The sequence below is a fragment of the Filicampus tigris genome, chromosome 21, assembly GCF_054856515.1.
Source record: "Filicampus tigris isolate MCC_2025a chromosome 21, RoL_Ftig_1.0, whole genome shotgun sequence".
NCBI classification, from domain to species: Eukaryota; Metazoa; Chordata; class Actinopteri; order Syngnathiformes; family Syngnathidae; genus Filicampus; species Filicampus tigris.
In genome coordinates, this window is record NC_141237.1 from 1,138,988 (window position 1) to 1,256,363 (window position 117,376).

A 117,376-nucleotide genomic window follows, 5' to 3' on the forward strand; every position below is an offset into this window, starting at 1 on the left:
AGTGGACAAAAAAAAAATTATATATATATATAAAAAATAAAATAACGTAGCCCCGCGGAGGGCGCGGGCGGACCGGATCAGCTGAATCGAGCACTTAGCGCACAAAAGGGCCAGCAAGGGAAAAAGATCGACATCTTTCTCGGCACTTCACTTCGCCGGGCACAATTCGCCGCCGTCTGACCTTCAGCCCAATTAGTGAGCCCAAAGGGGGCGGGGACGCTATCACCGTGCAATTAGCCCGCGAGGTGACACCCACGCTACTAACGCTCATCATTATGCACTCCGCTTTTTTTTTTTTTAGGTCTTTATACATTTCAAATGAGGAACTTTTGCTCCTGTAAAATGTGCTGCCGATTGGCTGGAGCTGACTCACTGGCAGGCTTGCTATAATGCCGCCCGATGTATATTTATGACGTGAAAGCCATTCAGGAAATATGATCTTTATTTAGAAAAATACATTGCCGCACACGCGCTCGCACTCGCTCATGTGTGAATTATGACGAGTGTTCGCACCCGCCGCATGTAATATTCCCTTGTAAATTGCATCTTGTATCTAATGAAAATTTACAGGTCAGTAATATTGCATGTAGGTCTTTTACGCGGGGAGAATAACACAGTAGCGAGAAAAATATTAACAGGCAAATTATTAAAGCATAAAGCGACTGGAACAATAATATGTGAAAAATGTGCTTCGGGTTAAATTTCTACATAAATGAATTAAAAGACTACTTTGGTAAAACTAACTGTGAGAGTCGAGATGGAGTAACCCGACTGATTTGGAATGCTAGCTAATAATCCAAGATGCGTGGGGCAGATCCCTCTTTGTGTTTCTTTTGCAGGTTTTTGTTTAGCACACAAGAGGTTAGGGTTAAGCCTGCCTGTGCGCCTGAAAAAGAAGCTCAGCATGACCATGGCAGTACGAAGCCTGACAGCGGCATGCTAAACAAAAGCCAGGGAAAAAGATCAATGAGGCACGGAGTGGGAGCTCGAGAGCGGTGTTCTACAAAAATAAGTCTGAAAAAGAAGCAAGGGCAAGAGCGCGACGGGCCACAAAATCCTGAAAAAGAAGCAGAGAAAAGGAACGATGAATGCAAAGGTGAGGAACTCAGCGGAGGAAGACCCAACACAAAAGCTAGAAAATGAAGCACAGAGTGAAGTGTGGAACGCGTGAGAGCGGAGCGCACACGCGTCTGAAAAAGAGGCGCAAGGCATGGATGTGATACGCACAAAAGCCTGAAAAAGAAACAGAGCAAGAATAAAACCTTGACCAAGCGCGAGCAGCGGTGAGCCCGATCAAGAAGCACAGCGTGGTAGAAGTGAAGCATCTTGGAGCAGAATAGCGCCGCAAATGGGCAGCGAGTGAGCGCGACCGCCTCGGTCCGGTCGGCGTCTTGCCACACTTGGTCCGGGGCTTGGTCAGAAGACGCTGTCGTCCTCCCCTGCGCCATACCACGGCGACAGTCTGGCCCAGGGCGAGCCGGGAGCCGAGGCCGGCCTCCCCGAAGCGCACGACTCCAGCGAGCTGAGCGAGCCGGCCGAGGATCCCGAGCCCTCGTAGGCGTACGCCGTCAGACAGTCAAAGGGCGGCGCGCGCGGGGTCCGCGTCCGCCTCGTCCAGCCGCTCCAGGATGAATTGCCTGAAGACGTGGTCCTCGGGCCCAACCGGGTGAGACTCTCGCAGGGACATGCGGACGCTGGCCCGCACTTGGTCCCGCGCCGGCCTCCTCTCGCGTCTCCCGGGGTGCGGGCGCAGCGGGACCACCGGCAGGCCCTGGACCTGGGCGGGGTACGACAGCTCCCGCGACGCGGCGTCGGGCAGCTCCGGCTCGCCGGCCTCCTTGCGCTTGCGCCGTCCGTGCCGCCACAGCAACAGCGCCGGGACGGAGGACGCTGCACACACAACGTGGCGCCGTTACATCTTGACTTGGCAAGGAAAAAGGCAAACATCGGCAGGAGCTTGTCAGGTCTGTAAATATTGTGACAATTCTCATCTTTTTGGCTGGAAATGTCAACACGAGGGATGTTAAAGGTCACGGACAAGGTTTGCTTTGACTGCACTTGTGAAGGGACCAAAAGTTATGGAACGAATCAAATCTCTGCCTTCAAAAAGGCTTTGGTCGCTTTCACTGTCTGCTTCGGGTCATTGTCCATCTGCACTGTGAAGAGTTCAAAACGGCAGAATAAGAGCAGACCAGCAGACTGCCCAAAACACTTGCCAATACACCTCGCTGCTTTTGTCAGCGGTCCAGAAAGACAAATTGGCCGCCCTACTTGGCCACGGAACAGCCGACTGTTCCTCAACTTTTGGTGGCTCCAAAAGTGAGAAGCATACTTACCAACTGCCGTCGTTCTCACACCATGTACCCGACGCGGATGTAAAAGTCTAAAAAGCCGTGCGGGCGTGCGGGTATTTGGCGCCAAAAAGATGACAATCGTGTTCCTCTGCCCGACTGCGGGCTTTTTAGTTTGTTACGAAGAGGAACGCGCATTCAAGTCAGGACTCCACGTGACATTTTCATTTCCCCGCGCATCGTAAGAAATAGGGGTACACTAGTAGGACTGCAATATGGAAAGACATTTGAGTATCTGTTGGATATCGACCGCTTATCAGACACTTTTCTGCAAGTATGCAATGCCACCTCGCCGAGAAACCCGCCTTGGCCCGTTGGCCTCCTTAGCGAGGACATTGAACGGATGTTCAAAGGACCTTCTGGAAAAGCGCAAAGAGCATTTCTCGGGCCGTTCTTCCACAGCAAACTCATCCAGCAGCTTGCTTTGTGCGCTCGGAACGTGAGGGAACCTCCCTCGCGCTTTTCCCTTCAAAACCGGAAGCATACTAGATGCCAAGACGAAGAATTATCAAGGCTTTGTCCGACGGCTAAAGCTGTTATAAAAGCGCTATGTCAATAAAGATGTATTGTATTGTATAACCCCTGATTGAAGAATTATTGAATTCAAGAGGTGTGTCCCAATACTTTTGCCAGATAGCGTATGCTGCCAAGCAAGGGTAAGAAAAAAGAAAAAAAAAAAAAAGAGCACCTTAGAGGGAGATGCGCCATTGTAGTTCAAGCGTGTTGCACTGACGGGCTGCAGCAGCATTTGTTTTTCTCTTTTTTTTTTTTTTTTTTTCTGCAGCCATCCTCTCATCCGTCAGGGGTGTTAGCATAGCGGGCATCGCCATTAATCTTTCATAGCGTGGGCGCGGGGACCACACCGAGCAGCAGAGGTCATAATGAAGCTCTTCACTATGCCGGAGACGTCAGCCTGCGTCCGCAATGCATCTCGCCACCGTCGGCTTTGGGCATTGTGAGAGCGCGCTCGCATTGGAGCTGGCAAACGAAAGGCCGTCACTCCCGCTGTTAGGAGACGTTTGTGCGTACTTGCCATGGCGGCGGCGGCGGCGGCGGCGGCGGGCTGGGACGCTCTACTTCAGCGGATCTGCTGATAAAGCAAACCAACAAATCCACACTTTTTTTTTTTTTTTTCTTCTTTTCTTAAACGGGGCGGGTGCAGGGAAAAATGCTTTTAATTGTGGCCTCAAAACGCAGTGGTACTTTGAACTTGCGACCAAGCTCATGAACTTCATTTACACTTAGGCTGGACCCCCACTATTCACGGGGTAGTGGGCCAACTGCGAATAGTGACATGCTGCAACTAATTGATGAGAAAAAGAGGGGGATTGGGAGAAAAAAAAAGAAAAAAAAAGTGACTCATCTTGGGATCGGGCAAAATATGAAATGTGACTAAGCATGGGGCCGCTCGTGAATGTTTTTCTCCCTTCGGTCACGTTTGACACTTTCACTGCGCTTCTTTTACTGCCGATCTCATATCGTGCTTCTTTTTCAAGCTATTCTGGAACACAGTTAAGAGTCATGCTTCTTCACGCTCCGGCCATCCCGAGTTGTCGCGGGCTCACCTGCGGCCAAGAGCAGGCACGCGAGAAGCGCGACGAAGGTCGGCAAGCTGACCCCCATGGACAGGGCCAGGGCCTCCACCCCCCCGGAGGGGCAGTGGCCGGCGGGCTGGCAGCTGCACACGCTGACGGTCAGCGTGGCGGTAGTGGACAAGGCGGGCGAGCCGCTGTCCGTCACCACCACGGGCAGGAGGTAGCGGCTGCGGTCCCTGCGCGTGAAAGTGCTCCTGCGTGCCACGATGCCCGCCGTGTTGTCTGCAGGCGACGGGGAGGGGAAGGGGGAGACGCTTTTCAGTCAACGCGCTTGAAAAAAACATGTGAGTGCTGATATTTTTAGGGGGGGGGGGGGGGGGGGGGGGAATAAGCTGCTCGGGTGAATATGGAACACATTTCAAAGCTGAGAGAGAAAATCAAATATTCAGCATGTGTAAAAGCACATTTGGAATATCTGTTCCAATACTTGCTGGAGCTTTAAGAATGGAACATGGCACCAAGCGGACGGGAGATTGAGCGGCGGCCGCTCATTTCATGCGCAGCTCAAGCTCCTTCCTTTTCACAAACAACAAAATTCACTTTTGTGCTGCATTTTCCTTTTTCAACGCGCGGTGGATTGAGCAGCGGGTTTCCCGCTACCACGCCGCAATTCCAACTCGCATTTAAGAAACAACAACATTGTTTAGCATTTCAAAGTCAGGGTGAAGACGTTGCGGCATAACATTTTCATAGCACGCATCCAAAAATATTTTCCGACTCATTATAGCAAATGCTACATTTTTCCTTCCATTGAACTTGATTCTCAAATTTCCAAGCAGGAAAACTGCGATCGTGTCCTGCCCTCAACCTTGTCCAGATCCACTGACGCATTTCGCCTGCGTCGTTGTGATTGGTGACCAGCGATAAAAAAGCCACGCAATCCATGCGAGGGGGTTAAGGCGACAGGACCTTGGTTATCCCGAATGGTGAAGTTGGGATTGATGTGCTTGTCGGGGACCGCGGAGAAGTAGAAGTGGTGACCCTCAGAAGGCTGGTCGGCGTCGGTGGCGCTGAGCAGCTGAATGAGCTGAGACACAAAAAGACACGCGAGGCCTGAGAGGCCGGCACGCAAGCGGCAGGTCCGCCAGCAATGGCGTGGACGCGCGCAGCGACGCCGTGCGGGTTGCCAATGCCTGCGGCAAGTCAAACAACACAAGGCAGGACGCGTTGCTGCTCACGACCAACGCTACTGACGAGGCCAATATGAGGGAAAACCAGCGCAGGAAATCATCATCTCAAGACACGTTAGTACTGACGACTAACTTGACTGACTGACATAAACGCATCGGAAATGAGATCACTCAGTCAACGATCGTCACGGGGATGCTTGGAGTTGAACCGTACGAGTCATCAAGGTGAACCTTTTTTGGCGTAAGATTAAAACACCCCTGCATCATACATTTCTGGGGGTAAATGGATGCATTTCATGCACAGGATCTTGTGGGAATCCCATTTTGGAAATCAGCGTCGAAAATAAGCTCCGGGACTAATAAGGCGATTTATGATTTGTTGACCAGTGTAATTGGATCCAATTTTATTTTGCCTTTAAGTGCATTGCAAAAACATTTCTTTCCAGATTACGGTTTATTAACCAATTATTGTTGTTTATTTGGTATTGTTTAGAGATTTAAAGAAAAAAAGCAACTATTAAGCAATAACACACGAGAGGGATCAATGTTGTCCTCACCAACCTTTTTGACACCGATTGACTTACTAGCTCCGTCATTGTTTTCCAAAGTCAAAGCAGATGTTGGCAAATGTCATATTTTTATCCACCAAAAAAGATAACTAGTCTGCTTTCATGAACGACTACAGAAGTGGGAGGGTAATTACTAATCCTGAAATCAGAGGAATTGTCAATTTTCATGCTAATGGCTCTTGATATCGATTAGTTGTCGATGAATTTTGACACCTCTATTAAGCAGTGCGCATGCCCCATTGTTAGTGACTAACTCGATCGTCTCAGACGATGGCTCTCTCCATGCTTCCTCCCGGGTCGACGCGAGTCAGCGAAATCCAGATAGACAGTACAGCCAGTTGTTAATCGCGAGCATATCAGCGCTCGATCACGTCCGTACCTCTCCGGCCTGCGTCCCCTCGCAGATATACGGCTGGTAGTGGCCGGCCAGCTGCGGCGCGTTGTCGTTTATGTCCAGCACCTTGATGGACGCCATGACCGAGGAGGAAGAACGCTTGTGCGCTGAGAAAGGAAGAGCGGCGAGACGTTACCACTAAGACTGGACCTGCCGCATCGCACTGGAGACCGATGAATGTTTTTGGTGGCGCGCCGGCACAAAGACTTACTGGCTTCCTTGGCGACGACCGTCAGGTTGTGCCAGGCGGACGTCTCTCGGTCCAGAGGCCCGGCGATGGTGATGGTTCCATTGAGGGGGTCGATCCTGAAAGCCTTTGCCGCGTCGCCGTGTTTATCAAAGTAATATCTGGTGGAGGAATCGCAGGCAGGCGTCGACATTTTTTTTTCCCCCCGCATTGCTGTAGGATTATTTTGTTGATACTTCACCCACCCCATAATCATGAGGGTAAGATCTACTGTCTATGCACACACGTACAAACATACAGTACACGTATGCACAGTGGCCCAATACTTTTGGCAATATACCGCAAGAGTGAAGACGCCACGCTGAAACGTGCCTTTGTGTGCCTAACAAATGGAGCCATAAAAACGTCCCCGTACAAGACAATGGAGGCATCCGTATCCGTCCAAACAAGCAGCACGTTGACATCACAGTACAGTAGCGGTGCAATCATCTATTATGTGTTATGGAACGGAATTAACCCAACGAACGCCCTACAATGAATCACATCGGGCCGGCCAATATTGCCGCTAACAACGCGGAAAACAAGAGCAAACTTCATCATTTTTAGTGGAACTCTGCAAAGCCCTAAAATGTCAGCCAGGATGTATTCATCACGGTGACAGCGTCACCAAAGGGACACTAATGGACGGCGGGCGGCGGATGATGTGCGGCACCTGCCACTGGCGTGCTTGCCGCCGACGGACTCCAGGCAGGAAAACGTGCCTCACTTGCAAATGACAGCAAATCTCAATTCGCTACGCAGCCTCGCAGGGCGCTTTATTACATTCCCGCGTCCTGGCTAACGTCGCTTTGTGATAATACCGTAAAAAAGATAGGAAAAGCCTGTGAGGTATGAAGAAAAGAAAGCACGATGATTTATTCAGCGGGGCTCATTTCCAACTAAACTAATATGTGATAAATATGATGCGGATGCAGAGATCAAGGGTAAAAACCGATGCACCCAGGAAGTAACACCATTTGAAATTGAATCATTTTTCATTGCGCGGAGGGAAATAATCCATGTATCATTTGTTCTTTCCATTTTCAAACCGCAATCCAATTCAAAAATGCCAAACAAACCACGTATTTTTCACAATTGCATTTTACGCTCAGATCAAAAGTATGAAAAATGGGACACAAGACCGAGCTTGATTTTCAGTCTTGATTTCTTCCGTTTACATGAAAACGCCCCAACGTCTGCTTACAAAAGATAGTAACGATACGTACGCTTGGTGGCCACCACAATCAGACGACTGAGATGTTGTTGAAGGAACAACACCAAGACCAATACACAATGAGAATACACTTTAACATTTTTAAAAATTAAACCACTGTGACATGGATCTCCATTTGAACATTTCATTGAATTATTTTGCCTACCACTAAAGGGAGCCAGCCCTTTAGTGCACGGTACTTAAAGAATCCCTGCTCTAAAGAATACATCATTGTCTGTCCATTGGATTTTTGCTACACAGATTGAGAGACTACGCCGCCATCGTTTAAAAGTTACCTGACGGCGTCGTTGGCGGCGTCGGCATCCCGGGCGCTGACCACGCCGATGGCAATCCCTGCCGCCACGTTCTCCGCCACCTTCCACTCGTAGAGTGCCGAAAGGAAGACGGGCGGCTCGTCCACGTCACCCACCATGATCTTCAGCGTGGTCCGGTCCGAGAACTCGTCCGGGGACAGGAAGCGGGGGTCCACTTCCTCGTTAATGGCCTCCGCCACCATCACGTAGCGGCGCTTGGTCTCGTAGTCCAACGGCTGCAGTGGGACATAGGCTTGTCATTTAGTCACCCACAAGAAGATCTAAGTATATTTTCAAACATTTACATTTCATGACAAAGATTTGGAATTACAAAGTGACGTGATCACCGAGGGGTGGTGCCCAAGCACCCTCTGTGATTCTGATCATGACTGTAAAAACCATTTCCGATTGTCCCCAAATATGAAGAGACTTTTATTGGAGTGGGACTGAATCACCTTGGCCAGCAGAATTACTCCCTCTTGTGTCAGCAGGTCGGTGTGTATGGTGAATGCGGCATTCTCTTCCAGGTCCAACTGCAGGCTGTAGTTCATCTTGGCGTTGATGCCAACGTCGGCGTCGTCCGCCTTTACCCTGCCCACGGTGGTCCCCACCGCAGCGTCTTCGGGTATGGCGAAGGTGTATAGATCTGAAATGAGAATGATGGATATGTGTCAACGGAACATCCAGGAAAGGGCCTCCATATGTAATGTTTACAATTTTCGTGGTTAGGATTTTATTATTGATTGCATCCGTGTTGTCATGTCATGTGACAAAACAGAGGTCACCGTTCAGACACAAGTGCAGCAATACAACATTTATAAGCGTCCGCGAACGCGGACGTGACGACGACGGGTCCTCGTCTCACTCCTGCAGAATTGATTTTTTTCCCGGAGCATCCCATCGGCGAGCTTTATCACCGGGAAGGTTTGTTTCCAAAGGTCATAAAACGACGTGTGAAGGATTGGAGCCGTCCACGGGGCGACATGCAGATGAGCCGGACGAGGACGCCCACTACCCCCGCCCCCTCCCGTCTTATTGCTTTTCATTCCAAAGTCGGAAGTCGATGGATTGATAGATTGCCCCCATTTCTGAAAAAACAATGAGGCAACAGACAGACAGGCAGATAGCCAGATACATTGATAGTTGGATAAAAGTCTGGTCGTAGGCAATAATCGTCAACATGTCCCGCACTTGTTGTCAGAGACTACATAACGGTTGACTTCAGTCAGACTAGGCTCGCCTCGCTTGCGGTGGCCGTTCATGGATTTGTTTTTCCCGGTTTTCCACGGAAGTGGGACTCACGGTGCTGGAAGATGGGCCCGTTATCGTTGATGTCGCTCAGGCTGACGCTGACGGTGGCGGAGGCCGAGTGGCCGCCGCTCAGGCCCAGCATGTCCTTCACCTGGACCACCACCAGGTACTGCTCCTTGGCCTCGCGGTCCATGTCGGGCCAGGAAGTTACGATTATCCCTGCGGGAGCAGGAAGTTAGGAGAGGAATGATGACCCTACCGATCTCAACAAGAACAACCGTACGTGAATGAGCCAATTCTTGGTTAATTAGTTGTTATAAAATGCATCGGAAGAATTGTAAGGTTGACTGCGTAGGTTAAACTATGCTTTAGGCCAAACGGCCACCTAAAGCCGCCCGGGTTCAGGCACTGCATTGCATTTAAACACGTGGCGGCTCATTAAAGGTCAACGGCGTGTGTGGGAAGCGCTGCGAGGCATAACAATGATCTGGCCATGGTGGGGAGAGCAACCGTTTTGGAAAAGTAGCATGATAACATCAATAAATGAGAGCTACATTTAGAAAGTGATTTGAATGAAGAGGAAGGGAGTAACAACTTCTCTCCCGTCTTTGGAATCATCCATCCATTCTTTTTTTTTTTTTTTTTACCACTTCTGCTGGTCAGGGTTGTGGGCAGGGAAGTTGGTTCATCCCTGTTAAATGGTGGCAAAGGAATGCTACACCGTGGCTAGGTTGCCAATCAATCACAAATTTCGATGGACACACCTCACAGTCACTTAGTGGGACCTGAACCACCACATGAATAATGTCCTTCTACTATTTTTCCTGCTCATGGTCTCAGGGAAGTTGGTCATTCCCAGTTAACTGTGGAGGAAAGGCAGACTACACCCTGGATTGGTCACCAAATCAATCACAGTAGTGCATTTGTACAAGAGCCAGCCAAGCGTACGGCTACACTATCCGTCACTATCACCTTCATCCATCTAGTTTTTAGCGCTTAATCTGGGATCGGTCAGTCACCTCAGAATGGAATTCACATCCTCAAGTCATCTGCATGTAGCGCGACATGATCAGTTTGACCTGACATTCAGTGTCGCACCTGTCTTTGGCTCCACAGAGAAGTAGGGCTCCCCCTGCAGGATGGAGTAGATGAGCTTGGCGTTGTTGCCAAACATGGGATCGTCAGCATCTGTGGCCGTCACCTGGACCACGGTGGTGCCTGTCGGGGGACATGGGGGGGTGCAGTCAGATAGCTGGGGGCAGCAGTTCAACTCAACAAGGGAATAAAGGGATTATGACAGGCTTTTTCCTGCATGTAAAACTTGTAAAGCCGCCACCGCAGCCTAATTTTGGGCCAAAGCCGGCTTGAAAAGCTCATGAAAACGGTTATTGTACGTACTGTATTGGATGTTACTTTTAAATGAAACAGCCATACGTCATTCCTACAACCGCCGATGAAGTCGATAAGAACCACCAACGACAGATTTTCTTTACGACAGCAAATGTGCCAGACGAATTATGGATGATCAAACAAGTATGACTACAGGGAATCCTCGTTTTACGAACGAGTTCCGTTCCTTCACTGGCCATGTAACACGAATTTCCGCGTAAGTCGGATTTGAAGTCGAAATTTACGTCAAAATACTTTGTATAAAAAAACGAAAATACATTCAAATAAAATAATAAGATGCTGTACTTAGCATTACTGTGTCGCCGTACACCAGGAGTCTTCAATCCTGTTCCTCGAGGGCCGGTGTCCTGCCTGTTTTCCATCTCTCCCTGCTACAGATATCCACCAAAGGTCTGCAGAAGCTGGATACCGATCCCGATCATTTGAATCAGGTGTGTGTTGCAGCAGGGACAGATGGAAAACAGGTAGGACACCGGCCCTCGGGGAACAGGATAGAAGACCCGTGCCGTACACAGTGGGTTATTCAAATGCCGGAGCAACTCTGTCCGCTCAATCATGTAAACGGGATATTCAGAATGTTTCACAAATCGGAATTTTGACTTTAACCCGAATATTGACTGCGTAGGAAGAGGCACGGGCATCGTGGAAACGTCGTAGGTCACGTACGTCGTAATTCAAAGCGTGCCTGTACCTTCTTTTGCAACCAAGCACACTTTTCAGAGATGTCTTATAAAATACTTAAGTACTTTTCAAGGTGAGGATGGGATTATTGCTTTAAGAAAAAAAAAGTGCCGTCATTTTACTTTTTTTTTCAGCGTTATGTGCCAGTGCAGCTGGGCCGGAATGGCCCGTTGACAAAACGTCCGTGATGGGTTGCCTTGTAAGGCTTGGCCTCTGCAGCCAACCTCGTGTTTTTAAAATCACCTCCTGAGCCTCTTTCCGCATGTTTCGTATTCGAAAGTCGTCTGCGTTCAAGCGTCGCCCCGCTCCCTCATTCCGAGCCAAATACATTATGATTTATTAGGAGGGAGATATTATACTGCAAAAGGCAGATTACACATAAATTGAAATGCTAATGTTTGCGCTATGAAAGGGCAGCGGCTGTAATAACATTACTTAAGAAGAAAAAGGCATCCGAGCCATGATAGAGAAAGCAATACATTTAACTTCCTGCATGTGGACAGATGACAGACATTCATATAACCTTCTACTTTTAATCTGCAGCCAGGATATAAATTTGCCTTGAAAAGCGCATCTGCGGAAATAATAATAAAGAATTTATTTACGATGACTGTGGTGAGGCTGGGATGCCGGGCGGTAGCGCAACGCTGTTGCTTTGCTAACACAATGCAGCGCAAAGTAAATGTTATGCTAACGTACTTATGGAAGTGTGAAACTAATGTCACAGTGCTAACAAATTTACGGTTTTAAAAAGCTAACGTTGCAATGAACACATTTCATATGATGATGATAGCCTAACTTGTAGTCAAGTAAAGCTAAGGTTGCTATGCCAACATATATTCGCTCTAACAAAGCTAATGTTGCTATGCTAATATACTTATGATAGAGCAATGTTAACATTATGCTACCTGACTCGTGCAAAGCTAGCATTGCTAGGCTAGCATTCATACGGTAGTGCAAAGCAAACATTGCTATACTAACATACTTGGGGTATTTATAGCTAAGCTAATGTTGCTATGCTAACATACATCACACTGAGTTGTAGTTGCAGCCCGAGTGTAAAGTGAATGTTGCTATGTTGTGTAAAGTGAATGTGACTATTATTTTTGGAAAATCTAATACCACTATGCAAAGCTAATGTGGCTAATGGACAAACAAAACTATAGCCTAGTATTGCAAACATAATGTTGCTATGCTAACATCACATTGAGTCAGTGTGCCAAACGTACCAGTCGGGCACATCTCGGGCACGCTGGCCACGTACGGCTGGTTGTAGAACTGCGGCGCGTTGTCGTTGATGTCCTGCACCTTGATGATGAACTCCGACTGGGGTTCCTCCGGCTCCCGGGAGAGCCTGTTGATGGCTTGCGCTTGGAGCACGTAGAAGGCCTTCTCCTCGCGGTCCAGCTTCTTCAGCGTCCGGATCTCGCCCGAATACTCGTCGATCTCAAACATGTCGCCGGCGCCTTCCCCTGACAGGATGTATTGGATGCCAAACTCCCCGCGGTCAGAATCCGATTTCAGCTGCGTGACGAAAGCCTCAATGAGTTTTGAGCGTGAAGGACGTGGCGGGGGTTCAGTACCTGGCCGATGACGCGAGGCGTGGGGTCTTCCTCCGGGACAAACAGCTGCTTCCAGATCCAGCCTCTCTTGTGGCGATGGTGCTGCCCGGTGGACTTTGGGCCCGTGGACAGGGCCGAGCGGTGGGCCTCCGGGCCCTCGGCGATGCCGTTGGCGTGGCTCAGCAGGGACAGCAGCGTCAGGGCTGCCAACACGCTCCTCACTTGAGTGTCCTCTGCAGCTCCCATGCTTGCTTTAAACCATCCTGTCATGTTGCGGGTCAAATTGAGCCATTTTAAAGTGCTGAATAAAATAGAAACATAGAAATAAGAATTCCTATTCCACTTTAGTATGTTTGAATTGAATCATTTACACACACACACACACACACACACACAAATCTAACATGCATCTTTTATGCGTGATACATTTTATTGAATCATTACCATTTAGATTTAAATGTTCCTTTATTTATGCGCAGTTTCAATGTTCAAACTGTGCATGATGCTAAAATTGGCTCACAAACATCTCATTTTGGACAGATGAGCTAGGTCAATGAGGTAATAAATAAATACAAATTGTGGACAAATTAAGCCAGATGTTTCCATCATATTTTTCGGCCCTAAATTCAATCCCAGCGCATCTCAAATTTGAAAGGTTATTTCTTTTCATTTCAACAAGCGAGAGAAGAGTCTTACCATACAGTACTTGGATGAAACTTTTTTTTCTTCTTAAACAACAACAACAATACAGCACCCCCTTTGGCTCAATAATGATTTGTTGCACTTAATCCCTCCCACCGCTCCCCGACTGGCAACCTGCACAGGGCAACGCGCTGCCTTCCAGCGATACACTGTACAGCCGTCATGTAAGCACCGTACCTGGCTTCAACCAGGACACGTGGAACTTTTCTTAACTTCTGCCACTCACCCCCAACATAATATGACTAATCCCAATCATCATTTTTGCCGCCTTCACTGGTAACCCACTGTTTATGTTGGCAAGAGTTATCCGACTAGCTTTTTTTCCCCCCAGGTGGTCAGAGACAGCCCCACTGTCCTCTGTTTGAAATCGGACAAGAGGAGAAAACTGCTTTGCCATGTGCGTCTCTGCATTCACGTTCTGGGCCTACCAAAGAAACACACAAGAGGAGGTTGTAAGCGTCGAATCCCTCATGCCAGCGGCCCAATCTGTCGGCGTCCAGGCAGCAGCGTTTCCCATCTTGTGTGCGTAGTCATGGCCCTGCAAATTGTGTGAGTGACACAGAGAGGAAAAGAGAATGTTCTGTACAGTTCGCAGAGATTGCAGAATGAGCATATTAAAGATGCAACGGTCTCAAAAGCAAAACATTAATTATGCCAACTACATTAGCAAGCTCTCTGCACTTTGTTGTACAAATGTGCGTTAAAGACGTCGGGGGGGCGGGGGGGATGGGGAAAGTCTGTTGTGGCGAAATTGGCTCAGTTTCATTAAACGCTGCGTGGAAATTAAGCGCACATGATAAATGGTTAGCAAACAAGCATAGCAATAACAAAATATGAATATATAGAGTTGATTAAACAGTGATGGATGATTGCAGGGTATAAAAAACAAGATGCACACTTTGTAACAATTAAATTGAATAGAATGAATACTTTCAGGAACAGGATGTTTTTAAATTTGCTTATTTAGTCACTAACATTTTGACAAAGGCGCTGAGTGATGGCGTAACATAAGTTCGGATTGAAAAGTGCACTTTTAAAAAGAAATAACATATTTGTGCTGCGATGTCAGAGCGGTCAGCTCATGTTATTGAAGTAAAATGTCACTATGCTAGCATACAGTACTTTGGCTTGGAGTGTAAAGCTAGCATCACAATGCTACCAAAAGTATTGCAATTTTAATGTTGTAACTAAACACACCTATGGTTGTGAAATGCTAATATTGCTATGCTAACACACATATGGTATTGCAAAGCCAACACTGCTATGCTAACGTGTGTACAGTCAAGTCAGTCGGTCTCATTCACTAATAAGTGCGTAGAAATGTTTCAGTGTAAGCTGCCGCTCAATTGAACAACGGGCGAGTAAACAACAACAAACGACATTGTTCATCCAGAGTTTGAGCCCGGTGGCTCCAAACGGTGCGACTTTGGCTCCCCTCGCACTCTTGACCTGGTTGTAATCACAGCATCGACGCACGTCTGGCCGGGGAGGCATTGATCTCATTACGAGTCTTCATTAGTCAGCTGCGGGCTCGCATGCAGTGGCACACCAGACGCCCACCCCCCAAAAAGAGCACGGACAATAGCAGACCTTGTCTCCTCTCCACTCCAAAGTGGACAAAAGGACCGTTTTCAGCAAGTCTCATTCGAAAAGACAAAAAAAAAAAAAGCAGCAAGACAAAAAGGCTTTTTGTTTCTACATGTCGCAGTTTCCGTCGGGCGACATCTTGACAGAGTTTCAGATGCACCAAAACTGCGGTTTGACATGTTTTGAGATCAGATCGACTGGAAACTGCAATACTTGTTGACACCCTAACGTTGCGGTTGGGGACTGTGCTGATTTCGACTGTGCAAGGAGGTCGCTATCGTGACTAAATAGTCGATGACACACATATGACGTGACGTTCACAATGCGAGCCCGAGGGCACCTTGACTTCAATTTCAGTCAACAGCAGGCAGCGGTAGGGGATCAGAATGGCTGGGCGGATGGATTAATATGCTTCATTCTTATGTCACAAATGCAATATCATTCTGAAAACCATGTTTGGAATAGTGGGGACGGATGGAACATATCAAGGCAACTGAATTTTTTTTTTGCCTTGAGTTCCTCTTTAAGTGCACAGGTGTAAATAAATGATCATTTTGCCAACAAAAGCCTTTTCTCAGTCTTGTTTTTGTTGTTTTATAGTTTGAGGCATCACACCAGCTTCAAAGTCACTGTTCCGCTTGTTTCTTTTTGCCAAAAGCTCATTTTCTCTGCTTTTTGTTCAGAAAAAAAACCCAAGTTCTACTGCTGATTAGTGAAGAACAGAAAAAGTCACAGAATCTTTGATCTTTGTTTTGTTAGATTTGGTGCTTACATTATCACAGACGGCAACATTCTCTAGGTCAATGAAAATGCTCTAAAACAGCTGGCAACCCCGTTCGAGGATCTGCAGACGTTCTGGGGAGTTGTGGTACTTAAGACAACACTTGTAAAAACGCAAAAAACTTTCCCACTTAACCCACGCAAGCTGAACCCACTCGTGACGTCTGGTGTCACGTGGAGAACAGTAGCACACGCTGTGATTGATTTACTATAGGAACCTTTACTTTTACATCCATCAATTACACACGGATAGCGACGCGCCCCTGTGCCCAACGGTCAATTTTCTCCTGTCAGACGAGACACCGACATGGCATCCGCCGGGCGAGGCGCTCGCCCCTCACTTGGCAGCCATTCATTACGGCTAATAGGCCCTCCAACCCTCCAACCCGTCCTCGCCGGCTGCTATTTGCGGCGGCGTACGTACGTGAGCGGCTGCCACATGACAGCGTGACAACGAGCGGCGGTCGCACAACGTTAAGCGCCGCACGCACCGAGACCGTCACATTACGCTCACGCCCGCGTTGCCGCATCCTCGGGAAATGCCGTTCCGCCACCCGAGTCGGGACATTACAGTGCTCGGGTACAAGCAGCCCTGACAATGGGGAGGGGCGGAGGGCTGGCGGGGGGGGGGGGGGCGAATGTGTCGCCGCATTGCACAATGTCAAAGCTGATATGTGCACCACTTTGTGCACAGATTTCACCAAGGAAATGATCAGATTAACCTTGTTGCAACCTGTACTTCCTGGCCATGAAACAGGAAAAGCCCTTGTTAAAAGAAGACAAATTATGCAAAAGGCACTTTTTAAGTCTGGCCATTTTGTTGATTTCTATTGTGCAAGGTTGCAGTTTGTCATCAAAGACAGGAACGAGGAACACCAATGCCAAAAATGAGCCCTGAAGGCGGGACAAGTTCTTTAACGGGGACACATATGGAAAATGAACTTTTCTAAGTTGAGTAGTTCATCTCTGTTGTGCTAGCTGGCTTTTATACTTTGAAGAAAACACTGATGCGCTTTAGTAGTGACATATTTTAGAAAGTGGACTTTTTCAGGCTAGTTGTTTTTATTTCTATTAAGCAAGGTTGGGGTCAAGAGAACAATGCGGCAATACCAAATAAGCCCTGGCAACAGGAAAAGCCCTTTTTAAAAGGGGAACGGTCAGGGAAAAGTGACTTTCTAAATCTAGTCATTTTAATTATTTCTATTATGAAAAGCTAACATGACCTCCAAAAAAAAAAAAAAAAAAAAACAGGCAAAAACAAGCCCAGAGAACAGGAAAAAGCCCTTGAACATATTACAGAAAAGCGATGTTTTAAATAAATGTATCTGTTTATTTCTATTGTTCAAGCTGGCGATTTCTGTTAAAGATAGGAAACGGGTCATTATAACAAAACACCAAAGCAAACAGAAAAGGGGCCTGGAATCAGAAAAAAAAACCTTTTTAATGGAAAATATTATGGAAAAGTAACTTAAAGTCTACTTTCTCTGCCTATTTCTATTGTGTGTTGATTTTCATACAAAAACTTTTGTCTTTTTACACATTTGGAGAAACTCGCTTTTTGTTGGACAATGTTAGTAAGTCATCTGATAAAAGGTGCAAAAAAAAAAAAATTATCTGTTCAGCCTGACTTCTTTTGGATCTACCCTCCAAGACAAAATGTCTAATTGGTCATTTGGGACGCATTGTTTTTTTTCGTTGCACATTGTAAAAACAATCAGCGCTGCCACGCCGCTTGTTGTCTTACAAGCAGGACCCAAATGAGCAAAAACAACAGGGAAATGTCAAAGCATCATGTACTTGTTAGTAAGCAATTTGCCGCTATTTATTTACGCGCGCACGGAGCGGAAACAGTTGGCAGCGAGAATTCCCACTGACGTTAATCAGGCGCCGTGAAACCACATCAACGCTGTTTTTTTTTCCCGCTGTTTATTTGCTTTTGAGGGAAAAAAATAAATCCGCAGACCCCACTAAAGTTAACTTTATGGAAATGTACATGGTAATAACCTGATTATGTAGTAATGAAAGATTTCCAAAACAATCTGTCGGTATGACTTTGCAGACAGCGTCAATAAAACAAGTAGACTTCCATTTTGTTTGCGCACAAAGCACAACTTGCAACAGCAATTGAGCCGGCACTAGCATGCTAACTCATTTTCTGTCCCGGGAAAAAAGATTCTCTCCAAATGGTGTTTTATGATCTAAAACATCAAAGCCATTTTCATAGTAAACTTGTATTGCATTAGGTTATTTATGAATGGAGTTTTCCTATTTTAAATTTCGTTTACAGTGCTTTAGTATGGCACTGTTGTGAAGGTGCAAAATTGAATCTATATGAGCACCAAACAACGTCAAAAATTAGCATTAGCACATTGTAATTTTTGTTTTCAGCATGTGCAAAACACACAGTATTTGCCATCTGACAACGCTGTTTGGATCTCACAAGCACCAAACAAAACAGTAACACAGTAACAGTAACACTAGCGCTGATGCTAGCATTCACGCTATCACATGTTGGCTACTTGTAGATTAGTTTAATATTTTTATCTGAAGAATCAAACCAATTTTTGGTTGCTTTTCAATCACTGTTTGCCAGCAAGTCAATGAGTTCAAGTGATTCTGAAGTGAAACGATACCTAGTCACAAACAACAACAAGCCTTTATGGAAAACGCGAGTTGTTTACGCTCAAGAAATAGATTGTGCCGCAAACAAAAGAGGCGCCTGACTCCTTCCAAATTGTGCTCAGCTATGATGACTTTTCCATCTTTGTGGCGAGGTCCTCTATTGCCCCGTCACATTTTTTTCTCTGCAAGCCATTAGCTCTCACTGCGCGTTTGGAGATCGTATCTAATTATCTCCCAACAAAAGATCAGCAAAAGTAACCACACGCCACACCCACCTGTTTGTTTGCGCCGCTCCGGAGAGCACCGGGGGGACACCGGGCCACGCAATTTGCTTCGAGTGATTGAATCGCCACAATGGTCATCAAGACGGGAACCGACCAACCAACCCCTCCTCGTCCTCCCCGCCGTAACACGTCTTCTCGGCCCGCTTTTGTGTCAAAGAACAAACACTGGCGCTATTGTGCTGGACACTTGTGGCCTTCATGCAAATAGTAGGCCCTCCAACATCCCCGCGCTCCCCCTACGCTTCAAGCCGGACGTACCACTGGATTTCTATTTCTCTCGCTGTCATTTTGCGGAACAATTGAGCGCTTTATTGGAATGGGGATGGATGATAATTCCCTCACTGTGAGGCAAATGCTTGCGCAAGTGATAAGAGAAGGGGAGCAACTGGCGGGGGGGGGGGCGCTTTGTAATGCATACCTCCTCTTGATAAAACTGACCAAAGAAATACATTTTGGGACATTTTCTTTTAGGAAATTTGGGTCAGCCGTTAGAAAACGACAGTAGCTTTACTTTCAAAGTCAAATGGTCATATTTAGTGCTACTGTCAGTTCATAATGACAATTTTAACAATTATGACAAAAAGTCTTTTGTTTATTTAACCCTCCCAATTTGGCACACGGTGTTGTACTTTGACATAAATCGATGAAGACTGTACTTTATCCGGGATATTATGTCGGGTTAAATCTACCCGACATTAGCAATGGACTTACTCATTTTAAGGTTAGTGTTCTAGCGTTAAATTATCCTTCACCTCCCAACTCCTTCTTTAAGTGATGTCAAGTTTATTCTGTTAACGGGTGCCCAATGGAAGTACGGTGGATGCAAAACAAATCGCAGCAAGCAACAGCGTTAATATTGGCATTGAGCATTCTACTACAAGCAAGGCTCGTTTCCCTAACGGCGAAAACTCATTAAATTCATGAATGGACGATTGATGACTCATTTTCACAATCATCCCCCCTGAATGCCCATCACACTAAGGAAAACGCTGCCTCTTGGCCCCGCTGATTATAGTCACCGTGGCGGAGGTAAAAGTCGAGTGTATTCATTTCAACGGGGCTAATTACATGCCTACATGTAATGGATGCCATCATTATAGCTTTTAAAAAACAGGGCGGAAGTAAATGTCGCCCTGGGTGCCAGCGAGCCGCCAGAGTTTGTCGTTGGGCTTCGCCTTGGATTCTGAAGGCGAATCAGAGGAAGAAATGTCAGGACCCGCTAGGTGACATTTAAACCCGGCCCGCGCGTAAGCCTTGTCTAATTGAGCCTCCTCTCATTAGAATGACGCCAGATAAAAGCTTTGGTTTGGAATTTATTTACATTCAGTGAACGTGGCCACTGCAGGTTGACATTTGAGGGCTGCACACATAATGAACGCGCAGGAAGGCTCAGCATATTCGCCGCCAGACAAAAGGTGAGGCGGTCAAATTGCCATGATTGTGTTGTAGAAGCTATCATGTGGACTGCAACTGTGATCCAAGTGTCATGATATAGGACGTATTCCGCAGCATGCCGGACACGTGCTTAGGGACTAAGAAAGAAGCTAACGTTTAGCCTATGCAAACACTAAGTACTAGAGGTGCAACCATTAATTGACAACTGATTGATCATTAAATTATCTAATCGTTGAGAGACCTTGTTAAGGAATTGTCCAAATTCTTAAAATGTCAGCATCGTAACAGTAAATATTCTCCTTTTTCTGTAGTGTTTCCATGAACCCATTAAGGCCTAAAGCGCCTGGCTCAACATCTCCCCAAAACTTAAGGGCGACTATAGATTTTTAATTCTTAGAAAAAAAAATCGAGTGGTGATTACCATCCTCGATTCTGTTACAAAGACGCTATCGTCATTGTCTACAAACATATAGCTTAACCATAGATCACGTTCGACTAGTCCCACTGGTTCAAAGTCCACAAACGCGTCGTCTATTTCACTGCCGTCACTTATTTCAGAGCTCCCGCGATTGTCTGCGTCACCATTAGTGCCCGAAAAAATTTCGGGACATCCTCTGCGGTCTCACGACACTGTCACGTGTATATTCTGATGCATTTAAAAAAAGAAAATGACATATCTGCTCTCCCGGCTTTTAATGGTAGAAAGACGCAACAGCGCACCCGGCTCTAGTGGTAGAAACGTGGTTATGCGCTCCCGGCCTTAATGGGTTAAAGCAGACTGCTTTTGTTTGTTTTTTTTCCAAAATAAGGCACTTGCAACATCTTTTACAAACAATCAACATCTTTGCCGATTTTCTGACAGATGTTATGGACCAAAGACGTAACTGAATGATCATTATTTCACATTTCACAATTTGAAAACCCAGTTTGATAATAAACGGATGTAAAATCAAAGATGTTCTTAATCCGATTCATCGATTAAGCAACAACAACAACAAAAAAATCAACAGATGAATTGTGGGCGACGTCTTAGCATGCTTAGACTATTTTTAACTGAAACAGGGAAGTCATTTTAGTTGTTTGCCATCTAAATTTGTAAACAGGAGGTGTGACAGATGGCCTCCATATTGCGTCCCCGACATGTTTTATTGAGGTGATTATTGCCTAGCTTTGCCTAGCCCAAACCTTGCCGACTCATTTCCTCATTAAGCGCGGAGACAAAGTTCACCGGCGAACGTGTCGCAGTCATTGCAGCGGCCGGATGTGCCCTTCAAAGCTCGCATCGGCATGTGCGCAGTGTCGTCCCCGTCGCCACGACTGCAAGGCGGGATAAAACGTCGTTGGCATTCCGCTCAGCCGGCCGAGGCGGATTTGATGAGGATGTCACATTAAAAATGCATGCGCCTCATATGTTCTTTGGCCTTTGTCTCTCCAGCCGTGGGAAACAGGCGGACATCGGTGACAAATAAGGACACCGCCGACGCCGCCCTCGTTTGTCAAGTGCGCCCCCGCGCACCGCTGACGGAGTGGGTGAGATACTGCCTCACAAAGCAGGAAAATGGAGACAGTCCTGATTATTTCTATTTTGTAAGGTGGAGGTTATCATGGAGAAATGGCAAGAGGAGCCTTAGATACATGAGGTGCGCCGACACATTCAAGTCGCCAGCTGTTATCACCATTGCGCATTCTGTTTTTAATGAGAGTGCTCACTTAGGTTGTCTGTTGCCCCACCGCAACATCGGGGACATTGCTGCGGTCACGCACCGAGTTCTGCCTTCTTTTCTGCACAGAGACGTCTCCATGCGAGATGTGAGCGCACCGCATTTAAAGGCAGCCGCTTTGTCCACGCCCACAACGGTGCATACATATTTTGAAAAAAATATGGCCGCTGGAAATGGATGTGTAAAATTACCAACACCCAGTCTAACACGTCTGACTTGAAAACCGAGCGCTACGTGTGAAGTGGGTTCAAGCACAGTTCAAATGTGCTCGTGCCAGCCCGCCTTCAGAACATAAGTCAAGTTTCGTGTTCGGGAAGTGGGAAGTGAAAGGCTGTTCCAAAAGGAAGCAGCAGACCCCACACCCACATCTCACCTCTCAGGGGAAATATAGTTTGGAGTTTGATCGCGCGGAATCCATCACGTTGATGATGACTGCATAATTAATTCCCATCATTCCTGTAATCCCCACCTTCAGATCCCAGCCTGAGAGAATTGCATGTTGGGGACACTGAAGTAGCAGGCCGCCATCCCACCATCTCACCGTATGTCCATCCGACCGGCCTGCCATCCAAGCAATCCTGCCGTGGCCCATCCCATTCGTGCATCCATCCAATTTCCTGCCCCATCCCATCATCCCCCACCCCCCCGCCGGCCCCCCGTCTCTGGTCGCCGGGATGCAAAACGGGCAAGGTTACAAAGTATTTACACAAATAAGTTTCACGCGATCGATGAGACGTGCCACAGCGCCGTAGCCTCTGGGACGAGGCCTCGCCAGAAGAATACACAAAGCCGCCGGCCCACCCTCATTGGAGACGCAGATTGTGTCGGACTGATCAATGAGAAGCGCCGCCGAGCCATCAATCTCACCGAACAGGAAAGCGGCGGCATTAGCATGTATTAGCCGCCACGTCCCAACAACGTCCTCTAAATTGGCAGAAAGCGAGCCGTCCGCGGGACACCGACAAGCGCACCTGCGCGAACGAGGATGAGAGGCGCCGTTCAAAGACAGCAGCCATCTAACTGTGATCGCGTGGCTTGTCACCGCATAAAGGCTCTTTTGGGGGGGGGGGGGGGAGTTATTTTGTTCACAATAAGAAGTGGGCGAGTTGTACGTTGATGCATTTTCATTGATGGCATTGTGGATTTTGAGGTAATTTCCACATTTCTGACTTTTTACGAGTCTTCATGGTGTGGTCTGCTTCTCGGGCGTTTGCCGCTTTAGGGAGGACGGTGGATGAGTAGGATGAAGACTCTGAAGGAAAAGGTAGCCTATCTTCAAAGTAGACATCAAAAGAAGCATTTGATCGTCAGACTCATGGTGAGAACATCTCGTCTCGTCTAGGTTTTGCCACTTGACAAATTCTGGCAAGACGGGAACATCCGGGCCGCCTTCTCGCATCACCGCTTGGCCAAACGTCCAAAATATAAAAGCCAAGACGGGCTGATAAATAATGCAGCCGTTTACAAACCACTCCATCCTCTGATGTTATTTGTAAGCTACGAACTAGCCCAAGGCTGAGTGAAATGTCAGTTTAAGGGTTGAATATTAACAGCGGCGCCGGTAACGGTTGTTCTTTGCTCCCGGGGGAGCCTCGGCTGCCGCGCACCTACAGAAAAGAAAAACAAGAATCCATACCGGCATCAGGGCGAGGTTGTAAAAGCATCGGTTCAATATTTCATTTGGGCAATGTATGGCTTCGCTGTCCAAGCTATTCCTCATGATTCAATCCAGGAAAATAGTCCAAAAATCCCTCATATGACATTTTTGGGTTGTTATGTGGGCTTTTCATTTGACCCAACGTTTTGGGTTAACACAAAACGAATTTGGGTTATAACTAACTGTTTTTAGAGTACTGTATTTTCCGGACAATAGGCGGCTACTTTTTTTCTAGGTTTTGAACCATGCGGTTTATAGACCAGTGCGGCTATTCTGTGGATTTTTCTTCCACCGCTAGGGGGCGCTCTAATCGGAATTACAATACAATAGCCATAAACACGTTGCGATTGCAGGTGGAGGAGTTCAATAGGCGAGGGCGCTATGCACTAGGGGGTCTACGGAAGTTAAGTGACAAAGTGGCAGCGGGCAGTGAAATGAAGATAAGTGCTTGATTTTCTCTTGGTTCTGTTCCATTTAAATCAGCAAAGTTGTTGCCGCGTTAAATGGCACTGTTAGGAAAGAATATGTTCAGGGACGTGTACATTTACAGTTCAAAATTGATCTGTGAATGCAGTAAATATCACATAGGTGCGCCTTATACAACGGTGCAGCTTATAGTCCGGAAAATACGGTACGTATTGTTGCTTGTCACATCTACATAGCATTGTTGTGCATCTCTCCAATCAAAAACGAGCTACGATTCGAGGACGTTTTATTTTAAAGTAGAACGATTCGATTCGCTGGATTATGATTCAGTTCGATAGGACTCAGTTTGAGAGGCTACGAAGCAAGGACTTTGTCATTTTTCAATATGAATGAATTTGTCCGTAGGCTACATTAAATGCGTCATTTCCTTCAACGATGCATCCCTGCAATAAAAGACGATTTGATACGTATTTTCAAAGTGCAACAATTCGATTCACAAGTCTTATCGATGAAAAACAATTTACTGAATCATCGTTTAGTTTTGAATCATCATTTAGTTCCGGCCCTGCGCTAAAGTATTTTTGACTCATGTACAGTTGGCAAATGTTGCTGACTAGTGTTGCTGCCCGTCTCCCACATGCATTAACATTCGCGTTTATAAATACAGCATTTAGTCGTAAAATGTAGCACATTTGTTTGTTCATGTGTGCCTGGGTCGCATTTGTGTTTCGTGGGACCTTTAATGGTGCGGCCACACGCAAGGCACGTTTCACGGCCTCCGTGATGGCTTTAATGGCAAGTTGAGATTTAAAAGCAGAAAATACAAATACTAATCCCAACGTTTTGTGTTTTCACACCACCGAGGCGGCAGACTTAACGTCAACAGCAACTTTTCGCAATTATCAGGCAGAAGTAATCGATTCCCATCAACGGCGCTCCTGCTGGCATTTACGTTTTGAGGTGGCGAGGATTTGAGGAACGAGAATCGATGGGAGGCCTTCAGGAGACATGTGTGATTTGCCGCTTTGAAACAAAACCTAAAAAGAAAATACTTCAAAGAGCATCTTATTGGAGCAATGTGGCTGGTTTATTTGGAGTCGTCGATGTCTTTGTGTTGCCTTCGCATGCGTCAGGCCAATCAGCTCCTCATCTGCCCTCGCGCCCCCCGTTGGGTGATTTGCTGTATTTATTCCATCTGGATCGTAGTTTGTCTCCTGTGACTAATTTGTTGTTGCTTTTTCTTCCCTGCCAACTTGAGTGTTTTGTTTTTTTCTTAGTCCTTCTTTGCAGGCTACAAGTTGTACCACCAGTTTTTAATAAAAGCTTGCTTTTCTTGTACATTGTGGAGGTGAAAATGTGCTCTAGTCGTCACGATTAACTCGACATCTTATTCCTTTAGGTGGCAATTACGCCGCGTTTCTATGAAATGTTTCTTTATATCTGAAAAAAAATCCCCACAGCTGCTTTGTTTTGGACAGAACGAGCCATGAAAATCCAAGCGATAACTCCACACGGAGCCCAGACACAATTTGAATGGCGATATTATTTTTCGAAGTCGTGTTTTTTTTTTTCTTGAAGGTCAAACGCGTAGCCTGGCAATAATTTGCCAGAAGTACAGCGCTGGCTTCCAACTTTCCTATTAAGAGCAGGCAGGCCCTTTGTGTTTCTTTTTAACCTCGACAAGGCGACGTGAACGGGAAGCTCGCAAAAGCTATTACAACCTCCGCGGGCTCCACGCGGACGGAGCCGCAGGCTTGTGGGGACACCTTGACATTAGCCCGCCAATTAGAAGACAACAAAAAAGGTGTGTGTGTGTGCGTGTGTGCGCGCACGTGCGCAGGTGTGTCGGTCAGGTCGGCTTTTAATTGAATTTCCACGATGGGAGCTGTTCCAAGCTGTATGCATGAAGTCTTGAGGTACTCGTTTGCATTTTTTCAAAGCCATTCCATTACTGATTGTTGAACTAATGGCACGTAAAATAGGGCAGGGGGTTTACTATATTTACACTTTTTCAAATACCGCCATCTAGCAGTTGGCCTTGTCTCTTTTTCATGTTTTTAAACATGCACTGGCATCGTTAATGAAAATAAAAGCTTCATTGACACAAATATCGCAACGGGACACTTAGGTATTTGGAAACTCCACATTCCGAGCCGGCCGACTGTCCGACGTCTATTTAGCATCCTGCCCGGCGAATGCTCGCGCCCCCCCCCCCCCCCGTCCAAAATGTTTTTCGGGACGTCCCCATATGACGGAAGCGGCGGACGAGCTCACCACGGCGGCGGCGGCGGCGCGTTGCTGGATGGCGCCAATGCTTATCGGCCGTGCTGCGCTACACGCGCCTAATTGCAATTGATCCTCTTTTGCTGCAACAACCCTGTCGTCGCCTCCCACGCGCACCGGCGCCATTTTAAAAAAAGTAAATTCATAAAGAATGATATCATTACATTGCCAGATGTTTAAGATAAACTCACTAAACTCGTTAAGACTGCGTAAATCTCATCAGCCAACAGAGATTACATTTGCAATCTCCCCATTTGCTCGACTTTATCGGCTTCATTTTAGCGGCGCCGCTAATCAATACTGGCTAATACGGTGCGCTGGGAGTTCAAATCAGGGTTTCAAACCAGGGTTATAATGTTTATGTTTGCAAGATTATAAAGATGGGTTGAGGGGTTCAAATGAGGGTGTCAAGCCTGAATTCAAGTGTAAAAAAAAAAAAAAAAAAGTAGGTTTCAAACCAGCATTCTGTTTCACATTAAGAGAGAACATTTGGGTTTCAAGCCAGGTTGAGTGCTTGAAATAAGGGTTTCAAGCCTAAATTGGGGTGTCAAAATGAGTTATGGTTAAACATTAAGGTTTCCAGCCAGGGTTAGGCTCTCAAGCTTGGAGCTTCAAATACGGGTTTCAAGACTGAATTTAGGTGTATATAAAAAAAAGCCAAGGTCAATGTTTCAAACACAGGTTAGGGCTTCAAATTACAGTTAGGGTTTCAAGCAAGGGTTCGTCATTATGCAGCACTTCAAAAAATGGAAACCGAGGCGCGTAGGCATCATCTCCAACTGGCCACGTTAAAATAAAGGCTTTGTAATCCAAAATACTTTTGAGTGCCTCGAGTCCTGCATTGATCCCTCGACCGAAGAGTACCAAAGAGAGCGTTTAGAGAAAACTCAAAACATCCGAGAAGCACTCCTATATGCATTGATTGCTTGAACATTATGCAGCACTTTGTCAGGCGCGGGTGCACAAAGCGCTTTCTAAACACCCTCCCCGCAAGAAAAACGCCGGCCCGCCCTCTGCCGTAATTATGACGGCAGCAAGCGACACCGCGGCCACAAACGGCGACAACGCTCGCCCACGGGGGACAAAGTCGGCGGGAGGCCTTGAGAGAGGCCGTGTGCTAAATAAACGAGAGCTGAGGTAAACCCACCAGGGAGCCCTTCGACTTGCAGCCAAACGCCGCAAATGTGCACGGAGGCATCGGCCCGAATTCATACTCCTCATAAGTCCTTTATAAAGGTAAATAATGCGCAAAAAAAAGATTTTCAAGTTAAACAGAAAACTTCACGAATCATTTATTGGTTCCAAGGAATTTGTCGTCAAATATTTGCAAAATGGGTTATCGGTTAGAAGATCATCATTTGCAAAAGAACACATTACAGCAAACACAATCTCGTTCACTCCAGGGATGTTCTTTGTGCTTCATTGTTAATAATCCACGTTTTCTCAACATATACAGTCAGACCTTCTTAATTTTTTTTTTGTAATGTTTCAAAATAATGTTACTACCTTTCTTCGGGTATTGAATGGTTAGCAGCGTTTTTGGTAGGGATGTTCCGATCAGGTTTTATGACACCGATGCCGATCATGCATGACTGAGATCGGACGATCACATGGAATACCTGTATATTTTGCCATTTATTTATGGTGACTGCTATTATGCAATATATGGGGGAAAAAAACAGCCATAATATTGCCATAATTTGGACAAAAATCTATATATATATTTTGAAAAGCATGAAGAAATACAAAATCGTTGCTGGCACAATACAACAATTCCTCAGTCACAAAGATCATTGAAAAAACAGCTTTTAGTAAACACTGTTTTTAACAGATCAAAAGAATCAGCAGTCTCAAAATACTTAACTATGCAAAAAGACAAATAAATAACATGCCTCCTAAACATTGCATGGTTCAGAATATAATCAAAGTAGAAAAAAATTGTCACACGCAGGCTTCACTCGAATAAACTATTCAATGAGTTCCTAAATTGAAACGACTCAGGAACTTGCTTCTTGTCTTATATATATATATAATATATTTTTAAACTATTATTCTGTTTTTGAACACTACAGGAGTGCCAAGAAACCTCCCGTAAAATACAAAGGATGCATTTTAAAAAGGAATGTTAAAAAGTGTCACGACTTTTAAGTCATATCAAAACTGTCAATTCAAAAAAACAAAAGAAAATCAGTATTTTTTTTTAGGGTGCCAGTACACCGGGGTGACAGCCAGACTTACTGGCGTAAGTAATATATGCATACTGTATATGTTTTTTTAAATTCCATTTCTGGCTCTTTGTGAAGTTGTAAAGTTTGTAAATGAAACTCGTCAAAGCGGATTCCTACCCGACAGAACAGTTGCAATGGTAAACAATTGGGTGTAGAACGGGAAAATCTCAAATATTTGGTCCCAAATTTCTCTTGGACCGCCATAAAAATACAGCTTTCAACATCATGAATAGACATTCACTTTTAAGCGCTTTTTAACGGCCGTCTTCACATCTTTACGACTCCTTCTAATTGGACATTTTGAACCTGCTATTAAAAGAGGAGAAGTGACTACATCATGTCACACGTACGCACTGCTCGTTGTTTTGTATACTTACAGGCCACAATATTAGGTACTACCCCACCGCTTACTTTCAAACTTGGACAAGAGTTTTATCATCTAGAAATGATGCCTTAATAAAGATATGTTTGTATTGTATTGTGTGTCATCGCACTGTGCAGCGGCATTGAATGTTATGACCAGAACATGCACTCCAGGGGACAAACTTTGTTCATTTATCTGCTCCGACTTTCACACGGCTAACAAGATTACTTGAGCTCAGCTTTGCGCCTCCGAGAAATGTTTAGTGCGGCTACAAAAAAAAACAAAAAAAAAAACAATTAAGCTAAATGCAAATAAAATACAAGCCATTGCCTCCATCGGTCTTTGTCCCCGCTCGCCGGCTAACTCGATGTCTTGCTTCCCCCGCTGCACTCGAGTAAACCTTAAATAGAAGCAAACAACAAGGAGGCTTTCAAATGTTTATGGAGGAGACATACAGAGGGAAGTGTTAAATATAATGAGCTCTGTGCTTAAAAGCCATTGATGGTAATAGTTTGTGTTTGCTGCTGCTCTCGCTGCTGCTAATGTGCAAATAAACCGCGACAGTCAGCGGAGGAATCCTTTTTGGCAATTACACTGAAGCACTCATAACCTAGTTACTAAAACCAAAAGAGCGTTTTGAGAAGGGCAGACAATTGGAACTTTTTGGCCACTTGCAGACACGTTCATTAGGCCTAAACAGAGGCTTCGAGGAAATCATTCTCAAAATAATCATCAAACTACTGGTACATTCCGTAACACACAAACAAAAACAGCACGAGAGCGAAACTGTTCTACCTTGTGGTGTGATACAACTTTTCACAAAACATGTCATAAATTCATTCAAATCAAAGATAGAGATAATGATCACAAAAACGGATTACTCGCAGCTCGTACTTTGCAGCCTGCAGCCAAATGTCCTTAAGACTGCACGTTACAGATCGAACCAGTAACTGAATCATATTTGTGCATTATCTGTGTCCTTATAATAAAGGTATGGACATTTGGATAGAATTTTTTTTTTTTTTATCTGATCAATCATTTAAAAAAAAAACAATTGACAGATTAATTGATTATTACACTAACCATGAGCGAGCAGCTCTAAAATTGAAAAATGTGCAGTTAATCCATGCGATGGGAATGGGTCGATCTCACTTACGGAGGCCGGGTATCGGAATTGCCGGCATAAATCCCGAATCGGAACACGCCTCTTTGTCATCGGCTCAGCATGTGAACGTCACATGGGCAAACCCAGAAAACAGTTGAGTTGCGACGGTCGTTACTGAGCCCTGAGCCACTGTGATCAAGTGGCAAAATGGCCGCCCGCTGAGATCTATACAAACGGGTGGCTTTTGTTTGCTGCTTAAATGATATTTCACAAACGCAATATGCAAGAGATGGCAAGGCAAGTTTATTTGTGTAGCACATTTCATGCGCAAGACAATTCAAAGTGCTTTACATAAAACATCAAAAGCATTACCGAAAGAGAAACAAAACATTAAGAGTTACAAAAATCACAAAGAATGATTACATTCAAATGATTAAAATCAAGATAAATAAAAAAAAAAATACCGCGCAGATTTCATGCATAGGCGCACAGAAATGTTTTTCAACCGGATGTTTTTTTAAGTGGTAAAACGCTGATTTGGTGACAGCTTTGATGTGGCTGTTTTAAAGTCAGATCACCCCAAGGCTACGGACTTGGTCGGTGGTTTCAAGAGCCTGAGTCTCAAGATGTTTACTAATACTGAACCTCTTCTCTTTACTGCCAAACAGAATCATTTCAGTTTTATCTTCATTTAATTGTGGAAAATTCTCTCTCATCCAGGTGTTTATTCGCTCGGGCTACAGTCGCCTGGTGGGGTCCCATAGAACACATTATTGTCAAGACATTTTTAGGCTTGACTTCCCCTTTAAGCTTGGCTGGACTTGTCAGTAAAATAAACGTCGACGGTGGCGACGATCTCATCGGTCTCCCGTCACATTACCTCCGCTGCGTTTATTATTGATTAAAGGGTGTTTTCAGGCTCTCTTGATTGTAAATTTCCCCGCGGTGAATTCGTTTCTGTGATCACCTCGCAGGGACGCCGAGGTGACAGGGTCCAGTCGATTGCCCCCCCCTCCCCCCAGACGCACACTCGACGACGGCCGCTCGCTCGACTGGAGAGCAGACACAGGCTCTGAGGTTCTTTGCAACCAAGCGAGGATTCCAACAAAGGCGTCCTCCTGGCCTCTGCCTTTTAATTACATCCGCTAATAATAATCCATATCCCCCTAAGTCTTTGGGCTTTCTTCTCAGGCTGGCTATCATTTTGGCGTGAGCCTGAATGCTCGCAATTATACAGAATGTTCCTCCGGGCGCTGGCGTAGTCCGCTTTTCGATGTCTTTTATCCAAAATATGTTGAAGCCAATCAGATGGGACGTGGCGCTACATCACCCAACGGAGGCATGGGAGGGTCATGGCGCCGGCTTGATTTATGCGCCGCGAGCGCCGGTCCTAATGGTAATATAGCGCAGGTAATTGAAAAGAAAATTGAATTAGGTCAACACGAGCGGTGACGGCCGTCGGGTGTCACAGCAAGTCTTTTACGAGCGCATCGCTCGGCCGACGCGGGCGCACATTAAGCCATCCCGCTGTCAAGTCGAATATCAAGCCATTCTCCTAATTGTTGCCATTTTTCATTTGGACACAAAGTTGCACGTCGCACTAAGCTGACACATGTGGCTTTGGACTGATGAGCTGCTCCCGACTCCCGCCGCCGCACGAGTAGTCTGACTAATAAACAATGCACGAGCAGTGGGACGCTAGCCCCCCCCCAAAAAAAATAAGTCATACTACGGATTTAATGAATGGGAACTAAACTCAAATTTGTTTTTGTAAGACTATGTTTTACGTGCTAGCAATCGGCAAAACATTCTTATTCAGTTCCTGGAATAAGAATTCAACAGAATACAGTGGAACCTCTCTTCATCGACTCTTTTTTTTTTTCCAAGTCAACTTAAATTTATTTATATAGTTCTGTACATAGAGTAAAAATGTGACATACAAAAACAAAGACAGTTAACCCATTGGGGCCGGCCGGGGGCGCAAAACCACGCTTCTACCACCAGTTGCGTCTTTCTACTCTTAAAGCCGGGAGAGTGTATACGGCATTTTTCTTTTTTTTTTTTCAAATCAAATTCTCGGTCTCTTAACTAATCTCTTTACATATCGTGTGAACCGCCCTACAGAGAAGCACAACTGATTGTCAGAGTTTTCAAAATGAAACAATTAACTTTTGTCCAGAATGCGACTAATTTCCTGTGAGAACAGGTTCAGTCGCAGCCTCTACCGCAGCGTTTGAGCAGCCCGCACTGTGGTTTGATGAGATGTATAGAATAAATAATCAACTGTAAGAGTGTAAGCGCGCTAGCGGGCAGATCCAGGAAGGAGCAATTACTCATTTGGAGCGTTTACTCATTTGGAGCGCCGCTAATGACACGTATGCAATTAACAGATAGCAAAATTAATTAACTGGGATTTGCCGTGACACCACGGCGGCTCCTCGACTTTAACTCTGACTTTTGCAACAAGTCCAGAATGGTTTCCACTTTGTGTTGACATTCAATTAGGCTCTTGTCGCTATTCATCCTCAAGCGTTTTGATGAGCAAACTGCGCATTTATCGCGGCTTGGTGTTTATGTGCTTGTGCTATATACGTAAAAAAAAAAAGTCTGGGAGATTCAGGTGAAATTTCAGAATGACCCTAAAGGCCCTGATACACCTTTGCTGCCTTAATATTCTTACAACGACAGGTCGAAGGTTAACAATATAACTATTTGACGATACCGCGTCAGGAACGTGAGGGTTTACTTGGCGTGGGAGTTCATCGTGAGCGAAGCATATAGCTGAATGCATTGTTTACGTTTTTAGAATCCGCCCCTTTCAAAACTTTCAATTCAAGGTTTCAGTATTTTCTACATAACTTGCTGTTTCTCTAACTAACAAGGGACTGAATTTGACAATTTACCGAAGGTCAAATCAAGTCCACCTGTAAAGTTTAAAGTGCAGTTTGGGTTCATCCTGAAATGTCACCTCCGAGCAGGACATCCCTAAGGTTTTTGTGAGTAGCGTATTTGGGTTTCCAAACGTGCTTCCTTGCGAGATAAAAGTGCTAGCAGTTAGGCGACTTTGGAACGCGTGGCATTCAAAACGCTTTTTCTGCTATTTGAGATCCAAGTAAAATGCATTTTTATTGCCTTGTATTGCACACCTGCTGCTCGCTCTGGCAACAAGTGGGGGAATATTGACGGAGCGGGAAAGCCAGATGAGATCCGGGAAGTTTACGCGGTGGCAACGTTGGATATTATTAGCGCGCCGCGCAGCTGTCAGAGGGCAAAAGGAAGGCAAATGAAAGTCTAATGATACGGCCGACATGCTAAACATGATAAGTTCTCCCGGCAGTTGGGTTGCAGTCATTGTTGCCACTCCATTGGTTGCCTTCATGTTAATGGCTGAAGCTAATAACAATACAGGAATCCTCCACGCGCATTTGTGGTTCATTATTAACAAATCCATTGACAGTATTTGTGTATTTTTTTTCCCCACTGAATCTATTCCCCAGCTGTACAAGTGTTGTTGGTGCTCTTTCTGAACACCAAATGATGGCGTCCAAGCCCTCCCTAGTAGGAAAGTAGTACATTGCAAGCATTGTATCGGAAGCATGTTGAAGTGATACAAGCTTTGCATATCAATGAGAAGTTACAAGAACGTCTTGTTTTACTCTGCTGTCTTCAACCGAGTCGGCATTGCAAATGAGAAGCCGTTCTAATAATTTCCTAATCTGGATAAATAAAGGTTCAATAGAATACATTTAAAAAGACACGATTATGAAAAGGTCTCTATCTTGGTTGGAAGCAGCCACTTTGGATGAATTTCATGAACTCCTAACTAGGGAATTCACCCCAATGAACTTCAATTGGAAGAAGATATCTTAGACGGATAGACTAGGCTAAATTATGAAAGATTTCAGGACTGCGTCAAAACTTGGTCATTTCTCACAATTGCAGTCCATCGCTCATTCATGTACAATGGACCTTGAGACTCACGAAAATATCGATATCCCAGTGTCAGTATTTCACTCTTCCTTATATCCTCATGATTAAGCATTGGGTCTTATTGGCGTGGACACTTTAAGCCTTGAGGGGACACAAGAAAAGAAAAAAGGGGGCAGATAAATGAATCTGCTTTATCTACCTGAGGGCGAAATGTATTCCGAAGCCTCCTCTGCGCTTTCGTCACGCTAAGACTTTTGGGCGGGAAAGTTCCCCCTGCGGAAGTTCAACCCGCAACGCTGTCGAACGCGTCGCCTCGGCCGCATCCCCTCGACGGGTATGCAAGTGAGGATGTGATGTATGCGTGGAAAAGGAAAGAGATGCTGCCTCATCGGAGCAGAAAGCAAAAGTTAGCGATCAATTCAATTCCAGCTCCCACAGCCCTTTTCCCAGACATGACTAACAGGTCTGTGATCATCGCTGCCCGCCTGGGCCAGCCAGGCAAGGGTGTGTGTCAAGAACATTTCATGACTTTAACATCAAAAAGACACCTGGGAAGAAGAAAAATCCAGGTTGGGGTTCCTCTGCACGAGGCCGATGCTAATCAAGCGCAGCATTCGGAGTGTGCTCGCACCCGGTGGAAAAGCCTTCAAACTGAGAGAATAATTGCCGATGTCATTATGAAGGGGCGGTTTTTGTGGGCTAAAAAAAAAAAAAAAGCGGATGCGAGCTTGGTGGCACAAGCAAACAAGGATGCACAGGACAGTAATCTTCAGAATTGATCGTCTTTTGTAGCTATCATGGGACGGGAAAAAAAAAATGTACTTAATCAATGATACGCATTGATATTCGAATTATTTCATATGCACATGACACTAACAGTCATGTATTTCGCGGTATTTTGTACCTAAATAAGGAAAGTATAAGACACAAAGCAAAGTTACCGACAGCACTCCCTGAGCCCGTTTTGCGGACGCGACTAATGGGCCTCTGATCATATTGCCTATGACTGCCTAGACGGGCAGCGGTCCAAGTAGTGTAGAGAAAGTCTTTTAATTGAGGTTGCACACTTGGAGTAGAAAGCAAACTCCACCCTCTGAACTTGTTTTCCAGACATGACTAATGGATCTCTGATTATAGAGCCCATCACTGCCTAAACGGGCAGTGGGCCAGTTTGGAGTGTGAGTGATTGGATCATTCTTTTACCTTAAACACATTCACATACACAACACACACACTCAGAGTAGAGGGAAATCTCCAGTCGCTGATCACATTGCCTTAGATGTACATAATCCCAGTTTGGTTTTTTTTAACCAGATTTCCCTCCCACTTATTCATGTTTTGTTACATCACCCCTGATTGGTCACATTTATTTCCAGAAAACAGAGAAAAACAACAACAAAAAAAGGCCCGCAAAAATTGTTTCTCTCAAGGTATTTATAATGACCGTCAATTATTTGATGATTGGATTTTTGGTCAGGTCTGGTCCCAATATGACTTTTACAGGGGAGAGAAATAATACGATTTTTGTTATTTGTCTGAGATGCGCTAAGCGGGACTGCCTCGCTTTGCTTATATTTTCTGGATAAGTCACGCGCGCAAGTGAATGCGGAACAAGCCAGCCTCGAGGTCTAACACGTTAGCAAATTAGCACTGGGCGCGCGCGCGCGCTTCACCGCACACAACACGGCCCGTCACCCCGAAAACTCCATGCTTGTATTTGACTCGAGCGCCATCTTGGCCGTGTTGCGATTTATCAAAGATGACAGCTACACATGTCGGATAAAGCGACGCATCGGCGTGATGTATCTGGCTTGCATTATTTATGGCGACCGACCGGCCTGCGCAAGAGAGGGGGCGGGGGGGGCCCTGAGGTGCAACGTCTCCCGATACATCATCGAGCACCTCACCGGGGCCAAGACGCTGCCACTGTTAGCTCTTTGGTAGCATTTATGTTTCTTTTGTTTGCCCCCAAAATAGCTTCAGTTGTCTTTCATATCGCGTTGTTTATTCAGTCCTTCCTCAAACCTCCTGCACTAAATACCACTATCATGACCAATATGAAAATGTGGCAGCGTAGTAGGTCATGTGTGTTTGTTGAAAACATGGCAATTTACTGTTACTGTGCTATGCACAGTTAAACCTCAACACTGTGCACGAATAATGGAAAATTGTACGAAAAAGTGAGACACGACTGATCTATAGTTGCGTCGTAGTTGTTGAAAGTCTAATCATAGTATGGAATGTCGTATATGTGCCTTTGAGGGGATGACTACACAAAGAAACGATATATACACACTATATTTTTACACACCAAGCTGTGTGCAAGAGCATATAGAAATGTGGATGTGGGAGTATGAATTGCGAGGAACATGAATGAGGGCTACATTTCTTGGTGATGAAATTGCCCTTTAGGAAGGACAACATGATTGGCCTTTAAGACAAGTGATTAGCAGTCATGCACTCCAGCAGCTACTATAGCGCTCTAATTAATCACATGGTGAAGGTGGGTTTTTTTTTTTTCCCTTTTGTTACACTTTTATATGCAAAAATAACATTGTGGAAATTGTTCATAACGCGCCAGCGGCGGCGACACCGAGTGCAATTATTGCGCGCAACTTTCACGGCATGCCGATCGCATCTTTGTGTTTGCCATTGAAAGCTGTGCTATCATCAACACTTTATAACAGTATGGAACATTACTCAATTAAATGCTATGCCTTGCCAACAGTTGCATTTTGCTTGCCAAACATAACGTGTCACAATGTGATACAATCTAAAAATGTTTTGTGTTTTGATGAAGAAAATACAATCGCGTGGAAGCCGGCAACATTAAATTATTCAGATAAACGATATCATAAAGTAACGTGTTAGCTATAGTAACGATTCATGAAAAATACAGCATGTATTTGCCACTAATATGTTAAGCGGTAGAGATAATAGACGGATGGATGTTGTTTACCGGCCGGCACGGCACGGCGGTCGACTGGTTAGCACGTCCGCCTCACAGTTCAGAGGTCGTCGGTTCGATCCCGGCCCCGGCCTTCCTGGCATGCTCTGCCCGCGCCTGCCTGCGTGGGTTTTCTCCGGGTACTCCGGTTTCCTCCCACATTCCAAAAACATGCATGCTAGGTTGATTGGTCACTCTAAATTGCTCCTAGGTGTGATTGTGAGTGCGGATGTTTGTCCTGCGATTGGCTGGCAACCAATTCGGGGCGTCCCCCACCCACTGCCCGATGAAAGCTGGGATAGGCTCCAGCGCGCCCGCGACCCTCGTGAGGAGAAGCGCTACAGATAATGGATGGATGGATGTTGTTCGCTTATGTGTACAAATTCATACAAAATATTTGCCAGTACTACATTTGTATCTAATATATACACAAACAGGCAGTATACTTTGTGTTGCAATTATAATGGACATCAATTTTGGACGTCCATTTTCAGGAGCTGAGCCGGTCCCTCTCCCCTGTACTGAAATCCGGTGGTATGTGTCCATTTATATTGACCAGTAATTTTGACAGGCGACTTTTGCTTTAAGACTTGAAAAACATGAAAGCGATCTTGTCAAAGTGTTCCAACATGAAATCCTGCACTAAACCCACAGATTGCATCTTTCCGAGAGGAGAGGTCAAGCCCGAGTAGCAAATCTGGTGTAACGGCGGTTCGATTGCGATAACCCAGGTGTATTTTTGCTGTCGTCTCCTGTGAGAATGGTAACTAAATGCGGCACGCGGCACCTGTTCCTCAATCCGGCGCCAATGACGATGATAGCTCTCTTTGAAAAGGACCATTAGGATGTTTGTTTGTTGATTGATTTCCCTGGTGACAGGCGATTGCGGAAGGTGAGAACAATGCGAGCCTTTCCCGCGCGGTGAGCGCGTGGCGGCGCGCCGTCGGCTCCCGTCGCTTCTTGTTTTTGCGTTACCTTTGTCACACGTGTTTGTGCTGTTGGCCCGTCTTGCTTTCATGTCCGATAAAACGCCGGAGAAGCAGCATGGACGCTCGTTAGCCGGGAATCACACTGATTCACGGGTGCTGCTTAAGTCATGTAAAAAAGGGCTCGTTTTAAATCGAATGCTGAAAATGTATTTACTCGTTTGTTTGATATTAAAAAAATTGTTGGATTTTGTACAAAAAGTGCAGATGGTGAACTAAAACTTGCCAATCTTGATGCCATTGGCATAGATGGCATTTTTGTGGCAGATGAACATGTTTTCAGTTCAGCAAGTTTGTGGATGGGATTGCAAATGGTCCCAAAGTCAGCCATTTTGGGGGAACAAGTCACACTGCAGTGAGGTGCTTTTGTTCCAAAACGTGCTCTGATTGTGAACAAATGACTGGGTTCAATCCGCCAGTCACGTCTTCCGTCATTTCTCCATCACTCCGCGGCTCTGCCATCAGCGCCCGGGACACGTTGTTCCCTCCATTTTGAGGAGCGGGTCTTTATCAAGTGCTGGACTTTCCCGCCCGCGTCGCATCCGTGTGGCAAATCGAATACGCTATCTGAGACTCATTTTACTTTATTAAATCCCTCCTTGCAATCCCCGGCGGATGGCGCATTCCTGTTTAGCCAACAGCTGCCGCCTTATTGTCCCGACACTTCCGGGGGAATTGCTTATTATTCCGACATGTTGATTTAGACTTATTGTGTGAGCAGGCGTTATTAAAAATCCGTCCGGGTGAGGACGTCAAAGTCAGCGAGGTGGAATCGTCCATATGTGCAACTCACGTGTAAACGGTGACGTCGATGAGAAAACTTCCCAAAAGACTTTCCATCGTCTAGTTGAATCTATGAAAGGAGGCCAAGTGAGCAAGTGAGACATAGGTCAGGGCTGAGATCTGACAAATGGGGACTTTCGCTCCAACAATGGGACTGGCGCAGCTGGGCAAAATTGAGCTTCCGTTATTCATCATCCGTCTGCAGCGTGGGTACCGTTCCATCGTCCGTCATTTGCCTTATTTTGCGGCAGCACCCACCTATAGGCCGGTCCACCTCTAATTTTAAACGGCCGTCCGTCGGTGAGTCCCACTAAACTTTCGCTAACCCCCCAACCCTCCCGGACAATGTTTGTAACAGGAATAGTGCCTCTATGTGCTTTGGAAGCCCCTTCACAGCCTGGTCCCTCACTCAAATCTGTCCCCTAAGCAACAACAACTCACCATTTTCCTCCCCGCGCTCGCCGCAGCCATCGAAGCCTCGCTGCGAAAAATAAATTAATGACGGACTGCGGACGAATGGCGGGCTGAACAAAGGAGTTTCCATCTATGCTTAATCAGTCTATTGTAATTCCTTTCCCGTCATTCGTTAACCGGCAGCAAAACGGGCGTCCGTCAGTGGCGGATAGACGGACAGGTCTGTCATGCCCAGCTCTGGGGACTGGTATAAGTTTCAAGGTTGCGGAGATTACGAGATGTGGGCGATCGCCGTGTTATTCGTTGGCTTGCTCATTGCCTGCAGCTGAAAAGGGCATGCCGGTGGGGATGTACACGACACTAGCACAACTAGATAATTGCTGCAGTACGGAGGGGCTGAAGCGGATTGCAGGGGAGTCTCGGGAGGTTGCGGCCCTGCTGATTGAGGAAACGAGCGAGGCCACACTTCCCGAGATAAGGAAGTGGCCGGAAAAACACGAGTAAGCGAGCGGAAAAATGTGGCCTTTAACAAGCCGAACGGGCGTGGCAAGGCTCCCTTCGTCCGCCTCGCCATCGACTCGGCCGCAATGTAATGACGGCGAGGCCACAGCGGCGTGTCGTTATAATGAACTTCCCGCTACGGACGCCATCTCCACGCTCGCTCTCACTCTGTGGCTGGCACCGTTTCCACCTTTAGGCAGAGTATAATTAGTCTGAGTTCAACGCATTTGTTTTTTTATTTCATTTCTGTGGCGGAAAGTGGTCATTGCTATCCCGGCGCTCTTTTCTCCACAACGAGAAGCTCAACAACTACAGTGAGGTCCCGAGGCCAAGAAGACAAACCTCTTCAGCAATGAGAGGTTCAACGAGGCCACTTGCAATCTTAATTGGTCGTCTCGGCAACATGTTTGGCATAATCGTATCAGACCGTTTCACATACTGGAATTTGATTAATAAATGTCCAGCCACTCGTATTAAAAAAAAACAACAACATTTTTTTCAAATGTAACATTTTTTTTTTTGCAATGATATCATACTCAGCAGAGAGGCAGAGTATTTAATGAATTCACGTGTGCAGATCGTGACACAAAAAGGTTTTTCTCCGACCAACCAATCGAAGGCCGTAATAATGTTGGCATCATCGAGGGAAGGCACCGATTGGTTAACATAGCGGTCCAAATTGAAGTTACATGGGACAGCGTCACTGACTGCCCAGGCTCTGGGCAGATTAGATTGACAAGGCAACACATTGAGGCTGAAATCTGACTGGACAAAAAAAATGTCCACAAGTATTGGAATACAAAATCAAGAAAAACGAAATCTTTCATATCCATGTTCTGTGGCTTCGGAATGACCATATGTCCCAATTCTTTTGTCATTTTAGCCTCTTGGTGTCACGCGACCATGACCTATGCTTCACAATGTCATTCTGAAACGTCCCGAACTGCCAAAGGATCAAGGAAAATCCTGAAGACCCATTGAAGTGGTGATCTTCAGGGCTCCTGATCAAGGCCTCTTTTGTTCCCCCCCTCGGTGGTGAGCTCTTTTCATGTGTCCACCCGGATACAAGATGAAATTCATCCCTTAAATGCATCTCTAGTCACAGATTGCGACAACTGTGCACATGTCAGCATGGCTGCGATGCCAACCTTGTTTCCCCCCCCCCCCCTTTTTCTTTATGGAGACAACAAACTGTAGCCCTCGCAGCTACCCGGGCACAGACAAAGCACGAGCTCTGTCATGCCGGCCGTGCCGATGCCCCGGCAGGGGACTCCTAATGACGGCAATAAAAAACAAATGCAAATGATCACCTTGGGGTTGCCTCTCGCGCCGAATCTGTCGCTCAGCCTTCGGCTCGTCGGGATGGATCGCCGCCATCGTCTCGCCGACACGTGTTGGGAAAATAAACAGCGAGCGGCAGCATGCTCATATTATTATCTGTGTGCTGAGGCCAGCTTGGTGCACTTGGAACGGGGAGTAATGGATCACAGCTCAGCGGAAACCGAACAGAGGCGGATCAAAATACAAATATTGCTTTGCTTTATCTTACAGTAACATGCCAAGCACCAAAAATCCATTGGAGTACAAGTGCTATTTGATTTTATTTAATGTTGCCGCTTTCCAAGGAAAACCACTAAATCTAGGCATGGGTGGCAGTCCATTCCAATACTTCTGTCTACTTAGTATCCCCAGTGGTTGCTCACCTATTCGATACTTGCCATACTCAGATTTTTTACAAAAAAAAATTAAAATAAAATTCATGCTCTATGATAGGGCTAGAGCCCTGTCTAATAGTAAAGCAATTTGGTGCCAAGGAATTATGTCAGAGTGAGGGCAGGAGCTTCTTTTAGACAGGCCAAAGCCATGTTTAATATAAAAGTAGTACTTAGGCACCATCTTGTAACATCTATAGGAAATCATAAACCTTTTTTTATCATTTTAACGTTTATTTTGTTTTTTTCTTTGCTATTTGTAGCAGGGCTGTAGTTTAGGACAATTTTTGCATATTGCTGTTTTCAATGAGAAACATGGCACTCCAAATTTGGGGTTGAGTGCCCCAATTTATTTTGGTCACTTAGCATCATACTTAGCACGTGTCCCAATTCTTTTGTCCATTTAGTGGCCAGGGAGTCCATTGAGGGTTTATTCAAAAAATGTGTTTAGCTTGCGTATTCATGCTGTCACTTGTTGCTAGGCAGAGTTCAAGGGGCTACATCATAACTGCCCCATAATTGACTAAAAGAAAAAGTGAAAGAAAAATTGGCATTGACCAGGCTGTTTGGGCAAGAGAAAATCTGTGATTGATGAGGAAAAATATGTTTAGCTTGATAGCCAGGCACAGAAAAATTCTAACTGGGCAGAGTTCATGGGTGGCCATCCTAACTGCACAACAATAAACCAAAAGAAAAAAATGGAATTGACGTAGCTATGTGGACAAGAAAAAAAAGCTGTGTGAAACATTTAGCTAGCCAGGCACAGTAAAATTCAAACTGTCACTTGTTGCCAGGCAGAGTTCATCTGGTGCATCATAACTGCCCGAAAACGGTCAAAAGGGTTACGAAAATACAATTAGCTCATGTTTGAAAGGCAACACAGAAAGGATAATTAGATGTCATTCGTTTCGCAATTGATCCCAGCTCTGTATTGAATCAAAAATCCATGAATTTACTTTTTGTACCCAGCTAATGCATGCAGAAGGCTTCATTTGGCTGGGGAGAAAATGAATGAATTGAAGCTGTCTAAAGTCAAATTTTGAGGATGGCTGAAAGCGACATCATTTCATCCACTTTAAGTGTTACATGTAGGAGGTAGGGAGTGAAAACGACACGACAAGTGCTTTGCGCTTCAATTTAAAAAATGTTTTGGCAAGGTTCTCATAAAAAAAAAAAAAATAACGGGGCGGGCGGCGGTGTGAGTTATGAATTATTTCTATAAACGTGTCAGCTCTCTGGATTTAGTGGACAAGAGAGGTCAAACTAAACAAGAACACTGATGCACACTATTGCACCGCATGTACTGTATATATGTAATAAAAAAAAAAAAGGAAGAAAGGAAGCGATGGCGGCTGAAATTGGACCTCAGGGCAGGTGAAATCTCCTTGCTTGCTCCTTGCTGAACAGGAATGAGATTTTTTTTTTCTTTTTTTATAATAAAAACCTCGCCAGCCGCACATCAACAGGTGAATTTAGTGCTTACAGCCACATTAGATAAGGCCAGAGAAGGTCAGGGATGACTTTTCTCGCATTGTCTCTGGCATAAGATGGACTTAATCCTCCAGGCGGCCTTTGCGTTTGTCTCCAAATCAGAGATTTTTGTTCATATAGTTGTTGCCGGGCAAAGATCCGCCTGCAAGTGGAGATAACTTGAGCGAGGAATTGATTCAAGGTCAATGCGAGTGCCCGGCTCATTTTAGAACAAACCTAGACAATATGAAATGACAGGTTTGTTATTAAAAACAAATCTCTGATTCATTATGATTTTCTTTTTTTTTTTACGAGCTACAGCATATTCTCACTTGACAGCTAGACAGAGTTCATGGGGCTCAACTAGAACTTTTCCATAAGAGATCAATAAAATACATGGTTTCACTGCTATTTATGAAATACAAAACATATTGATCCAACAGCATTATCTTTAAATTGCATATGGAACAAAAACTTTGTCTCATTCTAAAAAACATTTTTTAACAGCCCATTTGTCACTTGTTGCTAGGCAGAGTTCACAGAGCTCAATCATAACTGCCCCAAAATAGGATGGGAAACGCAAACTTATAAAACATCAAATTGTATGATTACAAGCTTAATATACTTTGATGCTGGTGTAGCAAAAACATTTCTACTTTTTTTAAGTCTTGTGAGAGTGTAAGTCTGCGTGTGTGTTATGAGCTTGTTTGGCCGGAGGCACTGAAGGTGGCTATCGGTCCAAAGCAATTTTCTGATTGATTTGTCATGCACTTATACGGGAGGATGATATCGAGAGCAGCGGGAAGACTTGGAAAAATGTGACATTGAGGATGATGAGCTATTTATTACAGAAGGGCAGAAACAAAAACAGTTTAGCTTGCGTGCTCGCAGTTTTCACTTCAGAGTTTTAGTGCTCGCTTCAGTGTTTAGAACAGGGGTGGACAATTTCCGCCTGGCTTAAAACAATATCCTTATAACGTTCACAGTTACTAGCTAGAGTTTTAAACTCGGGTTAGCGTTTCAAAGTAGGGTTTCAAACTGGGGTTGTGGTTTCCAAGTAGGGTTTCAAAGGATGGTTTGGCTTTCCAAGTAGGGTCACAATTTTTAACAGTGCTTACAAATGGACATAAATCAGTCAGGTGTCAGAATCTGTGACCTCAGATTTTACAGTACCGTATTTTCCCCACTATAAGTCGTTTTTGTTTTTTTTCATAGTTTGGCCAGGGGGCGACTTATACTCTGGAGCGACTTATGTGTGTGTGAAATGAACACATTATATCGTATCCCTTTCCCTTTCAAGGTCAGTAAACAATACACCGAAGAACCACAGGAGGGCGTTCTAAGGCTGCCAACTTCATGTTCCAACAATGTTCGCATTACGGGCTTTTCTTTTTCTCATTTCACACATTCAGTTTTCCCTCAATTCCACATTTTTCGCCAAAAAATTCCCCATTCATTTCCAAGGTTACGAGTTAGCGCTCGAATCGTTCCCATACAAAAATCAATTTGCCTTGCCGTTCAATCTGATTTCACCATGCAAAAACTTGCCACATTCCACAGAATTAGACATTTTCACCCCCCCAAAAAATATCACTCAGTCATTTGCAATGACACATTCAACAATTTGTGACCATTCTACATTCAAAATGTTCAGCTCATTCACGTCACTTTGGGAATGGCTTTCAACATTCCCACAACTCCCACATCCCAAAAATTCCACATTTTGCACATTTTTCCACCAATATCATTTCACCTAATCCCATATAATTAAACATCATTCCACATCATTCAATGGCTTTCAATATCATTGCCCATTTTTTGTCAACATATTGCACAATTTCAATACTACCATTCATGATCATTGAGTACCATTCCACATGATTTCATATCTTGATTCCAACTTTATATTTTTTCATTCGGAATTTCAGTATTTACATACAGTACAATTTCTCAGGAAATGGCTTCAGCTAATAATTATTTAGTGTCAGTGATTAAAACAATTTAAATGTAAATCACAATCATAACAGTAATGATGTGCAATGGGCTAAATTGTGTTATTTATATTCTCAATGAAACCTTTGTATGAGTGTAGTGAGTGGTAGTATTTGCAGTAGTATTCAGTATTCTATTTCGGAATAATTAATTGTGCTAGGAAAAGCACTGTTGCAATTTCATTTCACTTTTTCTACACACACACACACACAAATACAAATGGATTAATGTGCAGCTCTAGTGTTAGAGAGACACCTAGTGGACTCGTATCCTGATGCTCTGTGTTTGCTTGTGATTTGCCATTTGGATAACTTTTTTTTTTTTTGACTTGTTTTCGCCCCCCTCTCACTCTCTACTTTGCAAACAAAAGGTGGAAGACGCACGTGTCGGCGGGGATTTAAGATTGTGATTTAATTAGCTGTGACTCTGGGGGCAGCCAGCAAGCGAGTGGCTCTCACAGGCTGCAAAACTCATTATGGATGAATTAATGAAGTGGGACGTGCACTTGGCATAACGCATGCAGTGATGCATTATGTATTATTTTTATGATTTTTTTTTTTTCTTTGAAGGGGACGACTAAAGGCATTTTGATTGAAAAAGTAAAAAAAGAATAATTCAGAATTAGTGTTCATCCCGTCACATTTCACCCTCATTTTGGCATTCATTTGCATACTTACAGCTTCCCAAATCGGTGTTCATAATTCCAAACATGGTTGTGGATATGAAACGAGTCACCAGGAAAGATGATGAAGAACTGCGCCGCTTTCCCTTCAGCTTTTTTTTTCTGTAATATTTTAAACAAAACGACACAGGAACCAATTAACCGCATCTGCTTCCTGTCCAGATCAAACTGCTAAGGAAGTTAGCGATTAGACACCAGAATGACAAATACATTACCAAAGGGAATATAAGTATTGTCAGCAATGTTCAACCTATAGCTAGTATTACAGTTTCAAACAAAAAATAATAAAATAACTACTGTATATTTGGGCGTATTTTTGTCCACACACAATATTTTTGGTCATGGAAAAGTGATGTACAAGATGATGTACATTAATTAGCAGGTACCATGAGTCACCTTTTCCTGACAAATCACTTGTGTTGCTAATGCAGATTTTCCAAAATGACAATGACAGTCCGAAAAAAGCCATTTTACATACATGACGGATTTGGAAAAGGTATTTTTTGGAGATGACTTGACTCGTTTCAAACGTGACCATGACAACGCCGTGAGTGAGCATGCGGCGTCGTAATAAACCTCCGACTGGCACCGCTCTATTATAATCCGGCCTCGTAAATATCCCCCGCTTGTTTATTGCATGTGAGGTCGCGTCATTAACTCGCCAACCTTTCTCTTGATGCTCGTGAAAGGAGAGTCTCTAGCCACGCGTTTCTTCTCCTGCCACTTTTTTCCGTCGAAAAGCCGGAAGCGAGCTCATCCTTCACCCTGGACACAAATCACCGACGATTCAAGGGTGCCTTGGAGGGCTTGACGGACAGGCCATCCACCCCTTCCTCTGCTAAAGGTGTTCATAAACACTTGCTTATATATGGCAGCCCTTCATATGGCTTTGACCTTGACTAGTCCCTCCCGCCGTACACCTTGGACGACTTAATTGCACCCACCTGTTTAAAAGTGAGGGAGAACAAACATGCATGCAAGTTTACTTCCTTGAAGGGAAATAGAAAGATGCTTCATTGTCAGGCTCGACCTTCACCACAAACGGCAGATAAATGCATTGTAAGGATCTTGGGGGGTTGCCAGGATTGATCAATCACGCGCATTAGCATGTACAGTAGCCCCCGCATATTCGTGCTTTAAGAATTCGAAAATAGTTGAAAAAAAAAAAAAACAACTTTTGAACTTTTTCCTCAAATTACCCTTGTTATCGGGCCTTTTCCATCAATGACTTTCTTCATGATTCTATCCAGTTAAAACATTACAGGGCGACATTGTAGCGCCACCTGTTGCTCTGCTGTCCCCTGCTAATATGTGAGCAGGAAGTTGTACGCTGACTTACGACACTTGGCCACCTCTCGCTGGCATCGGCGAATGATGTCGAATGGCGCACCTGATGACAAAGTTGCACGGCATGTTGTTATGGGGCTTTTTATAGACTATTGACCTTTCTCCAAGATGGATTCTCTCTTCCGCTGTTGAGGGACTCCATGTGAGCTCTTTTTTTTTTTTTTTTTTCAAAAGTGCACAGCACAGACAAATCTAAAAAGTGTGCCTGAGATATACATTTGCTGTCCAAAATATTAGCTACACATGCAATAATGTAGCTGTACGTTTATTATTATTGTGGTGGACATGCACTGGATCACAATAAAAGATGTCTCTTATTTTGACACTTATGTAATAATTGTATATAATTGTATTTTATTGTTGATAGTGTTGCTCGAAACTAAGCATTGAGGGCTATTTCTCCTTAAATTGCCTTTTCACTGTTTTGTGACAATACGCATATATGTATACATATACACATATACATACATACGCATACATATATATAAATATGTATACTGTACACAGAGAGGGAGAGTTTTTACTTTTTTTTTTTTATAATTGACAGTGACCCACAAAACTAAGGATGACATGGATTCATTCATGAATGAAATAATTTGCTTTCATTTCTGAATTCAAATGCTTATAATATTCATTGATTTTGAAAAAGGATTATAACGGGAAATTGGCATTACATACTTGGAGGGTATGATGCACAACTATTCTATTTGCATCTATGTGTGAGCAGCACCATCTATTGGATATGTAGTCCTAGTACAGCCACAACATTCAAATTAAATATTTTTTTAAGTCAGGTGCCGTGCATATAAAATTTGTAGATTTATTATAACTATTATTATCATTATCATTATTATTATTATAATTCAAGAGAAAGTATGGGAAGACGTGCCAAATCAGTTGAAATCCATGGAAGTGGTTTGTTTGATGGCTTTTGTGGCCACCAGGTGTTGCTAATTCTCTTGTAGAATGCAAAACATTTCATTGACTCGAAAATATTCTCAGTTTAAAAATCCATTAATGAATCAAATCTCTGGCACGTGTATTTATATGATATTCCATAATTATTATGGATCTTGTTTGCTGCTGTTTTATGCTTTGATTGCATAAATGATACACAGATTTCTCCTATAGACTATTTAACATCAAGTGTGTTCTAATGGCTTTATTCTTTCAACTAGTCACATATGACAATGTAATGCTAGATTTTTGTATCATTTAAAATAGATGAGACTGACTCAGGGCGAGATGAATCACATCCAAGCTTTGCATGATAATCAAACTCTGCAAGTAGAACTAATTATGCATGACATTTAAACCAAAAAGCATTCTGCAAATGGTTTCGCTAAGTGCCTCGGGCGCCACAAAGCCATGTTGCCAATCAGCGCCAACATGAACGAGAAGCCCGTGAAAAAACTTTCTAGGCTCACCAGGTGTATTTTTTTTATTAATATTTTTTTCTTCTGCTGTGCTTAAAATCATCAGGAATTAATTTTATTCCATTAAGGGATTTGTGTGCCACCTATGCTAGCTTGACAAGACTCAAACAAAAAAAAGCAGCTAGCTGCTAGCGAGCCTAGCAGTTCTTAGCTCTCTCATGTTTTATCAGCGTCTTTTAAAGGCTAAGTGATTACGTTACGCAATACATAATACTGCGTATTGAAATACAAACAAATCCAAATGGTAACCCCACCTATCTTAGACTACTGACTTGAGTTCCCTTTTTCCCAACAAAACGTCTTAGCCTAACATAATCTATCACAGTTGTCTAAATGGGTCACATTCTGCGAACATAAAGAACGACAAAAAGATCGCTGCTAGCTAGCCTCAGCTAGCCTAGCACAGTGTGTATGGGACCTTAATAGTCACAGTCAAGTGTATACAACAGGACAGTCCGACTTGATGAATATTCAAAGGCTGCTTTAATGAACACGTCACTTTGATTAAGTCTCAGCTAATGGGCTGTATCATTGTGTGGTGTAATTAAATTACAGTGACTTAGGTGCAATGGAAATGAAGACGCAGCGGCGGCGTTAACGGCATGGGTGACGCTGATGAAGATGGATGGATTTCCCGAACCAGCAGCTGGGTACTTTGCACACGAGTTAACATTTGCAATGCATTCTTTTGAAAACCACACACAAGAACTGGCCAGTAGCTGAATAGGTGCCTTAATTAAAGTGTCTGTAATCAAGCAGAGTGCCTACAGAATTGATTCCTTCACCTTTTCAATGCTTCAATAGAGGTTTAGAAAATGTCCCAAAAAGAAAAAAAAAATATATATATATATATACATATATAAATGCTTAAGCAGCCCCTGCAACATTCTCAACAGAGATGTTGAGAGGTTGAAATCCTCTTCTCTTCTTTTACAATTAAGTAATCCGCAGTAGAACATGGGTTGGTTTCACCAAAAACACTGATTTCTGAACAAAAAGCTGAGAAAACGAGCTTTTTGTGAACAGAAACATGTCAAACAGAGAAATGGCGCGATCAAACAAACTCAAGAAAACGAGAAGTTAGCTTTCCTCTTAAGGACTTTTGGAGTCAACAGCCCTATCAACGTTCGAACAGACGTGCTGTGTTGAGGGCGATGAATGGGAAAAGAGTCGGCGCTTGTTTTGAATGATCAATTGGCCTCTCGATTCGACTCACCGCCGATTGGTGCGCAGCCCGCCCTACTTATTTGCTATTTTGTTTTGAACGCAGATGAACACAGATGGAAAAACCGTTTGACAATCATGCACTAATTAATGAGATGATTGAAGTTCCCGCAGCAAAGCGTAAACCTCACGAGCCTGATGATTCACTCAAATTTCCCCCCAAACCCACCCCTCTTTCTTTACCTTTGTGTTACATCAATGCTGGGCACATTTTAATTGAATATGATTAGCTAGAGCAAGAGGACAGGAATAAAAGCAATTTTTGCGGGCTTTCAGATGAAAGGCTGCGATTGCCGGGCTGACACGCCTATGCGGCTGCCAAGCGCACTTCCGCCGGTGCGCCTGAATGCTGCACGCCATAGAGTTCTCATTTTCATTCCGGCTCAAATGCCAGCATGTGCTGCCATGTTGGTGGAAGCACTGAAAAACATGATCATTTCATGACACATATATACATATATACATACATCTATACATATACACGTTTTCAGTTACTCCCGAACGAGGACATAATGAGCCAAATGCTGCCTAACCAAAGATAACAGACTGATCTCTCAGCACATTCAAATTGACATCACCAACCGGTGGCCTGACATACATATAACATTTTCGAAGGAAACTGCGTTGACTCCATGGTTATTAGATAAACCGTGGTTTCTGTATTTTTCCCCCCATTCTACAAAAGTTACAATTGTAGTCACATTTTCAAAAAGTGACTACAGTCGGCTTTTGCGAGGTGGAGCACATCTGATCCTCTCATCTCATTAAATGCCAACACTTGTCAAATTTGTGCAACACTAAAGCGAGCTTCTCCAAAACAGACATGTGTAATTTAAGAAGCGAAAGCTTTCCGAGGCGACGTCTGAGACAAGAAGTGACGGGCCTGGCACCAGCCGAGAGAGAATATTGAATAATATGTGAGGCCCGGAAAAAAACGGACTAATTCAAACACAGGAGCTGTCAAAGCCGGCGGAGAGAAGCATCATTTTGTTTAATTGGGACAACTCGAGGCGGACATGTTTGCAGAGTGATGCAGACGGATGATCAGATTCCATCTGGCCTACATTAATAACTCTATGCCTCGTGTGACATCCTCAAATTGGCTTCCACAAAACAAAACTCGGAGATAATTGATCCTCCTTTTTGATGTGACTCCATCCCGGCATGCAGCACTACTGAAGGGAAACGGCGCTGGGATATTTAACCGCGTCTGTCACAGATTTCTGCTCGCCACGCTGAAGTGGAAGTCGACACGAGGAGCTGCCAAACGTGAGCGTCACAAGCAAAGCCGACGTTTCTCGAGGGCCCGATTAGACAGTGGGGGCCCGAAGTTGTTTTTTTTTCCTGGCACGTCCACGACATACACAACCACACATGCGACATCTGTAGCAACAATAACGGTCTTCTTTTTAAGGGAAACTATAACATTTTGGCGTGCGTTATGCTAAAAAAAAAAAAAAAAAAAAAAATGATAAGACATTTATTATTTTCCTGGCCCCGTCAGAACGGCTCAGGAGAAGTTGTTGGAAGTTATTACTGCATTTGCACTAATAAGACGTATGGATAATGCCTCTTCAAATAATAACAGACTAACAATAAGACTTAATACGTGCAAGACTTGGACTTCCTGTCCACTCACCTATATGTTCCGTGTGGGAATTTGTTGCACCGCTGAATGCATGTACCGTTCCACCACTTGAGCGGCAGTTCCTCCAACTATCCAGCAGATGTCAGCTATTAAGCCATTTTCAAACGCCGTTACATTCATCGTTTACTTGCTGCAGGCTTTGCGACTATAATCTTAAGCCCCCTTTTGCTCCTGTTAAGTAGATAATCAATACCACCATTTAGTACCACGATGCACCGGTCCACCGTGGCTTGTTTGCCGAGGAGAATCCAATCAAGCGTTATGGAGTGGCTACGATGATAGTGCACCATGCGGAAAGGTTATTAAGGTGTCCCAAGGCCGCTGCTCATTCATCAAAACCGGCAGCGGCCCGTATAGAAGGGACAAAAAGCACATATGACAAATGGATCGGGAAAACAACACCAGCTCCTGGGCCACATCCCATTGGGGGAAGCGTGGCTCATCAACATAGAGGTCAGCGGCGGGGAGGCTGGCGGTGGCGACGGCCGTGAGTCACCCCCATCCTCCGCCACCATGTGCGGTTGGTGAGCAACTTCCTATTGAGAAAGCGGAACAAGCCGGGTGATTCATGCGCCCTCCGACAGACGAGCCAAACATGCGGCAAGTAAATTGTTTGCGAAATCAAAGCAGGAGTACACGGAAAGTTTTACAAGTTCCACAAATCAAGTCAGCACGTGCGGCAGCCATGCGGCAGCCATGCGCGTCGGGCATCCATTAGCGGGCAGATGCGCTTTTTGTCAAGCTTTTTTCAAAGTAATTTTTGGTAAGGATGAATTGGGAAAATGGTCCTCTTAGCAGTTCAGTCAAATGAGTTCTGAAGGATTTGGAAATTAGAGGCCTTTTCGGATAACCCGACGTGGGCTTCTGCATGCTATCGATCCAATCTGAGGATGTGGTTTGGCATTCGGGGCCAAAACCTCCCAAGAGGAAGTTCTCTGTTACGTCTCTGAGGTCAGCTCCGATTCTGTGAAACTCAACCCAAAAGCCACACTTGATTCAAACTCAAATTTTCCCAGGAGAGTAGTTTTACTCAAAAATGTTTTTCATTTTTGAAGCAAATACTAGTTATGGGATATTCAGAATGACATGACCTAAACTGATCTACCCAACTGTGTCCAACACACCAGAGCTGGCCCGCTACCAAAGTGTTCTACCCAGCTGCGTCAAACAGTCATGCCCGAGCCTGCTCACTTGTCCTTCCTACATAGTGTCAGATAATTATCTTTGATCCTGTCCTAGTACTGTATCCGAAGCAATGCTGGTGGTCAAACATATCCTAACCTGCCCTGGTGTCCTACCCAATAGTGTGTATTAAATACTTGAATTGTCAACCCTCGCTCTTAACATGCGTTAGCGCCCGCCAGACTCTTCCTGGCGGGTTTACGACGCTACGACAGTGGTCACTACACTAATCAGACGCCACGACGCTTCGCGACCACCGACATCGGATTGGCGTATCTAGGCCTTTCGTGTCAACAAATAGTCGAAAAGACTACCTTGGTTACTTATTTACCCATGTCAACCATTTATCTCCTAGCCTGTTCACCAGGTGTTCCACCCACTTGTGTCAATCAATCGTCTCCTATCCTACCCTTGTTTTGTAGCCACCGGAGGCTAACCGACTTGCTCATCGTCTGTCCTGGTGTCCAACCCGGCCATTTCAAACCATCATCCCCGATTGTGACCTCATGCCTTACCTACCTGTGCCGACCAACGATTTTGTAGCTTAACCTGGTGCGCTACTCTAACCAACTGGCTCCTTGTCTGCACTGGACTCATTTAGTTCTCCACTCCCAGTTCAGTGACACTGTCACAAGCCACAGCTCGGCTTTGACAACCGCCAAAACTATGCGAGACAAAAAGCAACTGCAAAAATAAATACATATTTAAGCAGCTTGAAAGCACAAAAAAAGGATGAGTATATATTCCTTATCATGATTTCCTGATCTTATCATATTTTCTTCATAGGGTCAGATTTTCATTTCAGTAATCCCATTGTTTTGTTGCGCGGGGAGAAAGTCATTTACATTTTAAATGAGAAATGTGCCAATCCGGGCATGTGTGCATGTGACTGGTGCTTAATTCCTGCTCCATTTTTTTTTTAATTACAACTCAAGCGGTTCAATATCGCATCCTGATTAAAAACTTCAGGGGAGCCACCTCCATCGGCTGGCCGGCAGAGTAAATTATTCTATTTGTACAAATCACATCTGCAAAGTATGTCACAACGAAGGATTTAACAGCACCGTCGGCTCAGGCGGGGCCCTTCAATGGCTGGTTTGAAAGAGTCCTCCCGGACATTTTATTGACTTGGAGTGAACGCGTGGCAAATGCCGCCTGCACTGGTTGAATAAGAAATAGAGCGCACGTCGAAGAAAGCGGCAATACAACGATAACTTAGCCTACGGCCTTTGGCTTCAATCTTTCGTCTTAAAAGCTACATGCAATCTTGAAGATGGAGAAGTATTTCACTTCACGAGAGAGCACATTTTGAACTGCCATATTTCCTACAGAATTTCGTAGGAAAACCTACAAGAGGTTTTAGTTTGTATTCGATGGAGGAAGAATACGTCCATTATCTACTTTCCATTTTCACGTCAGTTGTAAAACGAACAATTATTTGTGATTCCATAATGGTGAAAACTGGAAGGACTTCCAGCCTTCACATCTTTCCCATCCAAAACAAGCAATTATATCCTCGTCTTCTACTGAATCTGACCAATTATTTCCACTTTTTAAAATGATCACATGACATCTTTGCCTCCCCTGGTGTTTTACCCAACTATGTAAACCAATCATCTGCTAGCCTGCTCCAGTGCCCTACCAACTTGAGTGTTAACGTCATGCTTACCTTGGTGTCCTTCCCACTGGTGTCCATCAATCATCTCCTAACCCGTCCTAGGGTCTTCAAATCAATCGGCTCCTTGCCCACCCGAGTATTCTGCCCAATTGTGTCCACCAATCATCTCCTAACTTGCCTGGGTGTCATTCCTATCCAAGGCTAACGTACTACCTACTTGCCTGCCCTGATGCGCAACTCGTCCGATTCCACCGATTGTCTCCGAGGCTACCTTGGCATCCTACCCACTTGAGTCCAAGTAACTGGATGATCACCTGCCCTGGTGCTCCTTGACTAGCCTGGCGTTCTACCTACCTGCGTCTACATATCATTTCCTAACCTGCCTTGGCGTCCTTCTCACTTGAGTCGAACAAACTTCCTCTATTGATTGCAGCCTTTTCCTCTTAATAGTGAGCCATATAAACGCTGTAAGCCGCATTTTCTTACGTTTGGAGTGGGCCTGCCATTTTCTCAGAGTGCTCTGAGCCGTGAGCGTTACTAGCCTCGCTGGCGCAATTTCTTTTCCCGCTATGCATGTGACCTGTCAAAGAGTGTATTCATTTGGTGAACTTGGAGGAAATGACTCCCAAAAAAGACGAGTCAAATAAAGTTATTTTGTGCGTTAGAGACAAAAGGAAAAAAAAAAACAGTGGCCTGGTGTGTCATCCAGCCTGTCTGTGGCCCCGCTGACGAGTTTACAGGGAAATGCTGGCGACAACGCGAAGCCCCCCAAAATAGCTCCTATTGATTGCTCGTCAGCCATCAGGGAGGCAATTTGAGAGAAAGATGACAAAATGATTTTAGAGGACGTATGCGCTACCGCTCATTTGCACAACAGCATCCACTTGCAGGAAAGTCGTGTTGACATAAGCAGCTCGGAGCTCGCATTTACGGAGGCTGCGTTAACACGTTTCTTTTTTTAGACTTGTAGGTGTTAGATATGGGTTCATAAACCCTTAATCCGTTATGATAATGGAATGATAATGTCATTTATTTCAATCCAGCATTTTCTAGAATGAACTCATTCAGGATTCATAAATATTTTATTCATTTAAACGTGAATGTACAATTTTTATTTTTGATCCTACTAAAAACTGTATGACGAATTTGTATTTTTAACCCTGTAACATTATGTATTTTACCTACATTAGCAATGCATATTTAAACATCTTTAATCAACACGTTTTACTTTTAATCCTTCTATATTTCCTTCAATTAAGGATAAGTAATAGATGTTGGCTTTAGAGGTTTCGGTTGATGAATATCCCAAAGTCCGACTATAGCATGCGATGTAAGGGCGAACGCACTGGTGCTGTATTTTATTTGCGATCATTATATAATGTGCTATTTGGGTGATTTAAGTGCATTTTTTCCAGTTAAAAATCATTCACTTGCTCATTAGTTTGCATGCGTGGCTGAAAATGTCCATTTGTGAAATACTGTATTCCTTTCAGACGTCATTAATTAGTAAAACTAGGGTCTGCAAAGCACAAATGACAGGCTGATTGATTATTTAACAGGTGCCCTGTCAATCACTTGGAAAAATATTGGCTCCCGTTAAATGAGAACGTCTTTATACTCGCTTCCCTCCCTCCTTCCCTTCCTCCCGCCTTCCCCCCGCTAAATATTAGCGTGGCGTCATTGCCAATAACCCCAACGAGCGTCTACGCTAAATTGGCACAGCCAGCAGAGAAAACATTGCTAACTGGGCTGATATTGATGTTACGTCTGCCAAGCGCCGGCGCTGCCATCAGGCTTCAAAAAACATCAAAGATGACATGAAATCAAGAAATTTAATTATCAGACCTTGGAACAAATTAGCACAAGACCAGCGAGGGGAGAGGAGAAAAAAGAACTATTCAAATATAAGTGACAAAAATAAAGCAGCTTTGATTTAAATTATTCCAATTCATCACAGTGTTTTATTTATTTCCAGTGTCTTGGACCTTATTTGAAGCGATTTCCATCAGGCGAGCTGGGAATGTTTTTTTTCTTTTCTTTTTTAAATTTCTATTTATTTTTCTCCCTCCCTTTATCGCACGAGCTCGTTCGTCCTTGAGGAGAAAATAGACGAAATGTCAAGAAAAGACGTTAGGTGGGCGCAGCCTTTATCGAGCTAGCGGACGGCTCAAAGAGTTGGTAAATTAAATTATGCAAAGTTTCCAGTTGAAGGGCAAACAGCATCGCAGCGAGCAAACAATCTCCAAAGGCGGCCGGCTGCGGCGGCCTCGTAAAAAAATACAATTGATGAGCGAAGGTGGGCTCGGGACAAAGGACTTGCTCTTTAAGGCAAATAAAATCCAGTGTAGTTAATTCGGGGCATTTAAGAATCGCTAATTGCTTGTCTCCGGGGCTCGAGGCTAAGGAGCTAAGTGTACATTACAACAATAGCCTTGTCAAAAATGGACTGTTACTTCATATTGCAGAATTTATTTCAATGTATTATGCATGCCAGGCCTGTAGGGGGCAATATCACATTGCGAAGAAAGCTCTCAGGTCTTATATAACTATGCATTAGTTGGGATAAATAGTGCAAATAGGTTGAAAATTTGAGGTATTTAAGTAATGACATGAAGAGCATTAACATTTTGCTCGAGAAGAGTCAAACACAAATGAAATTGTGGGGTCCTCGCAACGTTGAGCTCATGCCCAACTCTCCAAATGATCTACTTTAGGATGCCATTCTGTAGATGGCAAAGGTCAAAAAACATTGGCGGTTTAGCCCCTTCCCATCTTTTTTTGTATACTTGCTTCCAAAGGGGGCTGCCAATTCCCTGCTCTGAATTTGTCAAACCACAAACCCTCAAATTTGCGCAAAATGGCTGCTTTCAACCAAAATGGGTGACTTAATGTTCAATTTTGTACATGGGTTTGAGACTTTTTCCTGAGTCCGGTCCAATACGATGCATGTTAACATGCATACGCAACACTTTTATGTACTTCTCAATTTGTACTCAAGTGGAACTATAGAAAAAAAAAAAATCGGTGATTTGCACATCATTCAAGTCATGCGCAATCCAGTTGAACTATATTATGCATAGACAGTACATTGCGCATAGGTTTTATCCACTGTGCATATTGGATGCATTGCAATTCATTACAGCATAAAGCTGTCAATAAAATGAGTCTCATCATGCTGATACACAATCTATCTATACGTAGCCAAAACAACGCTTTCAGTTAAAGACATAAAAGGAACATGTCTATGGCTTTTTTTTATTTTTATATATATATATATATAACAAAGCGTATTTAAAATGAAAATAGGGGATGGATGGATAGATGTTAATGATCGCATGTATTTTACTTTGTTCGCCGCATGCTTTTTCTGAGCGAGACAACATGAAAGCGCAGCAGCAGAACAGAAAGGCAGAAAGAATAAAAGGAAAAGACTGGCTGCCACTGAAGGCCGTGCACGCCTTAACAAACTGCATTATTAACTTCTCAGTCGGGAACAGCACAAACAGGTGGGCGTCTCCCGTGGCGCAGATCAACGTTGGGCCAACTTATTCAACAGGTTATGTTCAATCTTTTAAGGGAAACAGAACAGGAAAATCAAGAATTAGTGATCGTTCTCGCCCAGCAAGTAAAGGTACTTGGTACCTTTTAAACTCAGTGAGGACATGTTTACGTGGGGGAGGGGGGGGGTCTCCGGAAAGATCACTAACGATAGCGTAAATAGAGGCGTTGAGCTCGAGGAAGTCATTATGCCGTGATGCCTGAGCGCGTCGAGGCTTTGTCCTTTCAACTTTCTTCACGTTCAGTGTTGTGCCTTTTGCAGGCAGGCATCCGCACGCAAAAAAGATTTGCTTTTTGCTTGGCAAAATAAGTCCGTAGCTCTAAAAACAAATCGACACAATTGGATGGCTTCAAATGTTAAAAAAAAAAAAAAAAAAAAAAAAAGTCACCACCATTTGATTGGTATCAAGCAGTCTGTTTTCCCATATATGAAAGCATCTGTCTATGCATCATGAATGTCAATGATTTCATCCTTTCAATAATTGATCTATCCAAAACCATTTATATGTCAATTTCCCCAAAGAATCCATCCGTCCATCATCCATTCCAAAACCTGTAAGCATGACCATCTATAGCATTTCTACGTCCACCCATGATCCGTCCATTTGGCCATATAGACACGCGGGCATCCATGATCTGGCTGTCAATCATCCATTGATTTCTTGGCTCATGACTCCTCCAATGCTCCACAAGATAACTCCATCTGTCCTTCATCAAGTCACAAACGCTCAGACCTGATAGCTTTATGAGTAACATCCATCCACCCGATCAAATCCACCCTCCCACTCATTTCTCATCCATCCAAAAATCAATTTCTCTCTGCATCCATCCATTTTTCCAAACGACCACGCATCCAAAGATCTATCATGCGTAATTTTCCTGTTCTCTCAGATGATTTCATTGGCCTATCCTCCTCCCAACATCCAGCCTTCTATCAATCCATCATCCCTCTATCCAGCCATGTATTCGCTGATTGACTCATTGAAAATGTTTCTTCCACGAATCAGTTCAGTGAAGCTTGCACTCATGTTCATCGGCCCGTGCGGTCGCGAACCACGTCAAAAATAGAATGTACAGAGTCCGACAGGAGCGCCTAACGTATCGTTGGCGCTAAGCTGGACAAATAGCTTGCCACTTTTACTTGGACTCAACTTTGGGCCATTGTTTAGCAGCAGCCAAGCACAGCTGCCCTTAAAAGAATAATATTCACAATGGGATTGCACATGCAGTCAATCAGGCGGCGTTGCTCTGCGCGGAATAACAATGAAGAAAAACGATTAAGTTGCTCCCCGCAAAAGCCAAGCCACTTAAACGTCACGCACGCACGCACACGCGCGCAAATACACTCACACCTCTGCAGCTTCTGTAGAGGAGGATATTTTCAATTAATCACACCGTCTCATCAATAATGCATCGCCCCTGCAGCCCCGTCGCTCTTGCGCGGACATTTAATGAGGCAGCCTGGCTTGAGGGACCATCCCATTTGCCAACGCTTGACGTCGTCGTTACGGGAACGCCGTCGCTTCCCTTGTGACTGAGCTGAGCCGACAAACGCTTGCGCGCGCGCGCGCGCACACGCTGCTTTGACGAGCAAGCCAAACGTGACACGTGACACGAAACGTGAGTGGGTGTTCGGTTAACATTCAGTTTACACGCTTGTAGTCCGCATCATTCAGAACTCAACTCGCCGACTGTTTTCTGAGTGCGTGTGTTTACTAAGCTTTTGTTTAGCACGCTTAGGCAGTTTTCCTCGTAATTCATATGGCGCTTGGTGGAACAAAATTGCTCTTCACGGTGACCATTTTGGCACATCGAACAATGTTATTGCCACCCCAAACTATTTATAGACTACGGACGATGCGGACTCGCACCTTGCTATGATTCCCCACTGGACACCCCATATTTTGAACAAAGCGCGGCTGTGGTGCGAACAGTCACGTGACTGGGTCCCGCCCGCTGATTCGGCGAATGATTAGCACTTCCTCCTCTGCCGTCAATGCACACTGATTTGCCGAATGAGGATTTCAGCATTTCCTCATTCTTGGCGGCCATTGACTGACTTGTTATCCTTTTTGAGGCAATACTAATACTCAATGTAAAAGTGCAAATCGTGAAAGCAAGATTGGCGATGATATTGATGACGATATAGATTGCCGACCCCTAATATATATATATACACACTAAAAATAAAAGGTAGCTATATAGGTTTGCCAATAACACTTTTTCAGTAAAATGCTCTTTAACTGTAACTTCAAATGGATGTTTTTTTTTAAAAACTAAACTTTTGATGTGTTTTCTAGTCAACCCAGTGCATTCCAGGTGCTTTTTTTATTCAAAATTATACTAAATCCAGGTGAAAGCAGGACGTGTCTTTACACCTGTCACAGTGAACCAACAGTAATCCCATCTGAAATTTGCCCTCAGTGGCGACATGCTTCCCCCCCCCCCCCCCCCCGCCACCCTATCATATCAGCAGCGAGTTATTTATATATTTTGCCAAGCGGGCCGTGAGTGGCGATCCCTAAGTAGAAGAAGCATATGAGCCGAGAGCCTCGCCATCTGGCTGCGCACACGCACAAAAAAGAAAAAGAAAAAGAAAGAAGAATGTCCCTTGTCATTGTCAAGATGTCTCCTTTCAAGTGAAATTGCTGTCTGGAACTGACTGCCTTGATGTGAGAGCAGATCTGAGGTCATTCTGATAAGTAAAAGGACCACTAGGGGGATTGAAATGGGTTTTCTGTGGACTATTCAAGGCGGATGCGATGTCGGTATACACACACACGCATATATATATATATATATATATATATATATATATATATATATATATATATATATAGACAGAAAAAAACTGAAATGTATAAATTTTTGCCTTTGGAACTAGTCCAGCCATGAGTCTTCTTGGGAATGATGGAACAAGTTTTTCACACCTTGATTTGGAGATCCCCTACCATTTTTCCTTGCAGATCCTCTCCAGTTGTGTCAGGTTGGATGGTGAACGTTGGACAGCCATTTTCAGGTCCCTCCAGAGATGCTCAGTCGGGTTTAGGTCAGGGCTCCGGCTGGGCCACTCAAGAACTTGTACAGAGTTGTTCTGAAGCCACTCCTATGTTAATTTTAGCTGTGTGCTTCGGGTCATTGTCCTATCTAAAGGTGAACCTTCATCCCAGTCGGAGGTCCTGAGCACTCTGGAAGAGGTTTCCCACTAGTCTATCTCTGTAATTGTCCGCATTCATCTTTCCTTCAATTGCAAGCAGTCATCCTGTAACTGCAGCCGTATAAGAGATGTATCGTTGCTGTCCTGTGAAAAGCAATTAGCTCCATTTTTTTTTCATTTTTGCATGAACGGTGTTTCTATGCTACAGACAAAATCGGACGGACATGTTTTTCACAGGACAATGATGATATATATATATATATATAAAGTAGGCCAATTTAGTTAGGGCTGATTTGAAAAAAAGATGTCAAGTCTACATTTGGTGCATGAAATTCTTGTCCAGGAGCTGTTGTTGTCATGTTGTAATCCTGCACCGTGACCGATGTTAGATAACCGTTTTGTCCTCCTTAAGTTCCACTAATTAGCCATGGACCAGTCCCACTTGTAATTACGCTAAGCGCAGCGTGCCGGCTCAAACCAGAAACCTCGGACACGTCCGGGTGGTGAGCGGCGGTGGACTTTTTTCGCCATTTGCAACACTATGAGGTGGCGCTAGGCAGCCTGGCCTTAAGGATGGGATGCGTTGTGCGCAGAAAAGCGTAATGTAAAAACATTAGGCATCAATTCTACTTGTAAAAAAAGTCAATCATTGGCACTGTTACAATTTTTGAGGAGAACCTGCCGTTTGCAGAAGAGTATTCAGAGCGACTGTGAAGATGCTCACACGTGAGTGAATTTGAAGGGGGGAAAAAAAAAAGTTGTACAACATGTGGGAACAAGTTGAGCTTAGTCAGGTAAAATATTTGCCCGAGGTGCTTTCAACCGGCAACGTCGTGGATGGACTTTCCCGAACGTCACCTAGATTAACTTTAGTCATTATACATCACTTGCATGCATATATATATATATATATATATATATATATATATATATATATATATACACACAGTCATTTCACAGAGGGTCTGGTATGAATGAGTTAAGTTAAACTGATTTAGGTACTCTCTGATCTAAGGACGAGCATCCAGAAAGACAACTGAACCCCAAAAATGACTCGGCGCGTTGTAATATTTTGACCCAACCCAAAAGAGTGGAAGCAGCTTTTGCATTCTAATTAACAGGTGCGTCTAATAAACTGTCTACAGGCTATTTAGTGCTTTGAAGAAAAAAACAAAACATGCAGCTAATGAAGAATGATGCTTAAACCAAAGAGACACTGCATTCATGATGTCTTGTTTTATTTTCCTTTACATGACTTTTGAAAAGACAACCCTTGGACCGCGGCAAGAGCAAACATGTTCGAAAGCGACGCCAATGAGACCGGGGAACAGCCACAGCGTAACAACTGCAACTCCCCCTCTTCAGCACATCATTAGACGTCTGATTGACCGAGGCAGAAAAATGGAAACTGTTTGCCTCTGCGACGCCTCGTTTGTGACATTTTGCAGATTAATACGAGCCGCCGACTGGGGGGGGGGGGTTGCTCTGGAAAATTGCTTTGACTGGAAATGTGTCACGGCTGACAGCGACACTCTCTCTCCTTTTTTTTTTTCTTTTTGTGATCCCCATTAAACACTTTCCTCTGATCTAATTCAATAAACGCCCCCGGGGTGTTTGAATACTAATCATATCCACACCACCCCTCCCTTTGGGTGACACACATCTTTGGAACCCATAAACACTTCAAACGCTCTTAAGTCACGATGCGAGTATGTACATCAATAGTGCCCCAAATAAGAGTCAAAAGTGCGCAAACAGTCGTGACATCTTCAAAATAAACACCACACAAAATACAATCCACTGAACCGCTAAGCCTGTTTTTAAAGGGAAGCAGCACTCAATCAAAAAGCCAAATGTGGCCTCTACATTTTCAGGCATCTTCAGGTGTCAGACAAAGAAATAGGTCTCAGCAACTACCAAGGCTACTGAAGACCAACAAAAGAACAGACAAAGCTCCGCGGACGGGAGGCCTCTTGATTACGCTGCGAGCGAGTCTACCTGCTCGTGAACCAATGTCGGTGTTGTTTTGGTTCACCGCATACGGTTAACATTGTCAACGAGGCCCCTGCATTGACTATGTTTCTGCAATAACAGGCAGTCCACAGTTTATGACGGTCCCCACCTAGGACCTTTCGCAATTACTAACGGCATGCAATCTAACGGCTATGGCAGTTTACTCACAATTGAGTGAAGCCGACCATTGGAGTTTACGTGACCATCTTATATTTATGGAGTAAACGTTTTTTTTTTCATACAGTAGTACAACATGAGAATCTTAATTTGAGTCACCTGGCTTACATCTGTTGAAGAAAATCGAGTTATGTTAATGTCGTAGGAACGCAACTCCATCGTAAACCAAATATCCAACCCCTCCATCCAAAGACCCCCCCCCCCTCGCCCACATATAATTTGCTAGTCTCCTTGTGGCATTTTTTTTTTCAAAATCAGATGGTCGATGATATAATTCTGTAGACTTGACTGATGTTTTTTCAATCTGCCAATATAAGTCCGTGACCTGTTTCCTTGCACCTGATGACTTTGAAGCTGATGAAGCATAGCTGACAGATGTGTTCCTGATACCTGTTGCTTTTTCTTTTGGACACCTGAAGATCCCCTACAAGGCAAAGCGTACCCTTGACAAAAGTAAATAACCGACAGGAGTCAATAAATAGATTCATCGCACGCGTCCCGTAACAGTACGTCCCTTCAGCAGCGTAAAAACACATGCTGACATCACAGATTGAGGACTCAGAACTGGTCCTTTCTTACTAAGACTCACAAGAAACAATTATGTTTGATGCGACTTTTAAGACACATCTATCACTCAGTAAGCGTGAACGTTAAGGTCTAGCACATCCATTTTAATGTAAAATGCCACTATTTCCACGTAAACATCCGTTGCTCGCTCGCTCGCTCGCTCACTGTGCCAACACGTCAAGTTGAAAATCAGTGCAAAGAATGACAACAGAAGTGCAGAGTTAGCCGAGCAAGCGGCCATAGCCCAGCCTCTTCATCAAACCCCCACAGATGTCCTCCACCAGCCTCACGTCCCGCCGTGGCATTTTCTCTCGCCATGCGGCGATGTTGGCCGGCGAGATGTCCCCTTCATACTGCAGGCTGTATAAGTTGGTGGACGTGGTGAACGCCAGCTGGTTGAGGGCGGCGGGAGACACCGGCACTCCGAGGAAGGCGTGGATCCCCTCCGCTGTCGCCTGCGGGGAGTTGACCACGTCCTCGAAGCGCACTTGGAGGTAGGAGTCCTCCGGGAGGCTCTGGCTGACCCGCAGCACGGCGGACGTGTGGGCGAGCCACAGGTGGGCCAGTATCAACACCGGGTCGCTCTCCTTGCGGGCCATGAGTCCCCTGAGAGTGTTAAACTCTGGCGCGACGCTCGGGCAGCCGCCCTTGACGGCGTCCTCCTTAAATATCAGGGAAAGGTGCTGAGGGATGTTCTTCAGGGTGTACAGGCTGGGCTCACTGTTGTACAACATGAGGTAAATCCACGCTCGCGGGTCCCTCACCACGTAGAGGCTTTTTAGGGAAGGCCCCACAACCTCCCGGATAAAAGGCAGCTTCAGCGCCCAGCTCCCACTTCGCATGCTCAGAACAACACGGCTGTTTGGGTACTCAGCCATGTGGCGCCTCAGCTCCCGAATATACTCCACGTCTCTGTCCGTGCCGGCTCGCAGCTTTCCCTTCAGCTCTGCCGTGGGCTCCCTCCGCCTGGCCCGCTTCTTAGAGTCCGGATCGGAGGCGCTGCGTGCGGGCAACCGGGCCTCACCCTCTGCCAGCTGAATGTTCTGCAGGTGCAACTTGGTGTTATAGACCAGCGATTGGAGCCAGCCCTGGATCATCTTGAAGCGCCCCTGCTTGGCCTCTGTCCAGGACCACTCGCAGGAGTCCACCAGGGAGTCAAACTCAAACTCTGTCTCTGGGATGTCCAAGTGCTCGGTGGGCACCCTGATGTAAACAAAGTCCGTGTTGTTGTAGAAAAGGTGCTTGAGGATCTCCGCGCCCGAGCCGGGAAGAGTCGCGACGAGGACGGTGGGCAGGGGGAGCTGGCGCTGCTCGTGCAGCCCAACTCGCAAGTTAGCTTCGCTTTTCCACTTTACCCCGCAGAGGAGCCGATCACAGCTGTTGGACACAAAGAGCAGGCCGGCTATCCACAGGAAGAGGACAGCGAGCAGAGTGTAGCGCATTAGCCGCCGGAGCCTGAAGCACACGTCGTAAAACTTCCTCCGCATCGCAAGGAAAGCGGCGGCCACGCAGAGAATCAAACCCGCCATCACGTTGATTGCGAAGGCCAAGTCAAAGAGTTGATTATTGTCGCCGCTCGTCTGTTTGGGGACCACCTGCGTGCCCAGGCCGAATCGAGTAATTTGATATCGATCCTCCACCTTGCAGTGGCCGCCGTACCCTAAATATGCCAACCTCGCACCGATGTCTTTGTAATTTGTCGCTATGGACACTACTGTCTCTGTATTATTAATGGTCAATGAGAGTCTCACACCATTTTTACTGCTATCTATAAACTTACAGCTAGACACTTTCACGTACGGCCCGTGGAACACATAAGCCGCCCTGCTGACGGCGTCCGTTAGCGGAAAAGTGACATTAACATATTGAGTCCACCTCTTTTTAAACTCGGCTGCCTGTTCCGCCTCCTGTATGCGGGTTTCCGGACTCTGCCCTTTGCTGTCAAACCAAAACATTTTATAGTGCGCGTCCCACACATCCATCATGGCGCCGTTGTAGCGGTCCATGAATCGAAATGGAACGTATTTAAAGTCGATGTCCAAGTTGTGGAAGAAAGCGCTGAGCAACCTCACAGGCGAGTCGACCGCCTTCTCCACATGATCTAACACCAGAAGCGTTTGGGAATTGAGCAGGACCAAAGCTCTGTACACGCTTTGCAGTCTCATGGCGGGTGAGTATGCCAACACCGCTTCCCCGCTAGCGAACATGGTGTCCCCATGCGATGACGCCACGATCACCTCGCCGCTGGTGTCGCCCACCCCCTCGTCGTTCCAACGCAACCACTTGACGCACTCGCCTAGCTGACCCTCCCAGGGAGCGTTGCACTGACTCGTGGGCGATGGACCGAACACCAGCACATTGTTGAGGTAGCTCAACTTTGGCCCGTAAAGCGCTTCTGACACAAACACTTGCCCGTTGGGAGCAAAGGTAAAAGAATTCTGGTCCGGGTGCTCGTGACCCGGGTTAAAACTATTCCAACCGTGCACCCACGTGTACGGTTTCTCATGGACTATGTCGTAGACCGCGCGGCCGCCCAGCTTGCCGGACTTGAAGGAAACAAAAGTGTTCGCCTGACCGCTGGGCAGCCCGGCCCCATAGGTCACGACACCCCAGTTGGAGAAAATGTGCATGCTGGCTTTGCCAAAGCCGAGGGGAGGCCGCGAGGCCAGCCGCCCGTCATACCAGATGTACTCGGTGTGCAGCGTGGCCCAGCGCTGCGCCGATGATTGTCCCATGGGACCGTCCTTGGGTCGATGCTTGCGGATCTGCTGTGCCAGCCAGTTCCCCGTGCCGTTCCTCAACACGAAGGCGTCGAGGAACACCAGCTGGCTCTCCGGCCCGTAGAACCAATTGTAGTTGGAGTCAGCGATGCCCACTGACCTCTGGAAGCCAGGCAGGAGGGTGGCGTAGTAGAACCAAAAGTGCGCGCCCAGCCAGTTGTTCTGTGTGTTGTCAATGCTGAAGTGCCGCTGCGCCAAGAAGACGTATTGCGTGATGGACTTGGCCGTGTAGCTCCCGTACGCCACTCCCTCATCCAGCGTGCCGTCCACCACGTGGTTAAGCAGGAACATGGTTTTCTCCATGTAGTTAACCGCCACTTGCTTCCAAAGCATAGACTCCGGGTCATCGTTAGACCCCGCCACAATGGCCCCGGTCAGAAGGGCTACTATGTTGGTGGTCTGGTGATTGTGGAGGTACTGCCGGCCCCAGCCCCTGTACTTGGAAAAGCCATAAAGCACCGCCGTCTGCGAGCGGATCTTCTTGAGGTAAACGTCTCTCCGCCGTACGTCCAGGTAGGCGTAAATGAAGTCGTAGGCCGTGGCAAACCCAGTTAGGGAGTGCGCCATTGGAACCTCGTCGTGGGGCGCGCCGGTTACCTTCCAGTTTGGGTACTCGGCCATCCTGTCCATGAACCGGATGAGAAACTGCAGGGCGGCAGAGTCTTCGGGGCACAGCAGGCAGTACAGCGCCAGGGGAGGTAGGTTGTTCCCATAAATCTCGTTCCACTTGCTGGTAAACTCCTCGTGCTTGGCAGGCGGTAGGTAAGAAGGACCGTTGGACAGCATGGTGAGTGCCGCGGCCCGGATAACTTTAAATATGTGGCTGTGGCTGCCGGAGGACCTTTGCTTCATTTGCTGCACATCCCCTGGGCCGAAATACAGACCCGGGTGGGAAAACGCCGCCTGCTGATCAGCTCCTCGGTCCCCGGCCGACTGGACTCGAAGCAAATCGTCCGTAAAAATGTCTCTGTCAGTGACGTTGAGGATCCCCGAGAAGGCTACTCCCACTGCCCAAAGTGGGAGTAGAAAGAAAACCCAGCTCAGCGCCATGCTGGGGTTCAACGCTTAGAAGCACTCCTTTAAATAAAAATGTAGCATCCCATAGTCAAGTCCAGTAAAGCAAAAAAAAAAAAAAAGAAAAGTCCATGTGGAGGGAGAAACTTGAGTGCACTTTCCACATGTCAGCACATGGGTAATAAAGAAACATGTCTTAAGATGCCAAAAAAAAAAAAACGCCTTGCGTGTTTCCGTCAGTCCTCAGACACACACCGAAAAAAAGCCTCCCCTCGTTGCACAAACATCATTCAGCCCCAGTCGGCGTCCGGTCCACAAAGGCACCGCGAGGAACCCGACTGAGCCGCAGCATCTGCGGAGCCGCGCAGCGGCCGGCGACACTCCTCCGCGAGCCACATTGCTCGCGTTTAGCCCGGGCTGCACAGCTCCAGGCTGCGGGGGCTGGACGGATCACAGATGCACCAAAAGCCCCCCTTCTCTTCCTTCACTCCCTCTCCCCACGTTCCAACTCCTCCTCTCCGCGTCCAAAAAGGGAGGAAAGTTGCCGTCACTCCTCAAGTATTCACAGGCATTTTTTTCCACATTGTGTGCAGCAAATCAACCTCCCCAGAGAAGGAGGCGGCGGCAGCTGATGATGACTCTTCCAGAAGATCCGCGCACGCAGCGGAGGTGTCGTGTCGACGTGTGCTGGCGTGTCCAAAAAAAACAGCGCACACACTCTGATGCTGCATACGTGTGTGCAATCTGCGTCGTCGTCCTCTCGCTGTTCAACACTGTGATTGTTGTCCGGGCGAGTGGAACCGCTGGAAAACCACGCACCGACTGGGCACTAGAGGGCGCTGTGGTTCCAAGAGCAAACACTTTCTCTCTTCCTCCCTCTCTCTTGCTCCTCCGTGTGCCGTGAGCAGTTAGTGCAGAGCATAGCAGGGGACTCAAAAAAGTAGTGGTAAAATATAGTTTGTGGCATAGTGTGAAAGCCACTTAGCATTATAGTATCTTGGATTTTTTCGTCGAACAAACGAAAGGGCAGCTGGTGCGATTTGCAGTTGAAATAAATTAAATATTGTATATGATGACCCAAAAAACAGTTTCTTCAGCAAAAATCACATCCAATATGACAGTGACATGCAGAAGGACCAACATTCAAGCGATGCAATGAGACCGGTTCAATTCTTTGTGATTCTATTTACATATGTCATTACTTAATGCTTTTAACATGTAAATTATGGAGGTTTCCTCATTGAAATAAACAAACGATTTTAGCTGTTGCTGTTTTTGTTTTAGGAAGGCCTGAATGGAATACTGGCATTTCCATTCATTTCGACAAGAAAAGATAACTTGAGTGTTTTGAGTTACAAACATAGTCATGGTGTGAATTGAGTTGTCTGGCTGCTAACAACCAGTTATCCACTGTGATGGCATCAGTTCATAGGCATGCTGCTTCACCATGACAATGGGTTAGGGTCCAAGGGGGTTAGGGTAGTAATTTTTCACTAAATCCTGTTCTGGAAGCCTTTTTTTGGTGTCGAATTTTCAACCGGCCGTCGACAGCGCATCAAATCCGGCTGAAGTTTGCGCCTCGCCGTCATGGCTCGCCAAAGTCGAGCCGGGGTTCGACCCGCGCGCCTCAATTAGCCTCAGCCCTCAGACGGACGTCACGCATCCGCCGCGGTCGCTCGCCTGACATACGGCGGGTGACGGTTGCCTGGCGACCATTGGAGCTAACGAGAGAAGGGAGGCTGGCAGACTCCCGCGTCGTGATTGACGGATACTGTTTGAAGCGACCCCCGAAAACCTCCCTGATGCATGCACGGACAGTGGCTGCCCTTATTAAGAAATATGACAAAGGTGCTAAAAATTCTTGAAAGACCACCCCTATCCCCTCACTGGCACAGAATTTCCAACCCCCCGATTGCCCCTTGAAGAGTCTCCAGTCTCGCCCTGCTGCCAACGTTGCCAGTAAAGCATTGCAAAATGTACAACTTGGAATTCAACCCACATGTTCAAAAAAAAAAAAAAATGAGTGCTAGAAGCTAACCTACCATTAGTATTTGGGTTATTTTCAGCAGTTTAAGTGGTGTAACCATTGTGTTTTTTTCGCACATAGCTCTGCAGTTAACAATGAATGAATGAAAATGAGACTGAAATGCTCAACTAATGTTAGCATGCGAGTTGTTTTCTCGTCATTTTTAGCCATGTATCTATTGTGTGTGGTGGCTTTGGCATTAACAAGCATAAACAGAGAAATCACGAAAATGAAAGTGGAACGCTAAGATAATTTAGCATGTGGATTGATTCTGGTTGATTTCCAGTTCTGTATACACTGATATTGTCACCATTTTTTTGTTCTTGTTTTTTACGAGTGGCTTTTTTTTCCCTTAAGGACAGAGGGGAACGGTTTCATCTCATTTACAATACTATAAATGCTATATGGGTACAACACACGGTCTAAATCAGATTACGATAAAACAAAAAATGAGACTAAAACCCTATGCTAACAATGTCAGGGGATTTTATTCATTTCTAGTTTTCTCTCTTCAAATATCAATATACTCGACCAATAAACAAAATGTTCTTGAATTAAACCTTGTGAAAATGTTTTTTCTGCACAAGTTTCCTTTTAGTTGGCCTGACAGTCGCAGTGTGAAACATGCAGTCAACTTGTGTGGCTCCTGAGATAACTTTCCAGTGTCACTCAAGGCAGATTCTCCCGCAGAAAAAAACAAGCGATGAGTGCAGACGTTTGGCAGTCTGTCTTATTCCCTCAATGCCACGTTACATAAATTCATGAGATTATTTGGGCTTCATTAAAACCCACAAGCACAGGTTCAGCCGCAGTTCACAGCAAAACAATGACTAGAAAAGCAATCAGAGGGCTACTGAGTACAAGTCTGTTTCATACTGTTGCTAAATCCAAAAAATGCCAACGTAGTTGCTCTCAAAAACATTTCAATCTAAATTAGGCAACTATGCTATTAGGCTAACAATCTGATTTGCTTTCACCGCCACTAGTCAAAAAGCAGAATTATTCCCAAACTCTAAATGTGCTGAGTTCCACAAACGTGTTTGACCCTTCGATGCGCGAGTGACTGGACCCTACACTCTTCCAAAAGTGGGTCAAAAATGAGCCATATTAGAATCTATGTGTTTTTATGCCATTTTTGTATTCAAGAATTCTTTTCAAGAATAATCACTTGAATGATATTTAGTATTATATTTAGGACCACAAAAGGTTTGAAATATCCTTATTTTGACCTTTTTAACATTTTTGATGTTGCTGTGTTTGTAATTCCACTACACAATAGATGTTTTCCCCCAGATTCTTCTGAACTTCTTCCCCCGGTTGTCTCCCCGTGTAAACTATACCATCTATCGCAAAGGGTTAGGGTTGGAGAGCGAGAGCGGCAGGGACTCAAATAAATGATAAGGACTGAGTGGATTCCCAGCCAAGATGAGAGCGCCGCATGTAGATTAAAACATACTTTGATGAAAAATGGAATTATGAGCGCGCTAGCTTGTCATCGTCAGCAAGAGGAAGTGTCTCCCTGAGCCTTCACATCCATTCACTGACATTGCTTCCTTCTCTGATTTTTAATTCATTCCAAAGTTTCTCATGGAAATGCAGAAATATTGGCCTCACGGGGAAGTTATTAAGAGGAATTATTTGGAAAATGGACTCATTCGGCGTCATTTCTGTATTGCAAGGGATGCATTACACCCAAGTATTAGGGACACACTGGGAAAATGTGTGTGTGTGTGTGTGTGTGTGTGTGTGTGTGTGTGTATATGTATATATGTGTGTGTGTGTATATATATATATATATATTATTATCTGTATATATAAATATATATAAGTCAAAATGAGTAAATACAGCCATGCTTGAACGCACACTACGATCTCGTACCTTCTTGGTTTTGACTTGATCCACATATGTGACAATATTTGGCCACATTTCAATGGCTCTCTCCACTGCTGGAAGCTTTTCCAGCCAACGATGTCCACAAAATGGTCGTGGAAATTGTTCACACTTGGTCACTGCTGTGAAATCCCCTTTCCTTGCAGGCCCACAATGAAACAGGTAGTGCAGGGCTTTTGAGACTTTTTCTACTTGCCACACCGTGAATCCATTCTTGAACGCGGTGTGCATAGTGTGAAGGCCACAACTTCCAATTAATTGTAGTTGGGCTTCACCACCAAACTGCTCTCTGTGTTGCTCTTGTAAAAATTCAACAAACCTCCAGTTAACACTGGGCCCATTCATTGACAATGACAGCACATGGTTCGGGTTCAGATCCTTTCTAATCTCCTACACATGATAAAAATGGGGGGAAAAAAATTAGAATCAATTAAATATGCCAAGTAATCACTTATGTTATGATGATAAAAAAAAATATGACCACTACTTCGTAGCGAGAGTGAGACCCTAACAAATCCCCTGACACTTTCATTGGAATTACAGTAAGTATTCCCACCTACGGACCTCTGTCAAACGGAAATTCCCTCACCCGGAAAAAAAACGTACGCATTACATTTTTTACTACTATATTACATTAACGATCAATTCCTTACAACGGAAGTTCCGGTATCCGGAACCCGGAACCCATAGCGAAGACCGCAGTAGCGCAAACTCAAGCGGTTCCTGCTCGATACTACGAAAAAACTTTGACCGCTTCGCCATCATCGGAACCAAAACGGCGACATGTACGTTACTTCTTTGGCATGCGTTTTACCAAAATTGTGAAAGATTTCAAATGTATTCACTTACATTTGTCTGTAGATCATGGCATCCAAACGAAGAAGAACGGTAATGGCCGTGGAAAAGAGAGTGAAATGCATCCGATGAAGCGAAGCTGGACACAAAGTAAAAAACATCCAGGAGACACTTGGAGTCGGAAAAACTCCAATCGCGGAGACTTTGAAAAACAAGGAATCGATTCTGGGTCAGTACGATTCCGGCAGTTTGCCCGCTCAGAGGAAATTGCTTGCGTCTCGACGGACGAAGTACAGTGGCGTAATTGAACGTGGCCTTTTGGATGCACGAGAATCAACAGACATCAGTGATGATCAACGGGACAAGTACTTGCAATTAGTAACAAAACTGTATGATACGCATATAAATATATATATATATATATATAAATATACACAAACACACACACACATACAGGTAGTGTGTGCTCACAACTCTTATAACTGCTATATTATGAAACACTAGTACGAATTTCAAAAACACACATTACCAACACAAAACACAAGTTTACTTACCTTTACACCCACTAAGGTTTGACTGACATTTCCGTGTGGCGAGTGAAGCGTGTCACTTCATCTCACCTGTGCAATTCACAAAAGCAGTTGATTTTTTGTTGAGGCACAGATGAATGTTGCACTTCGTACATTTGTACACAGTCTTGCCCTTACAATTGGACATGGATGTAAAAACAATAAATCATGTTAGAAAAGATCACACATTTTTTATCTGTTCAATGTGTTCATAGTTACATCCATAAATGTCACAAACGTAGTTATTTTCACCTAGTTTATGAGTGAATTCGTCATCAATGTCCCCACGGTCACTGAGACATCATCCGTCAATGTCCACAGGAAGAGTCCTGGTCCGAAGATACCTGCTGGCATTATATAGGAGGATGCTGCGGTCATTTTTAGTTATTCAGAAAAGTCATAAACAAAAATGACATTTGTAACACACAATGTTGTTTGTGTTACGCTTACAGATACTAATTAGAGTAGCGGTTTGTAAATAAAACGCATGGGAGTGTTGAAAGACGACGAGTCACGCTTGCTGGCTTGGAATAGGATGCGGCGTTCATTTTTAGTTGCACAGAAAAATAAATCAACAGAAATGACGTTAGTAACAACATGTTGATTTCGTATCGCGTACAGATGCTAACTACAGTGGCAGTTTCGAAACAAAATGGGCGTGTGTGTCTAAATCCTTCGAGAAAGAGCAATAATCCCTCTAAAGTGAGTGAGGGTCATTAGCGCGACTTTCTCGCATCGATCGTGTTGAACATCTATTAGGCGCCTTTGTTGTGTTTTGCGCACGTGCGCGAGCTCAATTAGCATACTTTGTATCATGCTTCGCCAGCACCTCGCCGCTCTTTTTTTATTCATCAGGCGTGTGGCGGCGTGGAGCTTGCGCCTCCTGACTGATAAGCTCGTCCTTCGCCGCTGATTTGATTAATGGACATCAATTAGTAGCAGCTTAAGGCGGCCCGCGGGGGAGAAAAGCCGCAATGCCCTTTTGAGCGCTTTCCGCACCTACCAAAGAGCACAAACACATCACTGGCTGGACGGGCCGGAAGAGCCAAATTCTCCCGAACGGTGAGAAAGCGCATCCGTCTTCATCAGCGCCGATATCACCTTGAAGGAGGTCCGCTTCGCCGTCTGCTATTACCTCGTATCCCACTCGTCGCCATCCGTGGGAAGGAACGGCAATTCATTGGCGATGAGAGGAGCTACATGCACTCCAAATCGATGGATTTTCATTACTGCAATGAAAAAAAAAAAAAAAATTATTTTTTTAAATTAAAACAAAAGACTGGAAAAAAAGATTTGAAAATCCAAAATCCCAAGAGACATTCAAAGTATATTGAAAAATAGTTTAAAAGATGCTAACTAAAATCCAGAGCACAGTTACAAATACATCACAAAAAAATGATACCCTAAATATATACAATTACAAAATAAATGCCTGAAGTGAATTAGACTGTATTTTCTGAGTGTATTCTATTTAAAAAGAAAAGACAATGTAAATACGAACTAAAATTACACTACCAGTGAATGCATTCATGTAAAATACAAAATAAATACCAGATAATATGAAAAAAGCTGGAAATATATTTAACGGCCCATTTTATTCAATACTTGTAGGAATAAACCAAGAAGGTTTATAAACCAAGAAGGTTTATTCCTACAAGGAAGTTACACTGTCGTCTTTGTTGCTGTGCGCCAACAATTCAACAAGTTGTGCGCAAAATTTGACACATGCAGCATGGACTTCAATGTCTGTGTCTTTTCCCCCACTTTTGGCAATGATTAAATTGTGTGGACTTGGGGGAGGTCACTGCTGACATGTCTTTCACATGTTTGTTGTTGTTTTTTTGAAGCGGCTGAATGCAACATAAGCACTAAGTCAGCTTTTAAGGGTGACCACTTGCTTTTGAACTGCTTCCTGAAATGACGATGACATGTTAGCGCAAGCCGGGCACTTTCCGCTCTCAGTTTCCTCGTCGCTGCGGGAGATCGACACAGGAACCCAAACCCGGAAACCTCTCGGAGTCAGCGCAGAACAGCACAGCGTGGCGCGACGCCGTCCGTGATGCTGATTTGCCCAAGAATAAATAATGGAATTGCTGTTAGACCCAGACGACGGGTGGCGAGGGCGGCCGTAATTGCTGCGTTTAAAGGCTCAGGGATCAGATGAGCTCTGTGGGAGGTTGGCTTGGCTCCACCACGACCATGTGTGTGTGTGTGTGTGTTGCGTGCGCGCGTGTGTGTGTGTGTGTGGCTTTTCCGCACGCTTTTCAGCGCCATCGGGAATCCCCGGTGAGTGTGACAAGAGCCTTTGGGCGACACTTAAAAAGATTGTCGTGCTCCGATGCGATGTCTAATGATCAACATTCCAACTCTCCTTCCAGGGGAATTCTAATGGGAATTGTTGCATTTACTAGATTACCATAGTTGTTCTTTTATTTATTGTATGTATTCATTACTTTTGGATACGCGGTATAGAGAATGGATGGATGGATGGATGTTTTGTTTGATCTCTTAACTTATGTACTGCCAGCCGAGGTCCCCGTTGTCACAAATTTGTCAAGAACCAAAGAATATTGTTTTATGACAGTAGAAGCACAGAACATACCCAAAGAAGTAGTAGACTTGTGCTGTATCAAAATCTTGTCCAATCAAACTGGAGCAACATAACACAAGTTGCTCAATCGGTTAAATAAGGACAAACCTTAACCAAGATGAATATTAGGTCGAAAAAGAAAGTAGTACGAATTAGTTAAAAGCAAAACTAAGAAGGTGGGGTCTTATGAATTATCCAAATTGAAAAGATTTCAATTTAAAAGCACACCTTAGTCTGAATTGTTTGTCTCCTTGTGCCATGCTGTTATTAGCTCACTAACCAAAAATGCTACCATGAGGCTAGCAAGGGTACATCCTCGTGGCTGTTCGTCAAAGCCGATAGCTTTTGCTCTGTTTAACTCAGTAATGCATTTGATGTTTTGTTTCGTTGCAGAGAGAGCGAAAGGAACTAAGGTAAAGCAAACCAAAATGAGCCAAACAAAATCAGGCTCTGGATTAAAAAAAAACAAAAAAACACCTTCACCTGCTCCATGGTGCAGGAGTAGGTTGCAGGTGGCACTACTAACGCAAAGCCTATCATAGCGAGCTAAGCTAACAGTGCTAGCTCTTTGAGATGAATTGTCTTCTTGTCCAAATCTTGTCCAAAGTCTTTCCAGAAGAGCGGAAGCTATTCCAGTTCATATTTTTATCCAAATGTTATATCCGAGTCTGATCCAGAAACGATAAACAGGGTTAGCTTGTGGTCTTCGTGGAAGAAAAAAGTGTGGAGTGTTTCTTTGCTGGTCTTCCAGTCATCTTTAACAATCTGAGATCAGAGCCTGACGTTGAACCCCCGCCCCCGAGGTCGCAGGCTGCAATCTTTGATTCATCTCCACCTTTTACCTCTCACTCGGCTTTTCGCCGTCATCCATCATTCATCACTCTGCCCCGCGTCGCTCCCCACGGGTCCTCGCCGGGCCCCCGGACCTGCGCTCGCCTCGCGGTCAAAATGTCAAGCTCTGTGCCGAATAATTTAACAGGCAAGAACTTAATATAACATGGTAGCCTTGCTTGTCCTACCGCTGGTTCTTTCCTCTCCCTTTTAGCGCTCGTGCGGTTAGGAACTCTCACAAAAGACAGGATGCATGACAAAGACTCAAGGACCGATGCCACGAATTGCACAGGAATTCGGCCATTTTGCTTTGGGAATTTCGGAGAAAGAAAAGGTGGACCTGTCGATCATAACAGCATAAATGAAAACGTTTCAAGGACCAATGGAGAGAAGTCGTCTTTGGTGTTGGTTTTTAGACAAATGCCGGGGCTTGACGAATCATCATTTGGAGGCTTGCCCCCACCTCCCATAAAAAAAACATTGTTTGTGAGGGCCAATAGAAAGTTTAAAAACATTAGCGCCTGAAAAAACTGAGCAGAGATGTCTCATAACAGCACACGCAAAAAAGGCTCAATGACCTATGCCTGAAATTGAACAGGAAGTCAGCCATTTTGGTTGAAAGCAGCCCCTTTTGGGCGCTCTTCTGTGCAGGGCTCTTGCCAGATGACAAACTACAAGAATGAGTGTCCGTGTTGTCACGCTTGTTCACCTTTAAGCCCATTTGAATAACCTCGCTCAATGTGAACAACGCAAATGGGGCTCGAACGGCTGCGACGGAGACGCTGGACTTTTCACGGCCGCTCAGCCCAAAAACATCAATCCCGCCTGGCCGCTCCGTCGCCACCGTTTCCTGTTGATGGCCTGGATGCTTATCAGCGAGCGCACGCTCACAGCTGGCTCCACGCGCTGCCAGTTGTTGAGCCGCGTGTCCCTGCCAAGCTGTGCATGACTGAAGCAACCACCACACAAACACACACTTGTTCACATCCAAGCCAGAGAGCGGCGGAGAGGCCTTGAAGGCTCCGCTGTATTCGAGATGCGTCGGGCATGGCTTGCCGCTGAGGCTGTGATTTTGCCGCTTGGCCGCCATCCTGCAGCACCGTCCAACGCGATCTCAGCGGAGGCTCGCAATGATATCCCTAGTAACAGTTATCCGCAAATAGATGCGACATAGTAACGCTTTACCTCCCACCAAAATTGGGCAAAAACATGCCATAGAAAACTCTTTAACTGTTGGCAGCTTTCCATTATAGGAATAAAGCATTTTTCAAACTGAAAAATAGCATATTGCATTCAAAATAACTGAAAATGAAGAAATGACAATCTGACATGCTGCTCTTGCGCGTTTTGTTCTGGGTTTTATTTGCCGTCAGTGCAGAATCCGTTACTTCTCCTAGACCACAAACACAGAATTGGATGATTTTTATGCTTCGCTACATCCAACACAGTGTGTCTTCAATCTATACTGGATCTGTCACTTCTATTCCACCCCAAAATTAAAGCAATGTTTGATTTTCATTTTATGCAGGAAAAACATTTGTCAGGTCGTGGGTTTTTATATCTTTCATATAAAGGAACGGACAACAGGGCCTGTTCCAGGTCATGAGATCCGACTGTCATTTGTTTTGCAGTCCTTTGCGCTATTAAAATGCTGAAGTGTAGCAGTTGATTGATTGTGCAGGTTTGTTGTTATTGAGACTTGGAGATCAATGCCATTCGGGGCTCGGAGCTTCACAGTGGTTGTTGTTGCCGCTGCCGCCGCTGCTGCCAGTCGCCGGCAGCCCTGGCGAAGTGAGCGTTGTGCGGGTTGCCGCATGCCGATTGATGAATGCTCACAGAAAACACAGCAGCCGTCTGTGTATCATTAGTTACGTTCTATCTTCAATTTGCAATCCAAAAATTCTTTACGATGAAAAAGTGATTGATTCTTTTGTTCTTTGGTTTTTAATCTATCACAAAGACGGCCTCATTTTTCATATTTTAATTTGAAGCTCGCAAGAAAAATTGAAAAAAACGAAAATCCGAGCACAGGACTGCTGTATTGGTCGTGTTTATGTGAACTATATATTTTTTTTTTATGAGTTTTAGTAAGGCTATGTTTTCACAATAAGACCAGGCACGTGGTGCCTGGCCTTCACTGAGGACTTCAGCACAAAATCCGACCGCCGCCATCACGTCGCAATTTGGAAAAAAGAAAAAACACGCACCGACTGTGTCACGTCCATCATCTTTCAGCCGCTCGGAAGCAATATTTATCTCATGACATGACAAAAACCTTAATATATTTTTTAAAAATAGAAAATAAAAGCCCCTACCCACCACAGAGGCTGATTATGAAATGCATGAATGTGTGCGGAGAGTTGCGGACGTGTTTTGCTGGTCAAAGGTGGTTTTGTTCTGACCAACCAACCAGAGTTTGAGAAAAATGCTGACATCATCGGCTGTAAGAGGACTCATTTCAAATCGGATTGGTGAAAGAAAAATCCCATTGCATTACATGATAAGTCTTTTCTTTTTCTCTAAAGGTTCGTGAAAGAACAATCTACAGATTCAGCTGGCACGTGCTAGCAAACCGGCTACGTTGCGCAGTAGGTACGGCTCGCAGCGTTCTTGATATTTGCAATCCAGTCAGTGGGTGCCCACGCCAACAAGCGCTGCTCGTTAGTGTTTGAAACCATTGCTCTTGGCAAAGGATGCACCGGCGAGGGACACTTAGCGACAAGGCTAATAGCAACAAGGAGACAGAGGGGATGATAAATGATGAATGAATGGATGTACCAGTAGCATGGGGATACTGAGGAGCACTTAGCCTCGTTATTGCACCGTCATCACCAAAAAGAAAAGAGTCTAACGACGCCAGACTGGGGGAAAAAAAGAAAACCAAAAAAAATGGAGCGAAGCAGAGTAAGAGTGGAATGGATTTTATCTGTTGGCCTGAAAAAGTCTGCAGCGCGGATGAAAGAATCATGAGATAAACAAAACTGAGTGACAGCCTCAAACTTGCGTCCAGTCACGCCAGGCCCACTGAAGTGAACTTAACGGGATTTATTTGCACGGGAACAAGGTCAAAAGTCAAACAAAATCATTTGCTTGGACTTGAACTCCAAGTCCTGCAATATTCCTCACATTAACTCGGCCGTTGTTTTCCCTAAAATTGGTTCCTGAAAATGTTTTTTTTTATGCTTAATGCATAAGATAAATGATCGTATTTGACAAATAACTGTGCAAGTGTTTTGCTTTTTTGGGTCTCTTCCTCATGACCTTCAAAGTCTATGGATTTTTTTTGTGCCGTTGGGTGAACGGCACACTGCGGATCCGCTCAGGCTCGAGTCGAAGAGGGGGACAAGAGGGGTGCAACGGAACGCAATGATGAGTAGATGGCCGAGAGAGAGAGAGAGGGAACAAAAATAAAACAAAACGCCTGCGTCAGTGTTCTCTCTTCCCGAGGCAACCCGATCAACTGGCTGCGGGCCGATGTAAGGTGACACGGCGGACAGCTTTGACGTCTATTTTTATTGCATTTCACGGACATGCTGTTCGACACGCAGAACACAAGCGCCGGTGTCTCTTGATGGCCGACATTTTTCTTAGCAGGCTTGTCAGGGTTTATGCTGAGCCCATTTGAAGCGATGATTGGTATGCTCGCCACGGACTGGACAGCTCACGTGTCAATCATTACAGTAGTAAGCAGCTGATGCCATAATTGTCATCTTCAAAAGCTGATCTCTGATGTCAAAGGAGTATAAAAAAATAAGAATTTATAGACACGTTCCCCCCGTGTCTGTTCTCGACATTTTGTGGGGTGTCAAAGCAACATTTACACATAATAATAATAATAAAAAATATGAATGACAACATGTTGGTAGACTAATTGCTAAGCTAAAAGCAAGGGCTGCGTCATTGCCTCGATGTTAGCATCGCGGAAACACGTTTGCCTCCTGTTCCGTATTCAGGGAAAATTTCGATTCAGGTCGGCGGCCTTTCACGGCTTCATTGTTAAACCACAGACAACGGACGCATCGGAGTACAGTTTGGGGGCCGTGACATTTATGGTCGTTAAAGAGGCACACTTCTATTTTGCTGCGGCCATGGCTCATAAAGGAGCCTTAATGTACTTTGAATGGAGAACAGACGCGTGTGCAAAGTGCTTTCATCCAAAGGCGGGTGCATGAGTGCGGGCTTGTGAGCCTCCATTGAGGTGCTCTTCACTTTATCGGGTTACATCGGTTCACTTCCGCGGCGGCAGGCTGGAAGGGAAGGTGTAAAACTATACACCCGTAATGCCAGAGATTGAGTTCCAGCGCCACGCGGCCGTGTCGGACGATTCATTTGAACAACACGGGCGCAGATAGCGACGCCGCGGCATCGATCCACGTCTGCCGCTCTAATTCCATCCCCCGTCCGTCTCCAATATCTCCCAGATTGGTGGCCGGCCGGCGGAGCGGATCCATCACCACGTATCGCTGCGCATCAAACAATTGTTTTTCGGCTTAACTGGATTCCTGATGAAGTTCATTGATCCTCCGAGGCGCTATGCTGCCCCTCCCCCACTACTCCCCACCCTGCAAAGGCAGGATTGATTGGTTTGATTCAAGCAGCAGCATCGGCACTAATCACCGAGATGGGATTTCAAATGTCACTGTGAAAAAAATGGGCCTTTTGGCTTTATCACTCTTGACCTGCTATTGGCTGGAGGTACTACCAGCAATCAGACACACACAAAACCAGATAAATGGACATTTGGAGGGCTTTCACATCCTCAAAAACTCCCCAAATTTTGCAGGCGTGCTCAAAAATTGGCTATGTAGCAGCTCAAAGACATTTTTTCTTCCCAAACATGAAATGTGGCAGGCACGTCTATCAAGAAGAAGTTCAAGAGGAGAGCCTTTTAAAAATTTAGCAAGCAAAGACAGTTGCAATTAACAACACTGAATTTGGTAGGCGTGTCTATCATGAGAAGACCCACAAAAAAGTCTCAAGAAAGAATCCATGCCCGAAAAGACCTAAGAAGTCCGTCAATTGAGAATGAAGTCAGAGTCATTTTCCAGGGGTCCTTCAAAGACGCAATTATAGCTTCCTGAATTTTTGGATGCCGGTTTCACTTAGCAAGATGGAATTTGGTACGGCCGTCTATCATGAGAAGACCCACGATAAAGAGCATTAAAAAAATAAAATTAAATAAAAAAAAAAACCAGCCAAAAATTCACAGCAAGGCTGCCATTTTGGTTGGATGCAGCCATTTTGAATCTTTCAAAGAAAATTCAGCCTACAAAGAAGGTTTTGCTTGATAAGAGGATTTGGGGTAAAAATGAGGAGACCTGCATACAGGTCTCAAGAACCCATGGGCAAAAGGTCACAGTCTAGTTTTTTGGAGACCAAGACCTGGAAAAGGTCCAAAATGTCTGCTTGAATTTGGGACTCTTCTCAGACGTTCTGTAATGACAGACATGTCTGGCATGTCTCATGTTGACTGGTGAAACTGGCTTTCTAAGGATCCAGGGAGCGTCTGATTGCTCTTGATCCCGAGTACAAATGTTTGGCTTTAGTGGAAATCTGCGCCCCACTGAGTGCCATTCTAGCCATTCCTCCCCCACTTTCCGGGGTCATTGGGTTTCTCCGTCAATGCCTTTGCGACGTTCTTGTTACGCTGCAAATTGGTAAGCCTCGGCAGGACCTGGTGAGGGACACTTTCTTTGAATTCCTTCAACCGCCTGAGAAAGAATCCATTTGGAAAAACAAGGCCAAATAGAGCAGTTTATGGTTATGTTGCAATAGTGTTCACGAGGCCCCAAAATCAAGAGAGTTCAATTTAGAAGCGCTGCCCCTGCCAACTGGTTTCCTTGAACGAGCCTTTTCACAGGACACATGCACCCAGGTATATTGTTATTACGAAGCAACTACTCAGCAAACGACAGCCACTCTGTTTCCTCGCCGGTCGGGTCTTTGGAGAAGCGTTGCTTTTGTGCGTGGCAGCCCTCCTTCCAGATCAATTATTCCCACTCAAATAAGAGGAGGCGGCCATGAAATATTCAAGTGGCAGGCAGAGCAAAGGGTTGAAAGCCTTCCCCTGCGCGGGGGTGTTGTATCTCTTTTATTTTTCATGACCGTAGAGGGACGCTTTGGGACGGTTCTTTTCTTTCTTTCTTTCTTTCTGTCTTTCTTTCTTTCTTTCTTTTTTGGTGGCTAATTTAGTCGGAAGCTCAAGAACGCACAAAGCTCACAGCGAGTTGGCCGAAGGTCAAAGCTAAGTAAAGTTAAGTAGTAGTTAAAAATTTGGTATGTCAAGGGGAAAAAAAATCAAAAAAGCTAAACTTTGGTTGAAAAGTGTCATTGTCAATAGCTTTATTTCTATTAGATAAGGGGGGGGGAAACTATTCAAATCAGAAAACAGATTTTACTGAAAAAATAAACAAGATTTTATTCTAAGGTCAAGTTTATGCATTTAAATGCTTACGCATTTATGCGCTGCTTTTGTGAACTGTCTCAATTATTCTGACACCACTATTACATTAGCATGCTGTAGCAAGGTGTCAGCATGTCAAACATGCTCGCTAACATACAAATACCAAGCAATTATTGCCTGTAGTCGGCGTATATTAGCGTTAATTACTCAGGATCTGGTAACACCGCATACAGTGACCCCGTTGTCACCTTCTTGAAGAATGTCACATTAAAATCGGATGAGCTTCTCTGAGGAGGCGCGAGTTTTCTCGCTCAGTTTTAATGTTGGTGCGATGGAAATATGATGTTAGCGATGTGGCTAACACCAGAAGTCAAACTCTGTGTGTGTACACGTTCTTGCTTAAAGACAAGGCTTTTCCTAATCAATTAGCAGACGAGGCTAAGTAGAGAGTTCAATTTGGAGTTGAGCGGGGCATGGTTTCGTGGTCTTGGATTTGTAGCCTCATTTTATATACTTTGTGATTTGTTTTCAAATCACACAATTTTGGCTATTTCTAAATGTATTTTCACTTCGCAAAGACTAAACTAAAAATCTTTGTGTTGTGTAGAGGAATATCTGTAAATGACCGCTTTACCCTACGAGCTGGACTACAAACAAACTAAGACGTTGAACGACCCCTGCGTTGACTCCTCTCAAGGAAGTGTGGTGAAGGCAAGCGACTGGGTGCTGAGTGGGCGCTCCGCTGATTGTCCTCGGCGCTCGCCTCTGGAGGGCCACTAGGCGAGTTCATTAGCGCCCCCTTCACGAGTGTCGACTTTGAGCCTACCACTCCAAACGGGGTGACTCCAGCATCCGCCGCCGCCGCCGCCGCCACACTTTCATCCTCGAGATTTAGCTCGGCAGAGGCGCCGCGCTTGCGTCATCTCCGACTGCGAGAACAAAGACGACCCGAGCGTGGTTCCAGCGAGGGAAAACACGACGAGCAGAACGAGACGCTTGAGTTTGAACTTGGCGGTGACAGATTGGCATGCATGCGAAAACAAAATGGCGCTTCTTTTGCCATATGGACGAACGCTGTGACTTCTGCATGGCCACTTGACTGCCTTTCCTCCACACTCTCACTTGTTGCTGTTTGTTTTCGTTCCATCACCCCAAAAAAAAGCTGCAAGGCAGGAATGAGCCTCAGAAAACAGGAGTTTTCCAATTATTTCAACATTGAAAAATGAATCAGATGAAAAATATATACCTAAAAAAAGAAAAAAAATGTACAATGTACAAAAAAACATGTATTTAAAATAGGCATGACAAAATATATATGTTTACTGAACAACGTCTTTGGAGTTCCTCATTACTTAATAATTTTAAGTGTAAATCCAGAACTATTTATTTATCATGGAGGTTTTTCAAATAAAAAATATAAATAAAATATTTTCCTTAATTTTTGGGGGGTGAATAATGTATGAAGCTGACTATACTAAGTCAGACTTCTGCAGGAATTTATACAACTGATTTAAATGTTAACCTTGGTAGATTTCCGATTCTATTGACTGATGACTGATTTGAGGACACGGCATCGTGATTAAATCAATAACGGACTCAATTTTGGGATTTGTTGTAAGCTTAACGCTTTCACTGGTTGCCACGCTTGCAAATCATAATAGGTGAACTGGGGAAAAAAATCGAATGAGTCAACACAACCATGAGGTGCCTTTGAGATTTCCACATTTCTCACACGCAAAGATTTTCCTTTGAACTTCATGCTATGCTGTTATAAATACATAATGGTCGGGCTCCCGTTTTTTTGCACATGCACACAACAAAATATATGAGCTTGCTGACAGAGTGGACAACTGGACATTTCTAGCTAATGTTAGCAATTAATGAGCACAATGAGGACTTTCACTTGACTTGAGTCATGCCTGCGTACTGATGAACAAAAAGATTTTTAAATCGGTGATATTTCACTATGACACACACATACTACGATCGAAAGGGGGTTCAGGTTAGGATAACGGTTACGATACTACGTGTAATGGTCGGTACAGCGCCACCTGTGGTAGAGAAGGCAGACTGCTGCGTATTCTGCAACAACACTTACAGGTGACTTGTCTAGCAAATGATCACATCTGCCAAGGACACATTTTTCCATTCTCAAGAAATATGGCACATTCCCAACTGAACATCATGTTTGCTATTATTTGCCGCCAAAAAACAGCATGAGAATAAAAGCAGCGTTTCTCATCACGATGCCTCCTCCCGGGTTTATCTCTCCGCCTGGAGCCTGCAGGCGTCTTCCCGCCTGCCCGGACGACTACCTTTGATTTGGCTGCGCTTGCCGCATCCTGTTGACGCCATCTGGCAGGGGACGCGGGCTCGGTAAATGGTCGGGAACTGTCTGATTAATCACGGTACAACCGGTGGAGGGGTGACGAGTCCATTAACCCGTTTCCCCTAAACGTTGCGAATCGTTGCACGGTGCCAAGGGCGGGGCCCGAGCGGCGGAGCGCCAACCGGCCACAGACAAAGAGCCCCCCCCCCCCCAAAAAAAAAATGCGGCTGTGAAGGGTCGGCTGCAAGTACAAAAGCAAGAGAAAAATGATAAGTGTGAGGACGAAAATAGCCTCCGTTTTTTTTTTTTTTTTTTTTTTTTTTTGAAGCACAACGAGCTGTGAGATTAGCGGCCTAGCTCGCTTCCCGTTTCCAGTTAGATTGTTGTAGCTGCCGGCGACGAGCAAACATCTCCAACATGCGTGCATCATAATGACTTCCACTCTGAAAATATTGAGTTTTGTTCCCACACTGATTTGTGATTCCTAGCAAGCAAATTGCAGTGGTAGTGAAGGTCAAGGCAAAGGACGTCATACGCCGATCGAGCCGAAAGACGGGCGAAGCCTGGATCACGCTCTTGTTCAAATTGGATTCTTTTCAACAAGCTGCGCGTTCAGGGAATTTCACCTTTGCACCGCTGACGTGTTTTTGTGCTACAGGTTGGAAGAAAATCCTGGGAAATTCACAAGAAAGAATAAGGTGGCTAAAGCATCTCCGAAGCGCAGCTCCCCAGGGTTGCTCTTTGGCAAATAAAACGCACAAGAATCCGCCTCCTGACATGCCGTACCCTTGAAAGATGCTCGCTATTTGTTTGAAACGGAAAAGAAAATGTAACATATTAGTGACTATCCTGTTTTCCACGAGGCCACACACTGGGGCGTGAAACTGTTATGCCATACCTAGCTCGGGGAGAATTTGACTCCACGAGTGTGGAATAGTTATGGCGCACAAAGCGTTAAAGTGACTCATAACTTTGATAAGCCTCAAGAATCACAAGGCCACACGCACAAGCTTGTGATTGTTATGACACACATCACTTCATTGTGACTCACATATCATTTATTGCCGCGAGGATTAAACGGCAAAATAAGTACAAGCTACAAGTAACAACAAAGTGTTTAAGCGTACATGCCTCACAGGGTCTTAACACACATGTCTTTAATATGTCTCCAGAATCGCAGGGTGATTGTTATGCCGCACCTAGTTTGGAGACTGTTTGGACTCCATGATAGTGGGATTATTAGGGCACGCGTAGTTGCAATGTGGCACAAAAATAGTGTTATGAGCGGAAAATCACAAGGCAATATATAGCGTGTGATTGCTACGCCACAGAGCTTTGAGAGAAATTGTTTTGACTACACCCACATGAAATTGTGAAATTGAAATTGTTGCCTTACAAACATAGCATACCTCCAGAAAAATGCCAAACGCGTGGGTTTGTTGGGATTGTTATGCCAAACGAAGCGGCAAGGTCAATTGTTTTGATTTCATGGGCATCATTTAAGCAAACAGTTTGGATATGACTCACAATCTAAATACATATGGAGAATCACAAGGTCAAATCGAGTGTGTGATTGCTATGCCACACCAAGCTTTGACGGCGATTGTTTTCATAGTACAAGCGTGTGATTGTTTGGGTACCCCTAACTTAATATAATAAGCTTCATGTGCCTCACAAAACATTCATAAGCCTCACTTAAATTTAAACATGCCAATAAAAGACAAAGTCAAGTCCACTGCACTCGAGTTTGTTGCTCCATTGTCTCTAACATTTTTAGAAGCAACTCGTTTGTGATCCGGGAATCCCATAGAGCGGAAGCCTCAATAATAATAATACAAATAATTGTCGGAAAAATGCATTTTGACAACAACACACGGGAATTCATTGTGATTAATGGGGCAGGTGCTGCCGCTTTTACTCATCTTGTCAAGATAGCGCTTCCTGCTTGACGTCCAACAGACGAGTCGTTTATAATCATTTTATTGTTTACTGCAGAGATGGTACAGGTAGTCGGCAAGTTGCAAACACCTTCTGCTTTGACCAATATGATATACGATTATTTGGAAGCCAGCGGCGATAGCTTGGGACTTAACGTACGATAACCGAATCGCTTTCATCAAGTGTGATTACATTGCTCGTAATGACTTTTCCTCGTCAACAGGAAGGGTGTGAAAAATCACGGGATTTGTTGGAACACCTTCACTAGACAAACATCAAATACTGATACTAGACATACTTTATTAGAACAGACATGACCAATGAAAATAGATGCCGTATATCATACTGTATCGTGCTTTTCGCCGTTACGCTTGCATTTTTCTGTTGGACTTTCTGAAAAAGAAAAGATTAGTTAGCAATTAGTTTTGCTCCATTACTGTAGCAAATGCGCACCGAACCGTGACCTTAAAACCAAGCTACGCACCAAACAGTGATTTTAGGCGTGCCGTCACAGCCCTAGTTTCGGGGTTTATCGTTAAATCCTCCATTGAGCTTGTGATGTCAGCCCACTTGCATCATCACTTTTTATTTTCCGAATGACCGCTACACAGCACTCGGGCTACTAGCAAGGTTACTGTACATGGCCACACTTCCACGAACTCAATCGGAACAACATTTCTTTTGAAGTTTCATAGCAGTGCCAGGGGGACTGAAGTTTGCTACTGGAGAATTTCTTAGTCCAAAAGCAAGATGTGTTCTACTTTCAACTTCTGGAGAACTTTTGATTTGCGACTCTTTTCAAACTTGATTTTCACCATCAAGTTCATGTCGCTTCAGATAAATCAAATTGAGGCTCCCGGTTTTATTGTTTTCTTTTCTCCTTTGGTAAATTCAGTTTTCTGCTGCGGTGTGCCGGAGCGAGATGTTATCGCCGCAAACTTTTCCCTCCCTCTCTCTGTTGGATTTTGATAAGCAACAAAACGGCTCAAAGGGAGCCGATGCTGGCGCAGATGAAGCCGACGAGTCGCGTTTGTACACAGCCGCGGAAGCCTATGAATAGAATGAATAGGGGAGCCCGTCTGTGAACGCGCGGGACGTAATGGATACTACGTCTTGGTCACCGCTAGTGTGTGTCCACTTCATCACCGAGGCCGTTATCTTTCGCCCGCACTTGTGAAGGGTGACCTCCTTCAAGGCTGTGAAGGGGGTGCTTGATTTAAGCAGCGTTACAAGAGTGGGAGAGCTTCACCGCTATTATTCTTACAACACGGAGGACATCTCCTCGGTCCTACAATAAGAACATCTTACTTAGTCATCAGCAAAAGTAATGAAAAACTGCTGTTCAGCTTGATAGCTACAAAATGCTAACATTAGGCTGCTAACGTGAAGTGCTAACTGTAACTTATCTGCGGCGCCAGCTAGGCTAACGGGGCAAGCCTCATAGCTTACGCTGGATAGTAACTAGGCCTCACGTTCGTAGCACGACGCCACCATTTTGGTTTTGAAAACCGCATGGCAAAAAAATAGAACTCGAACCAAGCAATTTATTCAAATGTATGTCAACTGGAACATAAATGGGCATATTTACATCGGTAAATTGAGGTTCAGAGCAAATTGTTAAAGTGGAAGTCAACCAAAACAGATTTTTTTCCAGAATAGGTTTTATGCAGGCCCATTAGTTGAAATACGGCATTCTGATTAATATTGTGTTTGTGGAATATAAATTAAGCAGCAAAATGCACCCACTTTTAACCATCTCCGGGCGCGGCCATTTTGTCACGACCAATCACGGCTCACCCGTTTCCTGAAGCTGAGCCATGATTGGTCGTTATCTGAGCCCTGAGCAACGTCGATGTCATCTTCAGTCGATAGAAGTGCCAAAATGGCCGCCCCCTGAGCTAGCTAAAAACGGGTGGATTTCTCATATCCCACAAACGCAATATTAATCAGAATGACGTGTTTAGAGTAGTGGGCCTGCAGAGAACATATTTGGGGAAAAAAATGTTTAGCTTGGCGTCCCCTTTAAGAAACTGAGGATTAATTTGATGAATGCATGTACAGTACTACTGATACCAAAATGTTTTGCTTTGTCACTGATAAGATAAGGCAATTTAATTGAATGACATTATACTGCGTAGCATATGTCAACCTGCGTTATGTTGGATTGTTTTTGGCCACATTAGTCGGTATCTCCACGGGGGTGATTGATGGGGACGAGGAATGAGTCCTGTCACGCTGCAATTACAGCGCTCTGACAGGATGCGTCTGAAGGACAGAAGGTGCGCTGGAGGAGGATGAAGCAATTTGACAAAAAGGAAGGGAAAAAAAAAAAGGGGGCGTCACGGTCGTGACTTTGTAACCAGACGAGAGTTATCTTCCCCAGCAAATATCCCGTCTGACTGGCTTTGTGTGCGCTTTCTTCATTACAAGTCAGCAGTCAGCTCACGGACGATACTACTGCTGCGTGTTCCATATTAATAGGACGCCCACGACGCACAAAATTACATTCTCAGCCAACACATCGGCAGGACGTCTTTGCCAATTGGCACTTTATGATCCTCTTGTAGTTGTTTTTAAACTTTTGACTGACTGCAACACGGCTTCAGGTAAACAACGACTTGGGTGTTGACAACGATACTTGCAATACTTGATAAGGGACTTTTGAAAACGCTTTCTTCCCACTGTGCAAATAATAAGGCACATGCAGTAGATGCAAATAATGCAAATAGAATGCAATAGAAAATGATCTTCAAGTATGAATCCGTTCTTCAGTATCAACTTGCATTAAGTGTGCAATTCCTTAAGAAACGTTTTATGATTCCAAACCAGGAGTGGGGAAAACTTGAATTTTAAAGGATTTTCCGAGTCAATTATTGTGAAAAATGTGTAATATAAAATACACATCATAGTGTAGTATTATATTGTATTCTTTCTGATATATTTCATTAGAATTAATCAACCATCTTTTTTTCACAAACTAAAAAAAGGTTTATTTTACTGGTATCTTTATAATGTACTATTTAAAACAAAACTAAATTAACCAATTAGTTCATGAAATAAATGAATATAAAATTATGTGTTAGCCCTGACGCAAGTGGTGAAAATTTCTATGTAGCTCAGACCTCAAACTATCACCCCGAAACTCTGCAACAGAATGTCAAGCTCATTTTACAAGCTTAAAAATGATACAAAAGTTATTTCAACAAAATAACTGCAAGTACACATGCAAGGAAGACGTGCTGTAACTTCCACTAACAACCCAGGCTAAATTTATCTCGTCCCAGACGTACAAAGATATTAGTCTCTCTGCCAACATGTATCACTTCAACACACTTCCATGACACCAATTACTACTTTCCCATGAGTCGATTGTTTGTGGCATTTTATAAAATCATATAATATGAGTAAATGACAACAGGCGAGGTTATTTAACATAGAAAAAAAAAATGTGAATAGTGAACGGCAATCCCGGAAGAGGGCCAACAAAAGGCAATGTTCGACATTTTCCTCTCGCCGCTCATCTTAACGTCCCGACAGCTCTCGGCATTATTACTCAGCGGCCTCTCATTATTAGCCTGTCGTGCCAAGATTGTGAATGGCACGAAGCTCATCAGCCGCGTTTAGCGCCGGCGAGAAGAAGGAGGACAGGAAATGAAAAGAGGAAGTTTCGATAAGCGAAATGACTCTGGATGATTCCTTTTGCCTTCTCATTGTGCGCCGCGTTTATGGAAGGCCACGAGCGTCTGTCACGAGCTCTTCTGTTTTCAGCGAGTAGCCTAATCCCGCGCCGGCTCCCATTGTGCCGCTCGCCTATCTGATTATCTAGTCCAGTGTTACAAGTGGCCGGAGCCATATCGCCTCATTGTCGCGAGGACAATGCGCGCGGATAGCGGATCTGACTTATTCGCCAGCGTGACGGGAGCAACTTCTTTGCGGGTCTGCGGAGGACCGTAATGATATTCATAACCTTTGCTGTGTCCTGTGACAGCACATTTCCCTTTTGCTTTCGCAGGATTTAGGGCCCAAGATAAGACTGAAACATTGCTCGCTCTGAATGCTGACCACCGAGTGAACGCTAAATTTGTGCCGGAATGTTATGGCTTCATTCGCATGAGTTGAACCTTAACTGTGCTGGATTGTGTAGTAAAGGGGGTGGGGGGGATGAGCAATTAAGAAAAAAAAATGTTTATCTTTAGACGGTATTTCATAATGCTATGATATGAGTGACTTGAGATAAAAGCATGGTCAAGGAACAAATTCAACTTAGAAGTCAAGGTACCCGTGGATTTGCAATTTTTACATCAACCATCCCCGAAATCACGGTTTCCATTCACTGAACACTCCGTGTCTCTGTGACGTTTAGCATTTGAGCACGATGTGTTTGCAAATCCTCCGCATGCCATTCGCTTTGGGCTGAGGCAAATCCACAGCCTCTAAATGATAGCCGCTACGCAAGCAGGAGCAGCTAACAAACCGAACCACGCCAATTAGCTCGATAAGCTAATTAGCCCGGGGGAGGCTCCGGGCGTGTTGAGAGCAGAAGTCGTCATAGCCTATGGAGCCAACAAGCAAAAAAAAGCCAACCTTAATTATTCCGGTGTCCCGTGGCACATTCTCTGGAAATGACTGTTTCTGCGACATCATTATACTAAAGCCAAAATAATCACCATATCAAGAGCTTTCTTAAACACTGGAATTTTAAAAATAAATTCAGCCCCTGAGTACCTGGTAGGCGTGTTAATTATAAGTAGACCTACAAAAAATGATCAGGCAGCCATGTGTGAAAAGATCCAAGACGTCTGCCAATTGGGACTGAAGCGGCCATTTTAGGGTCAATTTGGCCATGTCCAGGCTTTGTTCACAGACAAATGACAGCGGTTCTAATTTATTTGGAAAATTTTGCCCCCGAAGCCAGTTTGACTTTGGAGCATGAAATTTAGTCGACTTACTCTATCGATCATGAGTGCACAAAAAAAGTGTCAAGAACCCATTCCCGAAAAGACACAGGAAGTGTGCCATTTGTTCAGTGGCTAATTTGACCACTTGCGGAGGCTATTAAAAGGAAATTCAGCCCCCGCAGCCAGTGTCCCTGAGCGACGTGAAATTGAATAGCACTTTCTATCATGAGAAGCACCACAAAAAAGTCTCGAGAAGCCATTCCTGAAAAGATACATTTTGGTCTGAAGTGGCCATGTTAGGGTCATTTGAGCCATTTCCAGGCGATGTTCAAAGATGAATGATAGCGGTTCGAATGTTTTCAAAATTCCGTTCCAAAGCTTGTCTCTCTGTAAAATTTAGTTGGCATGAATATCATGAGTAGACGCACACTCTCTCGAGTCTGAAGCATCCCAAAAAACATGTTACGCGGTCAAGTCTTCCATTTTGTTAAATGACCAATTTGGCAAGTTCCTTCACGCCAACTTTGGCCAATTACTACCAAAGTTGAAGCACATCTACAAGACGGTTGCGAAGCAGAAAAAGTATTTGACGCTCCCGATGCTCCGATTTGCGCTGCAAGTCCGAAACCGGTGGCACCTCCAAATTTCTGCGAGAGCCCGTCCTTTCGGCCTTCAGCTTCCTTTTTTTAATTGCCTTCTTTTGAGTTGAGACGAGCCAAAGACAAAAAGGCAGCAGAGCCTATCGTTGCCTCTCACAGACGGCATTCGCCATAACAATTGCGGTTCTTCATCCTGACCCGCAGCGAGCGCACCCTGGGCTCCGCATGACTGGAACAGCCAACACGGCGGTGCAATCAGAGCTATCGGCTCTCTGGTCTCTTATCGGGGGCCTCCCGCGCCGACGGGGCCCGCAGCGCAATCAGATGGGTGCGGGCACAAGAGTGACGCCAGATGCAGACCGGCTGCCGCGTACAATCGGATTGGCCCGACGGTGAAATGAAGCGCGCGCGCGCGCGCGCGACTCGGACTGGTTTGCAAAGAGTGCAGAATAAATGATGGCTTTGCTCCTTAAAGGCAGCCATTAGACGACTTAATCATGAAATATTGCTACTTGGATGCCAGCGGCGCAGCACTTCATAATAACCCGAGCATGCATTTTTCACAACATCAGACCTACTTAGCGGAGAGAGAGCGAGAGAGCGCTCCCCATTTTTTTTTTTTTTTTAGTCGCTGAGGGAATTTGTCATTCTTGAGACGACTATCGGGTCCCCTGTGTTCCGCAAGCATTTTCAATGATTAAAAGTATTTACTTTGCGTCGCTCACATGCTCGAGACGCATCGAAGGCTCGTCAGTGGCAGATCAATCAAATTACGGTTTCGGGATCACAAGCTTTTTATCGACGTGAGTGGCACTCCCATTTCCCATGAAGTACAGGACAAGGTGCCATTTGTGGTGCTGGAACCGATTTATAGGCTACAAAATGACGACAAACAGATTCAAACTGTATAAAACTGAACCTGTGAACTCAATTTCTGCGATTTCCCGGGTGAGGTTTAAGCGTGAATGACATTTTTCTCCAAATAATTACAAATGGCTTGACAGCATTTAGGAAAAGAGCTTGTCATGTATTTTTAGACAAGGCGGAATTGACACGCGTGCGTATCACCTTCGCATCGATGGCGGTTCGTTTCACACCGAGGGTAACGGAAGTTTGCGGAAGCTTCCGGCCTCCCGTTGCGGCTGCCGCCGATTCTCTCGGGATTTCGACGGAATTCCCCCATCGCCGCGCGCCGGCCGATGGTATCAAAGCCGCTTTACTTCCCGCGCGCTCGCCTCAACTTGCTGATTGCGAGCACCGTAACGAGGGTCATGCAAATGCCATCTTCTTTGCTAGCCCACGGCCACTGCCGAGCGGCATCTCGCTTGCAATATTCATTCACATGTGATGAAATGAAACCACCAGTGGAGATCATAACGCATGCTTCAAATGCAACCTTGCCCTGAAACCTAATTGGAAACCCTAACACTGGCTTGGAAGCCAACTTTTAAACTTAAAAGTCAGGCTTCAAAGTCGAACTTGAAAGCCCAACCCTAACCCTGGCCGGAAACTCGAATTTGAAACCTTAACCCAGGGTTAAAACCCAAACATTAAGTCCCAACTTTTACAGCAAAGATGTAAGCCCTAATTTTGAAACCCGAACTTCAGACTTCACCCTGTCCTGAAAGCCTCATTTAAAACCTAAAACCAGCCTTGAAGCCTTAACCTGCAATCCTAACTCTGGCTGGAATCCCTCATTTGAAATCTTAAACCTTTTTCTAAACCCAAACTTGAAGCCTTAACGCTGGCTTAAAACCCTGAGCGTAGCTTAAACCCCAAACTTACAAGCTTAACTTTCATGTTTTGAAACCTTAACCCTGGCCTGAGACCGTTACCCTTGTTTGCAAGCCTAAATGGAAGACCAAGCACATATCGTGTATTTTGGAGCTCCTCTAATTGTTTAACGTGTTGAAACCCCAAAAGCGAACGGCCCGTTTGATGTGAAGCCTTCCGACGGAAATGGAAAAGCAGCACGGAGGCTAATATATGACAGGCCGCTGAAATATTAACGCGCCACGACTATTTTGGGCGCCGAGCGAGTCGGAGTGACTAAGGGCCGGAGAGACGTAGCGGCAGGATTAATTGCGCTGGCGTGGGCGATCGGGCACCCACGGGTAACGTGGGAGTGCAGTTTTCCGAGCGCACCTGCGAGTGAGAGCGCCTGAAATAAGCTCGTGTTAACCCACTTCCAACGTGGGACCGACACATTCCGATTTACACTGAGTTTCTCCTGCATTATAGGGAATTCCAAAAATGGAAAGTACAGATTGTCATTGTCAGACGGTCCATAAAAAGCGGAAACAAGAGAATACATTTCTTTTCCGTCAAAACACAAAACTTTGCGCCTAATTCCACCCTCGCTATTTAAGTAATAATAAAAGAAATATGCTTTTTGTAATGTGTTTTTTCATTCAAAATAGTACTTAAGAGTACCGTACTTGATAAAAACACATAGTAACAACATAAGTAAATAGACTGTCAAGAATTAAACCGTTTTTGCTGGACCTTTTGCTGCTCCTACTGTGGTGTGGGCACCTTGGACACCCAGGGGCAGTATAAATCAGACACGCACGTGAAGAAAGGTTCCACAAGTGGCCTAGTAAGCGGCAGCAATATTACTCATTTTCTTAAGGACAAAGAATATGTGTGTGAGAATTGTTAAAGTGTCTGTCTGCATGTGTTGCTCCACCATTTGTGTTCAAATCAAGAAATGATCTAATCACATGACTCGCATGATGCTAACTTGCCAAGTTGAAGCAACTAGTGGGCTAACAACGCCTTCTTGACTTGTCTGGATAATGTTGAGCTAGCCGTTCCCCGTTGTTGCGTGCGGACTTTGATGCCATATTAACATGTTATGAATGACTTGATAATGTGTTGTATTTACGCAGAAGTGGTTGCTAGGTAGCCAGAGCTAATTTTTGCATTGTGCTGGGTGGTGAATTATTCCAAGCTAGCTCTTGGAAAAGAAAACGCTCCCTCCGTGCATCTGAATTATTGCCGCTTGTCCTCCCAAAGCAATGATGAACATCACAAAGTGCGTTAGCTTTGAAATGACAATGCGTCATTGCTTTGCTATGCGTCAAACAGACCTTGAAATTGTATTTTCAGCGGGAGACCTTATTGACATTATCGAGAATTTGATTGCGTTTACGTGGCCGAGGAGCAGGAGGATGCCGGCGTTAATGTCGCGAAAACAACCAGCGTCGAAAAGGGCCCACGCCAGCGATTTCCAATGACCAGGGCTGGGAAATGCGCGCATGCGCGCTGGATGCCTTCCAATCGTTGAATTCTTTAACACGCACTTACATTATTAAAAGTAACATTTGTTGCATTACTTGAGATGCCTTGACACTCACTTTGTGGTAAAACTTCAAAGTCGTGCTATTTAAAAAGCACAAAGCTAACAAAGGTTCATTTTATTGATGTCAAGTGGGTGTTTTTCAAGCCACCGGCTGGTGTTAAAACCACTCAAAAGAATCCCGGTGACAACGGTCCATTTTTGGGGGGGCTTTTTTAGTTAAAAGCCTCCCGTCTGCTGCTAATGAGAAGCTCGTTTATGTGTCAAGTGTTTTTTTGGAGGCGCGGCGGCCTGAAAGAGAGCCGCTGCCATCGTAGTAATAAATAAATGACTGCCTCTCTTCAATGACGGCCAAAAATGTGTCGGCTTCTTGGCACCGCTCCCTCTGTCAAATAATGAGGAAGTTGTTTGGTGTTGTCATCACCCTCGCTGCCAAATTTAGACTTTCAAGGACACGTATGGGTGTAAAAACCCCCAAAAACACATGGGAGCAACGCGCGTTAATCATTTTAATGATGTACAGACAGCTAAATGTATGGCATGCAGATTAACGGAGTCATTGATATACAGCATATCAATAAGTTGACCGATTAAGGTCTTGTATCGGTACGGGATGGAAAGAGTCGATAAAGTTAGGCGGCGTCAGTAAGGTGGGTAGATTGCTCAGTCGGTAGGTCAGGTAAGATTCCGTTCAAGAGACCTTGATAGCCACAAAGGGACAACGGAGCAATAAATAGAATCGTTTCCAGTTGCCCGACTGGACCTTCAGACAAGCATAAAGTTTGCAGCCCCCAACTTTTGATCCAATCTCCCTCCCTGACTGTGCATCCACACACCCTATTTCTCTTATCGCACTTAGTATGCACAAGTGCGCCATCCAAACAGGGACGCTTCCATTTGCTACCTGCCGTCGGCGGGGCAGACGCCGCACAGGATGCCGAGGTGGACGCTTTATCTTGCCACTCGGGCCGGTCGACGGGCTGCGCCTGTTGACAAATGCTTCCGCTCCTTGCAGACAAATGGAATCGGCTCAACGGCAAATGCTCAGGTGGGCTCGCTTGGGTGGCGATTTGACGCAAAGGCTGATCACGACATCGCCGTCAAGCCGACAAAACAGAACGAGAGCACCGTACGGGACTGTGAAAGCGGAATTACTTATTATGTGTTCAGATTGCCTTTCAACTAAAGCAGACTATTCCCCGTTTTGAGTCGTAATGCCAAGTTGTTGCTACAGAAAGCTAAAAAAACCCCAAAAACTTCACCTTAAATTTGCATCCAAAAGATACCGAGTAGATACATCACCAAACAATACAGTACAAGTTGTTTTTGTCTATAAGGTCGAGTAGGGAGCTGAGGTCAAGAGGTGAGAGTAGGTAAGGCAAGGTATGCATGTGTAAATAAGAGCATAGGAAGGCGAGTGAGTGGGTAAGGAAGTTGGTCCGCGTAGGTCAAGTTCAGCAAGGTAGGTAGGTAAGAAAGGAAAGGGTAGGCAAGAGAACATTAGGTAGGGTAGAGTTGGGTAAATGTGGGTACTGGAAAGTAAGGGTAGGTTGGGTAAGGTAACATAGGTACATTGGTTTTCAGACAGACAAAAAGATAGATAAGATACCGTAGATGGACAGCTAGAGTGACGGACCGGTCCGATATCAATGTGACATACCGCTGCGTCTGCAAAGTCCTTTGAGTTAGTGTCCATTTCTGACACAAACAGATCACTTGCGATTGTATTTTTTTCCCGCGGTGATGCAATTGCCGTGAAACATGGGCAGTAGCGGCAGGCGCGCTGGGCGGCTGACACTTAATGTCTGCCTTTGACGTATTGCGCCATTAACAACAAAAGCTTCACGCCGCCCGAGGAGACGGGACGGGACAGCCTGCACGTCCCTCAGCTGCAGACGGATACCTTTTGTGGCCGTCTCCAGACGCTAATAGTCAATTGATTCATTTGCGATGTGGCCCACAGTCAGCCAGCCGGGAGTCAGCCAGCCGGGAGTCCGCCTGCGCTCTCATTATTTGTCTGGCCCTCAAATCCCACCCACGCACATCTCTTTCAATCTCATCTGTCTTATTAAAACGTAACGGCAAAGAAGCCCCTCGCCCTGTCTTCTCTAGCGCTATCTGATGGTGCGGAGAAAAACAATTTAAAGGGATTCATGGCGCCTTATAAGCCGCGACTCCGCCGGGAGAAAACGCTCGGAGGTCGGCGATGAGATGGACCTCCCGATCAATGGCTACCGCCGCTGCACCGTTCTTCTCCTGTCTTGATTGACAAACGCGCGCCACAATGGGCGCCTCCAAAGTCAGGATTTTGGTTTGTGCGACAGACGTGATTCGCCTACAATGTTCAGATGTACCAAAGTACTCCGTTTGGAGTGCCCAGTTGTCTCGAAGACACATACAGATAGCTAAATCCTGGTCCACACAAAGATTCTTCAAATCTGAAGAGATTGCGATCGCTTACCGACCACACACACGAAGATAAAGAACATCTGACATTTAACAGTTTTGACCCTGGTGATCTCAACGCAGCACACCACATTCTGTTCCACCGCTGATCTTGAAACTAGTCCTCAATGGCATAAATCTCACATAGTCAAATGTGATCCGACAAAAATCCTAACAGAGGAGGACACACGAGAAAATTCGAAAATAAAAAACATATATACTGTGGAAAAAGTCTTAGAGACGGCGTAAAACTACACTCTATAGTCTACTGAGCGAGCTACAGGTGAGGGTGGGTAGGTGAGATCAAATTGGCAGAGTTAATATGCAAGGTAAAATAAGTTCCGTGCAGGGTAATATTATTGACCCAATTGGTGGATCGGCCCATTTTTGACCCAAAATGGTGTTATTTCTAACCCAACTGTTTTTCGACTGCACGCTTTAGTCAGTTTCCATTCCACTAACTTTGAGCAATTAGAAAGCTGTACTTAACACCCAAGAGTTGCCATTGTTGTTTATTCCCGAAAGTAACCTTGGACGATGAGCCGCATCCAGCGTCAACGAGTGTAACCATCAAGAGATTAGCATTTCCGTTTCGGGTTAGCAACACAGAGAATTCCGAACGTTTCATCGCACCAGAAAAAAATTGGGGGAAACCAAGTGGTCTTTGGGGTTTCGCCTCATGACGACAATCATGCAGACAAATTGTTTACAGCGCTTTCCAAAGAACTTTGGGTGATGAGCCACGTGCTGCTTCAAGAATTTTGAGACGTTCATTAGGTTTGAAAGTACAAGCTACAAACGCTTGCTTGTAAAAGCTTGCTCAGGACGTTCAACTTATTATAGTTGGCTTACAGTATCGATTTCAGGTTTAAGGAAGACGTGGATGAACTTTTCCCATAACCGACATTGTTAAACACACTTGTAATCAAAAACGAGTGTTTTAAGGCACAATTATGTCAATCTATCTTGAAATAATAGTTGTGTCTTGATGACCATGGGAAGACACGTCGCCATTCTCTGCGAAATGATACATTTGCTTGTTGATTTTAACGGCAAGTAGAGAATTTTGTTTTTGTTCCAAATTCCGAAACTCTGGGATAAATCCACCGATAAGAAATCCAATCACACCGCACGCGGACAAAGCCAGCAGCATCTCTGCCGTGTTTTTGATGAGTGAACAGTTGCCCGTGGCAACGCAGAAGTGGAACTGCATGGAACACTCTTCACATTGCAGTGGGGGAAAATCATGATTTGATTTACAACAATATTTGACTTCAATAATACTGCAGTCATTTAGCAGTTTTTTTTCTCCGACATTTGGTTAGTTAATAATGCCTCCCCTAGGTCAAATTGACCTGTGTTAATGTTTAAGTAATATTTGTCAAATGGAAGAAAATGTAGGATGGCCTTTTTGTTTTCGTTTTATGATGTATTTCCATAATTATTTCAGAATTTACATCGTATATTAAATATAATACAGTCATACGAGGGACAAACAGATTTTTGGGGGCTAACATTTGACTCATAATTCTGGAATTTCCCAATATTCACAGAAACATGAATTCAAAAATAAGAACAACTTGTACGTCTACACTTGAATGAACGACAGTGCAATGAGTTTGTGATTTTTGTGGGGTGTATTCAATTGACGAAGCAGATTTTGGGGTCGATGTTAGTGCACAATGGTATATCAAAGCAATACTTTATACTGTAAGGCATGATCCAAACTATCAATCAATTAGCCCTTATCTTCAAATAGCTTGGTCCATCAACCACGTTTACAAATCGACAACCAAACTTGGCCCGTTATCCACAGACTATCAGCCTGTTTTTTTTTTTACGTGTTTTATTGTTTTTAAAAGTTTCATGTAACAGTTTCCCCCCCCCCCACATTCTTTTTTTAAGCAATCTGCTGTTTATTGCTTTACCGCGCAGTGCTGCAACACTTGAATTTCCCCTGCGAGGTTCAATACGGGATCATTTCATCCCTTCTACAACATACAGTAACTATGCTAATTGTCCAGAAAACCGACAATGAATCAATCCTCCGGTCTTTGCCATCCAAATGTTTGCTCACATCAAACGGCAAGCCCGCAGTCGTCTAGACGACGGCAACTGACTTCAGGGCTTCCTTTCCTATTCAGTGCCTTGATCAGTTTGTCTGATAATCCTGCCCAAATTACAGTCAAGCAAAGGCTTGGGCCATTTGGAGGATGTGCGTCAGACACGTGCTGCCGTTACTCGATTCCTGTCTGACAGCAAAGGTTAAATGCTCTCCAAAAGCAAATCAAGAGTCAGTTAAGTTAACCCTTCATTAGGAAAGAGCCAAACAACAACAAAGAGCCGTCAGTGGGACAGGAAGGACGTTTGCTGAAGGTTATTAGCGGCGTGACAAAAGTCTAGCCAATTTAGTTTGAGTTCTACGGCCAGAGAGGAATCTGTTCAACTTTAAATCCCTCGTCTTGGCATTCTTTACAAATATTTTCAAGTTCTGAGCGCACACGTCATTACCAGCCATCAATACGGTATATGGGTGTAAGGTTGAGGTATGATTTTTGTTCACTTGGTGTTGCAATCCACACGATGCGTGTCTACGCTGTTGACTAACGTGGACGCAAACGTATGAGGACATACTATTGACTGGCTACGCTATTAGCCCCTGCTGAGTACAGTGACAGTGTCAGTTGAGGCTACCCAACAGGTATGCTAATAACGTGCTTCCGATTACCGCATTGTGTTGCTTTTCTTTTAATAAAGCGATTGAAAGAGCACCAGAGGCGGTTTCCATTTCTGAAACTGTCGGCAAAAAGTTGTGTGAGCCAGCCTTGCCATGATGCGCTTGTTCTGACTGCCTGCTGAATCATTCAGGCAATAAAAGACGTTCGCTATACAAAGTTCATTCTGCGTAATTAAAGTCATTATTATTGATTAACGTAGCTTGTGAGTAATTAAATGCTCTCGTGCAATGTTCAAACAGTGGTGAGAATATATTACGATATTGAACATTAGCACCGCACTAGTTTGCGGTGTGTTTTTTTTTTTGTTTTTTTTTTTGGCGCTGCACTGATTCCGTTTTGAATGAGATTCAACTACTGGCAAAAACATATCGCTCAGCCTATGCGTAGCCATCGGCTGAGCTGTGCCATCGGCTGCGCTTGTCTGCAGAGGGGATTTAGATGCAGCCTTCCAATGGCAGCTGACTTTTTGCACAGTGTTACATGCGCCACAAAGAGAGAGAGGGAAAAACGGCACACCTTGTTCATGTTTCATGCGCTTGTAGAGCAGCCCATGAAGCACACTCCCTCGTATATAACGGAAGCTTCACCCAGAGCATTGTGGGAAATTCCATTTCAAACCGAACAGCCGGTGGCACTTTTCTGGCCCAGATCAATTCCCCGTAAATGCTCCAGTGGCCAACAAAACTTTCCTGGGGCCGATGTGGGGATGTGTAGGCCATTTTAGAAAGTGGGGGGAAAAAAACAGGCTGTCCAAGCCTTGGGGAGACTTTATTGTGTACAGTAAAAAAAAAAAAAGAGGAGAGCGGTAAAATGTTAAAGGAGCATATATGCGGCCATTTATCACAAGGCCAATTTACTGCTCGGCCAAACCTCCTAATAGTGTTAGCCTGCAGCTTGCGCGCTGCCAAGGATATCACTGCGACTACGACAGTTCCGCCCCGACACCGTTTCCCTTTTGGAACCTTGCCGAGGCGCCTAATTACTAAAGTATCATCGCCGCATGTGCTTAATGGAAAGTGGACCAAGGTTAAAAGCAAATAAACGGCCCACAATGCGGGCGATAAATACACTGGCCGTGTACATTTTCTGCTCCTTTCCCCATTCTGGAGTGTACAAAAAAACAGCTTTTTGACTAAATAGGTTTGGTTTTCAAGGGCGTTTTAGCAAATCAGAAGCCTGAAAGGAAAACAACAGCAACAACCTCGGCTGCGTATTCTGTCAGATGTGTTGTTTGACAAAGTGAGACATTCATTTAGAAATAAGAAACATTTTTAACAATAGTAGTTGGAAAAAATGAAATGGATCATGTATTTCTCCCCAGGCACAATTGTGACATTATTTCTCATCCTTCCTGCCATTTTTGCACCGTTTTGTGTAAATGGCGTCGGCAAACGACATCCGCGTTGGTCACTTTTGAGGTAGTAGTGCTGTATGGTGACCGCGAGCCCGACTCACTTTAAAACGAGCAGCAATTTGGCCGATATAGTGGGGTGGGGAAAAAGAGGCTTCCGGCAGATTATTGCCACTCGCGCTTTACTCTTCAAACTAAACAGTTTCAATTGCGTTTTTGGAATTTTCCACTCCAACGCCTACCATACACATTCCCAAATCCTTATCGTCTCCTCCTTAAGGCTCCCTTTTGGGGATTACATTTGGCGCAAACAGCATGTAAAACACCAATTTGTGACGTGTGCCTGGAATCGAAGCGTCCTGTGGAAGCAAAAAAGCAGCGTTAATCGCTATCATCTGCGGCAAAACATCTGAGCACGGGCTAATTAGAGCTCTCTTTCGTGGAACTCACTGTTCCCGTTATCCTGCTCACCTCCTGGGAAAATAAGTAAAAGCATTTAAGATTGATAGCTCGGAGAGAAAAAAAAAAAAAAAAAGTCAAGCAAGCGAATGGACCGGACAAAGTGTTGTGAAGAGATTGTTGATGTTCGGTCGGCGGCTCGCAGCTGCTGTCACAAAACCGCCCCTTCACGCCCACACGCGGACCAAAAAAAGTGGTGTTTACTTCAACAACCGCAGCAAGGCAAAAGAAAAGTCAACTCGAAAAAGTTGCATGGAATAATCTAACGACTAAGTCACAAAACACAAGGGACATTACATTTAGTTTTCAAGGTGAATCCACCCATCTGGCAAGGAGATGTTTGGTTTTTTTTTTTTCTTTGCTTCCGTTTGGGAATTCATCCAATGAGCCCCAAATAACAGCCCTGGAAATCATCCATTTGTTTGCTTCAACACAAAATGGCCGCCTTCCTGTTTAATTTCAGGCACGGGTCCTTGAGACTTTTTCGTGCATCCTGTCATGATAGACAAATTGACATGTCTAAAAAATTATTATTTTTTTTTTTGATACTAATCCTCCAAGTGACCATCAAAAGTTGAAAATTTGATGCCCAAAATGTCTGCTTCAAACCAAAACGGCTGACTTCCTGCTCAGTTTCACGCGCGGGTCCTTGAGACTTTTTCATGGCTCCTATTAAAAACTGGCGTTCAAGGGTTCATTTTTTTCTAACTTTCCAGAGGGCACTACCAAGTGAGATTTGGGGCGTCATGTTTTGGTCCCCTAAAATACACGCATTTTCACCAGAGTTGCATGGTTTTGCTGAAGTTGGTGAGCTTTCGGGCTGTTGAATAAAAACAAAGTGTGGACAAAATTAGACGGCAAGCTCGGCCAACGTTAGATGGCAAAGGCCAAAATAGTGTGGCAATTGCGCATTTCACATAGAGGATATCTGCAAACATAGTTTTTGCCAAAATCGGTTCATTTCCAGCCATGCCGAGGCAAGTCGTTCATCAGAATCGTAGTAAGCCCAGGGATTCATATGGAAACATTGTAATAGCCAAGCGATATGTTGAAAAGGAAACATGACAGGAATCCGAAATGTTAGTTCATGCCTACATTAGAAGATACAAACATGTGTGGTATGACGAGCTGAAGACAATAAAACATGAGGACTGGAGGCCATAAAACGAGGAGCTCATGAATATTAACGCACGTGTAGGCTGCAGTGGTGGGAAGCTTCACAGCGGCACCATTGAAGCAAACGTACGTGGCAGTATACAGAATGAATTTCATGCTCTTCCTGTCATTTGGAGCTTCTTGAATGGTTGCCGCAAAGTCTCATTCACAACAACGACATTTTGCTCATTGTTTGAGGTGTTTCCTCTGAGTTCTCTGACAGGGAAATTGCTCCGAAGCGGCAAATCAAAGGGCTATTTTTCGAGGGGGGGGGCAAGACAAATGGCACTTGACTGCGGTGGCCGGCTGTTAAATGGACCCCGGTGGTCACCCGCCGACGCACTTTGACGGCGAGAAATGTGCCTCGGTCCGTGCGCTCTGACATGAAACGAGAAAGCAGCGGCTGTCGTTTCACTTTTAGAGGTGAGACACAAACTTGCTTTTCAATTCACATTTATAGGTCAGTGTGAGGTTGTTCTGTGCCACACTGACTACACGCTACATGTGCCAGGAAACATCCATTCATCACGATGGAAAAAAACTGGGCGAAAGCACATTGCATCTCCAAAACCTGTTGGGAAACGTTACATGTCATTACGTGAAAAAAAAATGGCATACAAGAACAAAAGCATGTAAGCAAATCTGAGACGTACACAAAACGACCGCTAAAGTCAATTCGTGCTACATCAACATGAAATCCCAAATAAGATTGGTGGTTTTCGATAATTCCGATTTCCATTTGGCTAAAATGCAAAGCTGCTGGGAAGCATCGCATAAAAACGATACGGCAAGATTTGCCGGGACCAAAAAGAGGCTATCCGACTAGCTACAAGAAATCACACTTTTGTTCGACATGGGAGTGTCATCCCCGAGAAACAGAGTGTCTGGAACGCAAAATCGATTTCCGAGGAGGACGCGCGTGCGACGGCGACTTACTAATTCATCTTTAATGCAGATTTTATTTGCCACGCTGGCTGCTTTGCGCATTCTCAGCAGCGACAAACGAGGGCTGCTGGCGGGCGTCGTTCATCACGCTGAGTAATGTAAGAGCGCCTTACAAATTTCACGTTAATGCGCTGCTTGGTTAGGGCTTGATTGGATTTTCATTTATGACGGCCATCCTCCCCGTGCAGACGTAGGCATCAATGTGCCCGTCCTCTTTCCCGAGATGGGCCGAAAGCTGGCTCTGCTTCGATGACACTTTGCGGTGCAATATATTTGTGATGAAGTTCCATGTTGGTCATGATGGCGATACTTTGAGAGACAACAACTTTTGAGGTGGTACTTTTACATTGGGGATCCACTGACCTAATGCCTAAATTTGGCAAAGGTTGTATGAAAGCAGGTCGTTGGGAAAAGCGTCTTCAACTCTTCAATCTGGACGTCCATGAGCGGATAAGCCTGCGCGTTCCTGCAGCAGTGGCTGTCAAAGTGAGCAAAATCCTGCTTTCCCTTCACCTGCCAGTCTGGCCACGGCGGGCTCGGCAAACGGCCTCGCTCGGCGGCTACTTGAAAAGCAAAGCTTCTCCGGGTCAATCTCCTCAAAGCTGCGCTAACGCGGGCCTCGGGAGTACAAGTGGGCCACATGAAGCCACCCCCGCTTTGAAAACAGCCCCGAGCCATTGTTTCAGCGCTGGATTGAGTTTACTTGGGAGAGCCTCGCCACATCTGATCTCGGGCACGAGATCTCCCGCCGGCACTCGTGCTCTTTCTACCCGCCTTTTCCCACATTTCCCAGGCTAGGCAATGGACGTGAGCGCATCTCCTCTTAACGAGAGCGAGCCGGAGCGCTCCGAGTGCAGTAATAAACCCGCTTATGTTGCCATGGCGATAATGGTAGAAGCCATTGTCTCCTTATCCCCCCCCCCCCCCCCACTGCGTTCATAATGCGGTTATTTCGGCATCGGCGAGAGCGCTTGTCAGTGAAAAAGTCACGCGGCAATGATCTTCAGATTCCAAAAGCTCAATGCTTTAATATGAACCAGAGGCCTTTGTCAATCTAGCTGAAAATTAAAAAAAAACGAGCGACACTTGGTGCGCCCGCAATTGTTGAAATATTATGTGATAAAAAAAAAAAACAACACGGTCAACCCTCATTTGTCACGGAGGACACGTTGCAGTCGCGCCTGCAGTCAGTGGAAATCTGCGGTACGGGGAGACGCTGTACTGTACATCTTTTATGCTGCTCCCACATGCTTTAAGCACATTAAAAACTCCACTTGAAAGACACTTTTACAAGAATTTCTGAGCGACTGTCCTCCAAACAAGAGTCAAAGTCAGCTTGCTTCAAGCTGTTGTCACCCCCAGTTGACGTTTACTGTAAAACTGACACATTAAACTAAAAGAATGTTAATTGCAATCGCACCTATAAACACCAAGATCTTCAACCAAATAGAATTTGGTCGAGCGAAAGTCTGCTAGCTTAATGCTAACATACAATGCAAAATGACTATTACTGGGGATTCGTTGTGGACCTACTCTGCCTCTTCTTGCTGCTAATTCCGCCGCATCTGCATCCAACTCTCTAAGGTGGGGCATGCCTGTTTACTGGGAAAGGTACAAAGACATACAAAGGGACATCTTCAAAATTGGCAATAAAACGAAATTTGGCAATATAAATGCTGCACAACGAGCCCTCAGCATCAACTTGACTCATCAAGCATTTCGGCAGTGAGAGCGAAGGTTGCGGCCGCTTGACGCGTGGGCGTCGGCGTGATGTTCAATCACCCACGCGAGTTGAACGGCAGCGGGGCGCACCTTGGCACCAGGCTTCCCAGCAGCGCAACTCATGCCCGAGAAACACGGACTGCTCATGAATAACGGAAGGAATAAAAACGCGACCGCGTGGCTCATTTCCTAAAAAAATAAAAGAAAGAAATTCTTCATCTTACACTTTTCTAAGTAGAAACTTTTTTTCTGTGCATTTGATAAGAACCTAGATTTGTGTTTTTGTCTCATGGGTCAATTTGTCCAGGAGGGAAAAAGGAAGAAGAAGGAGTCCATTTGAGGGCAAATGCCTTTAGGACCACGTTTTCCCAACGCACTTTAACCCAATACAAGCGTGTGTTCATGATGAAATGTTTTACATTCAGAGTAGGTTTGACAGCCTTGCGTGATGAACGCACGAGCCTAATGAGCAAAAATCCCTCACTCCAAAGCCAACAACCGTTTCCGGCCAATGACGAGGTCCATTAATCAGCCTTCGCCTCTCAAAATTGCCTGGATAACTTTAATAGAGAGCGACTGCAGATATTACACTCGGATATTGCGGCTGCAGACTCGTGTCGGGCGGCATTTTGGAGCCCTTAGCCCGAGCGCAAGACCAACTTACTGTCCTGACCTTGGACAATGTGGGAAGTCATTCCAATAACAAGGAAAGGAAGCCTGTCATCATGATAAAGAAAGCATGGCTCCAAAACAAAGATAGACTCTCCGGAGACTATACGTTGTCAGGGATGGAAGTATCGCGCCCCTGGGATGCACGAAAAGCAGCCGGCCGGATAAAGGCAGTCGTCCTACATGAAGCCTCGTTGGAATTTGAAAAATGCATACTCCGCAACCACAAAGGAGAATTCCCCGTTGTTTTTATTATGATCTAAAAGTAAAAGTACAAATGATTTGAGCAAATGTTATTTATTTTTGCCTAAGGCTCATCTATCACACCATAATTGTCACCATTACAAGCATTTTGACTCAGACCGTGCATGCTAAGATGACTTGCTAATATGAGCTAAACACCAACGTGAACTTATCATTTACATAAAAACAAATATCCAAGTGGCTATTTGGCGGGGCAACCTCATCACGAGTGTACGTGGTCTTGTTTCACAAAGGTTAGGCACTTGACTGCGGTGGCCTTGACCACAATACCATTTTAAATGAACGACTAAATTAAAGAAAAAAAAAAAATCCCATGCGTCGCAGTCAATGTGCGGGCGGTTGTAATGAAAAATATCAAGGCGGTTATTTTGTGGACGACCTCAGCCCAGGGGATGTCATCAACGTGACCTTATGTAGCTCCTGAATGTCAGGCATGCCGACGTGCGAGCTCTGGATGGCACCAAGCAGGCTGCGCCTCGCTACCTGCCAAAGTCCCGCGCAACGGGACCGGCTGAAACCATTGTCGCTGGGGATAAAAGCAGCGGGCCAGCGGGAGGTGGAGCGCCTGACATCAAATATCCAGGAAATTGTTACTGTTGAATAGACAGTGGACTCCCGTTTGGCGTGCAGGATACGCTGCGGCCTCACCTGCGGTAGGCCAAAATACGCGATAGGCCACATACAAATATTTTTCACGGGATGTAGTTCTAGTTTTAGCCCAAGCACGTTCTTTAAAGGCTTTTTGACTTACTTAAACACACGAACGGGAACGACCATATAGCAGGTGTTCACTAAAGTGCGGCTAATTTGGCCAGACAGCCAAGAAAACACGGCTGGCAAAAATGGGGCAAAAGTATACGATGAAAAGCCGGATGCTTTCATCGCATCCCTTTCGTCGGGGAAAAGGCGCATCCTGCCTCGCTTTCTTGCTATCACTACGGCTCAAGCCTAAATCTGGACCACTGAACCTCGCGATGTTGGATGCTATTTACGTTTTGAGTATGAGGACACAGGGGGAAAGTCGTTTCATTTCCACCAACCATTTTGAAGCCTTAAAACGTCTCATGAGGCGTCTTCTTTATTCACCACCACAGCCATTCTTTTAGCTACGATCAGGAAGACGTGGGTGGGCGTGAGGTCAAGTCGGGAAACTGTGTGAACTTTGAAGCGCCGTAATGAAAAGCCAGGTTTTCTTCATGCGCTCAGATGAGGCAAGGATGCAATCACATAAAAGCACGCCTTGAGTTGTTCTGGGAAACAAGATAAATTGAATTGCTCGATGACAACCCATGTTTTCGTTGAACATCCCCTCTGCATGTGTTGTAATTAGGAGGAAATCTGATGATGGTGAGTGGGAAGGAGGTGCGGGTCTAAATAAACTGTCTGTCTTGGGGAAATATGCTTCTCATTCCCCAGAGTGGCCGGTTTTATTTTTAGAACCCATGCCGGTGATCTACCTCTAGCCTTAACAACGCGCTTATTATTGCAAACATGACTCAGGCCAGCTAACATTAAAGATGTCCTCCCGCACATGTTCAGTGTGAACTACTTCAACCAGAGTCTTACATGGAAAAGAAACATTGGCTCCTACTCTGGAATCCTAAAAACGCCACCGACTCCTCCTTCTCCCCTCATTAAAAATCCCAGAGCATAAGTATACATTTCACAAGTTGAATGGCTCTGCTCTATTCTCGATTGCATCGGGATGCATTACGGATGCCTCGGATTGGCTCGCGTTCACAGGCCCGCCTCCTTATAATCGGCTTTTCGGCCAGGGAAAGAAAAGTTCGCTGTTCCTGTGGAAAGGTCAACCGGTTCCACGACGGAAAAAACATGGCTCAAGGCTGAAGGCGGCCTTAAAGAGGCAAGAAATACATTGTCACATTTCTCCAAACTTAACCATGACTTGAACCTAAACTTTGCCTGGACTTGGCCACTGACAGAACTGCGGGCAACGAGGCAGAATCGGTTAAAAGTGACAACCGATACTCTCCAGCTATAGGCAGTGACGGAAAGGACAAGATCCTAGATCAAATTAGCCGTAGGGTGCCCGTTACGGTAGTGGTTCAAGAACTTTGGTCTGTCAGGTGTAACTTGGGGGGGGGTCCTTTCATGTTACACGGAAAACAATGTCAAATTGATTCCACTGATGTTGTCTGCTTCTTAGCGGAAATTAAAGTCAACAGTTGCTGTTTTGGGAAAAAAAAAGGCAAATGTAACTTGGAAGCCAAATAGCTGGGAAACACTGACGCAGCTTTTGTAAACTTGCTCCTCTCTTTTTGCAGCCATGTTTCTGGAAGCAGACAGAAATGATAAATATTTAATTCAGTGTGAATTCGTTCAATTCTTTCCTATTAAACAGGTCATGAATATTTAGGTTGAAATGTCCCATGGCATTTAGGCGTGCCTATGGTAGTTATGCTTAACAGAGAGCCCGGATCGGGAAAAGCTGGGAAGAAGAAGGTGGTAGCTAGGAATTGGTGTTCATATTATGAGGGGGTCCTTGAAAAATGTTCTGACAGGACCTAAAAAAGTTTGAGAACAAATGATTTAGTGAGCTCCATCATCTGCAAGGGACTCTACACATTGAGAAGCCAGTAGGAAGACATCTCTTTCGGATGCTACCTGGATTCCTGGGGAGGTACTCCAGATACGTCGAACTGCGCAGCAGAAGGCCTCCGAGGGGGTGGGGTGTTAGCGGTCTACCTATATTGCGACACTCATCTGCATTCACAAGATCAGCGTAGTGACCAAAATGACAAGATTTTGGACACAAGGTGCTGTTGGGTGACTGGAGGGATTTCGCTCACCTGGCAGAGGAGCCAATTCAGGGGGTTCGGCTATCTATCTCAGATGAGACCCAGGGGCCTTAATAAGGAGGTACGTCAGGTATGTCCAACCGGGTGGGGGGAGGAGTCGGGAAGACCAAGGACACGCTTAAGGGGAGTATGCCACACAGTTGATTCGTGAACGCCTCAGTGACTTTCCCTTAGGGATGGGGGAAATGTTGCCAGGCATGACTGCCTGCTACTTAAATAAGGATAATGGCTGAAAAAGTCCTAGTTTCAGAAAGCTGTTTCTTGACAGTGACAATTTAGGACTTTATCTCTTGTGTTTATTGGTAGCTATTATGGGAAACTGCAAGAAATATCCTTTGTGACGAGGTATGACATGGGTCAACGAAGAAACTTTGTGCAACGAAGTAGGAGAAGTAGCGAGACAGTCCCTAAGTGGATCCGCAGCCCCAGCTCTGCGTTTGATTGTCACATTTGCACCTCTAAAAGGAAGGGAAGGCACTTCAACAGGAAGTCGACCGCTGCATTCATCCTTCCCGATGAGACCCTGCGCCATTTGTCAGACTGACACTCAGGTACGTTGGCTCTCAGAGATGAAGCCACGGTGCGTTTCATGCTAACCGCAGAGGGAAACATGAAGGCGAGCCGCATCAGAAGCTCTTAACGGCAGGTACAAAAATAAGCCGGCTATTTTTGGAGGTCGCCTTCTTCCACACGTCAGTCCTTTCAGGTGCCCTCAGACAAAAGTGTTTGTGAAAGTCAAAGGGAACGTTTTGACAAAAGTACAAAGTGCAGGGTTGAGCGTGCAAACGTCAGACGTTTGCTGAGAAACGCAGCGGGAACAAGCTGCGCGGCGAAGCCATCCGCAGCGCTTCTGAGGAAGCGCAGGCACATCTCAGGGGATGAGACGGAGCTACTTTTTTAACACGGATTGTGAACACACGAATTGCGAGCACTGCCTTAGCGACACTTTGTGATCACACGCATGAACACCTGAGATGCAGAGGACGCGAGAGCCCCCTCGTTCCCTTCAAGATGACTTTTCCCTCAAGAGCGGCGTCTATGAGTGGAACGTCGCTGCAACGTTTTATCCAACATGAGAAAGTTTCGGGCTGTACAGCTGTGTGCTAGGAATAAATGCGCGTTTGCGCATGCGTGCGTAAAGAAAGGAAAAAAGTGCCACTTAAGAGCAAACAAATGGCCAACATTTTGAGGAACGCTAGGGGTCCTCTTAAATGCGCTACTGGTATTCCTTGCTGCCTGTTGTCATCATCTCACTGTCAAGGGATCGGGGATATAATAGAACAGAAGAATATTGTAAATACATCGAACGATGTATCACAATATAGTGGGAGTTCACGTTAGCAGGGTAGATTTGATCAAAACCCAGCTGTCATAAATGGACCAGCATTACAGGGTGAAAAGATGGACGCCATAGTCAGGAGTGAGGTGCATCCTGCTTTGCTTGCCATGTCGCCACTTCAGCTCCAGTCGAAATGTGTCCGACTGAATCTCGCGGCGTCGGATGCTGTTTACTCTGCAAGTATGAGTACACGGAGAAGTCGTTTTATTTTATTTCCACCGACCGATTTGAAAGTCCTCATAAGGCGTCTTCTATTTTCACAACCGCGGGCATTCTTTTAGCCACGATCCCACAAGATGTTGTGGGTCGGCATGAGGTCAAGTTGAAACCGTATGAACCTTGAACCTCTGGAATGGAAACCTTTTCTTTATGCGCGGGAAACGAGGCAAAGATTTAATCATATATAAGGATGCCTTGCTTTCTTTAAAAGTAGAACAAGTGAGGAGCTTGGTATAACTGAATACATTTGAGGCAGTGCATTCGCTCATTCTATCTGAGAAAATAACAGCACTTGGGTCGTTATTTTTATGGCCGATACAGAAGATGTCCTCAGGCAAAGACTCTTGGAGCCGACCCTCTCATTTACACTGCACTTAACCATCTGGCCGCAAGACTGGTAAACAGACTTGTCAGGCCGCGCTTCCTGCTAATCTGCCGGCGGTGATCCTTGACATCGGAAAAAACCCGCACCACCGACGCACTCTGCCGGCCAGGGGCCCCTTGCGGTGAGGCGAATAACGCAGCTAATGAGTGCGAGGAGGCCTGGCGCCGGAGATCGATGCGAGCCAGCGGCACCCGGGCCCCGAGCGGTGTCCCGGGTGACTGCGGGTTGTCGATGTGTCCGTAATCACCTGTTCTCGCTCTCAACAACACCTGAGCCGTGGGTGCGCTGAGAGTCCCCATGCTGCACCACGCTCTTCCTCATATACAGAACATCATTGGACACTTAAGGTTCACTCGTATAGCTGCGCCACAAGCTAATCTCTATTGTTTTCTTTACACATGAACGACTAGACTCATACTACAAAGGCAAATTCCGGTCTAAATACCACTGACAAATCTGTGTCGCATTTACCTATCGAAACAAGCTAGTTAGCCCGTCTAGCAATTGTCTCAGGTAGCAAGCTAGCTAATGTACTGTAGATGAAAATATGTATTAGATTAGGGATTAATAGTAATAATGAAATGAGACATCAAAAATCGGCAAAACCACAATTCGTAACTCCACAAACTCTTATGTCGGGGCACTCGTGAGTCAAGGTACCACTGTATTTGCCGCCTCATAGGTGTTAACTGGCGGCCATGTTAGTTGACGTTTCCTGCTCCCTTGATTCTCGTCATTGCTTCGACTTTTCAGCTTTGGTGCGACCTACGCGGGACCCGCAGGGGAGGCCCAGTGTCACCGAGACTTGCACAAAGCAGGCTTTGGAAAAATTGATCGGAAAAAAAAAAAGGAGAGAGGAAAAGAAATAATAGATAAATGACACAGAAGCGAGAGAGAGAGAAGTCTGCATGTGCTAATCAATGGTGACCTCGAATTTTTCAGCTCCAAATCGACGTTTTGAGATTCTTCTCCGCAACCTTTACTGTACGCAGCCGCGTGTATGATATCACTGCAGTTTTACAACCTTACGCAATAATGAATTGTAAGAAGACCATACATATTATATTTAACGGAAACAGCTTTCTTGCAGGTTGTTCAAAATATGAGTTCAGTCAATCACCATATTTATCTTTGGAAAAAAAAATGTAATTGCATCACTTGCACAAAATAAATCGAGATGTGTTTTTTGGACTAGCTTACTTTCTCCTCCTTCTTCACCATTTCATCGATATGCTGTTTTGAAACTACCAGACCTTGCCACATTTTTGCACTCCGAAGCCACATGTCATAAAAATCAAATATGTAACACTTGAAGCTGTAGTGCAGGGGTGTCGAACTCCAGTCCTCGGGGGCCGCCCTCCTGCATGTCTTCGAGGTTTCCTCGTCCAACACGCCTGGTTCAAACGATCGGGATCAGGATCAGGCTCCGGCAGAACTTGCTGATGAGCTGATCATTTGAAACAGGTGTGTTGCAGCAGGGAGAGATGGAAAACAGGCAGGACAGCGGGCCCTCGAGGACCGGAGTTCAACACCTCTGCTGTAGTGTAAAACCAGATTTGTTTTTGGGCTCGCGTTGCATATCGTCGCTGTCCTGTGTGAAAAACACTTATCTCCAATTTTGGAAACTTTTTTAATTTTCACATAAATGCGATGTCTGTAACGCGGAAACACCATTCATGTAAAAATAAGACAATGAAAAAAAAATGGAGATCAGCGTTTTTCACATGACAGCGACGACATGGGAAAAAATTGCATCACTCAAACATGTGGTGTAAAGTGAGCTTTGTAAGCGGGCGAGTTCACTTTGTCATTTCTCCGATACTGACTCTGATTGATGTGAACAGAACCGCCTACATGTGGGTGACGCCTGATTCGATCATGCTTTTCTTCTCTTTATTTTCTCTTTCCATCTTTTTGCGGGGACTCTGACCCCCACAACTTATTTTGATGGCAGCACTGAGAGTTTAGAGGAGTAGGAGTGGTCTGTGGGCTGATGAAAAACTCACGGCACCCAACTGTGGTCGTGAGGCAGAAAGCCACCGGGGTTTACTTGTCCACGCAAATAGGCGGAAAAACCTCAGGACGCTTTCTTTTTTCGGATGATCGAAACTGTCAAGCGCAGTTGGAGGGCTCGGAATTCCCAATTGGAGGGTCAGCGGCTTCCTCCTGGTTTGCATCGAAGCAATTTGTCTACCCTCGAGCTCGCTTTCTGGAATGGTAGCCGTCAAATTCGGCCTCCGTGCACATAGCAGAATGGGTGAAATGGGGGCGGGGGGCGGGGAAGAACGACGGTTATAAAGTGATAACGGCCAACGACTGCAGAATAATGGGTAAGAAGGGAAAGCGGTGGGGAAAAAAATCTCAAGAGGGATCCGAGGCATACTCATGGTATAATATTTAAATCCATATATATGCTTATTGGCAGATGTTTTATTCATTGCTTGTATTCTCTGGAGTGGGAGCAGAAAATAGGCAATAAAAACTTGCATTTGGAAAGCAGAGGCTCGCGCATTCACTCCATTTGACATCGGCCACTTGCGCGCGATGCCGAGTGACGCATGTCAATGCATCGCCGGCGTAAACATCGCACGAGTCGCGGAAGCAGACTGGATGAGGAAGAGATGAGCAATCAGGTTTTCGCGGATATCTATCTGAAATGAATGCGCTGCCAAGAAGAATACAGAGAGAAGGTTTTAAGTAGGAGAGCAATACCGCCGCTGATATCAGGAATCATAAAACGATTGCAAGGAATGACTTATTGCGTGAATAAACTGGCCGGGTCTGCATTTTGTCACAATTTCCATTGTAACGTGTCCCAAAGAAAGAAACAAATAAATAATTCGCCCTGTGGCTCTGTTCCCATTTAGCGCTCGCAGTTCAATTAGGCTCTGAATGTTCCCATTGTAGTGTCCCAAAACACCTGATTAATCGCATCGGTCCGGTTCCGCGCTGTATACATTGTGTCCCAGAATCTGCGACCCGACCTTGCCAATTTGGTCCAGCCAGTCCGGTGCAGTACACAATTGCGTTTCCATAAATTGAAAGATATCTGACCTTAACCCGTCCCATTTATTGTTACACTTTGATTCAGTTCAGTAACGTGGCACAAATATGTGACCCAAAGCTTTTGACTTTTGGTCACCACTTTTTGCCTCCTTTCCACGTGGCGCACTTTGTAGAGAACTCTACCATTCTCACAGTAGCAGTTTGGTCTGTTTCAGTTCGATAAACATTATTGTTAGTGCATTGCGTGAACTCGGAAAGGGGCTGGGGGGCTGCATTGCGATGAACAGCAAAAGGAAGTTCAGTGCACCGCGCCCTTGCTATTACCCGCTTGGTGGAAGCAAAACACCGGGCGAGACATGCGATAGCTCATTAATTACGCATGGTGAGCGATTTCACAGCTCATAGATTCCTTTTGGTCCGACGAGCGATGTGAACGCACCAAATAGCGCTCCTGCAGAGGTGACACAATGCAACACTGTGACACACAAACAAGTCGCTAATGCTAATGTAGCGCGTGCGCGTGCGATGGGTGTCATGCCAATGAGTCAGTTGAGATAACGGCGGCGGGAACCCTGTGAACAGGTTTGGGATCTGGACACAGCGTGATGTACGGGGGCGGGCGGATGGTCGGTCTGTTGGCCAAGACAACAGCGCTTGGCTACGGCGGCGCAAAGCACTCGAGGAGCCATCATGTTTATCTCTCGCAGCCATGCCGACGTCTGGATTGCGGAATTGAAAGCAGCACAAGATATTGGGAGGGACGAGCGCTCGACTCTGTTGGGGAAGAAAAAAGTGTGCGCTGCTATTGTACAATGTCTCAAAATAAGCGACCCCCGACTTGTTCTCACCCTTTAGGCCAGTTTGTACTTGGCGTTTTGGTTTAGCACTTTGCGGTTTGGCTCAGTTAGGGACACAATTTATTGCATTTCCAGTAGAAAATGTCATCTGAAAACATTAACCTCCAACATTCCCTTAGTGAAAACCTTTTTCACAAGACGCCCCCAAAAATTTCAGGCTATTTTTTTTGTTTCTTTCACTGATAACGAGTGTTTGTTGTGCCCTAAATTAAAGCCTACATGGTTGCACTAAAATAACAAGCAGTTGTGAAAGCCACCCGTTTTGTCTCCTGGGAACAATAAGGCAAACAAAGAGCTTTTTGCTCGGTGACTAGCGATAAGGTTCATGTTATCAGTGAGCCCACAGGGGGCTGTTATTGTCGCTTCGCGCAAACAACAACAGGCCCGCAGCCTTGTTCTTGCTTATTTTAAGTGCAGCCATTAGCAATATGCATGCAACTGGAGATTAATTCGCAGTTTCGTTTTATTTATTTATTTTTTTCACACAAACCAGATAATTAGGTTCACCTCATTGCAAAGATTTTATGATTACACGTGGGCTAGAGGTGACAGCATCCAAAGACGCCATTTCAAAAAGCCTTACGAGCGAACCCTTCACAGTTGGCTTGTAAAGTTTTTTGTTATAATACGCTAATTATGTGGCATTTAGGCAAGTCAGTGCCGACAGAGCTACCTCGTTTAGCAATATAGTGTCGGCTATAGTGTCTTGCTATGGATGGAGCAGGCTAGTGACAACTGAAAAACGTTGATAGGTGTCCAGTTAGAGTTGATAAAATGGCCGCCAATATACGCAATATAAGCTAATGGCATCAAGGGCACAACCCTGAAAAAGATTATCATGTGAAAAAGCTTTTAACTGGACTAAATCCTGCTTGCTTCTTGAAGTACAGCACTCAGCTGCTCATAGTGCTCGAGCCGTTTTTCATCCACATCCCATTTTTAGGGGTTAAAAGCGTTCAGACCGTTCCGACAAGGTTTTTCCGCATGTACATTAGCACGTATTAGCTCGTACAAAAACACGAGTGTCACGTAAATAATTCCCATCCGACCGCTGCCATTTCCTTGACCTGGAAGAGATGATTTTCATAAGCTCTACGGAATAATCCCATCAGGCAACCAGTTTCCGTGACATTTCATCAGATCATCTAGTTGCAGCTACGGTGGCCCTGAGAAAATGATGATTCACTAAGTCTCTCCAGGAATATTCTACCATCTGACAAAGGCTGATTTCACTGGTATATGGTTGTCAAAAGCAGTAGACGGCTGCTAACACGCTAGTAGCAACTTAAGAGTTGATAAATGCTGCTAGCATTGCGAAGGCTTGGTGCTGTTCATATAAAATGACAACGCCAGCTAATGTAAGATAGCGGCTCCACTTGACAAAAGCTATTTCTATGACCGACAAAACTGGCGGAAGACAGCAAATAAACGATGATGACAGCTACATACAACCTTCCGACGAGATTGGCACCCTGCAAAACTGATAGAATGCTTGCTTGATACTGTTCAGACAAAAGTAGAAATAGCAGTTAAACCATGATAGTAGCTTCTGTTGAAAAACACTCATGGCGATAGAAAAAAGCTGCTATTCATCGCTGTAGAGTCCACTAGCAGCTGTAGTGGATAAATGTTGATTCAAAGGTTGATCAAACGTGGCAGACAACAGATAGTACAGGTAAAATCTGCAAGCTGCTAAAAGCTAAAATGTGTTCTTGCTTACTATCATTCAGATAGGCTAACAATAGCGGTTAACGGCTGCTAGCAGCTAGGGTTAGCCAACGCCACAAACTAAACCCAAACTACAGTTGTTGAAAGCTGCGAGATGAAAGCTGTGAGCTAGCGCTA

The 117,376-nt window shown here is 45.0% G+C and overlaps 2 protein-coding genes across 2 annotated transcripts; both read right to left on the reverse strand.

Annotated features, from left to right (window-relative positions):
* Positions 1 to 424: 424 nt before the first annotated feature.
* On the reverse strand, positions 425 to 72,163 carry cdh19 (cadherin 19, type 2). The gene is given in 15 exon segments (XM_086021326.1): positions 425 to 1,596; positions 1,598 to 1,890; positions 3,917 to 4,168; positions 4,856 to 4,973; positions 6,025 to 6,146; positions 6,251 to 6,387; positions 7,775 to 8,028; positions 8,248 to 8,438; positions 9,095 to 9,262; positions 10,142 to 10,261; positions 12,364 to 12,658; positions 12,718 to 12,959; positions 13,827 to 13,936; positions 70,894 to 71,295; positions 71,755 to 72,163. Coding segments are annotated over 12 exon segments (2,355 nt in total). The 5' UTR covers positions 12,943 to 12,959; positions 13,827 to 13,936; positions 70,894 to 71,295; positions 71,755 to 72,163; the 3' UTR covers positions 425 to 1,416.
* dselb (dermatan sulfate epimerase like b) lies at positions 61,652 to 67,761 on the reverse strand. Its single transcript, XM_086021550.1, has one exon. The coding sequence runs from the start codon at positions 67,022 to 67,024 to the stop codon at positions 63,416 to 63,418; it is 3,609 nt and encodes a 1,202-aa protein (XP_085877676.1). The 5' UTR covers positions 67,025 to 67,761; the 3' UTR covers positions 61,652 to 63,415.
* Positions 72,164 to 117,376: the final 45,213 nt, after the last annotated feature.

What these genes read in the sequence shown, in the direction of transcription:
- dselb (XM_086021550.1), bottom strand. Translation starts at nt 67,024, where the DNA reads ATGGCGCTGAGCTGGGTTTTCTTTCTACTCCCACTTTGGGCAGTGGGA.